A 119,051-nucleotide genomic window follows, 5' to 3' on the forward strand; every position below is an offset into this window, starting at 1 on the left:
TGTGGCTTAACAATGAGGTGAGTTGTGTCAATGGCCTCACTTCAGACAGCTTCTGCACTTCTTGCAGTTGGTCAAGGTCAATTAACTAGTAAGGGTGTTTGCCATTTTAAACAGGATTGTAAAAAAGATTTACTTTGGAATCTTCTATTTTGTTATGCCTTTGTTATTGTGACTTCTTATGTGTTGCTATGACAATTAATTAAGCTGTACTTCATAAATGTGTATGTATTGATTTATGAGAAGAAATGTAAAAGACTTGCCTTTATAAAAGCATTTGGAAATCATAGTTATTTTTTTTCTCCAAAAAATGTCTATATACATACACACACACACCGCCTTACCTCAAACACATACAATGGCACTAAACCTAGTACTAATTTCAATCAGCTAGAAAGTTCTAGTAGCACATTTTGGATAATTGTGTAATTAGTTAATTATCAGCAATCTTAGATTATATTTGTAGCCTATGTTCATGTCAGCTATCATAAGACTTTGCTAATTGTAGATTTTGTACTGATTTAAATGTTTACTGCTTGTTATGGTGCATTTCACTAATATTTTATTTGATTGAAACACTGTATTCGTGTGTTTTATTGCATAAATAAGCACTGCATCAGAAAACTCACTATTCTATGCTGAGTGTTTGTATGAAATAACAGTTGGCATACTCCTACCCTAATCCAGGGGACCCCATTTTGATATCTTAAAATTCTCACGACCCCAACCATGTGAAAAACAATTATGTAATTAACAGCCAACGTTAACTTTTTATTATGGGCTTTGGCAGTCAGTTGAAAAACATGAACAGTATTTCTGATTGTTTTCTCAACTCACCATCACATACTTCTAATGTGGGGCTATGACAGTCAACTATAAAGTAGTCTGACATAATGTATCTTATCTCACCACAACTAATGAGATAGGTGTGTGTGTCTTGCAGTGATGCCAATTTAGCAATTGTGTTGCTAGATTTAACAACTTTTCAGTCTACCCTGGCAACTTTTTTTTTCAAACAGCACCTAGCAACAAATTGAGATACTTAAAAAAAAATGTATTTGGAACTTTTAGCAACTTTTGAAAAGTGACTCAAACGCTAAAATGCACGCATTTTCCCTCTAAATGACCCCAAAACGATTTTGTCTGTCACACACTGTACAGCTGCAAAAGTGCATTGTGAGTGACGTGACCAGCAGGCGCTCAGCTCGTGCACAGCCAGCAGCAGGCATGCAAATTGCAAATCATTGTTGGCTGACTGCAGCAGCAGTAGTACGGGTTCGACGAGCCAAACCCAATGAATATAGCTGGTCACGAATGTCTTGAACAGAACTTACAACATAAATCAACATGTCTAAATCAAAATTGTACAGAAAAGAGTGAGTCTGCACCAGAAAAACGTCAAATCCCATTTTTTGCCGAGATGGCCAGTCTATTTGAGTAACGTTATTGCGTAATCAACGTACGTTATCGCTAAATGACATCACAACGTCATTTAGCGAACTTTTAACAACAAATCAACCTGCCTACAGCAATTTACCCTGAAATTTTGTTGGCAACACTGGGATGTATGTCTCAAAATCAGTGGGCGTGATCGACAGTGCGCACCTCATTTCTGCTGTCACGTCCAACCTGGATCGATATTTGTTTTTAATGCAGAGGAGAGCACTGAATCAGAGTACCATAAGTTGTAATGCTCGGAGGGAGACCGCACAGTATTCCGTTTTTGTCCGCTTCCAAAACTCCTCCATAGTGTGCCGTGAATACGTTGTCTGCAGCATTCGATGTCACTTACTTGCATGTCTACTGAGCAAGGATCACAGTCAAATGGGTTTCGCTGATTCGGTCACTAATCTGTATTTTTTTGTTTGTTTTTCCCTTACATCCTTGCGTTCAGTTTCCCAAATATGACATTTACATAGGCAAGGATACACATTATTTTCATTACACAGAAAGTAAACAAACTGTTGTTGTTTTTTTTTACATCCATTGCGAATGACAACTGTTCCTCTCTCAATTCGAAAACATATTCCCTCGATAACCACCGAGCCTCGGTGTGAAATAGAACATCATATGATCTCATATATCCACATAGTTTCGCGAACTGGCGCGCGCGATGTAATTTACAAATCTAACTGCTGAGTATCTCCGAGTTCTGCGCTCAGCTCTTTTGCCGCCAGTTGCTCTCGGTGTATTCATTATAGCTCAGCGGGTGTATCATATAAGGCGTCCGTATAGCATTGGGAATCACATTCATAACTAGAGTGCATAGTCCTGCCCACCGCCCCGTACTAGATGGAGCCCCATCTGTACAAAAGACCACCATTAGCTCATTTGGAATCTGTTTTTCGTCAATATAGCCACGCAGCACACTGAACATCACTGATACAGAACCATTTGTCCTCGTCCTAACATCCCCGGGCCGACATATAGTGAACAAAAGTCAATGCATGGGCATGTTGTCCCTTACAGCTAACTTCCATTTAGAGAGCATATGGTAGGGAGTTTTCAGTTTTTTTCCAGTTTCCTTTTGACTGCTAGCTATAGCATCAATTATTTGTTTCACAGTGTTATCTGACAAAGTTATTGTTGTGAGTTTCTGTGTCTCTGCCTGCGCACACATTGTTTTCACCATATCAAATGCGACCTGTAATATCAACATCCCTGCAATAGCGTTACAGGCTTAGCCATTCACCATCGGAATGATTACAGGGCAACTGTCAAGTGCAGCATTTTCCCACGAACTAAGGGTGCTCTTTGATTTAATTATTATAATTATTTTATTAAACCTTTATTTAAACTTTTAGATTTGAATTATTTTCATTTAGATTTTTAAAGTTACAATAATTATGAGAGACAAAGACAATATTATATTTTATTTTTCTCGATGGTGCAGCTGAAGAACCTTTTGAGAATCTGAAGACCAATGCCAAATATTTTCAGTCTCCTGAGGGGGAATAGGTTTTGTTGTACCCTCTTCACGACTGTCTTGGTGTGCTTGGACCATGTTATTTGGTTGGTGATGTGGACGCCAAGGAACTTGAATCTTTTAAAATGCTCCAAGACAGCCCGTCGATGGGGGCGTGTTCAGCCCCCCATTTCCTGTATTCCACAATCATGTCCTTTAAGGGAGAGGTTGTTGTCCTTGCACATCATGGTCTCTGACCTCCTCCCTATAGGTTCTCTTGTTGTTGTCGGTGATCAGGCCTACCACTGTTGTGTCATCTGTAAACTCAATGATGGCATTTGAGTCGTGTCTGGCCGTGCAGAACAAGTAGTAAGGGAGGGGTTCTGAGCATGTACCCTGGGGGGCCCCATGTTGAGGATCAGCGTGGCGGAAGTGTTGTTACCTACCATTACCATCTGGGGGTGACCCGTCAGGATGTCAAGGATCCAGTTGCAGAGGGAGGTGTTATGTCCCAGGGTCGTTAGCTTATTGATGAACTTTGAGGGCACTATGGTGTTGAACACTGAGCTGTAGTCAATGAATAGCATTCTCACATACAGTTGAAGTCAGAAGTTTACATACACTTAGGTTGGAGTCATTAAAAATCATTTTCCAACCATTCCAAAAATGTCTTGTTAACAAACTATAGTTTTGGCAAGTCGGTTAAGATATCTACTTTGTGCATGACACAAGTAATTTTTCCAACAATTGTTTACAGACAGATTATTTCATTTATAATTCACTGTATCACAATTCCAGTGGGTCAGAAGTTTACATACATTAAGTTGACTGTGCCTTTAAACAGGTTGGAAAATTCCAGAAAATGATGTCATGGCTTTAGAAGCTTCTGATAGGCTAATGGACATAATTTGAGTCAATTGGAGGTGTACCTGTGGATTGAAATACATCCACAGGCCTATCTTCAAACTCAGTGCCTCTTTGCTTGAAATCATGGGAAAATCAAAAGAAATCAGCCAAGACCTCAGAAAAAAAATTGTAGACAGCCACAAGTCTGGTTCATCCTTGTGAGCAATTTCCAAACGCCTGAAGATACCACATTCACCTGTACAAACAATAGCACCCAAGTATAAACACCATGGGACCACGCAGCCATCATATCACTCAGGAAGGAAACGCGTTCTGTCTCCTAGAGATGAACATACTTTGATGCAAAAAGTGCAAATCAATCCCAGAACAACAGCAAAGAACCTTGTGAAGATGCTAGAGATAACAGGTACAAAAGTATCTATAGCCACAGTAACACAAGTCCTATATCGTCATAGCCTGAAAGGCCGCTCAGCAAGGAAGAAGCAACTGCTCCAAACCCGCCATAAAAAGCCAGACTATGGTTTGCAACTGCACATGGGGACAAAGATCGTACTTTCCTCTGGTATAATGAAACAAAAATATAAATGTTTGGCCATAATGACCATTGTTATGTTTGGAGGAAAAAAGGTAGGCTTGCAAGCAGAAAAATACCATCCCATCCATGAAGCATGGGGGTGGCAGCATCATGTTGTGGGGCTGCTTTACTGCAGGAGGGACTGGTGCACTTCACAAAATAGATGGGATCATGAGGACAATTATGTGGATATATTGAAGCAACATCTCATGACATCAGTCAGGAACTTAAAGCTTGGTCACAAATGGGTCTTCCAAATGGACAATGACCCCAAGCATACTTCCAAAGTTGTGGCAAAATGGCTTAAGGACAACAAAGTCAAGATATTTGAGTGGCCATCACAAAGCCCTGACCTCAATCGAATGGACAATTTGTGGGCAGAACTGAAGAAGTGTGTGCGAGGCAAGGAGGCCTACAAACCTGACCCAGTTACACCAGCTCTGTCAGAAGGAATGGGCCAAAATTCACCCAACTTATTGTAGGAAGTTTGTGGAAGACTCCCTGAAACGTTTGACCCAAATTAAACAATTTAAAGGCAATGCTACCAAATACTAATTGAGTGTATGTAAACTTCAGACCCACTGGGAATGTGATGAAAGAAATAAAAGCTGAAAAAAATAATTCTCTCTACTATTTTTCTAGCATTTCACATTCTTAAAATAAAGTGGTGATCCTAACTGACCTAAGACAGGGAATCTTTACAAGGATTAAATGTCAGGAATTGTGAAAAACTGAGTTTAAATGTATTTGGCTAAGTTGAATGTAAACTTCCGACTTCAACTGTAGGTGTTCCCTTTGTCAAGGTGGGAAAGGCCAGTGTGGAGTGCAATAGAGATTGGATCATCTGTGGATCTGTTGGGGCGGTATGCAAATTTGAGTGGGTCTAGGGTTTCTGGGATAATGATGTTGATATGAGCCATGACCAGCCTTTCAAAGCAGTTCATGGTGCTGCGAGTCTGTAGTCATTTAGGCAGGTTACCTTAGTGTTCGTGGGCACAAAGACTATGGTGTTCTGCTTGAAACATGTTGGTATTACATTGGCTGCGGAGAGTGTGATCACACAGTCGTCTGGAAGAGCTAATGATCTCATGCATGTTTCAGTGTTACTTGCCTCGAAGCGAGCATAGAAGTAATTTTGCTTGTGTGGTAGGCTTGTGTCACTGGGCAGCTCTTGGCTGTGGTTCCCTTTGTAGTCTGTAATAGTTTGCAGGCCCTGCCACATCTGACGAGCATCAGAGCCGGTGTAGTACGATTCGATCTTAGTCCTGTATTGACGCTTTGCCTGTTTGATGGTTCGTCGGAGGGCATAGCAGGATTTCTTATAAGCTTCTGGGTTAGAGTCCCACTCCTTGAAAGCGGTAACTCTATCCTTTAGCTGTGGTCCTGTGTAGCTCAGTTGGTAGAGCATGGCGCTTGTAACGCCAGGGTAGTGGGTTCGATCCCCGGGACCACCCATACATAGAATGTATGCACACATGACTGTAAGTCGCTTTGGATAAAAGCGTCTGCTAAATGGCATATATTATTATTATTATTATTATAGCTCAGTGCGGATGTTGCCTATAATCCATGGCTCTGGTTGGGATATGTAAGTACAGTCACTGTGGGGACGACGTCATCGATGCACTTATTGATGAAGCCAGTGACTGATGTGGTGTACTCCTTAATGCCATCGTAAGAATCGCGGAACATATTCCAGTCTGTGCTAGAAAAACATTCCTGTAGCTTAGCATCTGCTTCATCTGACCACTTTTTAATTGACAGAGTAAATACTGCTTCCTGCTTTAATTTTAGCTTGTAAGCAGGAGTCAGGAGGATAGAATTATGGTTAGATTGACCAAATTGAGGTTGAGGGAGAGCTTTGCACCCGTCTCTGTGTGTGGAGTACTGGTGGTCTAGAGTTTTTCCTCTGGTTGCACATTTAACATGCTGGTAGAAATGAGGTAAAACACATTTCATTTGAGGTCCTGAGTGTTCTGGAGCAGGTTTTCATCAAGGATCTCTCTGTACTTTGCTCTGTTTATCTTTCCCTCAATCCTGACTAGTCTCCCAGTCCCTGCCGCTGAAAAACATCCCCACAGCGTGATGCTGCCACCACCATGCTTCACCGTAGGGATGGTGCCAGGTTTCCTCCAGACTTGACGATTGGCATTCAGGCCTGAATTGGTTTCATCAGACCAGATAATCTTGTTTTTCATGATTTGAGAGTCCTTTAGGAAAACTCCAAGCAGGCTGTTAGGTGCCTTTTACTGAGGAGTGACGTCCGTCTGGCCACTCTACCATACAGGCCTGATTGGTAGAGTGCTGCAGAGATTGTTGTCCTTCTGGAAGGTTCCTCCCATCTCCCCAGAGAAACTCTGGAGCTCTGTTTGTTACCATCGGGTTCTTGGTCACCTCCCTGACCAAGGACCCTTTCCCCCAATTGCTCAGTTTGGCCGGGCAGCCAGCTCTAGGAAGAGTCTTGGTGGTTCCAAACTTCTTCCATTTAAGAATGATGGAGTCCACTGTGTTCTTGGGGACCTTCAATGCTGCAGAACATTTTTGGTATCTGTGCATCAACACAATCCTGTCTCGGAGCTCTACGGATAATTCCATTCACCTCATGGCTTGGTTTTTGCTCTGACACGTACTGTCAAATGTGGGACCTTACAGTATATAGACAGGTGTGTGCCTATCCAAATAATGTCCAATCAATTAAATTTACCACAGGTGGACTCCAATCAAGTTGTAAAAACATCTCAAGGATGATCAATGGAAACAGGATTCACCTGAACTAAATTTCGAGTCACTTAGCAATCAATATAGGTAATAAGGTATTTTGTTTTTTTTGTTGTACATTTGCAAAAGTTTCTAAAAACATGTTTTCAGTTTGTCTTCATGGGGTATTGAGTGTAGATGGGTGAGGGGGAAAAAATATTCAATACATTTTAGAATAAGGCTGTGTAACGTAACAAAATGTGTTAATACTTTCCAAATGCACTGTATACTTGTACAATACCTTCATGTTTTCATGAGTGTTTCAGTTTAGGTCCATAACTGGCCTGTCTGCTTAGACTGCTTTTATGGTAAGGAAACCTTTCAACGTTTGTGTGCCAGGGACCGGCGAGATACAGCCTCCTTCCTCTGAGTACTGCTAGTCTAAAACCGTTTTTGTGCCAGGGACCGGCGAGATATAGCCTCCTTCCTCTGGGTACTGCTAGTCTAAAACCATTTTTTTATTCAAATGAAAAAAATATTCTCTAGATCTACTACCCTTAGTTTTAAAATAGTAATAACAGACAATCAAGCTATCAGAAACAAGTGTAGAAATGATTTGATTAAACATGGATTTGACCTTACTGCCATGACATCATTAAATGCCCTACATTTTTGTCTTTTTTATTTAACCTTTATTTAACCAGGAAAGCTAGTTTGAGAACAAGTTCTCATTTACAACTGTGACCTGGCCAAGATAAAGCAAAGCAGTGTGACACAAACAACACAGAGTTACACATGGAATAAACACGCGTACAGTCAATAACACAATATAAAAAAATAAAGTCTATATAGAGTGTGTGCAAATGGCGTGAGGCAATAAATAGGCCATAGTAGCGAAGGAATTACAATTTAGCAAATTTACACTGGCGTGATAGATGAGCAGATGATGATGTGCAAGTATTAATACTGGTGTGCAAAAGAGCAGAAGACTAAATAAAAACAATATGGGGATGAGGTAGGTAGATTGGGTGGGCTATTTACAGATGGGCTATGTACAGCTGCAGAGATCGGTTAGCTGCTCAGATAGCTGATGTTTAAAGTTAGTGAGGAAAATATAAGTCTTAAGCTTTAGCGATTTTTTTCAATTCGTTCCAGTCATTGGCACCAGAAAACTGAAAGGTAAGGCGGCCAAAGGAAGTGTTGGATTTGGGGATGACCAGTGAGATATACCTGCTGAAGCGCGTGCTACGGGTGGGTATTATTGTGACCAGTGAGCTGAGATAAGGCAGAGCTTTACCTAGCATAGACTTATGGATGACCTGGAGCCAGTGGGTCTGGAGACGAATATGTACCGTATAGGTGGATCAGGGAATCACCCGCAGAAAGAGCGACATAGTTGATATATAGAGAAAGGAGTTGGCCGAGAATTGAACCCTGCGGTACCCCCATAGAGACTGCCAGAGTTCCGGACAACAGGCCCTCCGATTTGACACACTGAAATCTGTCTGAGAATTAGTTGGTGAACCAGACGAGGCAGTCATTTGAGAAACCAAGGCGGTTGAGCCTGCTGATGAGAATATGGTGATTGACAGAGTCGAATGCCTTGGTCAGGTCAATGAAGACGGCTGCACAGTACAATTTTTTATCGATGGTGGTTATGATATCGTTTAGTACCTTGAGTGTGGCTGAGGTGCACCCATGACCAGCTCGGAAACCGGATTGCACAGCGGAGAAGGTATGGTAGGATTCGAAATGGTCAGTGATCTGTTTATTAACTTGGCTTTCGAAGACTTCAGAAAGGTAGGGCAGGATGGATATAGGTCTATAACAGTTTGGATCTACAGTGTCACCCCCTGGAAGAGGAGGATGACCGCAGCAGCGTCCCAATCTTTAGGGATCTCGGACGATACAAAAGACAGGTTGAACAGACTGGTAAATAGGGGTTGCAACAATGGCGGTGGATCATTAAAGAGAAGGTCCAAATTGTCTCGCCCAGCTGATTTGTACAGGTCCAGGTTTTGCAGCTCTTTCAGAACATCTGCCATCTGGATTTGGGTGAAGGAGAAGCTGGGGAGGCTTGGGCAAGTACCTGCGGGGGGTGCGGAGTTGTTGGCCAGGGTTGGGGTAGCCAGGAGGAAAGCATGGCCAGCCGTAGAGACAGCCGCTTGAAATTCTCAATTATGGTGGATTTAAATCAGTGGTGACAGCGTAACCTGGCCTCAGTGCAGTGTGCAGTGGGCAACTGGGAGGAGGTGCTCTTATTCTCCATGGACTTTAGTCTCCCAAAACTTTTTGTAGTTAAGAGCTACAGAATGTAAATTTGTTTGAAAAAGCTAGCCTTTGCTTTCCTGACTGACTGTGTGTATTGGTTCTTGACTTCTCTGAAAAGTTGCATATCGCGGGGACTATTTGATGCTAGTGCAGTCCGCCACAGGATGTTTTTGTGCTGGTCAAGGGCAGTCTGGTCTGGAGTGAACCAAGGGCTATAACTGTTCTTAGTTCTATATATTCTTTTTTTAAACGGGCATGCTTATTTAAGATGGTGAGGAAATTACTTTGAAAGAACAACCAGGCATCCTCGACTGACGGGATGAGTTCAATATCCTTCCAGGATACCCGGTCCAGGTCGATTAGAAAGGACTGCTCGCAGAAGTGTTTTAGGGAGCGTTTGACATTGATGAGGAGTGGTCATTTGACCGCGGACCCATAGCGGATGCAGGCAATGAGGCAGTGATTGCTGAGATCCTGATTGAAAACAGCAGAGGTGTATTAGGAGCACAAGTTGGTCAGGATAATATCTGAGGGTGCCCATGTTTAGGGATTTAAGATTTAAATAACAAAGATGTCAAATTGGGTAGCCCAAAATTCAGTCTGAAGGATTATGATCTGGTAATAAGTGTGTAGAATAGAAAATCTACATTGCTTTCAAATGTCACGCTCCTTTCTAACCTGTCCTGTGCGGTTTGTGAACGTCCTGAAAGCTCCACCACTCAAAAGTTAAAGACAAATAGGAAAACAAACTGCTCCATCACAACAGTTTATAGCAGAATAGCCATCTGGAATATTGGGTGGGACATGTTCCCCTCACATGCAAAATACACCTACGCATGTTATCAATGAGAAATTCACAAATGAAAACAATATGTATGATCTAGGACAGTTCTCAAACTGTCAGTGTTTTCTTTTAAGCTTATATGGTCAGAATAGATCGTCAATGTTGTAATCGTGTGAGTGCACAACATATGATTAACATTTAGCACTCTTATTCAGAGACTCAAAATGGAGCGCTCTTGTTGGGGTGTAGGTTTGACCATAAACTGAAGGGGCTGTAACCCTTGCTGCACAGTAGGCAACATCAGGGTCTGAAACTGGACGCATGCTTCTACTGGGAGCCAGTGGTGAATGCAAAGGAGCGGGGGACTTGGGAAGGTTGACAACAGGCACACTGTGGCATTCTGGTTGAGTTTCAGGGGTATGATGGCACGGGAGCTAGAAGCCCAACCAGCACAGAGTTGCCATAATCCAGACGTGAGACTAATCTTGGTTATTCCAGACGTATAGTGCCTGGACTAGGAACATAACATACTTTGATAAATCACACACAAAAAAAATAAAAAACAGAACTCAAAAGGCCAAATCAAAATAATTTATTTTTTTGGGTGACGTTTCATACAGAGTTCTAGAATTTAGTGTCTCAAACACTTAAAATCAATCCGTTGCTATATTTGCTTGTTGCCACCTCAAATTTACAGAAGAATTCTACTGAAAACATTATGGAGAAGAAAAAAAAGAGAGAAAAAAACTATTCCTGTAGATTCTCAAGCTTGTCAACATTAATATCATTACCATATGCTTCTAAAAGTCTTTCACATTACTTGAACAGTAAGATTCTTTTTAAAAACAAGTTAGTGCATCACCACACTACATCCCTAGCTGCTCACAACTCATTCATGAATACAGCCTCAGTGATTAACTCCATTAGAAACCGCATTATGAAACCCAAAGTCAATGCATCAAGTATTTCTCTCAGCTGAAATCTCAAACAATATACAATGTCATCATCTGCGTGCTTCTTTGCCAATTCGCTCTCACACACACACACACACACACACACACACACACACACCTTGGGGAAACCAGCCAACCAACAGCAGGATTAAAATAAATAAAAATTTAAGTAAAATATTGTTGTACAGTCCAAACTGAAAATCCTCATGTCAAATTTCTGTCTGTTTTTATCCAATTTTAGTAATAAACAATATGGTGGTAGATCCCCATCTTTGACTAAAGTCAGCCTCCCTTCCTCTGGATGTTCAGCATTACAACCAATACATACGTCCACACACGGCTCTAGCAAAGGGTTAATAATAATACCATACAGCATAGGATACGACACCTCTTCAGTTCAACCGGGACAAAGAGTTTACCCCCTGAAGGACTACATTACTAAGCAGACCTTTCAACTCGTGTTTGTCCCAAATGGCATCCCGGTCCCTATATAGTGCAATACTTTCGACGAGGGCCCTGGTCAAAAGTTAGGGCACTATATAGGGACTAGGATGCCATTTGGGACACAGAAAGCTTACCCTACCACGTCAACTAGAACTATAGGCAGCTGGCACATAGCACATGAAAATGGTCTGATTGTTTAACCCTTTACTTGGCTGCCAAATCTACTATATAGGATAACTAAATGCATCTCTGTTAACAGCACTCTTTAGCCCAGGGTTCCCAAACCCAGTCCCGGGAGCACATCTTGGTTTTTGCCCTAGCACTCCACAGCCAATTGAAATGACACTCATCATCAAGTTTGATTATTTGAAATCAGCCGTGTGGCATTTGGATAAAAACTAAAACGTGCACCCAGGGGAGGGGGGACTGAGTTTGGGGAAACACTGCACTACCCCTACCTCAATCTGATACTTCTAAACAATATTTTTTTACATTTATTTTTTACAATACACAAAAATGAGTTGCTAAACCTGAATATCCTGCATTGATGTGGGGAGAAACCAAACAGATCTTGCCAAAACCATTCAGGCACACTTGTCAACCTAAGCAGTCAGGGTTGACCGTGTCAACCTTTCAGCCTGGTCCCAGATCTATTTGTGCTCTTACCAACCCCATTGTTGTCAATGTCAAGCCAAACATGACAATTCCATAAGTAAAGGCAGAAACAGACTGGCACCCATCAACATATAATTTCCTAGGTTTCCAAATACAAATATATCAGGAAATTAATATAAGAGATGAAATAACGTGAAAATGAACAGGAAACTGCGTTCTAAACAGGCTGAGGAATGCTCTTACCCCAAGTGGACCTCAGTTTGCAACAACAAAGCAGAGTCACATACAGTTAGCTGACAGAATAAGGGAAACACTTAAGTAAATGAGATCAACACCGGTGTGGTTCCTGAATTAATTAAGCAATTAACATCCCATCACACTTAAGGTTGAATAAATAAGTACTGGCCAGGCCATTATTTTGGTTACCATGGCTATGCCAATATAGGATGACAATGCCCCCATCCACAGAGCACTGACAATGTAAACCATATGCCATGGCTGTCACCAAATCTCAAACAAATTAAACACTTATAGTAGATTCTGGAGTGGCGCCTGAGACAGCGTTTTCCACCACCATCAACAAAACACCAAATTAGGAATTACTTGTGGAATAATGGTGTCACATCCAATACAGTTCCAGACACTTGGAGAATCTATGATGCCAAGGTGCACTGAGGCTGTTCTGGCGGATCGTGGTGGCCCAATGTCCTATTAAGAGACTTTATGTTGGGGTTTCCTTTATTTTGGCAGTTACCTGTATATGCCACATAGACAGCTGGGGGGGGGGGGGGGCATACAACTTTAACTTCATTATTACCAATTATTTTGGTTGAATTCTTTACTGATAACATAGGTGAGCCAATCATTAACAACGCTCATTTCATTAACATTTTTCATGAATAAACATTATTAAGAGGATCATGTCTAACTGGCCAATTTTAGGTAGTTGATTCTTGAATCCCAATGAGCTGTTCATTTGTTCCATGAAAACCAATGAACTGAACTGTAGCACTCTGTTCCAATCTGTTTGCTTAGCAACAAAACGAAGCAAAAAACAGATCTCAATCAATCACATCTTATTTCAGTCATTCATCCTTGACGAACGTACAGCAAAAAAAAAAAAAAAAAGATAGTCGTTGTTAGTGATATCTTTGTTATGTACACAACATATGCATGTATGTTAAGTTCTTTAGTGCATATGTTCCTTGTAGACCAACATCTATTGTTTAAAATCTAAAAAATGTAGAGGGCCTTAATACGGGGCCCAGTGTACAACCTCTCCCCAGCAGAGGCAAAGGAAACTAACTCCAAATAAATCACAGATTTTAAATTCGGCTAATGATAGATTTGTTTGAGGCCTAAATTATATATTTTTTTCCTTTTTCAAATCACTCCGAAAGTTAGTTGATACTTGTTTAGATGTTGGTTCTTTCTCCTGGATGTCACCAGACTTCCATTTTAACTTCAATAACAAAGCTTTTCTTTCTTTCTCTGGGACAATGTTCCAGGAGGCGGGGGGGGGGTTAACCACTAAGGTTGTTACTTTTATATGCATTGATTTTCTTTATATATATATATATATCCATATATGTCACACTTTTGTTTGTTTGTTTTCATCAGTCATATCAGAAGTTTTACTTTGGCGATACCGGGGGGATGTTCTGCTCTTTGCCAGTGTGTCGGGGGCATCCTTGGGGGGAGCTGCGTCGGGCCAGTTGGGGACCCCGCCTCTGTTCATGGAACTTGAGGCCCCCAGAGCCCCCCTGTCTGGGGGGTCCATTGTTGCGGTAGTACCGTCCATCCCGGGAGTCACGGTCTCGATGGTCACGGTCACGTGGTCGGCTCTCCTTGCACTCCCAGCCCCCATCCCTCTCCTGGGCCTTGTCCTGCCGATCTCCCCTGGTGTGGTCGTCTGGGCTGGTGGTGGAGCTGGATCCTGGCTCCTCTGCTTTGTTGACACGCTGCTCACGCAGCGGCTGGGCTGGTGTGGATGAGGCCGAGGCTGGGGGGCCTGGAGGGGGGGCTCGCTGGCACACCTCGGCATAGCTGAGCTTGCGGGGCTCCTGAAGGAGAGAGATTTTAAAAAAGAGTTAGATGTAGATATTTGGGCTAAGGTCAGAGAAGGGAAATGAATTACATTTCATAAGACAAAGAAGCAATTGTTATGTAACACAGATCCAAATCATGTGTAAATGGCTAGAGTAGAGGTCCAGTATTATCCATGGTGTCTTACAAGTGGTGCATTGGTAGTAGTAGTGGTGGTGGTGGTGGTGGAGGAGGCCAGGGTGCTCGGTGTAACTGGTGTAGAGGACACTGTTTTGGGTTGGGGATTGGGGCCAGACACAGCTGGCTGTGTGGAGGGGGGTCCGGTTGGGTTGGCCCCAGAGATAGCACGTCTATGTGGGGTGACTTTGGGGGCTGAGGGCTCTGCCACTCTATCCCACTTCTTCTCCTGATGTGGTACGCTACAGGAGAAAATTAAAAACACCATTAGGACTGAGGCAGACCTGTACCTCCCTGTTTGACCTCCACATATCATGATTCTAGTCAATTCAACCTTTACATGAAAATGCTGAGGAGCAGAATGACCAGCTGATAGGCCTAAGAAGTAGAATACTTTCCACTCGTAGGTATTCATTTAGTCTTTAAACAAAGAGTACGTGAAATGACGGAACAACTGACCCCCCCAAAATGAGCAGACTTCAGCCTGTTTCCTTACCTGGGGGCTGGGACAGGGGCGGGGGGTGCTTGAGGGTGTACAGCAAGTTTGGCTGTAGGCTGAACAAGACTAGAGACAGACACTGCCTCCTCATGTCCTGGGGCTGAGGCTGGGCCAGCACTCACTTCCTTGTTGGCTAGTTCCGTTGTCTGCAGAGAGGAGGGCACACTGAAGTGAGCATATGACTTGATCTGCATGTGTAACTCCCATTTTCCATTGATGTGTCAAAGTGTGATTTATACAACAGTCTAAGTTAATTGTATCCATCTCAGTATTAAGGTATGAACAACCACAAGGATCCAGTGTTTACCTTGTCCCTGTTCAGTCCTCGCACCACGTCAGACATCCTGTTCTCCAGTAGGGGCTCTCCCTGGGTACTGGCCACACAGCCCGGCAGCGGGGGGAAACTAGTAGTAGCCAGGTCAAACTTAGGGGGCGCCACTTTTACCTCAGCCAGAGGGACGGGTCTCTGGAAGGACCAAGAGAGAACATTATGAACATGTTAATGCCCTCAATGAGGAAACTCATTTTGCACCATAAAACTCAATGTACATCCACACAATGTAACAGACATTAAACCATAAGCTTAAAAACAACAGACATGCACCAGGAAGTAGATAACCGGGTTGGTCCTAATTAAATACGTTATGCAAAAGCCAACTCTACATAGTTACTGTCGTTAATTTTGTAACGTTACCGTGATCCGCTCATCCTCTCTCCTCCTTCGCGTGCCTCTGTATGTCGTCCTTCTGTAATGGAGGACAGAAGAGATGCTTCTCTTTTAGAGATGGTGCTGAAATTTGTACACTTGGTTCTCTGTAAACTGATTGGTTTTACCTTCTCCATCTCAGACCTTCAGATCTCATAATCTTAGCCGTCATCGGGACAGGTGTAGAAGATAATAGCTTCGGGGAGAGGAGGAGCAGAGGTAGAGAGGAGGAGCAGAGGTAGAGAGGAGGAGCAGAGGTAGAGAGGGGGAGCAGAGGTAGAGAGGGGGAGCAGAGGTAGAGAGGGGGAGCAGAGGTAGAGAGGGGGAGCAGAGGTAGAGAGGGGGAGCAGAGGTAGAGGAGAAAGAATCCCAAAACCATTCTCACTCCACAGCCTGATTTCCCTCCTGTGCATCAAGTTGTCATCACTAGGTCTGAGATGACTCAGAGGAATTCACCACTTCAAAAACCCAACTTCATTGTTCCAATAGGGGGGAACACTATCTCACTGCGTGTTACATCAAAACATCAGGTCCAGAGAATTTTTACCAGTTAAAACACCAAGGTTAATAATAGTGTCAGGCTCACCTTCCGCGTACAGACATGATTCCATCATCATTGGGGTCCGAGGAGGTGGAGGAGAGGTGGGGGAAGGGTGAGGTTGGGTCCGGAGGGGTCTGGAGGGGCCCAGGGCCAGGGTTGGTGGTGGGGGGCTGAGGGCTCCTCAGGCCAGTCAAGCTCTCCAGGGGGACAGGGGCCACAGATGTAGGGGTCACTTCACCTAGTCTCCCCACCTGGGGTTTCACATGGTTCCTGGAGGACGAAGGAGATGTGAGAACAGATCCGACCAGGTTTAGATACATCTGGGTCGTATTCAATAGGCCCCAAACAGAAAACTGACAAACAGGGAGGGACTTCCAGTACTAAACCAAAAAGAAAAATGTAATTCTGTTGCAAAACATTTTGCTACGGTGTGCCCTAATGAATACGACCCAGAGTTAGGGGCTAATCTTGTCACAACTGGGACGGGAATATGTGGTGGGCAATAAAATAATAGCATGCAGTATGTTGGCCAACTCCTGATGACAAATACAGAGGCAAGCAAAGAAAACTACAAAAAGATGAACTTGGTAAAAGATTACAATACTTCCTCTTTTCCACTTCCTTCCATTGGTTTGTTTTTTTCCAATCCATACCTGAAGACCTTCAGATCTCAAACTTAGCGCGCATCAGGACAGATATAGATAAATAAATTCAATGAGAGGAGCGCACCAGACCTAATCTCTACAGCCTGCACTTCCTCTATGAACTTCAATGTTTTCGTCTTAAGGTCCAACCAGTGTTTGCATAAGAGTACAATAGAACGTGTCACTTTCATTGTGTGTTCCGGTCAGATTCTTACAAATGTAAACTCAGCAAAAAAAAAAGAAACGTCCCATTTTCGGGACCCTGTCTATCAAAGATAATTTGTAAAAAATCCAAGTAACTTCACAGATCTTCATTGTAAAGGGTTTAAAACACTTTCCCATGCTTGTTCAATGAACCATAAACAATTAATAAACATGCACCTATGGAACGGTCGTTAAGACACAAACAGCTTACAGACGGTAGGCAATTAAGGTCACAGTTATGAAAACTTAGGACACTAAAGAGGCCTTTCTACTGACTCCGAAAAACACAAAGATACCCAGGGTCCCTGCTTATCTGCGTGAACGTGTCTTAGGCATGCTGCAAGGGGGCATGAGGACTGCAGACGTGGCCAGGGCAATAAATTACAATGTCCGTCCTGTGAAAAGCCTAAGACAGCGCTACAGGGAGACAGGACGACCAGCTGATCGTCCTCGCAGTGGCAGACCACGTGTAGCAACATCTGCACAGGATCGGTACATCCGAACATTACACCTGCGGGAGAGGTACAGGATGGCAACAACAACTGCCCGAGTTACACCAGGAATGCACAATTACTCCATCAGTGCTCAGACTGTCCGCAATAGGCTGAGAGAGGCTGGACTGAGGCCTTGTAGGCCTGTTGTAAGGCAGGTCCTCACCAGACATCACCAGCAACAACGTCGCCTATGGGCACAAACCCACTGTCGCTGGACCAGACAGGACTGGCAAAATGTGCTCTTCACTGACAAGTCGCGGTTTTGTCTCACCACGGGTGATGGCCGGATTCGCGTTTATCATCGAATGAATGAGCGTTACACCAAGGCATGTACTCTGGAGAGGGATTGATTTGGAGGTGGAGGGTCGTCATGGTCTGGGGCGGTGTGTCACAGCATCATTGGACTGAGCTTGTTGTCATTGCAGGCAATCTCAACGCTGTGCATTACAGGGAAGACATCCTCCTCCCTCATGTGGTACCCTTCCTGTAGGCTCATCCTGATATGACCCTCCAGCGTGACAATGCCACCAGCCGTACTGCTAGTTCTGTGTGTGATTTCCTGCAAGACAGGAATGTCAGTGTTCTGCCATGGCCAGCAAAGAGCCCGGATCTCAATCCCATTGAGCACGTCTTGGACCTGTTGGATTGGAGGGTGAGGGCTAGGGCCATTCTCCACAGAAATGTCCAGGAACTTGCAGGTGCCTTGGTGGAAGACTGGGGTAACATCTCACAGCAAGAACTGGCAAATCTGGTGTAGTACATGAGGATAAGATGCACTGCAGTACTTAATGCAGCTGGTGGCCACACCAGATACTGACTGTTACTTTTGACCCCCCCCCCCCCCCCCCTTTGTTCAGGGACACATTATTCCATTTGTTAGTCACATGTCTGTGGAACTTGCTCAGTTTGTGTCTCAGTTGTTGAATCTTATGTTTATACAAATATTTACATGTGTTAAGTTTGCTGAAAATAAATGCAGTTCACAGTGAGCGGATGTTTCTTTTTTTTTGCTGAGTTTATTTGTTAAAAAGCAGTGGATGCATTTCTCAATGTAAACCACCATACAATATTAACAAGTGGTTTCCCGTACCAATTCTCCAGCTCAAATGAGATTACTTTTTAATTCAGGTTGAAATGGCAGTTGACAAATTAAAAATGTACCAGCCAAATATTTTGGACTGACCAAATCTCCATTGCCCTGGCTACAGCAGCAAGTGGTCTTATTTATACAGTCATCATATGAATCAGATGTCATAGGATCTCAGTTCTTAGTAAATAACATAGTTAGGCTAACATGACTACATTACCAAAGTACAGCTGTAATAATGAAACATCTAAATTAAACTTAAGAGATAAATGATGAAAAGAAACCAGATGGATGGATGGATGGATGGTCAGGATGATGAGAGAACAGTTGACTAAATGGAGGGCTTGCTAGGTCACTTAGCCTAACTATGATCTGGCCCATTTAGAATCGCTCATATAAACAGCGTCTAAACATAAGTTAGGTCAAATGAGTTAACAAATTCTAGCTTTTCATTATGCAAGAACATACTGTATCTTAACATTGATTATGGTAAAGTTAATGAGCTGTACTGTTATAAACTGCTATAAGATGTTATGAATGAACAAATCTTGCTCTTAGAGCCAAGGCTTGGGCCCAGTTCTAGATTTTGCCATTAAATTGTCGACTGGTATGGTAAGAGATGGGTTAAAACTGAACTGTTATGAACTGACAAAGCGATGAAGCTGATTCTAGACAGTATAATGGCTGTACCTGAAGGTATTTACTACTTTCTTTCTTGAATAGAGGGGGACACTGTGGGGACAGACCGTAAGAAACAGGGAGCGGTTCAGTCAGTAATACCCATAAACTACTCATATTGAAATGCATCCTCTTTGGTTTTATGGAAGCCTAAATGGCATATACACAGCATTCAGAAAGTATTCAGACCCCTTGACTTAGTCCACAGTAAGTTACAGGCTTATTCTAAAATGTATTAAATCACTCCCCATCAATATACACACACACAATACCCCATAATGGCAAAGCAAAAAGAGGTTTAGAAATGGTTATTTTAAATAAAATATATCACATTTACATAAGTATTCAGACCCTTTACTCAGTACTTTGTTTTAGCACCGTGGGCAGCGATTACAGCCACGATTCTTCTTGGGTATGACACTACAAGCATGGCACATTTGGGGAGTTTCTCCCATTCTTCTCTGCAGATCCTCTCAGGCTCTGTCAGGTTGGATGGGGAGCGTTGCTGCACAGCCATTTTCAGGTCTCTCCAGAGATATTCGATAGGGTTCAAGTCCAGGCTCTGGCTGGGCGACTCAAGGAAATTTCAGAGACTAGTCTCGAAGCCACTCACTTCTGCATTGTCTTGGCTGTGTGCTTTGGGTCGTTGTCCTGTTGGAAGGTGAACCTTCGCCCCAGTCTGAGTGTTCTGGACAGGTTTTCATCAAGGACAGCGCTGTTCATCTTTCCCTCAAATCGGAATAGTCTCCCAATACCTGCCGCTGAAAAACATCCTCACAGCTCGATTCTGCCACCAAGCTTCACTGCAGTGGTAGTGCCAGGTTTCCTCCGGATAGGACGCTTGGCATTCAGGCCAAAGAGTTCAATATTGGTTTCATCAAACCAGAGAATTATGTTTCTCATGATTTGAGAGTCTTTAAGAACTCTGTCAGAGTGACCATGTTCTTGGTCACTTCCCTGAACAAGGCCCCTCTCCCCCGATTGCTCAGTTTGGCCGGGCAGCCAGCTCTAGGAAGAGTCTCGGTGGTTCCAAACTTCTTCCATTTAAGAATGACTGAGGCCACGGTATTCTTGGGAAACTTAATGCCGCATAAATCTTTTGGTACCCTTCCCCAGATCTGTGCATCGACACAATCCTGTCTCTGAGCTCTACGGACCTTTCCTTCGACCTCATGCCTTTGTGTTTGCTTCGACAAGCACGGTCAACTGTGGGACCTTACAGTATATAGACAGGTGTGTGCCTTTCCAAATCATGTCCAATCAATTGAATTTACCACAGGTGGACTCCAATCAAGTTGTAAAAACATCTCAAGGATGATCAATGGAAACATGATGCAACTGAGCTCAATTTTGAGTCTTATCGCAAAGAGTGAATACTTATGCAAATATGTTATCCGTTTGACAGTTTTTGCTCTTTATCTCCCCAATGGTATCCAATTGGTAGTTACAGTCTTGTCCGTACGGGAGTTCGAGCGATGGGACTCGGGAGAGGCAAAGGTCGAGAGCCGTGCGTCCTCTGAAACACAACCACGGAAGCCAGTCGCGCCAACATGCCAGAATAAAACACCATACAGCTGGTCGCTAGAGCGCAATGGGACAATTGTGCACCGCCTCATGGGTCTCCAGGTCGCGCCCGGCTGCGACACCGGAATCAAACCAGGATCTGTAGGGACACAGCTACCACTGTGAGACAGTGCCTTAGACCGTTGCACCACTTGGGAGGCCCAGTTTTTTTTATGTTTAATAATTTTGCAAAAGGTTCTACAAACCTGTTTTCACTTTGTCATTATGGGGTATTGTATGTTTGTTTTTACTCCATGTGTAACTCTGTGTTGTTGTACGTATCGAACTGCTATGCTTTATCTTGGCCAGGTCAACTTGCCTACCTGGTTAAATAAAGGTGAAATAAAATCAAATTGTGTGTAGATTGATGTGGAATTTTGTTCATTTAATAAAGTTGAGAATAAGGTTGTAACGTAACAAAATTTGGAGAAAGTCAAGGGGTCTGAACACTTTCCGAAGGCACTGTATATCTTACGGCCACAGACTCTTATATATGCATTCATCAACTGTCAGCCAAAAGTTCAACCCAAGTCAACCCTTTTCGGATGAGCAGCATCAAGTTAACAGCAGACATACTGTGTGCTTTTGATAGATAATCTTGAATAAAAAAATAAAAAAAAAAAAACATCCTCAATCTACAATTTCTGTGTGGCTGAAGCCTTGCTCTACAGAGAATTACAAACAAAATAGTCACCAATGTTCCTATGGTTTAACCATTTACCCCACTCACAAACTGGAAATCATGGATACGAAGCAGATTCAACCACAGAAAGAAACTCATTGCACTTCAGAGAATACTAGACCAACTTTCAACGTACCGGTTTCTGTTGAAAGGGCGAGTTATGTGGAGGGAGTTGTTGCCAGTCTTGTAGTGTCCAGGAGAACTGAATCCATTCACAAAGCCACTGTTGGGAAATGGTGCCTGAAGAGATGGGGAAATAATAATTTCATTTATTTCTTAGACAACAGAATTTATCCCTTTTGTCTGATCAGCCTAACACACACAGATGGGTTGGAAGCACAGGGTCAGCCGCAGTGTACAGCAATCCCCTTTATACAGATTAATGTTGAATAAGCAATAACTTCAAATATTTTTTAATTGTAAATGTCATCTCATGTACAAGAGAAGTTACCAAGACTAATCTATATAAATGAATGAAATTACAGTTAACACAATTTACTAGGATTAGTTTATAGCGTTCTGCATATCACCAAATATTTTCAATATTATTTATAACACCATTTAAAAGGATAAAGTTCACGATGCTCACCAGCGGAGTCTCGAAGTAGGGTGTAGGAGAGGTTGTCCAGGTCTGTGGTACAATGCCGTAGAGAGGGTACTGCTGTTGAGGGCTGTACACGTGTTGCATGTACAGGTTAGGGTTGTACTGGGTCTGGGCCGGGGCAGACTGCTGGGCTGTGTACAGGCTGCTGTCCATGCTACGGTAGCCATTCTTAGCAAAGAATGTGTTGATGGCTTTTATCCTCGCCTGGAAGGAAGGAGTGTAACGTTTTTTAAATTTATTTTTAACTTGTGAAATGTGTCTTTGGCTTCACAACATAATTGGGAAGGGAGGAGAGATCAATAAAGGGACGTGCTAGTTGGGGGAAATTGCAGACTTAATTCACAAGTGATTGATAGTGTTATAATGCAACTCACCATGATAGGTTTTCCCTGAAATGTTTTCACCTCTTCTCTTAGATATCTGTGTGCCTGAAAAGGACAGAAAGACTCAGACAGGAAGTAATTCTGATAACAGCTTAATGCCCATTACACCAATCAGAAGCCTTAACACTGCTTTATAAACCAATCAGATCAAGCTTACCTGTTGAGCATCAGTGTCAGATTGGAATGTGATGTACCAGTTGTTATTGTGCGCAAACTCTACACTAATGACTTTCGGACAGTCATCACTTTTAAAGAGAGCCTCCACTTCCTTAGGGAACAAAGAAGAAAAATGTGATTAAATACAGCAAATGTGCCAGCGTTGTGACTGACGGAGGCGTACTCACACCAATTCACCCTTATCAATAAGACAATGCCTGTAACAGGGTTGTATATTGATTATAACACGACAGACATGGTTGTCTTACCTCTACAGGTGTCGTCTCAGGAACCTCCCTCAGTATGATGATGCAGCGTTTGTGATCAGGACGCACCTTCTCTCCTTGCTCATCCACCTGAACCATTGGAGAGGCTGAGAACCACAAGCATGTCAGGCTCAGGGACACAAATGACACCATTATCGATCCGCATACAGTAACTAGCATTGTAGTGTGGGGCGGGGCATAAACGCATTGCCCTAGGTGCGTTTAAAAAATCTGTACCATTTGATCACAAGCCCACGTGGTCACAGAACTGTTTGTACAGTCTTGCCAACTCCTATGGTCACGGTATTACCATAGGAGTTGGCAAGAAAAGACAAAAAACAGATTTGGGACCAAGTTACATGGTTCCAAACAAGTAGGAAAAAACACAAATAAAAGAAAGGTTTAGTCCCCTTACATCGGAGCACGTCCAGGATGAGCTCCATGTCAGTAGTGAGGGCCTTGATGCTCTCCATGCTGGCGATGGTCCATATGGGGACAAACTGGTCACTGTCCATCTGGGACATCAGGTATAGGTCCTTGGACAGGTTCTCCCTACACAACAAACGAGGGACAAAGGTCAAATCGTAAAAGATGCATGCTATCAACCATGCACACGTATTCGAAGGAATACACTCATTAAAATCACTTATCCAAAAACCACAAGACTCTGGGTCATTCAGCAGGGCATAATGTAGTAAAATGTTTTGCAAATAAAAAAAATACAAGCAGTTATTGGACAAGTTCAGGTAGTATCTCCCATCCATTTCAAACATAGGAACAATTACGCTCACCTAGAGGTAAAACACCTAACCTAAAACATGTGTCCTCACCGAGAGAAGTAGAACTCCAGCTCTTTCTTGAGGGACTCTGTCAGGTTCTCTGACGAGAGGGGCTGTTCCTCTGTCAGCTTGGTCTCCCCTTCAAACCAACATGTGTTCAGTGAGTATGCAATAATGTCAGATAATTACACGAGGCCCGAAAAGACATCTGTAAGAGGTCTGCCCGGATAATGCATTTGTAACAGTGTTGTAATTTGTCAGTGAGAAACATACATCCTTGTGGCTATGATATAATTAGACTAACAGCCTTAATCTTATGGTGGATTATGGGTACTGTACTTTAGTCCACCATGCTTTATAACTAACCCAAGGTCCCAATTGTAGTCTCAGCAGGGGTGAAGGCCAGGTCTGGAGGATCCATGCCGTTCACAGTGATCTCAGCGGTGGCTGCTGCTGCTGCGGAGGAGGAGCTGCTGTCCTCCAGGGTGGTGAAGCCTACCCTGTACGGTTTACAACCGGTGGAGGGCACAGACTCGGAATAACCTGGATGGGAGAGAGTGGGAGTGACAGGGGCACCATTATTATTAGATTTATTAGTTATGAGAATAATAGTGTAAGAATATTTAGTCGCCCATTTGAGATCCTAACTGCCTAGAGGCCTGCACTGGGACGGAAAGAGGGTGCAACAGGGTTCCCCATGAATGACTTCCTACATGTTTCCTGCTGCACCCTCCTTGGCCCTTTTCAATAAAGAGATGATGTTCTCAATAAAAACAGGCCTATAGATTTCAGTACATGTGGCATTGATATCATGTATGGTACAGTATATGTATTGGTAGGTGCTTCCTGCTGTCAGCAATAATAGCTAATTGTGGACTAATAAAGTTTATTGAATTGATTTGGTGGATAAGATGAAATTCCCTTACAATGTAAAAGCGATTTGAACATTTGGAAAAGTATTATATAAACCAAATATGATTATGATTCTTAGATAGGGTGCCAGCAATGACAGGGTTGTGGGTTCAATTCCTACCGGAGGAAATATATTGTTTTTATTTTATATGTACTTTACACGCAACAATAAGTTGCTTTGGCTAAAAGTCTGCTAAATGGTATATACAGTAATATATGTTATTAAACGGTATATAGTATTATATGTTACTTCTCACCTTCAGTGATGTCAGCCGGGGGCCACTGTGCTCCGTCGGGGCCATCAGCAGGGGCCTGCCACACCTTGGCATTGGGGTTCAGACCTGCGCCCTTGGAGGTGACCTTGGAACAGGGGCCCAGGAAATACAATGGAACATATGGATTGAAAAATGCATATATAAAGCCGTTCCAATCCAAGACAACATTAAATAGATTTACATGATGTATGTAACTGTACATTACACCATACACAGTGATACATACACACTGATAAAAGCAGGATGTTTTCTTTATGGGTGTATCCTCTGATTGGCCCCATCCCAACAAGGGAAATACACATGACCCCCATTTGCATTTACACATACTGAAAACAAAACAAACTCAAATCCGGTTGAATTTATGTTCTACATTTACATTTAAGTCATTTAGCAGACGCTCTTATCCAGAGCGACTTACAAATTAGTTCTCAGTTAACCGAGTTAATTAGAAAATAATTGAAATTGTGCATGCTGCAAATTGGTTTAACAATTGTACAATTGTACGATGCAATTATTTGGCAGGAGAATGTAGCAGGCAGGTAGCCTAGTGGTTAGAGCGTTGGACTTGTAACCAAAAGCTTGCCAGATCGAATCCCCGAGCTGACAAGGTACAACATCTGTCGTTCAGCCCCTGAACAAGGCAGTTATGTTCCTATGCGTCATTGAAAATAAGAATATGTTCTTAACTGACTTGCCAAGTTAAATAAAATAACCATCATGTAACTAATCACATTTATTCACGATTACAGTCTCAACATTTACTGAAATACAGTACATCAATAATACAAATGTCAACCGAATGTGGTATGTATCAAACGCCTAAAAGAAAGTGCTACATTTGTTTCCGTTATGTAAGCATTGGCACAACACAAACCCCGAAACCGAAAGACGCATAAACAACAACATGAGCCATTGGAAACCAATTTAATTCGTGGTCAATTCACATAAATGTTTTTCATTCCAACCACTGATTGATAAATATGATCACAAAAACATTCTCACTAGTCACTGGCGACTCGCGAGTATGTTGTCCGGCCTACATTTAAAACAAAAGATTCTTACCTCAAGAAATAAAATCATTTTATTAGACTTCCTTGATAAGTAATATGTAAGACGCATATAATATAATGCGAGCAACAGAGAAAAGCAGAACTTGAGATGCTTTACTTTTGTAGTTTAAAGTTCAACGTGCGGTTCTCGCTCTTCTCCACCTACATCCTTGGCAGTGGGACCCACATGTCTGCAGAGAGCGCGCTCTCTTCCGCACGCTTTACCGCCAACCCAAATCCAGAACGGCTGTTGGTAGACAGCCATGTCAATCTCAAACCCGACAAAAATAAAAAGGTGTTGCTCCTGCTACCCCTGCTGGTGAGCACTTCAACATCTCTAATGATATCTTGAGGCACGTGCCACTTCCCCCCTCCTCCCAGTGTTCCAGAATCGTTATCTTCCCGAGAGCATGTGCGGATCCCCAGGCGATACTTTTAATAAAGGATTGGGGTGATTTTTACAAAATCTCGGCACTAATCCCAACCAGGCGTAGAAATCTCTTGTTGAGCTGTCAATTATGTTGAGTAGGTGTGAGACAATAGGCCGTAGCCAGGGGTGTCAAATTTAATTTGCTCTTGTTTCACTGTAGGTAGGTAGTGGCACGTGTAAATAAATAATACTAAAGGCACCCTTCCACTGGGGGTCGTTCCTAGTGACCACCTGCTACACAATTGATCTACCCTTCTCGTAGTCTACTCCTAGCAAGAGCAGCTGTCACATCTCAATATATCCTGTTCATGATTGAGTGGTTTCAAAATTGTGATATGGAACAAACATTACATTGTACACATGAATTCAGTGAAAGCAGTCTCGGTCTAGCGAAACAATTCGGATTAATCTCGACATATGTGCAGTGTTCACTAGATAGCTAGTTTACTGCTGGTTGTATCTCGTTAGCCCCAGTTTTTAAAGTCGGCTGATATTTGCTGTGCTGCATAGGCCGGGTATTTGCAATGCATGTTAGTTAGCTAGTTAGAGTCTGGCGAGATTATGCTAGTTTTCATTCGGTAAATATGCTTACTGGTGAGGTTGCACAGCTAGTTGGGCGATATCCGTGCCTGCCATTTCCAATCGATAGCATAATAAATATTGACATTTGTCACTGCATAATGATTACTCAGCAAATTGCTACATTTCCTAACTTGGTTGTTAAAGCTAGCAAATTCAATCGCTGCCAAAGTAGCTAACGTTAGCTGACTAAACTGGCAGAAAAACGTTCGGCTATTTAGCTGAGCTGGCAAATTAAGTTATTGGGGGACTATAATAATAATCATTACTCTAATTTTAAATGACATAGTTAAGAACGCGTCAAACAATACATTAATGCTTTTAGCTAGTCAGTCGTTACATAGTGTATCCAGCGACAGCGAATCAATCATTCAGCAAAACATATGGTAACGTTAGCCATAAATCATCTCAGTCAATTTCTCGATGTGAATCAGATTGGTAGCTTGCAGAAAATATGGTAATACCATTAGGTAATATTCTTGGCCTCAGCCTATGACTGGAGCATGACCCTATTTAGAGAAGGGCAATGACGGCAGGCGACAAATCAAGTTGGTGGGACGAGATGGCAATGGCAGGGGGATGGTGTGTGTAGACTAGCTAACGTTAGCTTAGCAAGCTAGTAGGCGTAGAGGCCTCAACTCACCATGCCGCCTGATCCTCCCCCGATCCCAAGTAGTGTCTCCTGCTCCCCACAGGTCTTCGGCCCCGGATCAGCCTCCTCCTGCAGCAGCCGCGGCTCTCCGCCCTGGTCCGAACTCATCGGCCGCTCTTGGCTCACGTCTCCCCCGTCGTTTTCCTCCCAACCCCCCGGCCCGTGTTCCACCCCCTCGTCTCTCAAAGTACAGGTTGCTGGTCTACAATCAATCGGGTTATCTCCTGCTAGACTTGTTTAGCCAACACCAAAAGATAGCTAGCTAAACAGCCAGGGCTAGCAAGTAAGCTATCCTACTTAGCTAGCTAGTCAGCTAGATATTAATCAACGTTGGTGAATCAACTTCGCACGACAATATACTACAGACGAAAACTATGCCAGAGCATGCATCTACTTTTACCAACCACCTTTGTCACTAATGTTTCTTCCCCCCCAAAATTTAACAAGCGTCAAAGCCGAAAGGCGCATTCCTAGCCGGGCGACCGAAGCGGACACGCACCTTTCCTAAGAGCAGGCAGACATTGGTAAAGGGCGCCACCGTCCCGACTCACACTGCGAGCTGCAAATGACCTTAGGAACGTTCGTATTTTCTGTTTCCGGTTGACAAACGGATGAACAAATAAGTAGCGTCTTTTCTTTCTTGAAATACTGTACTTTTATTGTAGGCTACAATACATTTTGTACGTTTTATCAAAGAATGGCAACACATTTTGGGAGGAGTAGCTATAACGTTTCTAAACCATCGATTTCATATCAGAGGATCACTGGATATAGTGTGATGTGATGTTCTACATTTTGGCAGGATTATGAAAGCTACTATTCATACACAAAGTAGAACACCACTTTCCTTGGGTTCTTTCACATGTACATTTAATAAACAAAAAATCTTCAGCCACATAAAAATCCCACCAAGTATCATATATCCTACAACAATTCAGCTGAGCCATAATAGACCACATCACATTTGTTTTATTTTCCAAAGGTTGATGTAGCACAATCTGCATCTGGCTCCAACACATGCATGGGGTGGGTGAATGTTGTCTTGGCCTCTTGGAACAGTGGATTTTGAGTCTGTAATAAATAAATAAAAAATGTATGAAAAAACACAAACCTAGTAACCCATCAACATAGTTTTTGTCCTTCAAAGGGTCAGCAAATGCCTCAAACTTTGAATCACACTCGTGCTGCCTTTTATCTACTTTTGACTGTGCTTTTGGATGGTGCATATTATAATTGTCCCTTTCTCTCTTTTCTTATACTCACGTCTTCCCAGCAGATATTTTCCTTATCCTTCAGGAACCTTCTACGCTCCCGCTGGTAGGACACTTCTAACATCAGCCGGTAAATTATTATCATGATGACACCCAGTAAAACGATTCCTACCACTGCCTTCCCCATGTTTATAATCCATGGGTCAATCCCTCCTTTCAGGAATTTAGGAAGACACCACAAGACAAGAAACAAAAAAGACACAATTTATTACCAAGGGGTGTTGCTTAGGATTAGCTTCGGATAATATACGGAAGTTCTCTATGGGGAAAATAAAGTTATTCTATAATTTACAGTTTGACAATATAAAACTTACTTGGAGTATCTGTGTAGTAGACAAAGATGTCACCAGTATTTATGATGAGTTCCACATTAAAACGTACAGTATCATCCTGACAGGTGAATGATTGAGTCCCATTGATGCGGATAGGCTTGGCAGAGCCACAGGGATGGTGACACACATTTATGGCTGACTCATGTAACATGCAAGCAACACAGGCCCTAAAACACGCACCAAGGAAAATGTTTTATTTGGTCCTTCGTACTCAAATATACAGTATATAGCAACCAACTAAAAGTAATAGTGTGGAAACAAAACTGTAGCTAAAGCAATACGTTGCACATGTTGAAATGATCATGGACTAATATTTGGAAGATAAAATGTCCTATATAGCTCTATTGGTAAGAGTACCATGGTTGTGGGGTCAATTCCCTCTGGGATTACATACAATTTGCTTTGGATAAAAGCATCTGCTATGTGGCATATATAGTACATCAGGTTTATCTCACCGGTATGTGTCACATGGTGCCAGGGGCTTGGTGCAGTGGCTGCCAAAGAAACCAGGGTGACAATGGCATTCATTACATTCACACTGTCCTCGGTGAGAGCAGATTCCATCGTTACTGGTCTGGCACTGATCTGTGAGGATAGAGCATCCACATGCAGGGCCTGTGTAGTTGTGGAAACACTCACAGTTACCACAGTCACACCTCCCATTACCTGCAGAACATACATATACACGGACAGGACACATACAGGGGCGTTAATCATCTCAATACAGACTGTACTAAAATCCCTCTCCAGCTCTTTTGAGCCAGATAGGATAATATTTTTCAGCATATTAAACTAAAGTTGCTGTGAAGAAAAACCAGTGAAACCAGGTGATAAACACATTCTAAAGGACATTTTAAACACCCCCATTCTAAACCTAACTTTCCCTTACCGCCACAGATCATGTTGTTGTGACGGTTACAGCTAATGTCGTCACACTGGCAGTGTTGGCCCCTGTGTTGGCCCCAGCAGATACATTGGCCACACACACAGCTCCCATGGCCGCTGCACAGTGGTGTGCCTGTGCTGTTTGTCTGTGCAGGTGAACACAGGGTCTCTAAGGCCAGACTGGTGTCTTTGTCCGGCTGTGTTTCACACTCACAACGCTGGCCTGTGTGTCCTGAATCACAGCTGTAAAACAACCATGGTCAAGTCGAGAGGAGATTCAGCAACTCTTGGAGGACAATGGAATTAAATAAAAAAAGCAAATTTTCTGTTAAAAATAGAGCCAACGCGATTCAGCTTTTGGCCTTCACACAGTGATTCTATAAGTCAAATGTATTCTCAAAGCCATTTTAACATCAACAGTTGTCGCAAAGACCTTTGCAGCAACCCGGCCTAGACCCAAAAATCAAGGTTATTGGTTTCAACAAAGCACTGATGTCTGCACCACATCAATTTCAACCAACATACAGCAGCAAGATGATGAAATGTCCCTCTTCAATACACAACTTAATGCTGAAGATAGTGAAAATCAACACAGCTGTAAGTTGGGTGCCACTACCTACCTACAAATACCACAGTGGAATGTTCCATTGCCATGACACTGGGATGACTGTTCCTCAGAGTCCTGACAGTCACAGTCACACAGCGTCTCCACGGTAACCCTCAGTTCTTCATTGATACCCTGCACTTTGATGATGAAAGACTCTGTCTTGGACAGACAGCTCGAGCTGGTCACAGTAACTGTGAAATTGACCTATACAGTAGAATGATCAATAGAGTTCATAAAAGCAGTTTTTTATTTGTCTGGTCCCCTGGGTCTCCACATGCTGTACCACATTTTTGTTAACTGTAGTGGATGACTAAGTGCAAATCTAGAATTTAACCGTGGCTTTTCTGAGTCAGTGTATTGACGGTGCTTTTTGAGTATACAGTTCACTGGGCATTATTAGAGGGCGTTGCTACTGCCACAGTATTTAACCTGCCAGTTGCTTTACCTGTTGATTGGTTCTAACATCACTGCACTCCCCTCTGTCCTGCCCCTGAGCTAGCCTGTCATCACCACAGTGGGAGCTATAGGAGACCCCCAGGCCTGGTGGGACGTCATGGTGCTCCAGGAGGATGGATGACGATAGGTTCTGAGGAGGAGGAGGTCATCATGAACCTTTCAGTACAACTGAAATGCCATAGTTGGGTTTGTGCAGTAGGTATAAATAGACTCACGTTGCAGGCCTCAGAGATGAGCTGAACAACGTTGCTGGAGTCATCCTCCAGGAGGCCCACCACCGACTGGGGGATCATCTCACTGAGTGCCTGGGATGGGGGTTCAGAAAAGGAGTTTGAGGGTCATGTTCATTAGGGCACACAGTAACCAAAACTTTTAGACATTGGCTAAGGGAGCAAACTCAAGTCTTCAGTAACTGAATTCCTTACCTCATAGTTTTGAATTTGCTGGTCTGTCACTGCAAAGATCAGCCTGATGTTATTGGCTGATATGACCTGAGATAGGTGTCCAACTGAGGGATAGTCCTAAAATACATTTTTGTGGAGGTTGGTTTGTGAGAAGAGATAGCTTCATAGGGACGGACATAGGGTTCACTCACATAAACGGTGTCCTTATTATAGAGCCCATTGCTATTCAGGTGGCATTTCCCGTCGTTAGGTTGGTAGATCCCAGCAAGCTTCCCATCACCTGCCAGGTGGAAGGTATCGTCTGAGGTGTAGACCAGGATACGAGTTGCATTACCCCAGCCAATGTCATCCTACAGACAGGTTGGGTGGAGGGTTTTAAACTACATATACAGTACATACAATATTACAGTATATAGAAACAATGACTTAGACATTGTGCTGACTAGGATTGACGGGCCGCCCCCAGGAAGTAAGGGTAGGAAACACATCCGCCACACTGATCGTCAACAAGGGGGCCCCTCAGGTGTGTGTGCTCAGTCCCCTCCTGTACTCCCTGTTCATTCATGACTGCAAGGCCAGGCACAACTCCAACACCATCATTAAGTTTGCTGATGACACAACAGTGGTAGGCCTGATCACCGACAATGATGAGACAGCTTATAGGGAGGACCGTGTGGTAGGGACCGTGTGGTGCAAGGACAACAACAACCTCTCCCTCAACGTGATCAAGACTAAGGAGATGATCGTGGACTACAGGAAAAAGAGGACTGAGCACACCCCCATTCTCATCGAGGGGGTTGTAGTGGAGTAGGTTGAGAGCTTCAAGTTCCTTGGCATCCACATCACCAACAAACTAAAATGGTCCAAGCACACCAAGACAGTCGTGAAGAGGGCCCGACAAAACCTATTCCCCCTCAGGAGACTGAAAAGATTTGGCATGGGTCCTCAGATCCTCAAAAGGTTTTCTAGCTGCACCATCGAGAGCATCCTGACGGGTTGCATCACTGCCTGGTATGGCAACTGCTCGGCCTCCGACTGCAAGGCACTACAGAGGGTAGTGCGTACGGTCCAGTACATCACCGGGGCCAAGCTTCCTGCCATCCAGGACCTCTATACCAGGTGGTGTCAGAGGAAGGCCCTAAAAATTGTGAAAGACTCCAGCCACCCTAGTCAGATTGTTCTCTTTGCTACCTCACAGCGAGCTCTACCGGAGCGCCAAGACTTGGTCCAAGGGGCTTCTAAACAGGGTCTACCCCCAAGCCATAAGGCTCCTGAACAGCTTATCAAATGGCTACCCAGACTATTTGCACCCCCCCCCCCCCCATACGCCGCTGCTACTGTCTGTTATTATCTATACATAGCCAATTTAATAACCCTACCTGCATGTACATAATTACCACAATTACCTCGACTAACTGGTGCCCCCGCACATTGACTCTGTAACGGTACCCCTGTATATAGCCCCACTATTGTTATTTACTGCTGCTCTTTAATTACTTGTTTTTCTTCACTCTTACTTTAAAAAAAAGTTTTTACCTGTTGAGGTCTACACCTGTTGTATTCAGTGCATGTGACAAATAAATTTGGATTTTATTTTATTTGACTTTATGTACAGTATGCTGTTCTATGTGATTAGACATACTTAGGCCAGGCCAGTGCATAAAGTCTCAATGAAGCTTATTTGCTGTTCTTTTACACGGTTTTCTCTCTAACTCTATTTTCAAAATACAGTTCTGATTTCTATTGAAACACCAGTCAGCCATTCGTTCTTACCTGACAGACAGCCACCTGCATGATGGCGTCAAAGCCTGACTCTGGGTTGTCTAGGTTACTGGAGATGCTCTGCTTGCTCACCTAAAGGCGTGACACAGAAGAGGAAATTAATAAAGGACTGACAAGTCAATACCTTGAACCAATGGTGCAGGACAGAAGAAGAAGAAGGAAAATAAGACAAAAAGAAGAAGAAGAAGCCTGGAGTTGGAAGTGATGTTCGACAAGGAATTCAAAGTCGTAAGTCACTCTGCTGGCTCACCTTTCTCTCAAACTCTTCCACGTCCTCAGTGAGCTTCAGTACATGTTTGAAGCTGAAGGCAGGCTGGCAGGGGCTCTTGTACCCCTCGTTGCATGGGTTGGCCAGTTTGGCCTCCACTGTACTGACGTAGGGTTCCACCACCTTATCCACAAAGGAACCAAAGCCTGAGGGGGATAGAGAAACACTATGAGGGCTAGAGTTTTGACCCCAAGTGTGAACCTCATCCCCAGGCTCAACTGCTGCAGCCGGCTGATGGATGAGATTAGCCTGAACCTGACAGGGATTGTCAACAGGTTCTGATCGGATCAGGCATAAACTTTCAGTCCAAATCAAAATGGTAAAGTGGGCAAACTTTCCTCTGCATGAATTGGTTGAGTTGGGCTGATGGGTGAATTGTATGCTCTGTTCAAGGGTCATATAATCTTACCGGTTGACGTGAAGTGATGGAGCTGAGATGCACAGACACAAGAAGTTTGAGAGCAACACCTTCCAAAGCCCCATAATGGCTGGACAGTGACACTCACCTATCCTGACAACACTGGTGATGTTCTTCAAGGCAGTGGCCACCTCCCGTCCCAGGTTCCTAATGTTCTTCAGGTCATCTTTCATGGAGAAAGACAGGTCCATCAGGTAGTACAGGTCTATGGGATAAACCTCTGCACGCCTGAACCTCACCTCAAATGACTGGGGCATGCCTGGGATTTAAACAGAAGAGGGTGATAAGAGGAAAAGTGATCAACCATCAAATGTGCATGTTATTGATCAAAGGAGCATTGATCAAACATAACATATTTTATACTTACTTAGGCCTTGGGCTATCAACAATCAATATCATATTGTATGAGATAGTAATATTAGCCTAAGATAAGTTATACTTGCAAAGTAAAATGTCCTCTGATTTCCCTACAATAATCAATCAGTGAGGATCATGTGAAGTTTAAATCCTCACCAGAACTGGTTGTTCTCCTGTTCTAATGACCTAATTTCAACCTGTTTTGTCTGCTGTCTACAGTCTTCACTGACTCAGGCCTGCCTGCCTGCCTGCCTGCCTGCCTGCCTGCCTGCCTGCCTGCCTGCCTGCCTGCCTGCCTGCCTGCCTGCCTGCCTGCCTGCCTGCCTGCCTGCCTGCCTGCCTGCCTGCCTGCCTGCCTGCCTGCCTGCCTGCCTGCCTGCCTGCCTGCCTGCCTGCCTGCCTGCCTGCCTGCCTGCCTGCCTGCCTGCCTGCCTGCCTGCCTGCCTGCCTGCCTGCCTGCCTGCCTGCCTGCCTGCCTGCCTGCCTGCCTGCCTGCCTGCCTGCCTGCCTGCCTGCCTGCCTGCCTGCCTGCCTGCCTGCCTGCCTGCCTGCCTGCCTGCCTGCCTGCCTGCCTGCCTGCCTGCCTGCCTGCCTGCCTGCCTGCCTGCCTGCCTGCCTGCCTGCCTGCCTGCCTGCCTGCCTGCCTGCCTGCCTGCCTGCCTGCCTGCCTGCCTGCCTGCCTGCCTGCCTGCCTGCCTGCCTGCCTGCCTGCCTGCCTGCCTGCCTGCCTGCCTGCCTGCCTGCCTGCCTGCCTGCCTGCCTGCCTGCCTGCCTGCCTGCCTGCCTGCCTGCCTGCCTGCCTGCCTGCCTGCCTGCCTGCCTGCCTGCCTGCCTGCCTGCCTGCCTGCCTGCCTGCCTGCCTGCCTGCCTGCCTGCCTTTTTAACAGAAAATTTGCTTTTTTATTTAATTCCATTGTCCTCCAAGAGTTGCTGAATCTCCTCTCTACTTGACCATGGTTGTTTTACAGCTGTGATTCAGGACACACAGGCCAGCGTTGTGAGTGTGAAACACAGCTGGACAAAGACACCAGTCTGGCCTTAGAGACCCTGTGTTCACCTGCACAGACAAACAGCACAGGCACACCACTGTGCAGCGGCCATGGGAGCTGTGTGTGTGGCCAATGTATCTGCTGGGTCCAACACAGGGGCCAACACTGCCAATGTGACGACATTAGCTGTAACCGTCACAACAACATGATCTGTGGCGGTAAGGGAAAGTTAGGTTTAGAATGGGGGTGTTTAAAATGTCCTTTAGAATGTGTTTATCACCTGGTTTCACTGCTTTTTCTTCTCAGCAACTTTAGTTTAATATGCTGAAAAATATTATCTTATCTGGCTCAAAAGAGCTGGAGAGGGTTTTTAGTACAGTCTGCCTGCCTGCCTGCCTGCCTGCCTGCCTGCCTGCCTGCCTGCCTGCCTGCCTGCCTGCCTGTGTGTGTCCTCAGTCCCTACTCTCTTAGGAAAAATAAATTGCTATCTAGAACCAAAATGAGTTCTTCAGCTGTCCCCATAGCGGAACCCTTTGAAGATCCCCTTTTGGTTCCAGGTAGAACCTATTTGGGTTCCTTGTATAAACCTTTCCATGGAGGGTTCTACATGGAACCTAAAATAGTTCTACCTGTAACCAAAAAGGGTTCTCCTATGGAGAAAGCCGCAGAACCATTTTGGAATCCTTTTTTCTAAGAGTGTACCGACTCTAAGAGTGTTCCTTCCCGGCTTCCGTGCGTCCATACGTGTAAGTCCTAAGGCCTCACCGACTCTTAGCTTAAGGTGGAGGTTCTGTGGCTCTAGCTGGACCCCGCTCCCCATTGGCTCCTCTGCCCTGCTCCGTATTGCAGGCTGGGGGTTCAGGACCTGTCCGTCAGAGCAGTGTCTCTTCCTCAGTGCCTCCTCCCTGTCACAGCGACGCTCGTCTGGCTCCCCTTGCGCCAGGAAATCCTGCAGGTCAGAGGTCAACAGAACACAACTTTGACAGATGGCTTGAAAGTTTCTGCTTGAATAGAGAGGTGTGTAAAGGATCTGTGGACTAATATGAATATTGTTGATACATACTGTATGTACATACTATGTTATTGCTATGGAGGTTTGTTTTGAGTGTAACCCACACCAAAGTAATTCAAAGCCTGGTAGAATGTTCTTAACAAATGTAAAAAATAATAACATATTGAGAAACCTTCTGTTTACACCAGGCACAGCCAAGGCTTCTCAGACACTCAGTGCAGGTGGGCTTAGACAGGCATCTTCCATCCAGGCCTAGAGAGCATGGACACAGAGGCATGCAGTCTGTCTGTGAAAAACACACCCTTCCAGAGGATGGGTTCTCCATTTGTTATGTGCATCGCCACTTACCCATAGATCCTCTCAGCTCAGTGAAGTGTATCAGAAGAACCACCACAGCCAGCCACACCTTTCTCATTGTCTGCCCATACACAGAGAGAGAGAGAGAGAGAGAGAGAGAGAGAGAGAGAGAGAGAGAGAGAGAGAGAGAGAGAGAGAGAGAGAGAGAGAGAGAGAGAGAGAGAGAGAGAGAGAGATTTTATTGTTTTATTGACATTTTATTGTTTATTATCTATTTCACTTGCTTTGGCAATGTAAAAAATATTAAAGCCAGGACCACAAATATAAATCCCATCTAGACACTGTTGCCCTGGAGCACACAACAAACAGTACATACCTCGGCTAAACATCAACACCACATTTAACTTCCACAAAGCTGTGAACGATCTGACAGATAAGGCAAGAAGGGCATTCTACGCCATCAAAAGGTACATAACATTTGACATCCCAATTAGGATCTGGCAAAAAAAGACTTGAATCTGTTATAGAACCCATTGCAATTTATGGTTGTGAGGTCTGGGGTCCGCTCACCAACCAAGAATTCACAAAATGGGACAAGCACCAAATTGAGACTCTGCACGCAGAATTATGAACAAATATCCTCCGTGTTCAATGAAAAACACCAAATAATGCATGCAGAGCAGAATTAGTCTGATACCCGCTATTTATCAAAATCCAGAAAAGAGCCGCTAAATTCTACAACCACCTAATAGGAAGTGATTCCAAAACATTCCATGATAAAGCCATCATCTACAGAGAGACAAACCTGGAGAAGAGTTACCTAAGCAAGCTGGCCCTGGGGCTCTGTTCACAAACACAAACAGAGCCCCAGACCAACACAATTAGACCCAACCAAATCATGAGAAAACAAAAAGATAATTACTTGACACATTAACAAAAAAACTGAGCAAACTAGATTGCTACTTGGCTCTAAACAGAGAGTACACTGTAGCAGAATACCTGACCCTGTGATTGACCCTAAACAGAGAGTACACTGTAGCAGAATACCTGACCCTGTGATTGACCCTAAACAGAGAGTACACTGTAGCAGAATACCTGACCCTGTGATTGACCCTAAACAGAGAGTACACTGTAGCAGAATACCTGACCCTGTGATTGACCCTAAACAGAGAGTACACTGTAGCAGAATTGACCTGACCCTGTGATTGACCCAAAACACTGTAGCAGAATACCTGACCCTGTGATTGACCCTAAACAGAGAGTACACTGTAGCAGAATACCTGACCCTGTGATTGACCCAAAATGAAGGATTAAATTGTCCCCCCGTCATCAATCTACACACAATACCCCATAATGACAGAGCAAAAACAGGGTTAGACATTTTTGCAAATGTATATAATAAAAAAAACAACTCAAATATCACATTTACAGAAGTATTCAGACCCTTTACTCAGTACGTTGTTGAAGCGCCTTTGGCAGCGATTACAGCCTCAAGTCTTCTTGGGTATGAGGCTACAAGCTTGGCACGCCTCTATTTGGGGATTTTCTCCCACTCTTCTCTGCAGATCCTCTCATTCTCTGTCAGGTTGGATGGGGATCATCGCTGTTATGTTCAGGTCTCCTCAGAGATGTTCTATCGGGTTCCAGTCCGGGCTCTTTCACCTTACAGTGAAATTTTTACTTACAAGCCCTTAACCAACAATGTAGTTTTAAGAAAAATACCCCCCAAAAAATAAATAATAATAATAATGAAAGAGCAGCAGTAAAATAACAATAGCAAGGCTTTATACAGGGGGTACCGGTACAGAGTCAATGTGGAGGCTTTATACAGGGGGTACCGGTACAGAGTCAATGTGGAGGTTATATACAGGGGGTACCGGTACAGAGTCAATGTGGAGGCTTTATACAGGGGTACCGGTACAGAGTCAATGTGGAGGTTTATACAGGGGGTACCGGTACAGAGTCAATGTGGAGGCTTTATATACAGGGGGGCTACCGGTACAGAGTCAATGTGGAGGCTTTATACAGGGGGTACCGGTACAGAGTCAATGTGGAGGCTTTATACAGGGGGTACCGGTACAGAGTCAATGTGGAGGCTTTATACAGGGGGTACCGGTACAGAGTCAATGTGGAGGCTTTATACAGGGGGTACCGGTACAGAGTCAATGTGGAGGCTTTATACAGGGGGTACCGGTACAGAGTCAATGTGGAGGTTATATACAGGGGGTACCGGTACAGAGTCAATGTGGAGGCTATATACAGGGGGTACCGGTACAGAGTCAATGTGGAGGCTTTATACAGGGGGTACCGGTACAGAGTCAATGTGGAGGTTATATACAGGGGGTACCGGTACAGAGTCAATGTGGAGGCTTTATACAGGGGGTACCGGTACAGAGTCAATGTGGAGGCTTTATACAGGGGATACCGGTACTGAGTCAATGTGGAGTCTATATACAGGGGGTACCGGTACAGAGTCAATGTGGAGTCTATATACAGGGGGTACCGGTACAGAGTCAATGTGGAGTCTTTATACAGGGGGTACCGGTACAGAGTCAATGTGGAGTCTATATACAGGGGTCAATCAATGTGGAGTCTATATACAGGGGGTACCGGTACAGAGTCAATGTGGAGGCTATATACAGGGGGTACCGGTACAGAGTCAATGTGGAGGCTATTATACAGGGGGTACCGGTACAGAGTCAATGTGGAGGCTATATACAGGGGGTACCGGTACAGAGTCAATGTGGAGTACAGAGTCAATGTGGAGGCTATATACAGGGGTACCGGTACAGAGTCAATGTGGAGGCTTTATACAGGGGATACCGGTACAGAGTCAATGTGGAGGCTTTATACAGGGGTACCGGTACAGAGTCAATGTGGAGGCTTTATACAGGGGATACCGGTACAGAGTCAATGTGGAGGCTTTATACAGGGGGTACCGGTACAGAGTCAATGTGGAGGCTTTATACAGGGGATACCGGTACAGAGTCAATGTGGAGGCTTTATACAGGGGGTACCGGTACAGAGTCAATGTGGAGGCTTTATACAGGGGATACCGGTACAGAGTCAATGTGGAGGCTTTATACAGGGGGTACCGGTACAGAGTCAATGTGGAGGCTTTATACAGGGGGTACCGGTACAGAGTCAATGTGGAGGCTTTATACAGGGGGGTACAGAGTCAATGTGGAGGCTTTATACAGAGTCAGAGTCAATGTGAAGGCTTTATACAGGGGGTACCGGTACAGAGTCAATGTGGAGGCTTTATACAGGGGATACCGGTACAGAGTCAATGTGAAGGCTTTATACAGGGGGTACCGGTACAGAGTCAATGTGAAGGCTTTATACAGGGGATACCGGTACTGAGTCAATGTGGAGGCTTTATACAGGGGATACCGGTACAGAGTCAATGTGGAGGCTTTATACAGGGGATACCGGTACAGAGTCAATGTGGAGGCTTTATACAGGGGGTACCGGTACAGAGTCAATGTGGAGGCTTTATACAGGGGATACCGGTACAGAGTCAATGTGGAGGCTTTATACAGGGGGTACCGGTACAGAGTCAATGTGGAGGCTTTATACAGGGGTACCGGTACAGAGTCAATGTGGAGGCTTTATACAGGGGATACCGGTACAGAGTCAATGTGGAGTCTATATACAGGGGGTACCGGTACAGAGTCAATGTGGAGGCTTTATACAGGGGGTACCGGTACAGAGTCAATGTGGAGGCTTTATACAGGGGGTACCGGTACAGAGTCAATGTGGAGGCTTTATACAGGGGGTACCGGTACAGAGTCAATGTGAAGGCTTTATACAGGGGATACCGGTACTGAGTCAATGTGGAGGCTTTATACAGGGGGTACCGGTACAGAGTCAATGTGGAGGCTTTATACAGGGGGTACCGGTACAGAGTCAATGTGGAGGCTTTATACAGGGGGTACACGGTACAGAGTCAATGTGGAGGCTTTATACAGGGGGTACCGGTACAGAGTCAATGTGGAGGCTTTATACAGGGGGTACCGGTACAGAGTCAATGTGGAGGCTTTATACAGGGGGTACCGGTACAGAGTCAATGTGGAGGCTTTATACAGGGGGTACCGGTACAGAGTCAATGTGGAGGCTTTATACAGGGGGTACCGGTACAGAGTCAATGTGGAGGCTTTATACAGGGGGTACCGGTACAGAGTCAATGTGGAGGCTTTATACAGGGGGTACCGGTACAGAGTCAATGTGGAGGCTATATACTATACAGACAGGGGGCTATACAGGGGGTACCGGTACAGAGTCAATGTGGAGGCTTTATACAGGGGGTACCGGTACAGAGTCAATGTGGAGGCTTTATACAGGGGGTACCGGTACAGAGTCAATGTGGAGGCTTTATACAGGGGTACCGGTACAGAGTCAATGTGGAGGCTATACAGGGGTACCGGTACAGAGTCAATGTGGAGGCTTTATACAGGGGTACCGGTACAGAGTCAATGTGGAGGCTTTATACAGGGGGTACCGGTACAGAGTCAATGTGGAGGCTTTATACGGGGTACAGAGTCAATGTGGAGGCTTTATACAGGGGGTACCGGTACAGAGTCAATGTGGAGGCTTTATACAGGGGGTACCGGTACAGAGTCAATGTGGAGGCTATATACAGGGGGTACCGGTACAGAGTCAATGTGGAGGCTTTATACAGGGGGTACCGGTACAGAGTCAATGTGGAGGTTATATACAGGGGGTACCGGTACAGAGTCAATGTGGAGGCTATATACAGGGGGTACCGGTACAGAGTCAATGTGGAGGCTTTATACAGGGGGTACCGGTACAGAGTCAATGTGGAGGCTTTATACAGGGGATACCGGTACAGAGTCAATGTGGAGGCTATATACAGGGGTACCGGTACAGAGTCAATGTGGAGGCTTTATACAGGGGTACCGGTACAGAGTCAATGTGGAGGCTTTATACAGGGGATACCGGTACAGAGTCAATGTGGAGGCTTTATACAGGGGGTACCGGTACAGAGTCAATGTGGAGGCTATATACAGGGGTACCGGTACAGAGTCAATGTGAAGGCTTTATACAGGGGGTACCGGTACAGAGTCAATGTGGAGGCTTTATACAGGGGATACCGGTACAGAGTCAATGTGGAGGCTATATACAGGGGGTACCGGTACAGAGTCAATGTGGAGGCTATATACAGGGGGTACCGGTACAGAGTCAATGTGGAGGCTTTATACAGGGGGTACCGGTACAGAGTCAATGTGGAGGCTTTATACAGGGGATACCGGTACAGAGTCAATGTGGAGGCTTTATACAGGGGATACCGGTACAGAGTCAATGTGGAGGCTTTATACAGGGGATACCGGTACAGAGTCAATGTGGAGGCTTTATACAGGGGGTACCGGTACAGAGTCAATGTGGAGGCTTTATACAGGGGGTACCGGTACAGAGTCAATGTGGAGGCTATATACAGGGGGTACCGGTACAGAGTCAATGTGGAGGCTTTATACAGGGGGCACCGGTACAGAGTCAATGTGGAGGCTTTATACAGGGGGTACCGGTACAGAGTCAATGTGGAGGCTTTATACAGGGGGTACCGGTACTGAGTCAATGTGGAGGCTTTATACAGGGGGTACCGGTACAGAGTCAATGTGGAGGCTTTATACAGGGGGTACCGGTACAGAGTCAATGTGGAGGCTTTATACAGGGGGTACCGGTACAGAGTCAATGTGGAGTCTATATACAGGGGGTACTGGTACAGAGTCAATGTGGAGGCTTTATACAGGGGGTACCGGTACAGAGTCAATGTGGAGGCTTTATACAGGGGTACCGGTACAGAGTCAATGTGGAGGCTTTATACAGGGGTACCGGTACAGAGTCAATGTGGAGGCTTTATACAGGGGGTACCGGTACAGAGTCAATGTGGAGGTTATATACAGGGGTACCGGTACAGAGTCAATGTGGAGGCTTTATACAGGGGGTACCGGTACAGAGTCAATGTGGAGGCTTTATACAGGGGGTACCGGTACAGAGTCAATGTGGAGGCTTTATACAGGGGGTACCGGTACAGAGTCAATGTGGAGGCTTTATACAGGGGATACCGGTACAGAGTCAATGTGGAGGCTATATACAGGGGGTACCGGTACAGAGTCAATGTGGAGGCTTTATACAGGGGGTACCGGTACAGAGTCAATGTGGAGGTTATATACAGGGGGTACCGGTACAGAGTCAATGTGGAGGCTATATACAGGGGGTACCGGTACAGAGTCAATGTGGAGGCTTTATACAGGGGGTACCGGTACAGAGTCAATGTGGAGGCTTTATATAGGGGATACCGGTACAGAGTCAATGTGGAGGCTATATACAGGGGGTACCGGTACAGAGTCAATGTGGAGGCTTTATACAGGGGGTACCGGTACAGAGTCAATGTGGAGGCTTTATATAGGGGATACCGGTACAGAGTCAATGTGGAGGCTATATACAGGGGGTACCGGTACAGAGTCAATGTGGAGGCTTTATACAGGGGATACCGGTACAGAGTCAATGTGAAGGCTTTATACAGGGGGTACCGGTACAGAGTCAATGTGGAGGCTTTATATAGGGGATACCGGTACAGAGTCAATGTGGAGGCTATATACAGGGGTACCGGTACAGAGTCAATGTGGAGGCTTTATACAGGGGGTACCGGTACAGAGTCAATGTGGAGGCTTTATACAGGGGGTACCGGTACAGAGTCAATGTGGAGGTTATATACAGGGGTACCGGTACAGAGTCAATGTGAAGGCTTTATACAGGGGTACCGGTACAGAGTCAATGTGGAGGCTATATACAGGGGGTACCGGTACAGAGTCAATGTGGAGGCTTTATACAGGGGATACCGGTACAGAGTCAATGTGGAGGTTATATACAGGGGGTACCGGTACAGAGTCAATGTGAAGGCTTTATACAGGGGATACCGGTACAGAGTCAATGTGGAGGTTATATACAGGGGATACCGGTACAGAGTCAATGTGGAGGCTTTATACAGGGGGTACCGGTACAGAGTCAATGTGGAGGCTATATACAGGGGGTACCGGTACAGAGTCAATGTGGAGGCTTTATACAGGGGATACCGGTACAGAGTCAATGTGGAGGCTATATACAGGGGGTACCGGTACAGAGTCAATGTGGAGGCTTTATACAGGGGTACCGGTACAGAGTCAATGTGGAGGCTATATACAGGGGATACCGGTACAGAGTCAATGTGGAGGCTATATACAGGGGGTACCGGTACAGAGTCAATGTGGAGTCTATATACAGGGGGTACCGGTACAGAGTCAATGTGGAGGTTATATACAGGGGATACCGGTACAGAGTCAATGTGGAGGCTTTATACAGGGTGGTACCGGTTCAGAGTCAATGTGGAGGCTATATACAGGGGTTACCGGTTCAGTGCCAATGTGGAGGCTATATACAGGGGGCACTGATACAGAGTCAATGTGGAAGCTATATACAGGGGGTACTGGTTCAGAGTCAATGTGGAGTCTATATACAGGGGGTACTGGTTCAGAGTCAATGTGCGGGGGCACCGGTTAGTCGAGGTAATTGAGGTAATATGTACATGTAGGTAGAGTTATTAAAGTCACAATTCAGAGACTTGTCCCAAGGCCACTCCTGCGTTGTCTTGGCTGTGTGCTTAGGGTCGTTGTCCTGTTGGAAGGTGAACCGTCGCCCCAGTCTGAGGTCCTGAGTGCTCTGGAGGAGGTTTTCATTAAGGATCTCTCTGTACTTTTCTCCATTCCTCTTTCCCTCGGTCCTGACTTATCTCCCAGTCCCTGCAGCTGAAAAACATCCCTACAGCATGATGCTGCCACCAACATGTTTCACCATAGGGATGGTGCCTGGTTTCCTCCTGACATGACGCTTGACATTCAGGCCAAAGATTTCAATCTTTTTTTCATCAGACCAGAGAATCTCAAATCAAATTTGATTTGTCACATGTGTCGGAAACAACAGTGAAATGCTTACTTACAAGCCCTTAACATTTACATTACATTTACATTTAAGTCATTTAGCAGACGCTCTTATCCAGAGCGACTTACAAATTGGACCAACGATGCAGTTTTAAGAAAATACCTGAAATAAATAAAATAAATTAAAAATAAATGTATAATTAAAAATATATATATATAAAACAAAAACACATTTGATAAAAAAATATATATTTTAAAATTTCAATACATAAATAGATAAACAAAACAAATGGTCTGAGAGTCCTTTAGGTGCTGTTTGTCAAACTCGAAGCGGGCAGTCATGTTTTTTTTTACTGTGGAGTGGCTTCCATCTGGCCACTCTACCATAAAGGCCTGATTGGTGGAGTGCTGCAGAGATGGTTGTCCTTCTGGAAGGTTCTCCCATCTCCACAGAGGAACTCTGGAGCTCTGTCAGATTGACCATCGGGTTCTTGGTCACTTCCCTGACAAAGGACTTTCTCCCCTGATTGCTCAGGAAGAATCTTGGTAGTTCCAAACTTATTCCATTTAAGAATGATGGAGGCCCCTGTCTTCTTGGGGACCTTCAATGCTACAGAAATGTTTTGGTACCCTTCCTAAGATCTGTGCCTCGACACAATCCTGTCTCAGAGCTCTATGGACAATTCCTTCAACCTCATTGATTGGTTTTTGCTCTGACATGCACTGTCAACTGTGGGACCATATTCCAAATCATGTCCAATCAATTGAATTTACCACAGGTGGTCTCTGATCAAGTTGTAGAAACAGCTCAAGGATGATAATTGGAAACAGGATGCACCTGAGCTCAATTTTGAGTCTCCTACCAATTGGTCTGAATCCTTATGTAAATATGGTATATATATATATATATTTGTTTTTATACATTTGCAAAAATGTCTAAAAACATGTTTTCACTTCCTCATGACGGGGTGTTGTGTGTAGGTTTATGAGGGAAAAAATATATAATATATTTTTTTTAAATGTGGGAAAATGGAAAGGAGTCTGAATACTTTCCAATACTTTGCACTGTATTTCTCTCAGATTACACAGAGCCACAAAGAATTCGAAAACAAATCCAAATTTGATAAACTCCCATATCTACTGGGTGAAATACCACCGTGTGCCATCACAGCAGCAAGATTTGTTACCTGTTGCCACAAGAAAAGGGCAACCAGTGAAGAACAAACACCATTGTAAATACAACCCATATTTATGTTTATTTATTTTCCCCTTTGTACTTTAACTATTTGCACATCGTTACAACACTGTATATATCCATAATATGATATTTGAAATGTCTTTATTCTTTTGGATCTTGTGTGTGTAATGTTTACTGTTCATTTTGTATTTATGATATATTTCACTTCCTTTGGCAATGTAAACACGTTTCCCATGTCAATAAAGCCCCTTGAATTGAATTGAGAGAGAGAGACCGACAGAGAGAGACAGAGAGAGAGAGGTAGAGAGAGAGAGGTAGAGGTAGAGACAGACAGAGAGAGAGGTAGAGAGAGAGAGTCACACAGAGAGAGACCGACAGAGAGAGACAGAGACAGAGAGAGAGGTAGAGAGAGAGGTAGAGGTAGGGAGAGAGGTAGAGAGACAGACAGAGAGAGAGGTAGAGAGAGAGAGACACACAGAGAGAGACCGACAGAGAGAGACAGAGACAGAGAGAGAGGTAGAGAGACAGAGACAGAGAGAGAGGTAGAGAGAGAGAGCAACACAGAGAGAGAGAGAGAGGTAGAGAGAGAGAGCAACACACAGAGAGAGAGAGAGGTAGAGAGAGAGAGCAACACACAGAGAGAGAGAGAGGTAGAGAGAGAGAGCAACACACAGAGAGAGAGAGAGAGAGGTAGAGAGAGAGAGCAACACACAGAGAGAGAGAGGTAGAGAGAGAGAGCAACACACAGAGAGAGAGAGGTGCTGTCTTCAACAGTTTTACACTCGTTATTCTAGTTTCAGTTCCTCTTCTCAGAGAGAGAGAGGTAGAGAGAGACAGAGAGGTAGAGGTAGAGAGAGAGGTAGAGGTAGAGAGAGACAGAGAGGTAGAGGTAGAGAGAGAGGTAGAGAGAGACAGAGAGGTAGAGGTAGAGAGAGAGGTAGAGAGAGACAGAGGTAGAGGTAGAGAGAGAGAGGTAGAGAGAGACAGAGAGGTAGAGGTAGAGAGAGAGAGGTAGAGAGAGACAGAGAGGTAGAGGTAGAGAGAGAGGTAGAGAGAGACAGAGAGGTAGAGGTAGAGAGAGAGGTAGAGAGAGAGAGGTAGAGAGAGACAGAGAGAGGTAGAGAGAGACAGAGAGGTAGAGGTAGAGAGAGAGAGGTAGAGAGAGACAGAGAGAGGTAGAGAGGTAGAGGTAGAGAGAGAGAGGTAGAGGTAGAGAGAGAGGTAGAGGTAGAGAGAGAGGTAGAGGTAGAGAGAGACAGAGAGAGGTAGAGAGAGACAGAGAGGTAGAGGTAGAGAGAGAGAGGTAGAGGTAGAGAGAGAGAGGTAGAGGTAGAGAGAGAGGTAGAGACAGACAGAGAGGTAGAGAGAGAGACACACAGAGAGAGAGAGGTGCTGTCTTCAACAGTTTTACACTCTTGTTATTCTAGTTTCAGTTCCTCTTCACAGAGAGAGGGTTAGAGAGAGAGAGGTAGAGGTAGAGAGAGACAGAGAGAGAGAGGTAGAGGTAGAGAGAGAGAGGTAGAGGTAGAGAGAGAGGTAGAGACAGACAGAGAGAGGGTCACCACACTGTTTCAGATGCTACTCAGCATGAGATACATTCATGTTGTTTGTTTAATGTACTTTTTCATAAAATATATAATTTTCTAAAATATATGAAAACAGTCCCAAAGACACTCTTTAGTGTTAGCAATATATTTACAAAGCAGCCAATTATATTGTTTCCTACTCCTAACCAACACGATTTGACCAGTGAGCCCAAGTTTTCTTCAACTAAGAACAATTGAAAAGTTTGAAAGACATGTTACAATCTCATACCTGAGAGCTTCTGAACAGGCCCATTAGTATGACAGGTCTGTCACCTGCTCTTGAGGTTTCATGAGTTCGATGATAAAGAGTCGGGTTACAGTAGTGTCCAATGACTTTTAGTCGGCTGGATTCGGACTTGAGTTGCACTTTAAGTCGTAAAAATTACTGACAAACCTGGATGGCACCAACACATCCACTTTTCTGTCTCCCAGTTCTGGAATCTCCTTCTGCAAGACAGTCTGGGGACATCAGGGACTTCCCAGGTGAAGTGAACATTGAGGAAAGGTCCTGACAACAAAGTACATCCTAAAGGTAATGAATGTAAAGATACAGTACCAAGGTGACAGTAGAAGTAGGAGGGCATGGAGAAGGAATCCTGAGGTGAGGTTGTCTGTCTGATGGAGAGGTCCGTCTTTGACAAGTTTGGGTAAGATGTGAGAACACATGCAACTTTGGGTGCGTCCCTCCTTTGCATATCATCACGTTTAGCTTCTGAATGCTGAGTGAGTTCTCTATTTTGCAAGACGACCACAAGCCAATTCTCCCCTTAAAACATTGAACCTATTTTTTGAAGATTATGTTATGATTCTAATTTTATTATATTGCACTTTTGTTTTATTGGAGAGGAAAAGCATTAAAATACTGTAAGCCATGGAAAAATAAATCACAAGAGTCAAAATAGTAACAAGTGTTTAATTCTTGAAGAAAGGCAAAACTGGCTCCCAGAGCAGGGAAGCCCACTGAATTAACTGATTAAGACGCGAAGAAAGAGTACGTGAGGAAAAATTGTTGAGAAGACCAAGGAGATCAGAAAGGAAACAACGGGCACAAAATAATGCAACTCTGGTTCAGATGATTCATTAATCCAGAAACATACATGTAAAACACACATACATGTAAAACACACATAAATTTAATAAAAATAATTGACTCTTCTTCCTCTTCCTCTTCCTCCTCCCCCTCTTCTTGCTCCCCCTCTTCCCCCTATTCTTCTTCCTCCTCTACCTCTTCCTTGTGCTTCTTCATCAGTGGTGCGGGCATCGACACCCTCTCCTTGATCACATGTTCCATGTGGGCATGCTCAGATGTGTCCAGGCTGATATTGTATTTAGCCAAGATCTTCATGATGGGCCTCAGCTTCAGCCACCACGATGTCTTGGGGATGCGGTGCCTGGACAGGACAGCAGAGGGGGGTAGAGGGGTGTTAAAGGGACACTTCACCACTTTTTTTTAACCTTTAATTCATTACATACCATTATGTCTACATACATAATGTGAAAACAGCGATGTAGTCAGAAAGAGAAGAGGGAATGTTCCTTTTCCAAACAGATATTAGTTGAGGGATATGCACTCACAATATCCACTTGAACTGTGGATCAGTATGAACAGGGTGTTAAAGTATGACTCAATTAATGTTTAGGAGAGTGAGCAACAGTCAGCAACTGCCACTCTCATGTTTTAGCATCATAGTGCCTTAGAAGAAATCTCTGAGAATGAAAGGATCTTACTCGAAGTCTGTCTGTTCATTAAGCTCAGCCAACGGCTGGAAGGTCAGTGCTCTCTTCCTCATGCCCAGCACACAGGCAGAGTCTGGGGTGTTAGCGAAGATACGACCTGGAGGAGAGAGAAGGCAGGGTGACAGATGGGGTCACATGGCGTTATACTCAATGAGACAAACTAACAACTGGTATCAGCAGGTAAAAACTAGACTCTTAGAAGAAAAGGTTCTATCTAGAACCTAAAACAGTTATTTGTCAGTCCCCATAATAGAACCCTTTGAAGAACCCTTTTTGGTTCCAGGTAGAACTCTTTTTAGTTCCAGGTAGAACTATTTTAGGTTCCATGTAGAACCTTCTGTGAAAAGGGTTTTTACATGGAACCGAAAAGGGTTCTATCTAGAACCTGAAACAGTTATTCGGCAGTCCCCATTGTAGAGCCCTTTGAATAACCCTTTTAGGTTCCAGGTAGAACCCTTTTCACAGAGGGTTCTATATGGAACCCCAAATATTTCAACCTGGAACCAAAAAGGGTTCTACTATGAGGACAGCCGAAGAACCCTTTTGGAACCATTTTTTTAAAGAGTGAATTCAAAACGATGTGTATTTGGGTGCAGCAATATGCCTCTCATTCCTTTATCTCAGTATGTTTTAATGGTGACACCCCACAGCCTGTCTTACCATGTCTGTACATCTCCTTGAGTTTCTCTGTGAGCCACAGAACAGCCTTGGAGCCCATCTTTGTACCAAAGTTCCTGTCGAAAGGTGTCGGGGTTCCACCCTGGGGAGAGGGAATAGGACAAAGGTGGGGGGGGGGAAGAAATAAGGGGAGGGGAGAGTCAGAGAGGGAGAGGGGAGATTTAGAGGGAGAGAGGGGAGAGTGGAGGGCAAGGGGGAGAGTTAGAGGGGAGAGTGGAGTACAGGGGAGTGGAGAGTTAGAGAGGGAGAGAGGGAGAGGGGAGAGTAGAGGACAGGGGAGGGGAGAGTTAGAGGGGGAGAGAGGGAGAGGGGAGAGTAGAGGACAGGGGAGTGGAGAGTTAGAGGGGGAGAGGGGAGAGGGGAGAGTAGAGGACAGAGGAGGGAGAGTTAGAGGGGGAGAGAGGGAGAGGGGAGAGTGGAGGGCAGAGGGGGGAGAGAGGGAGAGGGGAGAGTAGAGGACAGGGGAGTGGAGAGTTAGAGGGGAGAGGGAGAGAGGACAGAGGAGGGGAGAGTTAGAGGGGGAGAGAGGAGAGGGGAGAGAGAGGACAGGGGAGTGGAGAGTTAGAGGGGAGAGGGAGAGTAGAGGAGGGGGGGAGAGTTAGAGGGGGACAGGGGAGTGGAGAGTTAGACAGAGGGAGAGTTAGAGAGGGAGAGGGAGAGTAGAGGACAGGGGAGTGGAGAGTTAGAGGGGGAGAGAGGGAGAGGGGAGAGTAGAGGACAGGGGAGGGAGAGTTAGAGGGGGAGAGAGGGAGAGGGGAGAGTAGAGGACAGAGGAGGGGAGAGTTAGAGGGGAGAGAGGGAGAGGGGAGAGTAGAGGACAGGGGAGTGGAGAGTTAGAGGGGGAGAGGGAGAGGGAGAGTAGAGGACAGGGAGGGGAGAGTTAGAGGGGAGAGAGGGAGAGGGGAGAGTAGAGGACAGAGGAGGGGAGAGTTAGAGGGGGAGAGAGAGGAGAGGGAGAGTAGAGGACAGGGAGGGGAGAGTTAGAGAGGGAGAGGGGAGAGTAGAGGACAGAGGAGGGAGAGTTAGAGGGGGAGAGAGGGAGAGGGGAGAGTAGAGGACAGGGAGGAGGGAGAGTTAGAGGGGAGAGGGAGAGGGAGAGTAGAGGACAGAGGAGGGAGAGTTAGAGGGGGAGAGGGGAGAGTAGAGGACAGGGAGTGGAGAGTTAGAGAGGGAGAGGGGAGAGTAGAGGACAGGGGAGGGAGAGTTAGAGGGGAGAGAGTAGAGGAGAGGGGAGAGTTAGAGGGGAGAGGACAGGGAGAGGGGAGAGTTAGAGGGGGAGAGAGGGAGGGAGAGGGAGAGTAGAGGACAGAGGAGGGAGAGTTAGAGGGGAGAGAGGGAGAGGGGAGAGTAGAGGACAGGGAGTGGAGAGTTAGAGGGGAGAGAGGGAGAGGGGAGAGTAGAGGACAGGGGAGGGAGAGTTAGAGGGGAGAGGGGAGAGTAGAGGACAGGGAGGGGGAGAGTTTAGAGGGGGAGAGGGAGAGGGGAGAGTAGAGGACAGGGAGGGGAGAGTTAGAGGGGGAGAGAGGGAGAGGGGAGAGTAGAGGACAGGGGAGAGAGTTAGAGGGGGAGAGGGGGAGGAGGGAGAGGGGAGAGTAGAGGACAGGGGAGGGAGAGTTAGAGAGGGAGAGGGAGAGGGAGGGGAGAGAGTAGAGGACAGGGGAGTGGAGAGTTAGAGGGGGGAGGGTTAGAGGACAGGGGAGGGGAGAGTTAGAGAGGGAGAGGGGAGAGTAGGGAGGACAGGGGAGGGAGAGTAGAGGACAGGGGAGGAGAGGGGAGAGTTAGAGGGGAGGGAGAGAGGGAGAGGGAGAGTAGAGGACAGAGGAGAGGAGAGTTAGAGAGGGAGAGAGGGAGGAGGGGAGAGTAGAGGACAGGGAGTGGAGAGTTAGAGAGGGAGAGAGGGAGAGTAGAGGACAGGGGAGGGGAGAGTTAGAGGGGGAGAGAGGGAGAGTAGGGACAGGGGAGAGTAGAGGACAGGGGAGGGGGAGAGTTAGAGGGGAGGGAGAGGGGAGAGTAGAGGACAGGGGAGGGAGAGTAGAGGACAGGGGAGTGGAGAGTTAGAGGACAGGGAGGGAGAGAGAGGGGGAGAGGGGAGAGTAGAGGACAGGGGAGTGGAGAGTTAGAGGGGAGAGGGGAGAGAGAGGAGGGAGGGGAGAGTAGAGGACAGGGGAGGGGAGAGTTAGAGGGGGAGAGGGGAGAGTAGAGTTAGGAGAGGGGAGGGGAGAGTTAGAGGACAGGGGAGAGGGAGAGTTAGGAGGGGAGGGGAGAGTTAGGGGGGAGAGGGGAGAGTAGAGGACAGGGGAGGGGAGAGTTAGGGGAGGGGAGGGGGAGAGGAGGACAGGGAGGGAGAGTTAGGAGAGGGGAGGGAGGACAGGGGAGGGGAGAGTAGAGGACAGGGAGTAGAGGGGGGGAGAGGGGAGAGGGGAGAGTAGAGGACAGGGGAGGGGAGAGTTAGAGGGGAGAGGGGAGAGTAGAGGACAGGGGAGGGGAGAGTGGAGTACAGGGGAGGGGAGAGGGAGAGTAGAGGACAGGGGAGGGGAGAGTTAGAGGGGGAGGGGAGAGTAGAGGACAGGAGAGAGGGAGTAGGGGAGGGGAGAGGGGAGAGTAGAGGACAGGGGAGGGGAGAGTTAGAGGGGGAGAGGGGAGAGTAGAGGACAGGGGAGGGGAGAGTGGAGGACAGGGGTGGAGAGGGGAGAGTAGAGGACAGGGGAGGGAGAGTAGAGGACAGGAGAGGGGAGAGTAGAGGACAGGGGAGGGGAGAGTTAGAGGGGAGAGGGAGAGTAGAGGACAGGGAGGGAGAGGGGAGGGGAGGGAGAGGGGAGAGTAGAGGACAGGGGAGGGGAGAGTTAGAGAGGGAGAGGGGAGGGGAGGGGAGAGGGGGGGAGAGTAGAGGACAGGGGAGGGAGAGTTAGAGAGGGAGAGGGGAGAGTAGAGGACAGGGGAGGGAGAGTTAGAGAGGGAGAGGGGAGAGTAGAGGACAGGGGAGGGGGGAGAGTAGAGGACAGGGGAGGGGAGAGTAGAGGACAGGGGAGGGGAGAGTTAGAGGGGGAGAGAGGGAGAGGGGAGAGTAGAGGACAGGGGAGGGAGAGTTAGAGGGGGAGAGAGGGAGAGGGGAGAGTAGAGGACAGGGGGGAGGGAGAGTTAGAGAGGGAGAGGGGAGAGTAGAGGACAGGGGAGGGGAGAGTAGAGGACAGGGGAGGGAGAGTTAGAGGGGAGAGGGGAGGGGGAGAGTTAGAGGACAGGGAGGGGAGAGTTAGAGGGGAGAGTAGAGGACAGGGGAGGGGAGAGTTAGAGGGAGAGAGGGGAGAGTAGAGGACAGGGGAGGGGAGAGTTAGAGGGGGAGAGAGGGAGAGGGAGAGTAGAGGACAGGGGAGGGGAGAGTTAGAGGGGGAGGGGAGAGTTAGAGAGGGGGAGAGGAGAGGTGAAGTTGGATTACTCAACTAAAGTTGATGTACTTCATGTTCTGGTTAAGTTTTATAAGTAATAAAAGGGAAAATTGGAATTTCAGATTACTTTCTCAATTGAATTACTTGAAATGGAATGAACCCCAATTAGGAGCACTCTTGTAATTCATTGAAACTGTGGTTACATCCTAAATGGCACTTACTCCCTACATAGAGCACTTCTTTGAACACAGACCTGGTCAAAGGTAGTGCACTATAAAGGGAATAGGGCGCCATTTGTGAGCAGACTGTTAACTGACCTGTTGCATGTGTCCCAGGATGTTCTTGCGGCAGTCGAAGACACCTTTGCCCTCCTCAGAATAGAGGGCGAAGATGAAGTCTGTAGTGTAGTTGGCATTGCATTTCTCATTCCTGAGACAGAGGAAAACATGAATATACAGTATATTTACAGTTGAATTGGCATGGCATTGCTGTTCTCATTCCTGAGACAGAGGAAAACATGAATGTACAGTATATTTACAGTTGAATTGGCATGGCATTGCAGTTCTCATCCCTGAGACAGTCGAAAGGAGTACAGATGAGATCAAAACATGAATATTTTGTATATTTACAGTTGAATTGGCATGGCATTGTAGTTCTCATTCCTGACCACAAACAGGATACAGAGCACGAGCACTGACTTTGCTGATAGCTGCTTTATGGAGGAATTGTTTGCTTACTATAACCGGGTTTCCATCTACGCATTAAAGGGGTTTAAAACTATCCTGCTAAGGATACACACGACAATCCTCAATGAAAGATGGCTATGGAGGCGGGGCTGACGCTCAAGGGTTTTCTCCTTTGAGCAAAGAGATGGTGGGATTGTTTTGAGAAGGTCAAATGTATTATGTGTAAAATAGGGGTGGAAACGCCTTTATGAGCAAATATTCATATAATAACCATGATACTGATGTAAACTTGGGGTCACTGATATACAGTTAAAGTCGTAAGTTTACATACACTTAGGTTGGAGTCATTAAAACTCGTTTTTCAACCACTCCACAAATTTCTTGTTAACAAACTATAGTTTTGGCAAGTCAGATAGGACATCTACTTTGTGCATGACAAAAGGAATTTTTCCAACAATTGTTTACAGAAAGAGTAATTCACTTATAAGTCACTGTATCACAATTCCATTGGGTCAGAAGTTTACATGCACTAAGTTGACTGTGCCTTTAAACAGCTTGGAAAATTCCAGAAAATTATGTCATGGCTTTAGAAGCTTCTGATAGGCTAAATGACATAATTTGAATCAATTGGAGGTGTAATTCTGAATGTATTTCAAGGTCTACCTTCAAACTCAGTACATCTGCTTGACATCATGGAAAATCAAAAGAAATCAGCCAAGACCTCCGAAAAAAATGTGTAGACCTCCACAAGTCTGGTTCATCCTTTGGAGCAATTTCCAAACGCCTAAAGGTACCACATTCATCTGTACAAACAATAGTACGCAAGTATAAACACCATGAGACCACACAGCCATCATACCACTCAGGAAGATGATGCGTTCTGTCTTCTAGAAATGAATGTACTTTGGTGCGACAAGTGTAAATCAATCCCAGAACAACAGCAAAGGACCATGGGAAGATGCTGGAGGAAACAGGTACAAAAGTATCAATATCCACAGTAAAACGAGTCCTATATCGACATAACCTGAAATGCTGCCTAGCAAGGAAGAAGCCACTGCTCCAAAACTGCCATAAAAAAGCCGGACTACAGTTTGCATCTGCACATGGGGACAAAGTTCGTACTTTTTGGAGAAATGTCCTCTGGTCTGATGAAACAAAAATATAACTGTTTACCAATAATGACCATCGTTATGTTTGGAGGAAAAAGGGGAGGCTTGCAAGCCGAAGAACACCATCCCAACCGTGAAGCACGGGCGTGGCAGCATCATGTTGTGGGGGTGCTTTAGTGCAGGAGGGACTGGTGCACTTCACAAGATAGATGGCATCATGAGGGAGGACAATTATGTGGATATATTGAAGCAACATCTCATGACATCAGTCAGGAACTTAAAGCTTGGTCGCAAATGGGTCTTCCAAATGGACAATGACCCCAAGCATACTTCCAAAGTTGTGGCAAAATGGCTTAAGGACAACAAAGTCAAGGTATTGGAGTGGCCATCACAAAGTCCTGACCTCATTCCCATGGAAAATTTGTGGGCAGAACTGAAAAAGTGTGTGCGAGCAAGGAGGCCTACAAACCTGACTCAGTTACACCAGCTCTGTCAGGAGGAATGGGCCAAAATTCACCCAACGTATTGTGGGAAGCTTGTGGAAAGCTACCCGAAACGTTTGACCCAAGTTAAACAATTTAAAGGCAACGCTACCAAATGCTAAATTAGTGTATGTAAACTTCTGACCCACTGGGAATGTGATAAAAGAAATAAAACCTGAAATAAATAATTCTCTCTACTATTATTCTGACATTTCACATAAAAAAGGGGTGATCCTAACTGACCTAAGACAGGGAATTTTTATTAGGATTAAATGTCAGGAATTGTGAAAAACTTAGTTTAAATGTATTTGGCTAAGGTGTATGTAAACCTCTGACTTCAACTATATTGTGTGGTCCTCCCACTATGATTGGGGAAAGCATACAGTTTATTAGGCTACAGATTAAATAAATTGTGGTGAACTTCACAGGGTGGTGAAAGTGCACGTGATGAACTTCACAGGGTGGTGAAAGTGCACGTGATGAACTTCACAGGGTGGTGAAAGTGCACGTGATGAACTTCACAGGGTGGTGAAAGTGCACGTGATGAACTTCACAGGGTGGTGAAAGTGCACGTGATGAACTTCACAGGGTGGTGAAAGTGCACGTGATGAACTTCACAGGGTGGTGAAAGTGCACGTGATGAGCTTGATGGTCCTTTCCAATAAATACATCATATTCTGGTGACATGATGATCGATGCTTGGCTGCCATTTGACAAACAAAATGAGTCTTGCTCTTATCCCTAATAATCTCATCATGTACAGTAGGCTAGCCTGTATTTGCGGGCTGTTGGCTGGAGCGCATTTGCAACCAGAGTGGGCACATTTGCTATATAACACAACCGTTTTTGTGACAGCAATTTGTAGAGTTGAAAATGCAATGGAATCCCATTTAACTTTTTATGGGCCCTACTAAGGAAATCACTCTGGATAAGAGCATCTGTTAAATGCCAAAAATGTAACATGAGGGTGGGAGGGAGAGAGTTTTGGAAAATAACAAGTATGGCAGATGGAGATCTAGATGAATGAATGAATAAATAAATACATTACTGAATAAATAAATTAATGAAAGCTTGAATGAAACCCACCTGAGAATCAAACCTCTCTTCACGTCTGTCTTCATCTTCTGCACGAGATGCTCTACGTTCATCTGTAAACCGGAGCCAGACACATTCATATCATGTATACTTTTATATAGAGGAATCCTATAAACATTTATATAATGTATACTTAGTCCCCTCCTGTACTCCCTGCTCGCCCACGACTGTGTGGCCAAGAACGACTCCAACACCATCATTAAGTTTGCTGACAACACTGCGGTGGTACTGTAGGCCTGATCACTGACAACGATAAGAGAGCCTATTGGGAGGAGGTCAGGACCTGGCAGTGTGGTGGGAGGACAACAACCTCTCCCTCAACGTGAGCAAGACTAAGGAGATGATCGTGGACAACAGGAAAAGGAGGGTCGAACGCCCCCATTCACATATTCAGGGTTGTAGTGGAGCAGGTCGAGAGTTTCAAGTTCCTTGTTGTCCACATCACCAACAAACGATCATGGTCCAAGACAGTTGTGAAGAGCGAATGACAACACCTTTTGCCTTTGGGAGACTGAAAAGATTTGGCATGGGTCCTCAGATACTCAAAAAGTTATACACCTGCACCATTGAGAGCATCCTAACCGGTTGCATCACTGCCTGGTATGGCAACTGCTCGGCATCCAACCATAAGGCGCTACAGAGGGTAGTGCGTACGGCCCAGTACATCACTTGGGCCAAACTTCCTGTCATCCAGGAACTATATACTAGACGGTGTCAGAGGAAGGCCTCAAAAAATTGTCAAAGATTCCAGTCACCCAAGTCATAGACCGTTATCTTTGCTACCGCACGGCAAGCGGTACCGGAGCGTCTAGGTCTCTTAAGTCTAGGTCTCAAAGGCTCCTTAACAGCTTCTACCCCCAAGCCATTAGACTGCTGAACAATTCATCAAATGGCTACTCAGACTATTTGTATTGACCCCCCCCCCCCCCTTTGTTTTTACACTGCTGCTGCTGCTACTCTCTGTTTATTATCTATGCATAGTCACTTTATTCCTACCTACATGTACAAATAACCTTGACTAACCTGTACCCCCACACATCGACTCAGTGCCGGTACCCCTTATATATAGCCTCATTATAGTTATTTTATTGTGTTACTTTTCATTTAATGTTTAAAAAAAATACTTTCGTTTATTTAGTAAATCTTTTCTTAACTCTATTTTCTTAAAACTGCAATGTTGGTTAAGGGCTTGTAAGTAAGCATTTCACGGTTGTGTTCGGCGCATGTAACAAATATTATTTTATTTTATTTTGATTGAGAGGAAACCTATAAACATTTATATCATGTTTACTCTTATATAGAGGAGACCTCATGTTTACTCTTATATAGAGGAGACCTCATGTTTACTCTTATATAGAGGAGACCTCATGTTTACTCTTATATAGAGGAGACCTCATGTTTACTCTTATATAGAGGAGACCTCATGTTTACTCTTATATAGAGGAGACCTCATGTTTACTCTTATATAGAGGAGACCTCATGTTTACTCTTATATAGAGGAGACCTCAGACCTCATGTTTACTCTTATATAGAGGAGACCTCATGTTTACTCTTATATAGAGGAGACCTCATGTTTACTCTTATATAGAGGAGACCTCATGTTTACTCTTATATAGAGGAGACCTCATGTTTACTCTTATATAGAGGAGACCTCATGTTTACTCTTATATAGAGGAGACCTCATGTTTACTCTTATATAGAGGAGACCTCATGTTTACTCTTATATAGAGGAGACCTCATGTTTACTCTTATATAGAGGAGACCTCATGTTTACTCTTATATAGAGGAGACCTCATGTTTACTCTTATATAGAGGAGACCTCATGTTTACTCTTATATAGAGGAGACCTCATGTATACTCTTATATAGAGGAGACCTCATGTTTACTTTTATATAGAGGAGACCTCATGTTTACTCTTATATAGAGGAGACCTCATGTATACTCTTATATAGAGGAGACCTCATGTTTACTTTTATATAGAGGAGACCTCATGTTTACTCTTATATAGAGGAGACCTCATGTTTACTCTTATATAGAGGAGACCTCATGTTTACTCTTATATAGAGGAGACCTCATGTATACTCTTATATAGAGGAGACCTCATGTTTACTCTTATATAGAGGAGACCTCATGTTTACTCTTATATAGAGGAGACCTCATGTTTACTCTTATATAGAGGAGACCTCATGTTTACTCTTATATAGAGGAGACCTCATGTTTACTTTTATATAGATGTATCGTCAATAATTATAAGTCGCTCTGGATAAGAGCGTCTGCTAAATGACTTAAATGTAAATGTAAATATATAGGAAAAGTGTTGGTTTAACAGACACAGATTAAGCCTTGTCCTGGACTAGAAATCATGTTCAATGAAGATTTAACCTTTATAACCTTTATTTAACTTGGCAAGTCAGTTAAGAACAAATTCTTATTTTCAATGATGGCCTAGGAACAGTGGGTTAACTGCCTTGTTCAGGGGCAGAACGACAGATTTTTACCTTGTCAGCTCAAGAATTCGATCTTGCAACCTTTCGGTTACTAGTCCAACAATCTAACCACTAGGCTACCTGCTGCCCCCCAAAATACTACATTTTACTATAGTAAAAGTATACTATTGTATACTATAGTACTTACTATGTAATTATATAGTAAACTGTAGTATACTGTAGAGTACTATACTACACACCAGTGGAGGCTGCTGAGGGGAGGACAGTTCATAATAATGTCAGGAACGGCACAAGTGGAATGACATCAACCACATGGAAACCATGGAAACCATGTGTTTGATGTATTCGATACCGTTCCACTGATTCCGCTCCAGACATTACCACGAGCCCGTCCTCCCCAATTAAGGTGCTGCCTACATAACATGGGTACAGCAGATCCCATTAGTGTATGGGACACAATAATAATAATAATAGAAATGCTACCAAAAAATAATTTACTGAAACTTGTTACAGTCACCCATGATTCGCCAAACAATATTTTGAAAGAGGAAGTAAAGTACTATATGCATCTGTTTTTGTTTCAATATCCTCCATCTCCACTATTAATAATTATTAACTATTAATTAATTAACTATTAATAATGTAAAATTAAAAGCTGTACGGAAAGACTCATGTGAAGGAAAAATGACAGAAGAGGAACTTCGAGATGCAATTAGGGAAAAGGAAGTTGGGATACCAAGTCAGAAGTTGGGATACTAAATGCCTTCAATTGAAATGCTGGGCGGCAAGGTAGCCTAGTGGTTAGAGCGTTGGACTAGTAACCGGAAGGTTGGAAGTTCAAACCCCCGAACTAACAAGGTACAAATCTGTCGTTCTGCCCCTGAACAAGCAGTTAACCCACTAGGCCGTCATTGAAAATAAGAATTTGTTCTTAACTGACTTGCCTGGTTAAATAAAGGTTAAAAAAATGTGTCTTCTGCATTTAAAGACCAAAATTGTGATAAATAAAAAAATATACCAGTTTCATTTAAGTACCAAAAGGTTCAAAACTTTTGTGAAGTAACACAGCACAGTTGAAAGATATATATCAAAAACAGGTGTGCAAAGCTGTCATCAAGGCAAAGGGTGGCTACATGATTCCATATGTGTTATTTCATATTTTTGATGTCTTCACTATTATTCTACAATGTAAAAATAGTACAAATATAGAAAATCCCTTGAATGAGTAGATGTGTCTAAACTTTTGACTGGTACTGTATATTTACAAACAAATACATATGGGGGATTGGAAATGACGCAGACAATTACTTTGATGAAAGACACAATCTATCTGCAATATTAAAGCTACCTCCTAAAAAATTTAAACATTAAAAAAAATATTGATACACTGTAGTGTACACACTGTAGTATCCCTCAATCATTTGTAGTACTTACTATAAAATGTTGTATTATACTGTATAATATTATAGTAAATACGAAAGTATTATATGCAAAAAACACTGTAGTAAATACTACAGTAACGTCCGCAAAAACACAACACTTTTTAAAACTATAGTAAATACTACAGTATTTAATTTGTATATACCCTGCATATCCCCCTCCCCATATCGCAATCTGTGTGAGAAACCTACATGCAAGTATAGACCATATATTGTGTTCCTAAAGGTTATAGAAAAGAGATGAATCTCTGAACTATCTGTTCAGACCCCAGTCCTAACTACCAACAACAGGTAATGGAAAGATGCTCTTCCAGTAGGTTTCCTGAAGGAGAAATTCTCCACTTCTATGTCAAAAATAATAAAACAAAAACACTACAGTAACTACTAGTATAGTCTGCAAAAATACTACCGTTTTATTTTACTACAGTAATTATACTATATTTAACTGTACATACTACAGTATACTACAGTATACTGCACTGAATACTACAGTCAAGTCCACAGAAACACTACAGTGAATAGTACACTATAGTCGTTTTTTAAAATATATATATGGGATAATACAGGACTAAACTTAATCTGTGTTTGGGAAACTGGCCCAAAGATTTTCACAAGCTAGCATACTGTAGTGTTCTTTATGTACACGGTGTCTAAAGCTCTCAATGTCATCGGAGAGCGAAAGAGAGAGAAAGAGAGAAAGAGAGAAGAGAGAGAGAGAGAGAGAGAGAGAGAGAGAGAGAGAGAGAGAGAGAGAGAGAGAGAGAGAGAGAGAGAGAGAGAGAGAGAGAGAGAGAGAGAGAGAGAGAGAGAGAGAGAGAGAGAGAGTGTATCCATCATCTCACCTCGAGGTCCCTGATTCCAAACTTGTCCTCATAGATGTAAGCAGCATCCGCCCCTGCAGCCAGACCTGCCATGGTAGCCAGGTAACCACAGTACCCTCCCATGGTCTCAATGATGAACACACGACGCTTGGTGCCTGCTGCTGACTGCTTGATCCTGTCACAGGTCTGTTATAGGGGAATCAGGAATCAGGAGAGGGGGAGAGAGGGAAGAAGCAAAAGTGAGCGTAGCGAGGATAGGGGCATAGTGATGATTCATTTGATGACAGTTAAAGCACAAATTAAACTGCTTCAGTTGAAGACAGACATTACATACATTTTAAGCAGGTCTCACAGGTGTTACAGAATGTGGTAGTTATGGTTTGGACTGTGGCATTGGGTTGGTTGATGTGATGTGTGACTCACATCATAGGAAAATGTTTTGCAATGGAGAATTGAACATTTGTTTTCTTACGGGACAAGCTCAGGTACATCAGCACCTCACAGTTTCAAAACATTTTCTCCCTACTGAACACAAACCAGATGTTGGTGATGTAATGGGGATGGTGTTGGTGTATTACAGTACTGACCTAGGTGATGGTGTTGGTGTATTACAGTACTGACCTAGGTGATGGTGTATTACAGTACTGACCTAGATGTTGGTGTTGATGTATTACAGTACTGACCTAGGTGATGGTGTAGGTGTATTACAGTACTGACCTAGGTGATGGTGTAGGTGTATTACAGTACTGACCTAGGTGTTGGTGTATTACAGTACTGACCTAGGTGATTGTGTATTACAGTACTGACCTAGGTGTTGGTGTTGGTGTATTACAGTACTGACCTAGGTGATGGTGTTGGTGTATTACAGTACTGACCTAGGTGATGGTGTTGGTGTATTACAGTACTGACCTAGGTGATGGTGTAGGTGTATTACAGTACTGACCTAGGTGATGGTGTAGGTGTATTACAGTACTGACCTAGGTGATGGTGTTGGTGTATTACAGTACTGACCTAGGTGTTGGTGTTGATGTATTACAGTACTGACCTAGGTGATGGTGTATTACAGTACTGACCTAGGTGATGGTGTATTACAGTACTGACCTAGGTGTTGGTGTATTACAGTACTGACCTAGGTGATGGTGTATTACAATACTGACATAGGTGATGGTGTATTACAGTACTGATCTAGGTGTTGGTGTATTACAGTACTGACCTAGGTGATGGTGTATTACGGTACTGACCTAGGTGATGGTGTATTATGGTACTGACCTAGGTGATGGTGTATTACAGTACTGACCTAGGTGATGGTGTATTACAGTACTGACCTAGGTGATGGTGTATTACAGTACTGACCTAGGTGATGGTGTATTACAGTACTGACCTAGGTGATGGTGTATTACAGTAATGACCTAGGTGATGGTGTATTACAGTAATGACCTAGGTGATGGTGTATTACAGTAATGACCTAGGTGATGGTGTATTACGGTAATGACCTAGGTGATGGTGTATTACAGTACTGACCTAGGTGATGGTGTTGATGTATTACAGTACTGACCTAGGTGATGGTGTATTACAGTACTGACCTAGGTGATGGTGTATTACAGTAATGACCTAGGTGATGGTGTATTACAGTACTGACCTAGGTGATGGTGTATTACAGTACTGACCTAGGTGATGGTGTATTACAGTACTGACCTAGGTGATGGTGTATTACAGTACTGACCTAGGTGATGGTGTATTACAGTACTGACCTAGGTGATGGTGTTGATGTATTACAGTACTGACCTAGGTGATGGTGTTGATGTATTACAGTACTGACCTAGGTGATGGTGTATTACAGTAATGACCTAGGTGATGGTGTATTACGGTACTGACCTAGGTGATGGTGTTGATGTTTTATGGTACTCACCGAGGTGATGGTGTTGAGGGCGGTGTCAGCTCCGATGCTGAAGTCGGAGCCGGGTACGTTGTTGGAGACAGTGGCGGGGATGACCACCATGGGAATGCACAGCTCCTCATACTTCTCCCTGGCTGTCACCAGCTCCAGACCACCCATAAACGCCTGGGGAGGGGACAGGAGGAGAGGGGAGAGTCTAGACCTGATGTTTACGAAGCATGTGACAAATACAATTTGATTTGATTTGATTTTGAGAGAGAGGTGAAAGGAGGGGAAGTGCAGCAGTGGGAGACACTACTGAGGTACTTGTCTTTTGTGGTTTTGTGGTTATACATTACATTGACACCTTAGTCATTTATCAAATTCAATTTAATGTTCTGAAGTAGGTAAGACAACCACATATCAAAGAAGACATGCATGTGATGGGGTAGTCTTAGGACTCTTACCTCAAACCCTCCAATTATTACCAGAGAGTGGATATTGAACTTAGCAATAGTCAAGCTGATTTCCTCAATGTACTTAGAAGGCAGGACTCTTCAAATGAAGAAGCAGACAGCAGTTATTGTGTGAAACATCAGTGATATACAGTACTCACAAGCAGGGGAAGGGTTTATATTTTTAATCTCTATTTTTCAATTTTTTACATAAACTCTAGATTGCTGATAATATGTATTGGCCAATGAGAGGCTTTGAAGCCAACAGTCGGCCATATTGACACTCCCCAGTAGGAGCAGTCCTCCATAGGAATGAATGGGATTCTACAGTATAGAGAGAAATAGTAATGGCGTCTTTTTGTAGGCACCAACTCCGACCCGATTCGTTGGACAAAGCCTATGAGAAAATTGAATGCCGTTTTTGGATAAACGGCGAAAAATAAGGTCTGTGGAAAACACAGGCTTAGGAGATCTCAAATATTTTGTTCAATGAGATAATTTTTATCAGCTAACGTCACTTTTTGGGAATTTTGGGGAATTTACACTACCAGTAAAAAGTTTTAGAACACCTACTCATTCAATGGTTTTATTTATTTTTACTATTTTCTACATTGTAGAATAATAGTGAAGACATCAAAACTATGAAATAACACAATGGAATCATGTAGTAGCCAAAAAAAGTGTTAAACAAATCAAAATATATTTTATATTTGAGATTCTTCAAATAGCCACCCTTTGCCTTGATGACAGCTTTGCACAGCATTTTCTCAACCAGCTTCATGAGGTAGTCACCTGGAATGCATTTTAATTAACAGTTGTGCCTTCTTAAAAGTTAATTTGTGGATTTTTTTTCAGTCTTAATGTGTTTGAGTACATCAGTTGTGTTGTGACAAGGTAGTGGTGGTATACAGAATATAGCCCTATTTAGCCCTATTTGGTAAAAGACCAAGTCCATAATAAGCAAAGAGAAACGACAGTCCATCATTACTTTAAGACATGAAGGTCAGTCAATCCGGAAAATTTCAAAAACTTTGAATGTTTCTTCAAGTGCAGTAGCAAAAAACATCAAGTGCTATGATGAAACTGGCTCTCATGAGGACCGTCACAGGATAGGAAGACCCAGAGTTACATCTGCTGCAGAGGAAGTTCATTGGAGTTACCAGCCTCAGAAATTGAAGCCCAAATAAATGCTTCAGAGTTCAAGTAACGGACACATCTCAACATCAACTGTTCAGAGGAGACTGCGTGAATCAGGCCTTCACGGTCGAATTGCGGCAAAGAAACCACTACTAAAGAACACCAATAACAAGAAGAGACTTGCTTGGGCCAAGAAACAAGGACATTAGACCGGTGGAAATTTGTCCTCTGGTCTGGAGTCCAAATTGGAGATTTTTGGTCTTTGTGAGATGCAGTGTGGATGAACAAATGATCTCCACATGTGTATTTCCCACTGTAAAGCAAGGAGGAGGTGGTGTTATGGTGGTGTGTGGGGGGGGGGGATTCAAGGCACACTTAACCAGCATGGCTACCACAGCATTCTGCAGCGAAACGTCATCACATCTGCTTTGGGTTAGTTGGACTATCATTTGTTTCTCAACAGGACAATGACCCAACACACCTCCAGGCTGTGTAAGGGCTATTTTACCAAGAAGGAGAGGGAGAGTGCTGCATCAGATGACCTGGCCTCCACAATCCCCCGACCTCAACCAAATCAAGATGGTTTGCGATTAATTGGACAGCAGAGTGAAGGAAAAGCAGCCAATAAGTGCTCAGCATATGTGGGAACTCCTTCAAGACTGTTGGAAAAGCATTTCAGGTGAAGCTGGTTGAGAAAATGCCAAGAGTGTGCAAAGCTGTCATCAAGGCAAAAAGTGGCTACTTTGAAGAAGTAAATATATTTAGATTTGTTTAACACTTTTTTGGTTCCTACATGATTACTGTCATATGTGTTATTTCATAGTTTTGATGTCTTCACTATTATTCTACAATGTAGAAAACAATACAAATAAAGAAACCCCTTGACTGAGTAGATGTTCTAAAACTTTTTACTGGTAGTGTACATAGTAATGAACATACATACATACATACACATACATCACATAAAGGCATCATAAAGGTCATGTTAACTGACTGCTATTATCTCATAGAGCAAAACGTATAAGATCTCCTAAGCCTGTGTTAACCTCAGACCTTATTTTCAAAAACACAATTTTTTCCACATTCAATTTTGCCATTAGGATGTCTGAACAAAACAGAGGTAACTTATTGATGTGTTTTAGGACTACAAGCTGGCTAGCTCTATTTCAATTAAATGTTTCAAGGATAAAATGTTTGTTTTTTTGCAGTGGGGACAGTAACACTAGTACTTTCAAAATATTATACTATAAGGAAACATTTTTTATATATTTTTTCATTTTTATTTTTATGTTTAGCTCACATAAAATAATTTAAAAGTATGCATTAAGGTGTCTGTAATAGAATAAACATGGTAAAAACAAGTAGAGATATAATTTTTTACTATGGTAGGGAATGCCAAGATGGAGGCACAGTGGCTTCAAAACAAGACACCTGTCAGTCATCTAGTGTATATACAAATCATTGGTTCCACCCCAGTTGACAATACAAACGGAGTTGAAAAAGAGATATGATGTAATACCTCTTGGTGCCCAACTCAGAGCCTCCCTTCCCAGTCCAGCCTGACACTCCTGTCCAGGTGATGGGCACGATCTGGTCAAGGGGTAAAGATCAGTGGTCAGAGGTTTCAAGCTTCACTGGACAAGAGTTATTGTACCAGGCCTGGTTCTATCTTTAGATTATAGATGACCTGGTTCTGTAAACAACAAAACATCCTAGCCTTATATACCATTATGTATAGGATTAAATGGACAAAAGGGACCTGATCCTAGATCAGCACTCCTACTCTGAGATGATTTATGAGTACAGGCCCTGATCAAAAGAGGAGTTTAGGCTGAGACGAATGGGCTCTGCGTAGAGTGCAGTGCATAGTTAGTAATGTGTACGTACATTTCCGTGAGCGAGACCCTCAAACCCGTCATGAACGGCCAGCATATTGTGTCCCTGAATGATTCCAATCCTCACTGCAGAACGCACGGCAGCATTCATACCAGCACAGGGGGCACCGACGTTAACTATGGCCACATTAATGTTGCTCTGGAAGGGAGAGGTGGAGAGAAGAGGTGAGGTGGAGAGAAGAGGAGAGGTGGAGAGAAGAGGAGAGGAGGAGAGAAGAGGTGAGGTGGAGAGAAGAGGAGAGGAAAGTTGGAGAGAAGAGGAGAGGAGAGGTGGAGAGAAGAGGAGAGGTGGAGAGAAGAGGAGAGGTGGAGAGAAGAGGAGAGGTGGAGAGAAGAGGAGAGGTGGAGAGAAGAGGTGAGGTGGAGAGAAGAGGTGAGGTGGAGAGAAGAGGTGAGGTGGAGAGAAGAGGTGAGGTGGAGAGAAGAGGAGAGGTGGAGAGAAGAGGAGAGGTGGAGAGAAGAGGTGAGGTGGAGAGAAGAGGAGAGGAAAGTTGGAGAGAAGAGGAGAGGTGGAGAGAAGAGGAGAGGCGGAGAGAAGAGGAGAGGTGGAGAGAAGAGGAGAGGTGGAGAGAAGAGGTGAGGTGGAGAGAAGAGGTGAGGTGGAGAGAAGAGGAGAGGTGGAGAGAAGAGGAGAGGTGGAGAGAAGAGGAGAGGTGGAGAGAAGAGGTGAGGTGGGTGAGGTGGAGAGAAGAGGTGAGGTGGAGAGAAGAGGTGAGGTGGAGAGAAGAGGTGAGGTGGAGAGAAGAGGAGAGGTGGAGAGAAGAGGAGAGGTGGAGAGAAGAGGAGAGGTGGAGAGAAGAGGAGAGGTGGAGAGAAGAGGTGAGGTGGAGAGAAGAGGTGAGGTGGAGAGAAGAGGAGAGGAAAGTTGGAGAGAAGAGGAAAGAAGTTGTGGATAAGAGGAGGAGAGAAGGGGAGAGGAGAGGATATGTGGAGAGAGGGGGAGAGGTGAGAAGAGGCGAGAAGAGGTGGAGAGAATGGGAGAGGAGAGAAGGTGAGAGGAGAGGTTGAGGTTGAGGTGGAGAGGAGAGGTTGAGGAGGGGAGAGGAGAGGAGAGGAGGGGAGAGGAGAGGAGAGGAGAGGAGAGGAGAGGAGAGGAGAGGAGAGGAGAGGAGAGGAGAGGAGAGGAGAGGAGAGGAGAGGAGAGGAGAGGATGGTGACATATAGATCTGTTAGTGCTCTAGTTTTGTAACTAATTTAATGCAACTCCTGTGTTAATTGTGTAGGTGTTTACGTTACCTTGGTATCCGGAGGGTTGATGTGGGCTAGCATCTTGTATGTGTTCCAGTTGTTTTCAAAGCTCCTGGACAGGGCCAATAAAAACAGGGATGTAACATCCCACTCGGATGTAGTAGTTTCAGTAACAGGGAAGACATTGTTAGATTGGTAAAAGTAAGCTAGTATTCTTACTTTCCTCTGAGCTTGATAGCATCCTCCCATCTATTCTCAGCCATGGCAGTAGTCACATCCTTAGTCTGAGGAGACAGAGAGAGATATAGGTGAACACATTAGAATGGCACACATACAGCAGTTGATGGGGCTTAGTGACTGATACTGACCACTTGGACACACTCCATGAGGGGCAGTCTGACGGCCTGGTTACCGGACAGACTGACCACACAGGCCGGGGTCTCTGGAGTGGCCTCCAACAGGGCCATCACAGCCTCCACACCCATCCTGCTGCCCTGGGGGAGAACACACCAGGATTAGAGAGACACCACAGTCAGACACAATCACAACACACCGTCATTAGAGAGGCACACACACACACACACCAACAGAGCCTCCACACAAATCCTGTTGCAATGGGGATTGGGAAGAACACACACACACAAACACATCACATTATACAGTCAGACATGCTTTTGCTCATACGCATAGAGAGAGAGAGAGAGAGAGAGAGAGAGAGAGAGAGAGAGAGAGAGAGAGAGAGAGAGAGAGAGAGAGAGAGAGAGAGAGAGAGAGAGAGAGAGAGAGAGAGAGAGAGAGAGAGAGAGAGAGAGAGAGAGAGAGAGAGAGAGAGAGAGAGAGAGAGAGAGAGAGAGAGAGAGAGAGAGAGAGAGAGAGAGAGAGGGTGAAAGAGAGAAGAGAGAGAGACCTACCAGGATTCTGTCGAAGGCGGAGGGGGTACCGCCTCTTTGCACATGTCCCAGGACAGTGGTACGGGTGTCAAAGCCCAAATTCTTCTCCACCAACTTCAATATGTAAACACACAGAGAGCTGCTAGCAACTGACTTTTTAACCCTATTCAACCCTTGGTAGACAACGCAGTAGAATATTAATGCTTTAACTCTGAGGTAATATTTGGGAAATGGGCTAAAAGTAACCTCGTCCACATAGAGTGAAATCGTTGGTGGACGAGACTACTCTAAAAGAGGTCTTAACAAACAAGCAAACAAAACCATTTGAACTGCTAGGAACAGTAATATGAAGGAGAGCTTGCTGACCTTCTTGATGTCTTCAGAGCCAATGGGTTTTCCATCTCTGCCCATAGCTCCCTCTGCCACAATGATCACATTCAGACGACATCCTCTGGCCCTTTGCTGTCAGAGACACAATACGTCAGTTTGGTGATTAGGTACCAAGGGTGAAAACAGATAACTGGAATGAAAGATTGTGGTGTAATGTGTTGTATTTAAAAAGTACTTCAATATGGAGAAGTAAATAGAAAATAAGAGATGAAGAGGAGAAGAGTAGAGGAGAAGAAGAAAAGAGAATAAGAGGAGAAGAAGAAAAGAGAATAAGAGGAGAAGAGGAAGAGGAGGAGAAGAAGAGGAGGAGAAGAAGAAGAGTAGAGAAGAGAAGAAGCGTAGAGAAGAGGAGAAGAAGAAGAGGAGGAGAAGAAGAGAAGAAGAAGAAGCGAAGAAGAGGAGAAGAGGAGAAGAAGAAGAGGAGGAGAAGAAGATGATGAGAAGAAAAGAAGAAGAAGAAGCGAAGAGTAGAGAAGAGGAGAGAAGAGAAGAAGAGGAGAAGAAGAGTAGAGAAGAAGAGTAGAGAAGAGGAGAATAGGAGAAGAGAAGAAGAGAATCCTGTCCAGAAGGCTAGTGTCAGTCTGTCTGTGATTGTAAACATACATCAGCCAGTCTTCTGCACAGATGCCCCTCCCATCCCTCATCTGGGGGCATCTCTGGGATGAACACCCAGTCAGCACCGCAGGCCAGAGCAGTCACCAGGGCCAGGTAGCCACAGTGTCTACCCATTACCTCCAGGATGAAGGTCCTCTGGTGACTGAGGAGAACAACAGAGGAAACCTCTTTGTTATAAACCAGGTGCCAACGAGACAACAGAAACCGTGTGTGACAGCGATGACCTCTCCTCTCCTCACCTCTGTGCGGTCGTGGTGATGGCATCCACCACCTCTATGATGCGGTGGAGGGCGGAGTCTGTCCCGATGGTCATGTCTGTGCCACAGAAGTCATTGTCGATAGAACCCACCATGCCTACTATGTTGAGGTGGGACGACGTCTTGGCCTCGTCATCACTGATCTTACCTGGAGACAGAGAAGTCCCACACTTCTGTCAGTTATATTCAACAGCAATTCCACGAATGTAAGGATCTGGGATCGCTCAAAATGTTTTATTGTGAAAAGAAATGACAAAGAATGCTGAAACTGCATCAGTGGTTAAGTAAATAAACCCTGTATTGGGTCTTAATAATAAATAAGCATTTTGTACTTTCAATAAACTATCCCATTTCAATGAACTATAACATTTCAATAAACTATCCCATTTCAATAAACTATCCCATTTCAATGAACTATCCCATTTCAATAAACTATCCCATTTCAATGAACTATCCCATTTCAATGAACTATCCCATTTCAATGAACTATCCAATTTCAATTAATTATCCAATTTAAATGAAGTGTTTCCATGTGGACATAGATTTTTTTGTGACCCTTCCCAGTTCTTAGGGGTTTCCCATAGTCCCCGTGGGGTTTGTCAGCCTTACCGGCTTTGACCAGGTCGACCAGCAGAGTGGACCACTCCGTCCTGAACTGGTTAGCTCCGGTTAGACTACCGTCACCCCCGATCACACACAGGTTGGTGATACCTAGCTTGACCAAGTTCAGGGCAGCCTTCATGCGGCCCTCCCTGGCTCTGAAGTCCATGCAGCGGGCACTGCCGATGACCGTGCCACCCTGGTAGTGAGAGACTCATTGAATCAGAAGAAAGACAAAGTCCCTCAGACCGGTGCAATACTGTAGAATACTATAGTAAATCCTAAAGTATTATATGTAAAAACAGTACACTTTTTAAACTATAGTAAATACTACAGTATTTAATTTGTTTATACCCTGCAAATCTCCCCCATATAGCAATCTGTGTCACGCATAACTGAGAAACCTAAATGGCAAGTATAGACCATATATGGTGTTCCTACAGGTTATAGAAAAGAGCTGAATCCCTGAACTATCTGTTCAGAACCCAGTCCTTCCTGCCTGCCCGCCTGCCCGCCCGCCCCGCCCCCCCCCCCCCCGCCCGCCTGCTAAATAAAATGTTTTCTCCAGTAAGTTTTCCAGAAGGAGAAAGCCTCTACTTCTATGTCAAATATAACAAAACCAAAACACCACAGTAAATACTACAGTAATGTCTGCAAAAACACTATGTAAAATACTACAGTATAGTTCAGTCTGCAAAACACTACATTAATTAATATAGTACTACAAGTTTTCTTTTACTACAGTAATTATACTATAGTTAATTGTACATACTACAGTGAAGACCCAGATGGCCGAAACATCAAGGATTTTTCTGATTATGTCATTATACGCCATTCAGTGAAGCATGTGCATCTTGCATCTCGTCTGCACCTCAACATTAGGTCGGTTTGAACACTGTGTTCTGTTACTGACAATATGTCAGGCTATTAGGAAAGAGAAGCAGCTCTGTAATTCCTCCCTGCTTTGATCTTCCCATGGCGCCTGGCCAGGTCCCGACTCAATCCAAATACTCTGTGGGCGCAGAGGTCAGTTTGTGTTACTGGAGCCGACCGCTGTTCTCTCTTAGTTACAGTAGGCATCATCGTCATCATCATCATCACCATCTATGAACACTCTTGGTTGTGAGTCTGTATCTGTCTCTAATATTCAAATAAAGCAGAACTCTTGGTTTCTTGTCATTCATTTACTGTAATACCCTCTCTAGACAGTGAGTTTATGACAGTTGTGTCCTGACTCCTGTATTGGCATCAGTGGGTGTGAGTCTGATAACAGGACTCACCAGTTGCAGCATCATGGACACACTCTCCCAGGTGGCCAGTTTGATGTTGTCTCCTCCGTCCACCAGACCCTGGTAACCCTGGAGACACACATCATCAACACAAATACAAACTATTATCTTCAACGGGGTTTCACCCACACACGAGGAACACTGCCTTCTGAAATGGGAGACAACAGCATGCTACTACAGCGACACCACTTTGCTCTCTGTTGGTTTGTGATAGAATCTATTTCTTGGCAGTGAATTTCTTAAACCTTCAGTCAGATCAGGAATGAATTAATAGTAGAAGACACTATAGTATGGGTGATCAGCAATGATAGACAACACATTATCAAGTGTATGAACTTGAATCACAGAACTGTGATTGTGATTGTATTATATTCTACTGTATGTCTTTACCTCATGAACAAAGTAGACTTTGGCTCCAGTGTAGAGACCAACTCTGACTGTGGCCCTCACAGCCGCGTTCATACCTGAGAGACACAGACAGACAAACATGGGGTTTTCAGGACTGACTGAAGGCTCATATAAGTATATAACAAGTTATAAAGCCTTACACATTTCAGTAAAGTATTGCCCTGAGGGTCAATGCTCTGCACAAAAAAAATAATAGCTTGTCAAAGTTTACAGTGACACACACACACGCACGCGCACGCACGCACGCACGCACGCACGCACGCACGCACATGCGATTCAGGGTTGTCATCTGTTGTGACGTGACTGTCATTAATCTGATAACTATTATTTATTTTATAAATGAATTACGTTTAATTGTTACTTGATTAAATTAATCACGTAAAAATTAACTCATTAAGAATGTCACGTCCTGACCTTAGTTATCTTTGTTTTCTTTATTATTTTGGTTAGGTCAGGGTGTGACGAGGGTGGTATGTGTGTTTTTGTCTTGTCTAGGGTTTTTTGTATATTTATGGGGTTTTGGTATTGTCTAGGTAAATGTAGGTCTATGGGAGCTTGAATTGGTTCCCAATCAGAGACAGCTGTTTATCGTTGTCTCTGATTGGGGATCCTATTTAGGTTGCCATTTTCAATTTTGGTGTTGTGGGTTATTGTCTATGTGTAGTTGCCTGTCAGCACTCGTGTTATATTGCGTCACGGTCGTTTGGTTTCTTTGTTAGTTTGTTTAGTGTTTTTCCTTCATTAAAAGGAAGAATGTATGCTTATCACGCTGCGCCTTGGTCTCATCAATATGACAAAGAATTTGGGGCACCACGGGAAACTCTAAAGATATACAGATATCTCTTACATAAATAACAGTCAATTATGAATGATTACCTCATCAGTCTCATTCTGAACGTCACATAATGTTTGGATCCGCAAGAACCCTAGCCCTTCTGAATATTCAGTACTGCACAAATTGATTTAATAATGTATTCATTAACTAACTAAATAATGACACAGAATAGACATACACACTTACATGAGATAAATGTCCCTAGTGGACTGACAAGGTATGACGGGGCCTCCCGGGTGGTGCAGTGGTCTAAGGCACTGCATTGTAGTGCTCGCTGTGCCACCAGAGACCCTGGATTCGAGCCCAGGCTCTGTCACAGCCGGCCGCGACCGGGGGGCCCATGGGGCGGCTCACAATTGGCCCAGCGTCGTCCGGGTTAAGGAGGGTTTGGCTGACCAGGTCGCCAGTTGTACGGTGTTTCCTCCAAAACATTGGTGCGTCTGGCTTCCGGGTTGGATGTGCATTGTGTCAAGAAGCAATGCGGCTTGGTTGGGTTGTGTTTCGGAGGACGCATGGCTCTCGATCTTCGCCGCTCCTGAGTCCGTACAGGAGTTGCAGTGATGGGGCAAGACTGTAACTACTACCAATTGGATACCACGAAATTGGGGTGAAAAAAGACAAGGTATGATGGCTTATAACACATATGGAGAGTGAGGGGTAAGTCAAGAGTGGGAGAGAGAGACAAAGAGAGACAACACTTAGATTAGCACCCTAACCACCGCTCATTTTTATTAGAAATGCTATATATATTTATGCGTAGCTGTCCTTGATCATTGTTACATCTCTGTTGAACTCGACAACTCCTATGGTGAAGTTGTCGATGTCTGTAAGGCTCTGGTTTGTCCACCAGAGGTCACAATGTCCTTTGTAGAGCTTCTCTGGTAGTGGTGTGTTTGGTTATCTTCTAGTGTTGAGGTTGAGAGCTTCAGAGCTTCTCACCATTTCAACATGTTGACAAACGTCTCATGTCTTTTGATATCAATGGTTGATTATTCAGGCTTCAGCTGCCAATCACTTTACACACCAGTAGTATCCTGGCAATATACAGGTCTCACCATTTTAGCCACTGTGTAGCCACTGTGTAGCCACTGTGTAGCCACTGTGTAGCCACTGCTAGTAGTTTTGACCATTTGAAACATTCAGCTCGCGCTTTACTTCGGCTGTCTGTAGAGTTTAAACCATTTCGTAACATTCAGCTCACGCTGCCTGTCAGGCTGGTCTGTAGAGTTTGAACCATTTCGTAATGTTCAGCTCACACTGTCCATCAGGCTGGTCTGATATGTTAATTCTGTCATTTTAAGCACTCTGGTCGGAAAGGCGGTTCCATGACTCTGACACACTCTTCTGACTTCATTAGGATAGAAGGTTACTGACTGGGCACAAGTTTATATGAAAAACAATTATCTCATTTAGAAGGCCAAAATTACATTGCTATCTTCACAAAAGTATTTTCATATGTAATCATATATTTTATACAACATTTAGATGTAAACTTGAAGGATAGAATGTGTTTCCTTCCTAACTTACAGTTACAGTGTTATACCATCATTAATGACATCACAAAATAATAAACAATGTGACAGAATTATTCTTTAGACCACCCCGGCCCATTCTTAACATTCCTATCTTATGAATATTGTTCACTCTCTTGGAAAAAAGGTTTTGGTGGTAAAAGTCTCTCTGTAACAAAGAGTGTTTCAGTCTCCCAATACTGCAGGGAAAGGAAGAGAAAGTTCTCTCTAAATTTACGACCCAGTGATAAGGTGTCAAGACTGGCATAGCCCCCCCCCCATCCCTCTTTTGTGGGAGAGAGAGGTTCTGGCTATCTTCAAACATTTGCCTAGCTGATGGGTCCTTGATCCACTGTCAGGAGAGTCATGACACATGGTTAAACACATTAAAGTGACTTTTATAGCTCCAGAGGGACTTGTTACCCATATGTCAATGCTTTATACACATAAATTTAAGGTGTTATCAAGCATGGAGATATGGGTATCAAGTCCCTTGACATTTGTGTTTTGGGTTCAGAGTGTTTTGGCTACAACATTCAAAATGGCTCCTGCACATATTTTCAGAGTGAGAATAGAGAGGGTGTCATGTCTGTAAACAGATCTGTCTGACTCTACTCTATATTCCCTCCATGCTCAGAACACTGTAAAGGCCACGGTGTGTGTGTGTGTGTGTGTGTGCACCCTTGCGTCTATGTGTGTTGTGGTTGCTCCATACACAAGCATGGACAGGATGGTCTCTAGTTTCAACAGAGCAGCTGTGGAAGAAAGCCTCCATAACATGACATTCCACAAAAAGGTCAGAAGGTCTAAAATTAGACGCACATTTTTTGGGGGGACATAGGATCACAAGGGGGAGACGGAGGGGAAGACAGAGGAGGAACAGGCGGGAGACAACAGTAACTCAAAGGAAAAGGTTAGGGGTCACATTTGGAATCCTGGAATTGGAATCATCTAGCAATGATTACAAGTCAGCAATATTAACATCAGTCATCATACTATAGACAAACTGTAATGTACACCACTTCATGGCTGTTCAGGGACCAAGTGAAAGAAGAGAGTGACGTAGGATATTACCAGGATATCTATTCACTGTTGTGTAAAGAGTAATTAGACATATTATTCTGCAACTCTGCTAGGGGAAGATGCAGTCTACTCTATAATAATCTATTGTGGACATAGAGCATCTGAACAAATCACAGTTAACCGAGATCAAGTGTATAAAAATCTTTGTTTACATGCTAGCTGATGACTGGGCATGAAATCATGGCCAAGAAGTGCAGTTATTTGTATGGGATGTCAGCCTACACGTCCCAAAGTCCCATGGCTCTAAGAGTACAGGATAGCTATCATACTATACTTATCACGTTCTCCTCCCTGCCCACCACAGTGAAGGTAAAAGCCAAAGACATCCATCTGCAACTGACACCTGGCTCCTGGGACTGAGCGACCAAGAACACAAGCCCCTTCAGCATCTGACTGGCATAGCTGATCTCAGTTGCCCTTTCAGTTTTTTGTCTGCCTTACGCATGCTTTTTGAAGCCCTTCAGACAGAATAACTCCAGCCCTAACTCTTAGTTCAACTCAGGGTGTTGAGTTTGATATAAACTCCTTTGACCCTGTGTCAGTTCAACCGAGAGAGCTGGAGGTCAGTCAACATCAGAGAATAATGCTAGTGTAGGGTCAACATCAGAGAATAATGCTAGTGTAGGCTCGGACCTAAATAATGTGCTCTGTCACCTCCAGCCTCATGGGAAATGGCGCAAGACAATGCCTTTAGGACCAGTCAGCCCTTACCCCGTCAAGAGGCCCAAATGTAGGCCTATGTCTCTCTCTCTACAGTATCCAGAGGATGACTGTTGGAATATGTATGAGTAACCACATTTCCATCCACAGTTTTTATGCGTGTACAGTCATAACTAATACAACAGCATAAAAAATAACAACATCCGTGATGGAAACAGGACATTTCGGTAGAATTGTATAAATGCCGACAGATCATTTGTTTGTTGGACACGATGGGATCTTTTTGTGTCTGTAAAATTCATTATTTGAGAAATGGAGGTGAAAAAGCCTTTAACACTCAAATATTGATATAATTACCATCATATTGAAGTAAACTTGGAGTCACGAGATTATATGTTGTGTGGTCCTCCCACTACGACTCAGGGAACACATGCAGTTTATTAGTCTACAGATGAAATGAATTGTGATGAACTTCACAGGGTGGTGAAAGTGCACGTGATGAACTTCACAGGGTGGTGAAAGTGCACGTGATGAACTTCACAGGGTGGTGAAAGTGCATGTGATGAACTTCACAGGGTGGTGAAAGTGCACGTGATTAACTTCACAGGGTGGTGAAAGTGCACGTGATGAACTTCACAGGGTGGTGAAAGTCCCCATGATGAGCTTGATGGTCCTTTCCAATAAATACATCATATTCTGGTGTCATGATGATAGATGCTTGGCTGCCGTTTGACAAATACAAATAATATCCCCTACCCCTAATAATGTCATAACGTAGGTAGCTTACCCGCACTGTCTCTGCCAGCTGTTGGCTAGAGTGCACGTGCCAAGACCACAGTGATCACATTAGCTTGATAACGCAATCGTTTTTGTGACAAAATCATTAGCACAGTTGAAAATGCAAAAGAAAACTCATTTAACTTGTATTATTTATTCGGTACATGGGAATTTAACCCCAAAAGTTATTTGATTAACAGCAAAATGTTTTGTACACTGAGTGTACAAAACATTATGAACACCTGCTCTTTCCATGACATAGAATGACCAGGTGAATCCAAGTGAAATGTATGATCCCTTATTGATGGCATTAGTTAAATCCACTTCAATCATTGTAAATGAAGGGGAGGAGACAGGTTAAATAAGGATTTTAAAGCCTTGAGACAATTGAGAGGTGCTGGGTTAGTAAAGTTGACATACTAACAGGTGCTGGGTTAGTAAAGTTGACATAATAACAGGTGATGGGTTAGTAAAGTTGACATAATAACAGCTGCTGGGTTTGTAAAGTTGACATAATAACAGGTGATGGGTTAGTAAAGTTGACATAATAACAGCTGCTGGGTTTGTAAAGTTGACATAATAACAGGTGATGGGTTAGTAAAGTTGACATAATAACAGCTGCTGGGTTTGTAATAACAGGTGATGGGTTAGTAAAGTTGACATAATAACAGCTGCTGGGTTAGTAAAGTTGACATAATAACAGCTGCTGGGTTAGTAAAGTTGACATAATAACAGGTGATGGGTTAGTAAAGTTGACATAATAACAGCTGCTGGGTTAGTAAAGTTGGCATAATAACAGGTGATGGGTTAGTAAAGTTGACATAATAACAGGTGATGGGTTAGTAAAGTTGACATAATAAAGAACAGACTGTATATGCTCCCAATCACCATCTAATACTTCTAATACTGAAGCACACGTACACACACACACAAATATGTGTACAGACGCACGCAGTCACACACACACAAACAAACGCACACTGTCTCTCTGATGACACACACACATACACTTCTTACCTTGGGCATCACCTCCTGAGGTCAGCACGGCGACAGACCGGCCGATACCCATCTTGGTTGGATCCATGCTTGTATGTGACATGGTGTCTACAGGGCTCAACTCCAACCAGGTGGTGGCACTAAGGAAGGAAAGGAGACGGCTATGGCTGATACTCTGCTATGGCTGATACTCTGCTATGGCTGATACCCTGCAACTCAGAGAGAGAATGGTAACGGCACCAGCTTTATAAGACACTACCCCCCCCATAACACACACACACACACACACACACACACACACACACACACACACACACACACACACACACACACACACACACACACACACACACACACACACACACACACACACACACACACACACACACACACACACACACACACTCTGGGCTAAATATACAGTACCAGTCAAAAGTTTGGACACACCCACTCATTCCAGGGGTTTTCTTTATTTTTCTTACTATGCTCTACAATGTAGAATAATAATGAAGACATCAAAACTATGAAATAACACATATGGAATCATGTAGTAACCAAAAAAGTGTTAAACAAATAAATGACAGCTTTGCACACTCTTGGCATTCTTTCAACCAGATTCATGAGGTAGTCACCTGGAATGCATTTAAATTAACTGGTGTGCCTTGTTAAAAGTTGATTTTGGGAATTTCTTTCCTTCTTAAAGCATTTGAGCATTTGAAACTACTACTAAAGGACACCAATAAGAAGACTTTCTTGGGCCAAGAAACACAAGCAATTAATATTTGACCAGTGGAAATCTGTCCTTTGTCTGATGAGTTCAAATTTGACATCTTTGGTTCCAACCGCTGTGTCTTTGTGAGACGCAGGTGAACGGATGATCTCTGCATGTGTGGTTCCCACCATGAAGCATGGAGGTGGTGTGATGGTGTGGTGGTGCTTTGCTGGTGACACTGTCAGTGATTTATTTAGAATTCAAGGCACACTTAACCAGCATGGCTACCACAGCATTCTGCAACAATACGCCATCCCATCTGGTTTGCACTTTGTGGGACTATCATTTGTTTTTCAACAGGACAATGACCGAACACACCTCCAGGCTGTGTAAGGGCTATTTTACCAAGAAGGAGAGTGATGGAGTGCTGCATCAGATGACCTGGCCTCCACAATCACTCGACCTCAACCCAATTGAGATGGTTTGGTGTGAGTTGGACCGCAAAGTGAAGGAAAAGCAGCCAACAAGTGCTCAGCATATGTGGGAACTCCTTCAAGACTGTTGGAAAAGCATTCCTCATGAAGCTGGTTGAGAGAATGACAAGAGTGTGCAAAGCTGTCATCAAGGCCAGGGGTGGCTACTTTGAAGAATCTCAAATCTCAAATCTATATTTGATTTGTTCATAGTTTTGATGTATTCAATATTATTCTACAATGTAGAAAAAAAGTAAAAAGAAGGAAAAACCCTTGAATGAGTAGGTGTGTCCAAACGATTGACTGGTACTGTACATCACAGTGACTGTCCCCTCATTACGTTTACACAGTAACAGATCATATGACACAAACAATGTCTAGTTGGACGTGGGAGGATGGAATGCTGGAACGGAGTCAATGGAATGGCATCAAACACATGGAAACCATGGAAACCATGTGTTTGATGTATTTGATACCGTTCCACCTATTCCGCTCCAGACATTACCACGAGCCCGTCCTCCCCAACTAAGGTGCCACCGACCACCTGTGGACACAATGTATACAGTAGCTGGATGTGGGAGGGATTAGCACATCAATTACATGATTAGATCACACATTTTAAAGGCATGCAAGTTTGCCCATCTTAATGACTTGTCTCGACCAATAATAAAGGATGGTTTTATCAGCGCACATTTTGATTATTCATGGTTATTTATTAATGCACTCTAAAAATTAGGGGTTCAACCTAGGTTCTTCTAAGATCCTCAACGTTCTTTAAAGAAACTGAGGGTTCTTGGCACTGAAAATTCCTCCCAAAAGGTTCTTCCATGAACCCCATAGGAAGTTGGGTTCATCGAGGAACATCCTTATTTGGTGGGGGTTCTTGCAGCAACCTAACTGCCCAACTGAAACGTTTGGATTTGAAAGGACAGCAGGTGCAGGCAAGATCTCCTCAATTAAGATCTCCTCAATTTAAGTTAAATTGTATGACCCCTTTGTATGACCTAAATATATATATATATATATTGTTTTATGATTATACCAGGTATCTTTTCATATTTGTGCAAATCTTTCTAAAACAGAAAATGGACACAATTCAATGGAAATCAATCAACGAAGAGGTAAGAATATGTATGCTATAAGAATATGTTGAAAGCTATAGATGACTGAACTTCTTACTTTTGTGTCTGTAGGTACACAGACAAAGAGGCATATAAAGATCCCATTTACCATCATCCTCCCTGACCTCTTCAATGAACATCCCATAGGACTCTACATTTTAGACAAAATATATGTATGGAAACCACACACGGGAAAATGTTGAGCGTGAAAAAAACAACAGCGTTGCAGATCTTGGCACAAATTGGTGCCCCTGGCACATACTACCATACCATCTTCTAAGGCACTTAAATATTGTTCTTGTTCATTCACCCTCTGAACTGCACACATACACAATCATTGTCTCAAATGTCTCCAGGCTTTAAAATTATTCTCTAACCGGTCTCCTCTGCTTCATCTACACTGATTGAAGTAAGTGGATTTAACAAGTTAAATCAAGAAGGGACCATAGCTTTCACCTGGATTCACCTGGTCAGTCTGTCATGCAAAGAGCAGGTGTTCTTAATGTTTTGTATACTCAGTGTATATCCTTCTACCCACAACATCAGGATATACACTACATGGACAAAACTATGTGGACACCTGCTTGTCAAACATCTCATTCCAAAACCATGGGCATTACTATGCAGTTGGCCCCCCTTTGCTGCTATAACAGCCTCCACTCTTCTGGGAAGGCTTTCCACTAGATGTTGGAACATTGCTGTGGGGACATGCTTCCATTCAGCCAAAAGAGCATTAGTGAGGTTGGGCACTGATTGATGTTGGGCAATTAGGCCCGGCTTGCAATCGGTGTTCCAATTCATCCCAAAGGTGTTTGATGGAGCTGAGGTCAGGGCTCTGTGCAGGCCAGTCAATATTTCTGTAACATTAAAGGTCCCCAAGAACACTGTGGCCTCCATCATTCTTAAATGGAAGAAGTTTGGAACCACCAAGACTCTTCCTGAGAAATCGGGGGAGAAGGGCATTGGTCAGGGAGGTGACTAAGAACCCAATGGTCACTCTGACAGAGCTCCAGACTTCCTCTGTGGAGATCGGAGAACCTTCCAGAAGGACAACCATCTTTGCAGCACTCCAGCAATCAGGCCTTTATGGTAGAATGGCCAGACGGAAGCCACTCCTCAATAAAAGGCACATGACAGCCCACCTCGAGTTTGTCAAAAGGTACCTGAAGACTCCCAGATCATGTGAAACAAGATTCTCTGGTCTAATGAAACCAAGATTGAACTCTTTAGCCTGAATGCCAAGCATCACATCTGGAGGAAACCTGGCACCATCCCGACGGTGAAGCATGGTGGTGGAAGCATCATGCGGTGGTGATGTTTGTCAGTCGGCAGGGACTGGGAGACGAGTCAAGATCGAGGGAACGATGAACGGAGCAAAGTAGAGAGAGCTCCTTGATGAAAACCTGCTCCAGAGCTCTCAGGACCTCAGACTGGGGCAAAGGTTCACCTTCCAACAGGACAACGACCCTAAGCACACAGCCAAGACAACACAGGGGTGGTTTCGGGACAAGTCTCGGAATGTCCTTGAGTGGCACAGCCAGAGCAGGGACTTGAACCCATTCGAACATCTCTGTAGAGACCTGAAAATAGCAGTGCAGCGACGCTCCCCATCCAACCTGACAGAGCTTGAGAGGATCTGCAGAGTAAAATGTGAGAAACTCCCCAAATACAGGGGTGCCAAGTTTGTAGCGTCAAACCCAAGAAGACTCGAGGTTGTAATCACTGCCAAAGGTGTTTCAACAAAGTACTGAGTAAAGGGTCTGAATACTTATGTAAATGTAATATTTCAGTTTTTTTATTTGTAATAAATTAGCAAAAATGTCTAAATCTGTTTTTGCTTTGTCATTATTGGGTATTGTGTGTAGATTGAGGGGGATTTTTTTTCTCATAAATTTTAGAAAGGCTTTAACGTAACAAAATGAAGAAAAAGTCTGAATACTTTCCAAATGCACTGTATCTGTTTCACATGACAATGACTGTTCAGAGTTGCCAAGAGAGTACAAACAGGTTTAAAACCTCTTTTTTATATATTTTTTTGCCTAAAATGACATACCCAAATCTAACTGCCTGTAGCTCAGGCCCTGAAGCAAGGATATGCATATTCTTGGTACCATTTGAAAGGAAACACTTTGAAGTCTATTGAAATGTGAAAGGAATGTTGTGGAATATAACACAATAGATCTGGTAAAAGATAACACACACACACACTTTTTGTACCATGTTTTAAATGCAAGAGAAGTGCCATAATGTATTATTCCAGCCCAGGTGCAATTTAGACTTTATCAGTGACTGTGCAAAGTTTTAGACTGATCCAATGAACCATTGCATTTCTGTTCCAACTTTTGTATCTAGACTGCCTAAATGTGCCTATTTATTTGTTAATATATTCCTCTCAGAATAGGAGTGCTCATCTAGGATCAGTTTTCCCTTTTAGATAATAATGAATAAGATTATATAATGGTGTCTTCTAAGAAAGTTGCTGATTCAGCGAGAGACAGAGTAGTGTAATACTGTAGAGCAGGGATCATCAACTCGATTCATCTGCAAGACAATTTTCTTGTTGAGCAGATGGGTCAGGCCGGAACATAATTACAAATCATTTATAGACTGCAAATTGACTGCAAGATGCCGAAACAGATTTACTTGACTAAAACAATTTTCAAACCTTGCTTACATTTGTATACGATCACGTATCTTTCTATGCATGATAATACTTGAACAGATTTCCAAAATAAAAATCCCTTGGAGCCGCTCAGAAAATTGGTGGACCAAATATATATTATATGAGGGATAGTGTGCCACATGTGCTAGCATGATCATTTTGGTATGTTATTAGGATCCCCATTAGCTGTTGTGAATGCAGCAGCTACTCTTCCTGGGGTCCACACAAAACATGAAATAATACAGAACATTAATAGATAAGAACAACTCAAGGACAGAACTACATCAATTAAAAAATGTCACAAACAGCCTACATATCAATACATACACATATTCTATCTAGGTCAATTAGGGGAGGGGCGTTGTGCCGTGAGGTGTTGCTTTAGCTGTTTTTGAAATCAGGTTTGCTTTTCATTTGAGCAATATGAGATGGGAGTTCCATTCAATAATGGCTCTATAAAATACTGTATACTTTCTTGAATTTGTTACGGATTTGGGGACTGTGAAAAGACCCCTGGTGGCATGTCTGGTGGGGTAAGTGTGTGTGTCAGAGCTGTGTGTAAGTTGACTATGCAAACAATTTGGAATTCTCAACTCAATGTTTCTCATAAAAAGAAGTGACGCAGCCATTCTCTCCTCAACTCTTAGCCAACAGAGACTTGCATAGTATATACACTGCTCAAAAAAATAAACACTTAAACAACACAATGTAACTCCAAGTTATATAAGTCAATCACACTTCTGTGAAATCAAACTGTCCACTTAGGAAGCAACACTGATTGACAATAAATGTCACATGCTGTTGTGCAAATGGAATAGACAACAGGTGGAAATTATAGGCAATTAGCAAGACACCCCCAATAAAGGAGGTGATAACCACAGATCACTTCTCAGCTCCTATGCTTCCTGGCTGATATTTTGAGCCACTTTTGAATGCTGGCTGTGCTTTCACTCTATTGGTAGCATGAGACGGAGTCTACAACCCACACAAGTGGCTCAGGTAGTGCAGCTCATCCAGGATGGGACATCAATGCCAGCTGTGGCAATAAGGTTTGCTGTGTCTGTCAGCGTAGTGTCCAGAGCATGGAGGCGCTACCAGGAGACAGGCCAGTACATCAGGAGATGTGGAAGAGGCCGTAGGAGGGCAACAACCCAGCAGCAGGACCACTACCTCTGCCTTTGTGCAAGGAGGAGCAGGAGGAGCACTGCCAGAGCCTTGCAAAATGACCTCCAGCAGGCCACAAATGTACATGTGTCTGCTCAAACGGTCAGAAACAGACTCCATGAGGGTGGTATGAGGGCCCGATGTCCACAGGTGGGGGTTGTGCTTACAGCCCAATACCGTGCAGGACGTTTGACTTTTGCCAGAGAACACCAAGATTGGCAAATTCACCACTGGCGCCCTGTGCTCTTCACAGATGAAAGCAGGTTCACACTGAGCATGTGACAGACGTGACAGTCTGGAGACGCCGTGGAGAACGTTCTGCTGCCTGCAACATCCTCCAGCATGACCGGTTTGGCGGTGGGTCAGTCATGGTGTGGGGTGGCATTTCTTTAGGGAGCCGCACAGCCCTCCATGTGCTCGCCAGAGGTAGCCTGACTGCCATTAGGTACAGAGATGAGATCCTCAGACCCCTTGTGAGACCATATGCTGGTGCGGTTGGCCCTGGGTTCCTCCTAATGCAAGACAATGCTAGACCTCATGTGGCTGGAGTGTGTCAGCAGTACCTGCAAGAGGAAGGCTTTGATGCTATGGGCTGACCCGCCCGTTCCCCAGACCTGAATCCAATTGAGCACATCTGGGACATCATGTCTCGCTCCATCCACCAACGCCACGTTGCACCACAGACTGTCCAGGAGTTGGCGGATGCTTTAGTACAGGTCTGGGAGGAGATCCCTCAGGAGACCATCCGCCACCTCATCAGGAGCATGCCCAGGCGTTGTAGGGAGGTCATACAGGCACGTGGAGGCCACACACACTACTGAGCCTCATTTTGACTTGTTTTAAGGACAGTGCATCAAAGTTGGATCCGCCTGTAGTGTGGTTTTCCACTTTAATTTTGAGTGTGACTCCAAATCCAGACCTCCATGGGTTGATAAATTTGATTTCCATTAATAATTCGAGGGATTTTGTTGTCAGCACATTCAACTATGTAAAGAAAAAAGTATTTAATAAAAATATTTCATTCATTCAGATCCAGGATGTGTTATTTTAGTGTTCCCTTAATTTTTTTGAGCAGTGTATATATATATTAGCTCTCTGATTACAATGAAGAGCAAGACGTGCCGCTGAGTTTTTGGCCAGCTGCAGTTTAACTAGGTCTTTCTTTGCAAGACTGGAAAATAATCAAGGTCAGACAAAACTAGAGCCTGCAGGCCTTGCTTTAGGAATGTGGTGTCTTTATTATGAACAGACCTCTCCCCCATCTTTACAACCGTTGAATCTACAAGTCATTTAGTCTCAACTTGTTTAACAACCACAGCATTCATTACCAGATTTTGCATTGGTCTAGAACTTAGGGAATGATTTATACCAAATACGATATTCAGGACCAGTTTATTACTGGCCACCCATTCCAAAATGGACTGCAACTCCTTGTTAAGGGTTTCGGTGACTTCATTAGCTGTGGTTATTGACACTTATATGGGTGAATCAGCACATGGACACACAGGCTTTGTTTAATGTCAGTGGCAGGTCATTGGTAAAAATAGAAGAGGGCCTAGAGAGCTGCCCTGCGGTTCACCATACACTACATGTTTTACATTAGAGAGGCTTCCATTAAAGAAAACCCTCTGAGTTGTATTAGATTGCCATATAGTGGATTCAGAGCTGAGGTTGAAAAGCCATAAAACCTATGTTTTCTCAACAGGTTATGGTCAATAATATCAAAGGCTGCACTGAAATCTAACAATACAGCTCCAACAAAATATATATATATATATATATATATGCCATTTAGCAGACGCTTTTATCCAAAGCGACTTACAGTCATGTGTGCATACATTCTACGTATGGGTGGTCCCGGGGATCGAACCCACTACCCTGGCGTTACAAGCGCCATGCTCTACCAACTGAGCTACAGAAGGACCAATGTTATCAATTTCTTTCAACCAATCGTCAGTCATTGGTGTCAGTGCAGTACATGAGCATGCTGGAAGTCTGTCAGATTGTTTACAGAGAAATAGCACTGTATTTGGTCAAACACCATTTTTTCCAATGGTTTGCTAAGAGCTGGCAGCAAGCTGATAGGTCTGCTGTTAGAACCAGTAATGGCTGCTTTACCACTCTTGGGTCACAGAATGACTTTGGCTTCCCTCCAGGCCTGAGGACAAACTCGACCAGGTTTGTCATTATTGATCAATAACACATTTTCCACCTCTCCTACACTAACTTTAGATTTAAAAAAAAAAGTAAATACTTTTTTCATTATTTTTTAATGCATGAATACGATGACTCAATGTTAATTTTTGACATTTCCTGACTAAGTTTGCCCACTTTGTCAATGAAGTAATCATTAAAATAATTGGCATTTCCTGACTAAGTTTGCCCACTTTGTCAATGAAGTAATCATTAAAATAATTGGCAACATGAATTGGTTTTGTGAGTTGAATTTATCTTTCTGCCCATAATTTCTTATTCCAAAGTTTTTTTCTATCGCTCTTTATATTATTGATCTTGGCTTCATAATACAGTGTTTTCCTTACATGTCACATATATACACTTTACTGTAATTTAAATTGTAATTTACAGTATTTTCTAATTCATTTAAGGAGCATGTACAACTGGAAATTCAAAGAACGGAAGACAGTATTCAAATTCATGTCTCTTCCAGTATTATGTTGTGAGGCAAAAGAGTCCAGAGGACACATGAAGGAAAACATGAGACCTTCCAAGAGGTACAGTAGCCCATATAATAGTATCTCTATGCAGTACGGTAGGCAATGGTGGAAGTTAGAGCAGAAATACTATTCTGATGACATAACATTGCAGTCGGACTATGCAGAGTCAATTACCTACAAATCATCTCGCATCCCAAATACTATTCATTATGGGAACAAGATTGGCAAGTCGGCACCAAGCCCCGCTCAAACTGACCCACTAAAACGTGCCGCTGCACTTCAGAAGGACAGGGCGTTCATCTCTGCTACGGTCATAGGAATGTTGACTTGCCTGGTTAAATTAAAAATAAAGAGACACTTGCTGTCTCAGTGAGATTGGGTTCTGTTGTACAGTCTCAAATAGAGAGTAAACAGACAGTGCCCATCAGAACCTAAACAACTCTACTACAGTACATGGCTAAGTGGCCGTTTCCAATGGGCTTCACTATAATAAAACATGAATCACATAACAGAAATAATACACGTCGGTAAAGAAAGTTCATATGCATTTATTATAAACAAATCTAGACAATCTGATTTGGGCCTCAGTTAGTGTTGAACTATGTCACTATACACACACACACACACACACACACAAAATGCAAACATAATACACATGTTTTTCTAAAAAGTACCAATGAAAATTTTACTTTCGTATTTTTGAAAGCTGGAAAAAATACATTTTATTGCAACATTGATCAAGTTAATAATTCCCAATGGGTTCAGTAGCCTACTCCAAAATCATAGATATCAATCATTGGTACCCACCAACATTTGATTTCTGGACATCAATTCAATTCACTTAGTTTCTGATTCCAATCAAAATGTTAAAATGTGTCATTCTTGGATATTTTGCATACTGTAATACTGTCAGAAATAAATTATTATTAGCATTTAATAGCCAGTGCATGCCAATGTGGTAAAAATGATTATAACTTGATACATTATTGAACATGGGTATGTTAAGTTTTGGAAAAGTAGCTACTTGGAGCAGTAATAGATATTTTGTAAGTGTGACAGCAAATCTGGCTATAACAGGTTTTGGAAAACATACACACTCCTTAAATATGTAGCTTAACAATCCATTATGGGTCTCTTCTTATCAGTAAACTAGACCAGACTAAAAAAATAAAACAGTGATGAGTCATCTCTCCCAGAGAGGAGAGGAGTAGGAAGTAGATGAGGGGTCCAAGATAATTGGCCAAAAACACTGAAGGGGAGGAATGAACGGGAAGAACAGGAAAAGAGTATTAAATACTTTCAACTATCACAACATGGTCAATGATGCTTCTCTGATTAATCCACAATGAACATGAATCCTAGTCTATAGGTTGGATAGTCTCACGATGTTATCCTACCAAGTCCTGTTTATCAAATCGGCTGCTGGAGGAATCATGGAACCCGAGGCTATAGATAAATGCCTATAGGACTAATACAGTTACAGGCCAAATGTATTAGCACCATTGCACTTTTCTTAAATCATTTAAATACTACAATTAAACATGGGGGGGTGGGTGGGGTGGTTGCTTTGCTGCCTCTGGTACTGGGGGCCTTCAACGTGTGCAAGCTAGCTAGCTACAAGCTATTTAGCTACCAGCTAGCTAGCTACAATCTACTTAGTCATTGTTAGTTTTCTTAACCTGGATAACACTCGCCAGCCCAGCCCCCCTGCCCCATCCATCGCTGCCCCTGGACTCTGATCACTTGGCTACATAGCTGATGCACGCTGGACTGTCCATTAATCACGGTACTCCATTCTGCTTGTTTGTTTTATCTGTCGGCCCCGTTGCCTAGTCAATGCCATTTTACCTGCTGTTGTTATGCTAGCTGATTAGCTGTTGTCTCACCCACTGTTTTAGCTAGCTTTCCCAATTCAACACCTGTGATTACTGTATGCCTCGCTGTATGTCTCTCTCAAATGTCAATATGCCTTGTAATACTGTTGTTCAGGTTAGTTATCATTGTTTTAGTTCACTATGGAGCCCCTAGTCCCACTCCTCATACCCCTGATACCTCCTTTGTCCCACCTCCAACATATGCGGTGACCTCACCCATTACAACCAGCATGTCCAGAGATAAAACCTCTCTCATCATCACCCAGTGCCTGGGCTTACCTCCGCCATACCCGCACCCCACCATACCTGTCTGCGCATTATGCCCTGAATATATTCTACCATGCCCAGAAACCTGCTCCTCTAATTCTCTGTCCCCAACGCTCTAGGCGACCAGTTTTGATAGCCCTTAGCCGCACCCTCATACTACTCCTTCTCTGTTCCGCGGGTGATGTGGAGGTAAACCCAGGCCCTGCATGTCCCCAGGCACCCTCATTTGTTGACTTCTGTGATCGAAAAAGCCTTGGTTACATGCATGTCAACATCAGAAGCCTCCTCCCGAAGTTTGTTTTACTCACTGCTTTAGCACACTCTGCAAACCCTGATGTCCTTGCCGTGTCTGAATCCTGGCTCAGGAAGGCCACCAAAAATTCAGAGATTTCCATACCCAACTATAACATCTTCCGTCAAGATAGAACTGCCAAAGGGGGAGGAGTTGCAGTCTACTGCAGAGATAGCCTGCAAAGTAATGTCATACTTTCCAGGTCCATACCCAAACAGTTCGAACTACTAATTCTGAAAATTACTCTCTCCAGAAATAAGTCTCTCACTGTTGCCGCCTGCTACCGACCCCCCTCAGCTCCCAGCTGTGCCCTGGACACCATTTGTGAATTGATTGCCCCCCATCTAGCTTCAGAGTTTGTTCTGCTAGGTGACCTAAACTGGGATATGCCACAGGGTTCAATTCTCGGGCCGACTCTTTTCTCTGTATATATCAATGATGTTGCTCTTGCTGCGGGCGATTCCCTGATCCACCTCTACGCAGACGACACCATTCTATATACTTTTGGCCCGTCATTGGACACTGTGCTATCTAACCTCCAAACGAGCTTCAATGCCATACAACACTCCTTCCGTGGCCTCCAACTGCTCTTAAACGCGAGTAAAACCAAATGCATGCTTTTCAACCGATCGCTGCCTGCACCCGCATGCCTGACTAGCATCACCACCCTGGATGGTTCCGACCTTGAATATGTGGACATCTATAAGTACCTAGGTGTCTGGCTAGACTGCAAACTCTCCTTCCAGACTCACATCAAACATCTCCAATCGAAAATCAAATCAAGAGTCGGCTTTCTATTCCGCAACAAAGCCTCCTTCACTCACGCCGCCAAGCTTACCCTAGTAAAACTGACTATCCTACCGTACCTCGACTTCGGCGACGTCATCTACAAAATTGCTTCCACACTCTACTCAGCAAACTGGATGCAGTTTATCACAGTGCCATCCGTTTTGTCACTAAAGCACCTTATACTACCCACCACTGCGACTTGTATGCTCTAGTCGGCTGGCCCTCGCTACATATTCGTCGCCAGACCCACTGGCTTCAGGTCATCTACAAGGCCATGCTAGGCAAAGCTCCGCCTTATCCCAGCTCACTGGTCACGATGGCAACACCCATCCGTAGCACGCGCTCCAGCAGGTGTATCTCATTGATCATCCCTAAAGCAAACACCTCATTCGGCCGCCTTTCGTTCCAGTACTCTGCTGCCTGTGACTAGAACGAATTGCAAAAATCGCTGAAGTTGGAGACTTTTATCTCCCTCACCAACTTCAAACATCAGCTAGCTGAGCAGCTAACCGATCGCTGCAGCTGTACATAATCTATTGGTAAATAGCACACCCATTTTCACCTACCTCATCCCCACAGTTTTTATTTACTTTTCTGCTCTTTTGCACACCAATATCTCTACCTGTACATGATCATCTGATCATTTATCACTCCAGTGTTAATCTGCAATATTGTAATTATTCGCCTACCTCCTCATGCCTTTTGCACACATTGTATATAGACTCCCCTTTTTTTCTCTGTGTTATTGACTTGTTAATTGTTTACTCCATGTGTAATTCTGTGTTGTCTGTTCACACTGCTATGCTTTAGCTTGGCCAGGTCGCAGTTGCAAATGAGAACCTGTTCTCAACTAGCCTACCTGGTTAAATAAAGGTGAAATAAAAATAAATATAAAAAAATCATGAAATCAGCAGATTGATGTTCGACCCAGTGTCCATTGAAGGTGATGGTTCTTTTGTTTTTTTGTTGTCGTTGTCTTGCTACATCAAAAAGCACCCTCTAATGGTTCAAGACGAGATGCTGGACTGTTCTGGAGTGGCCAGCGAAGAGTACAGAACCCAATCACATCTATAACCTACAGTGAGAGCTGAAAACAGCAGTTGGTGGAGGGTACCCCTCACACACTGAATAATTAGAGTGGTTTGCTGCTGATGAGGGGCCAAATTGCCAGTAGAAAGGTGCAGTAAGCACATTGATGGCTACAAGAAGAGTTTATATGCAGATAATTCTGTCTATGCCATGTCCTAATTTTCTAAATAAAAATGGTAAACTTTAGTTTACAAAAATAAAATTGTTCTGCAATGTTGAAAATACAATAACTAAGTGTGGGGACAAAACATTTTTATAATTTTAATTTATTTTAGAAGAAATATGGAATGACTTCAGAAAAGTGCAAGGGTGACAATATATTTGGCCGCAATTGTATGTCAAATAAAGGATGATACCCAACTCACAGTGTAGTCCTGGAGATGCAGGGCTGCTGCTACAGGGTTTCCACAGCGGGTCTGCAGGGGCCAGGATGACGAGGGAGGTAGGGCTGGGGAGGTGGTGTATGTGGCCACCTCCTCATCCAGACGTAGCTCCTTCAGAGGGGGGAGGCGCTGGCGGAGCAAGGCTGTAGCAGATGTCAGAGCACCGCTCTTTGGGAACATAATACTACCTGCAACTATATACACGGTTATCGATCAATTCAACAGATTCATTTATAAAGCCCTTTCTGCAACATCAGTTGTCGAAAACTGCTTTACAGTAACCCACACTAGACTCCAAAGAGCAAGTAGAAGCACAATCAGCTAGTACATACACTGACTTTGAGTCCTACCTCTGGGCTGGCACAGGGGGACAAAAGCTGAGAGGTTGGTCAACCTGGTCAGATCTGTGGCTGCAGCTGTGACTTCCGGGGTCTCTGGTGCAGAGGCTCTGTCTAACTCTGGATGCAGAGGGAGGAGGTGCATCGACTCCTGTTCCATGGGCCCACCTCGCTCCAGAAATCCAGCCACAGGGCTCTCCTGTTCATGTGCTGGAGCTGCGCTGTGCAGCTTCTTGCCAGTTGAGAAGAAAATGACTGATTCTCTGTGTGGGGCTTGGAAGAACGTCTGGAGTCGTCCTCCTGTGTTAATTTGCTTCTCCTCCTTCGCCAGCTGTTGGTCTGCTCGCATCTCAGCAGGGTCTTGATCCAACACCACACAGTCTGTCTGTTCTTCCTCCTCAGTCTCCTTAAACAATGTCTGGACAACCTCCTGCCACACAGTCATTTATCAGACACCTAATCAGAGCGACTTACAACCAATGCATTCAACTAAAGTAGGTAAATCCATGGCAAGTAAATGCCACCTGTTAGCCCCCCCTCCTCACCTCCTTGCATGTCTCCAGATCTCCACTGTGGCCCTGGAGGCCCCAGAGTCTGGGAGAGCCTGCGTAGGGGGTCCAATGGGCAGACAGGAGCCTCCTCTGAAAGAAGATGGCTCAGTGAGTTAGAGCATCCATGGTGCTGGCAATAAAAGGGATGTGAATTTAAGTATGCTCCCTCTAATTCTCTCCCTCCCTCCCCTCCCGGAGGACCTGAGCCTCAGGACTACCTGGCCTGATGACTCCTGACTGTCCCCAGTCCACCTGTTTGTGCTGCTGCTCCAGTTTCAACTGTTCTGCCTGTGGCTATGGAACCTCGACCTGTTCACCAGATGTGCTACCTTGGTCTAAAACAGCAGTTCGGGGACCTCTCTTGATCTCTCTACAGCACCTGCTGTCTTGACATCTGAATGCTCCGCTATGAAAAACCAACTGACATTTACTCCTGAGGTGCTGACTGGTTGCAACCTTTACAACCATCTTGTAAAGGGTGCAACCAGTCTTGAAGAACAATCTAGCCTCCACCCGGCCACCCCTCATAGCCTAGTTCCTCTCTGTGTTCCAGCCTTTCTATGGTGTTTTTCCAAGCCACCGCGCTTCTACATCTGCAATGCCTGCTATTTGGAGTTTTAGGCTAGGTTTCTGAATAAGCACTTTGTGACATCTGTTGATGTCAAACGGGCTTTATAAAATACATTTGATTGATTGGGCAACAAATACTGAATGTTATCACTTTAGTGTTCACAGTTTAACCATGGACATAAGAGTCAGGGGTGTACTGTAACATACTGACCATGGACATGGGCTGATGCCTTGTGTCAGGGACCCGCTGGGGTGTCCACTTAGGCTAGTGTCAGGCTGACTGATGTCACTGAGGAGAGGGACAGATATTCATAAGGCAGACCAAAGAGGAGAGGGACAGATATTCATAAGGCAGACCAAAGAGGAGAGGGACAGATATTCATAAGGCAGACCAAAGAGGAGAGGGACAGACATTCATAAGGCAGACCAAAGAGGAGAGGGACAGATATTCATAAGGCAGACCAAAGAGGAGAGGGACAGATATTCATAAGGCAGACCAAAGAGGAGAGGGACAGACATTCATAAGGCAGACCAAAGAGGAGAGGGACAGACATTCATAAGGCAGACCAAAGAGGAGAGGGACAAACAGGAGAATATCTGGTTGAGATGTGGCAATAGAAAAGGTAGCATATGACCAACGTACCCATAGGATCTCCAGGAGCTTCAGTGTGCCACTTTGTGATGGGTACTCGCTGTGCCTGGAAAGGTAAAGTACCACAGTGAATCTTGTGTTACTCACCCGTCGAGGGTGGCTGCTTGTTTCATACAGCACTAAGGTGACATAACAAGTAGGCACATGAGAAAGTAGGATGGTAATCATTTTTACAAGGTGTAATATGAAAAAAAATGCTCTGGTATATTTCCTGGTTGCTAAAATTCTAATAGTTTGCCTAAATTTCAGTTTGTGGCAAAACAAGTTGTTCTTTTGTAAAAAAATAAAATAAACATTGTACCATCTAAACCGCTGTGAAATATATTTTCCATAAGCATTTTCAGCTGTCAGGGTTCATGCACTCACTCATAGATGGAATTTCATGACTTCTCAATTACTTCTAACCAAATGTCCATGACCAACAATGAAATCTTTATGTACAGTACATTAAAAAAAATTATAATAATGTGGTACCAACACTGGGAGGCTTCTCTCATGAACCAGCTCCCGTCTTTGAGCAAGGCACTTAAACTCCCACAAAGTAGAATACCTGTTAGGCAACTGTATAAAACACGTGGTCAACCCTCAGGTCTGGAAAGCTATTGGGTGTGCAGGCTTTTGATCAAGCCCTGCTCAAACAGGTCAGAGACAGTTTATCAAGATCAGTTGAGCAGCTCATTTCTAAAATATGGTTTGTTAGAGAGGTACCGGAGGATGGTTGACCACCCTCGATGTAAAACATTGCAACATTATAACCAAATACGCTTCGCCTTTAAATAATTCACTAATTTAATATATTAAAATATCAAATGACTATCGGAGGCTGCAAATATTCTAATTCAATTGAAGCAATCCCTCACATTTTCTTCAGTCATATTTAGCTAAACTATCTTAGAAGTGTTTACTTTGCAGGCTGACTGGAATATATGGAGTTACAATGCCCCATATATTGGATGCCCAAACCACCTGGAAGTCTAGAAAAAAATACGTTTTGAATCCACATAATCCAAAAGACAGGCTACATCTATAATCTCGTTTGACGATTCACAAATTATTATTTAGATTCACATGATTCGATTCAACGCGATTGAAGGGTTAGGGTTAGCACTAACCCTAACATACATTTAATTTCCATGACTTCATGGGTTTTATAATTTTTCAAAACTTTTCCAGTCCTTGAAAACACCATTATAAAAATTCCATTACTTTTCCAGGACCATTCAAAACCCCGTTGTTTGAAGCTGGTGTACAAAACCAAAAGTAAACGACGCAAAAACTAAACTTAAGAATGTGAAGCATAGAAAAGGTGCATATATAACAGATCTACCACTTAGACTTGCTTTCAATGAGAATGACATTATCTATAACTAATATTTCTATGTAGATTTGGTCAAATTGTACAAAAAGTCACATATTGCAGCTTTAAAATCTTAATTGAAATGTATAATGTTGTTTTCGCCCTGGTGGGAGCAGCTTTATATGCGTTTTTGTTATTAATAAATCAAATTGATCAAACGGTGACTGACAGTGTAGATGGAGGTGCCCCTGCCAGATGGACAGACAGAGGTGCGCTGGGGTGTGGCTTCCAGGGGTCTCCCAGCCGTCACTTCTTCATTCTGCAGGATGCTGCCGAGGGCTGCAGCATCTGGGAAGAACTGAACACGCCGTACTGAACCTGGAACACATACAAAGTTACAGACTTAATAGTTTGACAGTGTTTTTTCTTCTTTGCTGTTTGAAGCTATAAAAGCTTCTTTAAATTATTATTATTTATTTTCATTATGACGCCAGGACAGTGGCGCCAGGACAGCGGAGTCAATCACGACGCCAGGACAGCGGAGTCAATCACCACCTTCCGGAGACACCTGAAACCCCACCTCTTTAAGGAATACCTAGGATAGGATAAGTAATCCTTCTTACCCCCCCCCCCCCCTTTAAGATTTAGATGCACTATTGTAAAGTGACTGTTCTACTGGACGTCATAAGGTGAATGCACCAATTTGTAAGTCGCTCTGGATAAGAGCGTCTGCTAACTGACTTAAATGTAATGTAAATGTAATGAAGCAGTACTAATCTATTGCTGGGATTTCTAAGCTTTGTTTCTTAAAATGTATTTTTTATTTTATTTAAACTTGCCCAAAGATAGGATGTGTCCACTAGTACTACCACTGACCTGCAGTGGCTGCTGACTTCTTGTGACTCTTCATGACAGACACTCTTTGGGGCTGGAGAGAGTAGCTGACCCCTTCATCCTGCAGGATGCTGTTGAGGGATGAAGGCTCAGGGGAGAACCGAACAGACCTTACGGGACCTATAAACAATACATGCACATACAAGGTTACAGACTTGCTAGCCTAACCCAGTTTCCCTAGATTGAGCCAGTGTAGGGGTTTGAATAGGCTGGCTAATCAAACAAACTCTTTTAAAAATGTTTTAAAAGGTTCTACATATAACATTTCCACCCTCTAATAGCCCTAAACATTTACACTATATCAGTAGCACATAGACCATTTATTTGCAGCATTAGGAAAGTTACATAAAATCCATCTGGGATGTGTTCAGTAGTACTACCACGGACCTGCAGAAGCTGCTGTCGTCTGGTGACTCTTCATGACAGATACCCTCTCCAACTCCAGAGGGGAGCTGACCCCTTCAGTTTGCAGGATGTTGCCTAGGGCCGGAGACAACTTTACATTCCTGACAGGACCTAATTCAACACAAGAACATAAAGTATACTAAACAGCTAATTGTTTTTTTTTTATAAGATGCTACAGTACATTAAACATGTCCACCTGTAAAAATGTACATAACATGAAGGAATGGAAATTCACACTGACCAGCAGAGGGCACTGTCCTCAGACCATTCTTCATGATGGACACTCTCTGGGGCTGCAAAGAAAATAATACCTCTAGTTAGTTAATAGGCAAACTGATGGACACAAACTCAGACAGTTCATCAGTACCAATTGTACAGGCAACCTCAAACATTGCTATGGCATTAATACAGAGGGTAGTGTGAACGGCCTAGTACATCACTTCCTGTCATCCATGACCTCTATACCAAGTGGTGTCAGAGGAAAGCCCTGAAAATTGTCAAAGACTTCAGCCACCCTAGTCATAGACTCTTCGCTCTGCTACCACACGGCAAGCAGTACCAGAGCGCCAAGTCTAGGTCCAAGAGGCTTCTAAACAGCTTCTACCCCCAAGCCACAAGACTCCTGAACATCTAGTCAAATGGCTACCCAGACTACTCACATTGCCCTCCCCCTCCACACCACTCTCTGTCATCTATGCAGTCACTTTAACTCTACCTACATGTACATACTGGCTAAATAACCAGCACCCCCCTGTATACATCCTTATTTTTTACTTATATCTCATATTCTTATCTGTATTTTTGAAACTGCACAGTCAGTTAGGGGCTCGTAAGTAAGCATTTCACTGTAAGGTCAAGACAACCTGTTGTATTCGATGCATGTGATTAATGCAATTTGATTTGAAAACAAACAAATACCAACGCACTACAACCGACCCAAAATCCCTGTACCTCATTCCACAAGACAACTCACCATGTTGTTATAGGCTTGTGTAGAGGGACGGCTGGACATAAAAACCCTGGCTGCACAGATTCCCTCATTCTGGAGGATACTACATAGGGCAGAAGGGTCAGAGTGGAAGGCGGCCTCCACACTCCCTGGAACACACACAGTACAATGGAACACATCTTCAATTTCAAAAAGAAAATGTGTGAAATGAAGAGCCTAAGCAGAGAGAGAGAGAGTGATTGGGGAGAGAGACTATAGTAGGCTACTATGCCTAATATTACTAGAGAAAGAAGCGGAGGATGTTTGAGTCCTTTACTGTTACCACACCATCGGTAATAAAAATCCCTTCTCACCAGTGCTACTACTTGGTAACTGCCCAGGCATGGAAGGATCTTTCAGGCTGAGCATGTCAAAATGGCCACCACAGGCTTCCGTACTGAGGGCAGTGGGCTGGGCTGAGGCAGTGGAGGCACTACTAAATGAGAAAGCACTGGACGAAAGACCTGAGCCGAGAGCAAATGAACTGGGAGGTCTGGAAAGTTGTCCCAATCCAGGTACGTGCAATAGATTATCTGAAGAAGACTGTTTTGGATGTTGAGACAAAGACATGGAGGTGGCAGCACTGGGAGCCTGGGTCTGATGAGGCTTCCCCGACTCTCTATTTTGCTGTGACAAGATGCCCCCAGGCCCTGAGCCTGCTTTTCTAGCTGCCAAGTGTAGTGCAATTGTTGGGAGTTGAGCAGCAAGCTCTATTGTTGACTTTGATTGGGCCTTGTTATGAGTTGCTGGGATGCTACTGGGCAGTTGGGCAGTGGTTGTTGGGAGTCTTGTTTTTAGATGGGCAGCAGTGCTAAAAGTACTTTTAGGTTGGGTTGGTTGAGCACCAGCCCTTGCAGTAGCAGTCAGCGGTCCCCTCTGGTTCTGTGCCCCCATTCGGTTGGCTTTGAGATTAGAGAAGTTGAAAGGCACAGGCTTGGTGCTTGGTTTCATCCGCTTGGCTTTACCCTAAAGGAAAACAGAGATGCACATAAACTCATTATTTAGCACTGACAAGTAGTGCTTTGGAGACGCATATTCAGGGCAGGTTTCCCAGACCGAGATTAATCCTAATCCTGGACTTAGAAGCACTGTTTAATAGCCAGTGAGTCTGCTTTTTCGTACAGGAATGGTCTTAATATGGGTCCTGGAAAACAGCCCTTAGTGATGCAGTTGATTGAGGAAAAGATGCTCCTTACCGCTAAAGCGTTGTCCTCCCATCTCTTGTGTGACCGTGTGAAGTCAGAGGGAGTCTTAAGGGGCAGGGACTTGGCCAGCACTGGGAGTCTGCTGATGCCCAGCGATCTTATCATGAGTTTAGGACCGTTGTCTGAGGCTGCTGCTGGGTCCTTGTTCTCAGGCCCCGGTTTGGAAGGATGGCCATGGGGTACAGAGGGGTGTTTGGAGCCTGGCTTTGGGTCTGCTGTTATTCTGTTGAGACTGGAGAGGGACAGTCAGTGTAGAGAGTGTAGACATATGTTTCAGGCAGTGTATCCACAGTGTTGTTTTTAAATTCAGGTTCAGCTATAGACAGCGGCCATGAGTCATTAGCGAGATGCAACCACCAAAATAAAGCACAATAGACTAGTTGTGTTCATACTCTGCAGGCCTACCTTGAATGGTCGTTCAGGAGTGTATTCTGACATTGCTGACGCAGTACTGGAGAGGAATCCATGTTGGATCAGTCAGGGGTTCAACAATGTTCTGTAAATAACAAACCTGAACTAAATGTTTGTAAACATAATTCAGCATGCTGGCTAACACAGTTGGCAAGAGCGCATAGATAGCTACGCCTTTTAGGGACAAAAACAGCAACAACATTGACGCAGTTCTCAATTGCTTTGCTGTAGTTGGTTAACTTCATTCAAAGAACACATTGCAATCTTCTAGCTAATTCCTTAAAAAAACACCACAAAACGTTGAACAATTTAAACGGTACTACTAGCTTGCTAACGTTACTTGATTCATGATATGACAATATATCAAATCTTACTTTACTCACATGCAAACTTCAAAACAGTTAAATGTTTGCTTGCTTCCAAAAATGTATTCTGTAAATTTCGAAGAAAATATTAAGAATATCCCAGACTTTGCTGTTTTCACCCCCAAACAAACCTCAAAACTTCCTGGACATGCGTCAGTTTGTACAAAGCACCTATTTTCATTGGTTAAACAACAAACACCAAAATCCAATCGTTGTAAATGTTTATTCTGCGGCCATATTTCCTTTGACCAATCAACAAAAAGCGTGTAAAAACAACTCCATGGAAACGACGCATGAATCTTCACCACGTGATCTATTGCAGAAACGTTCCATAGGCACAAAAAGCTTATTTTTCTCAATTTTTGTGTTTACATCCCTGTTAATGAGCATTTCTCCTTAGCCAAGATAATATATCAAGCTGACAGGTGTGGTATATCAATAAGCTGATTAAACAGCATGGTCATTACACAGGTGCACCTTGTGCTGGGGACAATAAAAGGCTACTCTAAAATCACATCCTGCGGGATCATCGGACAGGGAAGGGGGTTCTGTAATAAAGCCTTTTTGTGGGGGAAAACTCAGTCTGATTGGCTAGGCCTTGTTCCACAGGGGGTGGGCCTTGCTCCACAGTGGGTGGGCCTTGCTCCACAGTGGCTAGGCCTTGCTCCACAGTGGGTGGGCCTTGCTCCACAGTGGCTGGGCCTTGCTCCACAGTGGGTGGGCCTTGCTCCACAGGGGGTGGGCCTTGCTCCACAGGGGGTGGGCCTTGCTCCACAGTGGTTAGGCCTTGCTCCAAAGTGGGTGAGCCTTGCTCCACAGTGGGTGGGCCTTGCTCCACAGTGGGTGGGCCTGGCTCCACAGTGGGTGGGCCTGGTTCCACAGTGGGTGGGCCTTGCTCCACAGTGGGTGGGCCTTGCTCCACAGGGGGTGGGCCTTGCTCCACAGTGAGTGGGCCTGGCTCCACAGTGGGTGGGCCTGGCTCCACAGTGGGTGGGCCTGGCTCCACAGTGGGTGGGCCTTGTTCCACAGTGGGTGGGCCTTGCTCCACAGTGGGTGGGCCTGGCTCCCAAGTGGATGGGCCTATGCCTTCCCAGGTCCACCCATGGCAACACCCCTGCCCAGTCATGTGAAATCCATAGATTAGTGCCTAATTGATTTATTTCAATAGATTTATTTCCTTATATGAACTGTAACACAAGTAAAATCTTTGAAATTATTGCATGTAGCGTTTATATTTCTGTTCTGGAAATAAAGTAGTCAAAAGTTTAGTATTTCGTCCCATATTCCTATAATGCAATGACTCTACAAACTTGTTGGATGCACTTGCAGTTTGTTTAGGTTGTGTTTATTTTTTTGTGCCAAATAGAAATGTATGTTAAATAATATATTGTGTCATGTTGAGGTACATTTGATTCTAAATAAGAATATATGTTTTTAAACACTTCGGCATTAATGTGGATGCTACCATGATTACGAATAATCCTGAATTGATCGGGAATAATGATGAGTGAGAAAGTTACAGAGGGCCAAAGATCATACCCTCAAGACACGCTAACCGTTCACCATTACCATTAGCATGTCTTAGCATGTCTTTAACACCTACCTCTGAGATTTAAAAATAAATTGTGAAACAGCATTTCTTTCTCTGAGCAATTGTATAAAGTATAAAAACATTTCCAAAGGAAATTGAGCATATAATATAGCTCAGTATTTGAATAATTGCTTTTATACAGTCATTATTGCTCATCTTTATCAAGGGTGTCAATCATGTCATTCCCACCACATCATTGGCTCTTGGTATTTCCAATAAATCTCTCCTGTAATTGTCCTTTTTGGTCAGAAGGTGTCTCTCTTAACCCTTTTTTGATGCATATTGTCACGTCCAATATGTATCCACATCCCAAAAATAAAGCAGGATAATACCTTGAATTAGTTCTTCGTTTCGTCACACAAACACTGAGAAGATATACGGATTGGGAAAATGCAACGTCTACATAGTTTACACACACAGGGTACGCACCTGGCCCCCGAGCTTACATTTCTACATGTGTGTAAAGTTTAAACTGACTCCGGAAACAGGAAATAAAGAGACCACAGAGATGTTTGCATTCATTTCCACTCTTCTCTGTTTTCATATTGTACCCGTTTGGTACAGAGTACTCTCCTTATTTTATTAATCTGTCTGTCTGTCTGTCTGTCTGTCTGTCTGTCTGTCTGTCTGTCTGTCTGTCTGTCTGTCTGTCTGTCTGTCTGTCTGTCTGTCTGTCTGTCTGTCTGTCTGTCTGTCTGTCTGTCTGTCTGTCTGTCTGTCTGTCTGTCTGTCTGTCTGTCTGTCTGTCTGTCTGTCTGTCTGTCTGTCATTACAAAGAGGGAGAGAAGAGACAAAACTAGACTCATTTAGTAAATATATTTACAGAATTCATTTTGTGAGATGAAAGAAATCTTCATCTTGTGATCTTTCAGACGAAATTCTCAACAACAAAACAAACACTTGTGGTTATTCTGTTCTTCATTAAAACATGGAGACTTGTTATCAACTCACCGTGAGATGCTGTGATGGAATACTTTTTACATAATACATTTACTACCAATGATTCATCTAATTGTTTACTACCAACTTGGTGGGAGAAGAATATTTAAAATATTAACATCATGTATCTTGACAATTCCTTTATCCCATCCATGCTTTTCCATCAACTAGACAGAACGTTCACATTGACACCACCTAAAAGATGAATTCATACTCGCTCAGTCTTTCCACCTTTTCCATTACAAAAACCACAAACGAAACACAGTTGGTAACACAGTTTTCCCTTCTAGAGGAGAAGAACCATATCCTCTCAGGGGATGTCCATGCCTCCGTTAGAGGTCTGTGAGAGACGTCTCTCTCCTTCACAGACTAACCCTGCACCACTGCTGTCCACGTTCTCCTTGCTCTCGTCATCCTGCTCCTCTGACCGCTGTCTCAGACGCAGGCCGGGATCTCTCTGAGAAGGGATCTGGAAACGGGAGAACGAGCCTCCAGAAGATCTCTTCTCTGAATGGAACCATTCCAGCAAGAACAGGATACAGAAACAAACATTTAGCCTGTTTTCTGGTGGACAAGACCACATTGTAACTAAGTATATCTCGGTAAATTATTCAGAAGTGATGATTGGTGAATCTGACATAGTCATCTTGTTATGAACGAGAACAGTGGTTAATAATATATGCCATTTAGCAGACGCTTTTATCCAAAGCGACTTACAGTAATGTGTGCATACATTCTACGTATGGGTGGTCCCAGGGATCGAACCCACTACCCTGGCGTTACAAGCGCAATGCTCTACCAACTGAGCCACAGAAGGACCACAGGTAAGTGGCAGGTAAGTCATCAGTGTACCTTTAGGTTTGAAGTTACTGTGTCAAAGACAAGAGGGATGCTAGAGCCACGGGTTTACAGTAGAAAATATGATGAATAACACAGAAATGCACGAGTACGTCTTATCAACGCTATGCTTAAAGAAAGAAGTACACTAAAATGAGGTTGTCAAAACCTAGTTACAACCTCAGAGAAAGAGGGACATTTCTCACGACATACACCTACTACTGTACAGTAGTTCTGCACATCGCATGTCTTACTCGCTCCCTGCTCTTTGTGCGTAGTTAAATGTCAACTCGCAAGGAAATGTGTGCTCACTCAAGTGACCTCATTACATCACACGATGCTGAACACTTGACAAAATGGCAACATTTCAATGTGTGTGACATACCTCCTGGTCCCACTGGACTCATCAGCCGGTTCATCTGAACATTCCAGTGCTTGACGTTGGTGCTGGCTTGACGAAGCTTCCTTTGGGCAGCCTATCAGGACACAAGGGAGATTGAAACATATGGAACAAATTCACACTAAAGACATGAATAAGGCTCTAATGTTGTTGATAACGGTAGTAGTCAGTGTGTTGATAACGGTAGTAGTCAGTGTGTTGATAACGGTAGTAGTCAGTGTGTTGATAACGGTAGTAGTCAGTGTGTTGATAACGGTAGTAGTCAGTGTGTTGATAACGGTAGTAGTCAGTGTGTTGTGTAGTAGTCAGTGTGTTGATGGTAGTAGTCAGTGTGTTGATAACGGTAGTAGTCAGTGTGTTGTGTTGATAACGGTAGTAGTCAGTGTGTTGATAACGGTAGTAGTCAGTGTGTTGATAACGGTAGTAGTCAGTGTGTTGATAACGGTAGTAGTCAGTGTGTTGATAACGGTAGTAGTCAGTGTGTTGATAACGGTAGTAGTCAGTGTGTTGATAACGGTAGTAGTCAGTGTGTTGATAACGGTAGTAGTCAGTGTGTTGATAACGGTAGTAGTCAGTGTGTTGTGTTGATAACGGTAGTAGTCAGTGTGTTGATAACGGTAGTAGTCAGTGTGTTGATAACGGTAGTAGTCAGTGTGTTGTGTTGATAACGGTAGTAGTCAGTGTGTTGATAACGGTAGTAGTCAGTGTGTTGATAACGGTAGTAGTCAGTGTGTTGATAACGGTAGTAGTCAGTGTGTTGATAACGGTGGTAGTCAGTCAGTAGTCAGTGTGTTGATAACGGTAGTAGTCAGTGTGTTGATAACGGTAGTAGTCAGTGTGTTGATGTTGATAACGGTAGTAGTCAGTAGTCAGTGTGTTGATAACGGTAGTAGTCAGTGTGTTGATAACGGTAGTAGTCAGTGTGTTGATAACGGTAGTAGTCAGTGTGTTGATAACGGTAGTAGTCAGTGTGTTGATAACGGTAGTAGTCAGTGTGTTGATAACGGTAGTAGTCAGTGTGTTGATAACGTGTAGTAGTCAGTGTGTTGATAACGGTAGTAGTCTGTGTGTTGATAACGTGTAGTAGTAGTCAGTGTGTTGATAACGGTAGTAGTCAGTGTGTTGATAACGGTAGTAGTCAGTGTGTTGATAACGGTAGTAGTCAGTGTGTTGATAACGGTAGTAGTCAGTGTGTTGTGTTGATAACGGTAGTAGTCAGTGTGTTGATAACGGTAGTAGTCAGTGTGTTGATAACGGTAGTAGTCAGTGTGTTGTGTTGATAACGGTAGTAGTCAGTGTGTTGATAACGGTGTTGATAACGTAGTCAGTGTGTTGTGTTGATATAACGGTAGTAGTCAGTGTGTTGATAACGGTAGTAGTCAGTGTGTTGATAACGGTAGTAGTGTGTTGATAACGGTCAGTGTGTTGATAACGGTAGTAGTCAGTGTGTTGATAACGGTAGTAGTCAGTGTGTTGATAACGGTAGTAGTCAGTGTGTTGATAACGGTAGTAGTCAGTGTGTTGATAACGGTAGTAGTCAGTGTGTTGATAACGGTAGTAGTCAGTGTGTTGATAACGGTAGTAGTCAGTGTGTTGATAACGGTAGTAGTCAGTGTGTTGATAACGGTAGTAGTCAGTGTGTTGATAACGTGTGTTGATAACGTAGTCAGTGTGTTGATAACGGTAGTAGTCAGTGTGTTGATAACGGTAGTCAGTGTGTTGATAACGGTAGTAGTCCGTGTGTTGATAAGTCAGGTATAACGTAGTAGTCAGTGTGTTGATAACGGTAGTAGTCAGTGTGTTGATAACGGTAGTAGTCAGTGTGTTGATAACGGTAGTAGTCAGTGTGTTGATAACGGTAGTAGTCAGTGTGTTGATAACGGTAGTAGTCAGTGTGTTGATAACCAGTGTGTTGATAACGCGTAGTAGTAGTCAGTGTGTTGATAGCGGTAGTAGTCAGTGTGTTGATAACGGTAGTAGTCAGTGTGTTGATAACGGTAGTAGTCAGTGTGTTGATAACGGTAGTAGTCAGTGTAGTCAGTGATAACGGTAGTAGTCAGTGTGTTGATAACGGTAGTAGTCAGTGTGTTGATAACGGTAGTAGTCAGTGTGTTGATAACGGTAGTAGTCAGTGTGTTGATAACGGTAGTAGTCAGTGTGTTGATAAGTAGTCGGTGTTGAGTAGTCAGTGTGTTGATAACGTAGTAGTCAGTGTGTTGATAACGGTAGTAGTCAGTGTGTTGATAACGGTAGTAGTCAGTGTGTTGATAACGGTAGTAGTCAGTGTGTTGATAACGGTAGTAGTCAGTGTGTTGATAACGGTAGTAGTCAGTGTGTTGATAACGGTAGTAGTCAGTGTGTTGATAACGGTAGTAGTCAGTGTGTTGATAACGGTAGTAGTCAGTGTGTTGATAACGGTAGTAGTCAGTGTGTTGATAACGGTAGTAGTCAGTGTGTTGATAACGGTAGTAGTCAGTGTGTTGATAACGGTAGTAGTCAGTGTGTTGATAACGGTAGTAGTCAGTGTGTTGATAACGGTAGTAGTCAGTGTGTTGATAACGGTAGTAGTCAGTGTGTTGATAACGGTAGTAGTCAGTGTGTTGATAACGGTAGTAGTCAGTGTGTTGATAACGGTAGTAGTCAGTGTGTTGATAACGGTAGGCTACTCACCACAACGTCCTGGTCGACCCGGTGTCGGTTGGCCCTGACCTCCTCCAGCTGCCGCTGAGCCTCCTCCAGGGCCCGGGTCTTGTTCTCCATCTCTTGCCTCAGCTCCTGCTTCTCTCTCTGGGTCTTCCGGATGTACTCCTCCTGCTCGTCCTGGAGGGCCATCAGGGCCTTCATCTTCTCTTCCTCCTCAGACAGCAAACTGGGCAATACAGATTCAAGGTTTTTTAGAAACATGTCAAGTTAAAACACACAGGGCATACAGTAGTCAGTAAATATAGCATGATTTGCTGGAGATTTAGAAAGAATTCGGTAACACTGTATTTAAAGCCAAGTTATTACAAGCATGGACAAGCCTATATTCTTTATGATATCTTTGCCATGTCTGAGATTCTTTGTGAGCTTTGACAAGCAGGGAACTTAACGCTTGGTATTATATGCACGTCAGATCATTTATTTTTTTGCATGTAAGATTGAGACAGATTCCATGCAAACCCTGTCATCATATCCAACAGATCGTAGCTAGACAACTTCCTCTGCTAAAAACTCTACTTCCTCAGGAACCTCACTAACGCAACAGCCCACCCTTCAACACTGATCAGCTTCTCACCACCATCCGTCTCCCTGTGGTGTGCTGTGTTCAATAAAAAGACATGCAGCTTATACGTGCTAAGTGGATGCGTTTTCACATGCCGACTGCTAGCCCTACCTGAGCCTGTCTATGGAAGTGAATATGTTTGAAGAAGAATACTGTGTGTGTGCGCATGCAGCACCCTACCCAGTCTGTGCGTATCTAAAGACCTCTTCGTCCTGTCTGGCCTTGATCTCCTGGTGCAAGGCCTCCTCCAGACTCGTCTGCAACCCCTCCAGCTCCTTGATCCTCTTCCTCTGCCGCTCCGCCTCCTCCTCCTTCAGAATCATCTCTGCTTGCATACTGGCCCGCGACTGGAGAGACACACACAGCATAGAAGATCTAGACACCTAGCCCAGAGCATTGTGATCGGCATAAACAGTGTTACTATACACCCTGTCACCCACTCTAAATCTGCACCAACCATCCTCCACAGTACACAACACAACCGCCACCCTCCTCCTTGACACACTCAAAACAGAAGGTTCTACAGACTGCCAAAAAAGACAGTTGGATCTTGGATCATACCCATAGCGGAACCCTTTTTGGTGCTATATAGAACTTGTTGTAAGGTTATATAAAAGAACCATGCTCATAAGGTACTCATTGGAACCTCCTCACCACCTCTCCCCCTGTCCTCACCGCCTCTCTCCTCTCCCTCCCTGTCCTCACCGCCTCCCTCCTCTCCCTCCCTGTCCTCACCGCCTCCCTCCCTGTCCTCACCGCCTCCCTCCTCTCCCTCCCTGTCCTCACCGCCTCCCTCCTCTCCCTCCCTGTCCTCACCGCCTCCCTCTCTGTCCTCACCGCCTCCCTCCTTTCCCTCCCTCCATTGTCACCGCCTCCCTCCTCTCCCTCCCTGTCCTCACCGCCTCCCTCTCTGTCCTCACCGCCTCCCTCTCTGTCCTCACCGCCTCCCTCTCTGTCCTCACCGCCTCCCTCTCTGTCCTCACCGCCTCCCTCCTCTCCCTCCCTGTCCTCACCGCCTCTCCCCCTGTCCTCACCGCCTCCCTCCTCTCCCTCCCTGTCCTCACCGCCTCCCTCCTCTCCCTCCCTGTCCTCACCGCCTCCCTCCTCTCCCTCCCTCCCTGTCCTCACCGCCTCCCTCCTCTCCCTCCCTGTCCTCACCGCCTCCCTCCTCTCCCTCCCTGTCCTCACCGCCTCCCTCCTCTCCCTCCCTGTCCTCACCGCCTCCCTCTCTGTCCTCACCGCCTCCCTCCTTTCCCTCCCTCCATTGTCACCGCCTCCCTCCTCTCCCTCCCTGTCCTCACCGCCTCCCTCCCCTCCCTCCCTCTCTGTCCTCACCGCCACCCTCCCCTTCCTCCCTCTCTGTCCCAACCGCCTCCCTCTCCTCCTCCCTTCCTCCCTGTCCTCACCGCCTCTCTCCTCTCTCCCCCTGTCCTCATCGCCTCCCTTCTCTCCGTCCTCACCGCCTCTCCCCCTGTCCTCACCGCCTCTGTCCTCTCCCTCCCTGTCCTCACCGCCTCCCTCCTCTCCCTCCCTGTCCTCACCGCCTCCCTCCTCTCCCTCCCTGTCCTCACCGCCTCCCTCTCCCTCCCTGTCCTCACCGCCTCCCTCCTCTCCCTCCCTGTCCTCACCGCATCTCTCCTCTCCCTCCCTGTTCTCACCGCCTCCCTCCTCTCCCTCTCCGTCCTCACCGCCTCCCTCTCTGTCCTCACCGCCTCCCTCCTCTCCCTCTCCGTCCTCACCGCCTCCCTCTCTGTCCTCACTGCCTCCCTCCTCTCCCTCTCCGTCCTCACCGCCTCCCTCTCAGTCCTCACCGCCTCCCTCCTTTCCCTCCCTCCATTGTCACCGCCTCCCTCCTCTCCCTCCCTCTCTGTCCTCATCGCCTCCCTCCCCTTCCTCCCTCTCTGTCCTCACCGCCTCCCTCCTTTCCCTCCCTCCATTGTCACCGCCTCCCTCCTCTCCCTCCCTCTCTGTCCTCAGCGCCTCCCTCCCCTCCCTCCCTCTCTGTCCTCACCGCCTCCCTCTCCTCCCTCACTCTCTGTCCTACCCGACTCCCTCCCCTCCCTCCCTCTCTGTCCTCACCGCCTCCCTCCCCTCCCTCACTCTCGGTCCTCACCGCCTCCCTCCCCCTCTGTCCTCACCGCCTCCTTCCTCTCCCTCCCTTTCTGTCCCCACTGCCTCCCCTTCCTCCCTCTCTGTCCTCACCGCCTCCCTCCTTTCCCTCCCTCCATTGTCACCGCCTCCCTCCCTCTCTGTCCTCACCGCCTCCCTCCCCTCCCTCACTCTCGGTCCTCACCGCCTCCCTCCCCCTCTGTCCTCACCGCCTCCTTCCTCTCCCTCCCTTTCTGTCCTCACTGCCTCCCCTTCCTCCCTCTCTGTCCTCACCGCCTCCCTCCTTTCCCTCCCTCCATTGTCACCGCCTCCCTCCCTCCCCTCCCTCCCTCTCTGTCCTCACCACCTCCCTCCCCTTCCTCCCTCTCTGTCCTCATCACCTCCCTCCATTGTCACCGCCTCCCTCCCCTCCCTCTCTGTCCTCACCACCTCCCTCCCTTTTGTTATCGCTTCTTTTCCACCGTCTCCCTCTCCCCTCCCAGTCTTCACCTCCTCTGCCTCATGGAGCTGCACCTCCAGGGCCCGCTGCATCTCATCATGCTGCTGACGCCTCCTCATCTCGTCCTGTTCCAGGAGAGCCTGGGCCTGCCTCTGTGCCTCCTTCAGGAGCTCCAGCTCGGCCAGCTTACGCTCCTTCTCCTCCTGGAGGGCCCGAAAACGTTGCAGCTCCTCCTCTTTGACCAGCCGCCTCCTCTCCCGCTGCTCCCTCTGCTCCCTCCTCTTCAGCTTCAGGTCCTTGTGGAGAGAGGTCTTCCCTTCAGTGTGTAGACGGATGGCTGTCTGAATGGCTGTGGGGAGGGAGGGGGATAGGCTGTAACAAGTTGTACAATAGTACTTCCACACAGGGCTCACATTATATATTCACTCTTAGAGGAGCCTGAAGTCTATTGGGAGTGAATGCATTATTAGTAGGAGGGATCACTGAGTAGAAGAACATGCCCCACAGACCTGCTGTCCATTCCTGTCTCTGCTTGGTGTCTGAGGCACTCATCTCATAGGTCTTGGAGAGAGTTTTCAGACAAAACATACACCTCTTCCCATCTCTGTCTGGCAGAACCTCCACACAGCAGTCCCTGTCCAGAGGGATGTTTCCCTGGCGATCCTTGCGGTCCTCGCTGGTGTAGTAGGCCAGGGTACCGGGCCTCAGGGTGAACCAGCGCTCCTTCCAATTCCTCCTCAGCTGACCCTTCTTCCAAAGATACCCCTGGAGGCCACAAAGTCAACACACACATTATTGACATAGAACAACTTATCACTGACACATCCCCTTTTGCCCTTATCAATGTTTGCACATCTTTAAGGTGGTGGCAGCAATATGGTGGAAGATACATCACTACACAGTTTATACACTCAGTGGCCAGTTTATTTGGTACACCCATCTAGTACCAGGTTGGACCCCCCCCTTTCCCCCCAGAACAATCTGAATTCAAATGTTGCTCAATTGGTATCAAGGGACCTAACGTGTGCCAGGAAAACATTCCCCACACCATTATACTATCGCCACCAGTCTGTACTGTTGACACCAGGCAGGATGGGGCCATGAACTCATGCTGATTACACCAAATCCTGACACTGCCATCATCATGACGCAACAGGAACTGAGATTTGTCGGACCAGGCAAAGTTTTTCCACTCCTCAGTTGTCCAGTGTTGGTGATGGCATGTCCACTGGAGCCACTTCTTCTTGTTTTCAGTGGATAGGAGTGGAACCTATCAGCTGCAGTGGCCCATCTGTGACAAGGACCGACGAGTTGTGCGTTCTGAGATGCCACCCTGCACACCACTGTTGTACGGTTATTTGCCTGTTAGCTTGCCCGATTTTTGCCATTCTCCTTCAACCTCTCATCAACGAGATGTTTTAGCCCACAGAACTGCCACTGATTGGATGTTTGTTTGTTACACCATTCTCTGTAAACCCTAGACACTGACGTGTGTGAAAATAGACACTGACGTGTGTGAAAATAGACACTGACGTGTGTGAAAATAGACACTGACGTGTTTGAAAATAGACACTGACGTGTGTGAAAATAGACACTGACGTGTTTGAAAATAGACACTGACGTGTGTGAAAATAGACACTGACGTGTGTGAAAATAGACACTGACGTGTGTGAAAATAGACACTGACGTGTGTGAAAAGTCCAGGAGGCCGGCCATTTCTGAGATACTGGAACTGGTGCATCTGGCACCAACGATCATACCACGCTCAAAGTTGCTTAGGTCACTCATTTTGCCCATTCTAACATTCAATCGAACAGTAACCGAATGCCTCTATGCCTGTCTGCTTTACATAGCAAGCCACGGCCACTTGACTCACTGTCTGTAGGAGCGAACTATTTTCATGAACGGCGTGGTGTACCTAATAAACTGGCCACTGAGTGTACATATCCCTTCACACATGCTAACATCAAGATTTTCTGGCCAAGCGGGAGGGGTAGGGAGCGATGTGGGACCGGCTGAGAGACAGACAGACCATACTGCTCTATTGTTTTCAGGTAGCCTACCTCTTTGAGGACATCACCGACTATCTCCCTGTACACCTCCTCTATGGCCATGCTGGTGATTTCCTGGTCCATGCCTCTAGTTACCTTCCCAGAGTTCATCATGTCCAGGAAGGACCAGACAGTGAAACCATTCTGCTGCACTGTATCCTTGGAGATGAAGTCCTCCAGCTCCACACAGTTGAGCTCAACACTCATGGCCATACACATCTTCTTGAGCAGGTATTCCACCTGAACAAATAAAAGTGTGGAGCACAAATATTTGGCATAGAAAAAGACATTGACATTGTATATTGTGGTGAGAATGGTTGCCTTTCACTTGTTTTGCCACCAGTGAAATGTATTGTTTTTGATTGATAAGGGAACCTCCTCCATTTTGTTTTTAGTGAAACAACCTTGACTGCTGGTTCTCACGCAGAGCCACTGTGCTCTGCTCTAAAAGCTGCCTGTAGCTTTATCATAACAACACTGCCAACAGCAGTGGTGAAAAACAGACTACAGGAAACCAGAAGCTATGTGACATGCAAGCCCACATTTACTGCGCATAAAGGACCACAAGTCTGCAATTTCTTTCAGAGGTTTGGCAGGTTATTACTAGGACAGGATGGTGAAGTTGAACTCACCTCATCTGGGACCATAATCAGAGGGTATTTGTCCTCTGACAGAAAGTTAAACAGGCACCAGAGACTAAAGGCATCCTTCCCTGGCAACACGTTCTTATTGTCCTTCCCCGGCTTGTAGTTCTTCTTAGCAGTGAGAGTCCAGCAAAGCTCATCTACTTGTTCCTTGACAAAACAGCCCTCTTCTACCTGTGTGCAGGAAACATAATAATACACACAATGTTGAGTGAGACTAACAAAAACATAAACTCAGCTATTGCCATGATGCGGGCATTTCATTACCTTGTCCAGTATGTATTTGTTGAGGTAAGGCATGTACCCCTGGCTGGAGACCGGTCCATCATCATCATCCCTGAAGTGCTCTTCCAGAGCCACTGGGTCGTGGGGGATGGACAGAACCGTACACAGGTTATGGGACAGAACCTAAAACACATGGACAACAGGTAGATCTGGATGAGGTTTTTATTTCACCTTTATTTAACCAGGTAGGCTAGTTGAGAACACCTTTATTTAACCAGGTAGGCTAGTTGAGAACACCTTTATTTAACCAGGTAGGCTAGTTGAGAACAAGTTCTCATTTACAACTGCGACCTGGCCAAGACAAAGCGTAGCAGTTCGACACATACAACAACACAGAGTTACACATGGAGTAAAACAAACACACAGTCAATAATACAGTAGAACAAAAGAAAACAAAAAGTCTATATACAGTGAGTGCAAATGAGCTAAGTTAAGGAAATAAATAGGCCATGGTGGCAAAGTAATTACAATTGAGCAATTAAACACTGGAATGGTAGATGTGCAGAAGATGAACAAATACTAAACGTAACAGACATCAATAGTAGTATCTGGCCAAGACCTGTTTATAAACCTTGTACAGACTTGTCTCTGTCAGACAGAAAAGAGCATGAAATACTTTGACAGTGTAAGAAGGACCTGAAACACAATAGCTGAATCATTGCAGTATTTTAGTCTTAGAGGAAACGTGCATCATGTACCCATCACGTCAAAATACAGGAGAAGGAAATAGTGGAACTGCTGACCAGGCATGTGTAATTTACTCAGTCAAATATCTATTGGGTTACTTCACGAGAGCGTCTTGTGTTCACACAACAATGTTCCAACTGCCATTTAGACCTGATAGGATTAAAGATGCTCTCATGAAAAACAAGAATAAATGACTGGACCTTACTGAAATAGAAGTTGAGAGATATCTATCTTATATTGAGAGAGACTCAGTAAACCCGTGTAGAACCCAGCCTTCATTTTCTGACACAACATCACCACATCCTGTCCTCCTCTCCTCCCTCACTCACTCACTCACTCACTCAACCCTCTTCTCACAACTGAACCGAGGATTTTATTGGGATCCCCATTATCTGTTGCTGAAGCAGCAGCTACTCTGCCTGGGGTTCAACACAAAACATGAAATATGACATAATACAAAACATTTAACTAAACACATTTTAAATAAGCACAATGGAAACATAAAAGTTCATCTGGACAGTTACACGTATACATACTGTACACTGGTACATATACATGTGAGTTATAGCGGAGAGGTGTGTTGTGAGGTGTTTTATTTTTTAAAGCAAATGTAGCTGTTTGCTTGAATAATTTGAGATGGGAAGGAGTTCCATGTGATCATGGCTCTACATAATACGTTGGGTTCCCTTGAATTCATTCTGAAATGTCTGGTGGGTTATGTCTGTCATACCTATATGTAAGTTGATTATACAGGGAAGTTTACATTTCACAATATTTCTCACAAAAACAAAAATGAATGCAGCCAATCTCTCCTCTACTATGAGCCAAGAGAGACTGACATGTATACTGTTGACATTAGCCCACTTTCTACATTGAAGGGCAAGACGTGTTGCTCTGTTCCGCGCCAGCTGCAGCTTTTCTAGGTCCTTAGTTGCAGCACATGATCATATCATCAGGCAATAGAGATGATTTGATAAAACTAGAGCTTGCAGGACTTGTTTGGTCGACTGTGGCGTAAAAAGCAGAGCATCTCTTTATCACAGACAGACCTCTCCCCATCTTCACAACAATTATTATTTGACCATGGCAAATCTCAGATCTCAAATCTCAAAAGAACGGTCTCAGCTGACACCAAGAAGTTCTCCCCCATCAACTGGCTCAACAGCCACATCATTCATTACCAGATTCAGCTGAGGTCTAGAACTTAGGGACTGATTTGTACCAAATACAAAGTTCTTAGTTTTAGAGATGTTCAGGACCCAGTTTATTATTAACCAACCACCCATTACAAAACTGACCACAGCTCTTTGTTATAGGGTTACAATGATTTCACTAGCTGCGGTCGCTGACGTGTATGATGTTAAATCATCAGCGTACATAGACACACAGGCTTTGTTTAACAGTAAAAGGACCTAGAGTGCTACAACACACCTAACATGTTTTACATTAGAGAAGCTTCCATTAAAGAAAACCCTCGGTTCTATTGGATAGATAACTCCCAACCCATGATATGGCAGCAGATGTGAAGCCATAACACTTAAGTTCTCTCAACAACAGGTTATGGTCAATAATATCAAAGGCTGCGCTGAAGTCTAACAGTACAGCTCCCACAATCTTCTTATTATCAATTTATTTTAGCCAATCATCAGTCATTTGTGTCAGTGCAGTACATGTTTTGTGCCTTTCTCTGTAAGCATGCTGAAAGTCTTAATTATTTTTCAAAAAGTTGCTAAGAGCCGGCAGCAAGTTGATTGATCGGCTGAACGAGTAAAGGGCGCTTTATCATTCTTGGGGAGCGGAATGACTTTAGCTTCCCTCCAGGTCTGGGGAGAAACTTTTCTCCAGACTCAGATAATAAATATGACAAGCAGGAGTGGCAATACAGCCTGCTATCATCTTCAGCAGCTTTCCAGCTAAGTTGTCAATACGAGATGGTTTCTCACACTAACTTCACAGAATTACAATGCTTTCTTTCATTATTAGATATTTTACACATTAATATGTTGGCTCACAGTTTGTTGTTGGCATTTCATGTTTGCGTTTGTCCACTTTGCCAATGAAATAGTCATTAAAATAATTGCCAATATCAAAAGGTCATGTGATGAATGAGCCCCGAGATTCAACAAAACATGGAGATGAATTAGTCTTTCTGCCCACAATTTCATTTAATGTACTCCAAAGATTTTTATAGAATGTATATTAATTTCATAATACAGTTTCTCCTTATTTCTGTTCAGTTTAGTAATATACATTTCTCAATTTTAAAGAACACCAAGACCTGCGTGGCCTGGGGACCTTCAGCCTCTATGAACCTGACTCCCTGGTCTCTAGACTGGCCCATACTCCAGACCAGTCTGCCAGTACCAGCATGACAGGGATAAGCCTAGTCACGAGGTTCTGATAGTGAACGCCAGGCCAGGAGCACATGGCTGAATCATGGAGCTTGATGAAGGAGAGTGGGACTGGTCCCACACCATGTAACAATATAGCCTGGTCTGATGATTGTTTGTGCTCTGGCCAACTCCATTGTTCATTGTCAAGCCAAACAGCGTGACAGGGAGTTGGCACAAACACACTGGCACTCAGGTTCATATCGATAAGCACTGAAGATGTACGTGGACTGTAGTACAAGTGGCGATGTGGTGACAAGTTATATTCACCAGCTCTCTGGTCGTGCTCAGTGCCACAGTACCAATTGCACTGCATGTGGTGACATCATGGACCAGCCTGGTCACAACTTGGTGATGAGGCCTTCCATTCATAGAAACGCAGAGCAAACCGTAACTCTCCAGCTCACACATTGCCGCTACTGTGCACTATTTCACTGTCATCAGTGTTGTTCTCCCACCCATGGGAAAAATATAGTTACCACTGCGAGCCCTATTACAACACTAAAACAATCAGCTAATAACGTGACACACACAGAGCATGTGCCATGAAGGTTTGCTCAACCAGGAAATGCACTTAATCGGATGAAGATCAGCAGAAAATCTACCACTTATCATCTAGCAAACATATACAGCATATCAAGTTATTCAGGACCAGTTCTGCTCATCTTCACTAATGTCAAAAGTATATTTTTATTGACACAGATAACTATATATTATTGGATGACTCCAGCTACCCCAATAAAGATCCTCATGAGGTCTGAAATGTGAGAGCTGGGTGCCTTGGTTAGAAGACGATGCCCCTAAAACATGGGGCCAAAACCCTTAGTAAAATCCCATCAATTTTGGCTGAAATGAATCCAGGTGCTCACCTTGAGTTGAGACTTGGACACTTTCCCACTCTTCTCAAGATCCAGAGCAGTGAAACCATACCAAATAGACTTGAGGAGCTCTGAGCGTAGGTCCATGTCTACAGCAGCATAACTTTTTCTCTCTCTCCCTCCCTCCTCTCGATACATGCCCCTACGCTGTGATAGCCTCTTGAGCCACCCACACCCAGTAGTGCTTTGACTGTGGGGCCTTGCTGTGCTGACTGCACTACTAAACCATTCAGTCTCAGTTGCGCCACCTGCTGGCGGGGCATTGTAGTGTAAGGGTCCAATAACAGACTAACATACTCCTTTAATATAGTGAACAAAAATATAAACGCAACATGTAAAGTGTTGGTCCGATGTTTCATGAGCTGAAATAAAAGATCCAAGACATTTTCCATACACACAAAAATGTATTTCTCTCCAATTGTATCCACACATTTGTTTACATCCCTATTAGTGAGCATTTCTCCTTAATGACTTAAATGTAAATGTAAATGTTATCCGTGGGGCGAGCTGGTAGCGTTTCAATCGGTGACGTCACTCGCTCTGAGACCTTGAAGTTGTGGTTCCCCTTGCTCTGTAAGAGCCGCGACTTTTGTGGAGCGATGGGTAACGATGCTTCGAGGGTGACTGTTGACGTGTGCGCCCAGGTCGGGGCGAGAGGACGGACGTAAAGTCTATACTGTTACACCAAGATACTAGCCTATATAACACTGACCCAATAGCAATTCCGATGACCGTGATGCGTGTCTTTGCGGAGACCTGATGATCGGCAGGTAATGGTGCTTTCGAGCGGATAGATTTTCTTCACCATTCGGCGATTTGCCACCAATGCTCCCTTATAGGAGCATAGATGTCCACATCAGCCGTCTCTGTATATGTAACGGATGTGAAACGGCGAACTAGCTAGCCGTTTTACATATACCAATCATAAGAGAAATTCATTAAATATATATTTTAAATATACACATTTAATATATATATATTGCATTAAACTAATTCTAATCAGTTCCCAACAGGCTCAGAAGACTGAGGAGGGGACATTTCCTAAGGACAACAGTCCTCCCCAAAACTTATCGGCTGCAGATATGATACCCGACTAATTAAACACACGTTACATTTACATTTAAGTCATTTAGCAGACGCTCTTATCCAGAGCGACTTACAAATTGGTGCATTCACCCTATGACACGTGCTGTACAATTAATTGCTGTGGCTATAAATGCCACAAAATCCACCTTCAATTAGTGTATCCAGATCACTCCATTGATTTAACACTAGCAACTGGTTGCAATGAATCCACTGTCATATTTTCAACATTGTTGTCTCTTGTCTCTTTTGACTCTCTTCACATAGGAGATCTGCTGCGCAGCCCTGATCCTTGACACCTTGACCTCCTTCTCCCTAACAGGGTGCTCAGGGAAGTCTGAAGTATGATCCCCACCACAGTTACATTTTCCATTCACAGATTATTCTGTTCTTCATCAACAAAATTAACCAAAACCAGGCTGCTTCTAATCACCTTGATTGAATCCACCTTTCCCACTGCTTTCTTCACAGTCCTGAATATTACAAATGGATTGCCCAAATTAAACTCCTTGTCTAGAAAACGCAACCCCAAAATGAATACATTATTGGACCAGTCCTTGTCTTCTACAACCTATGCTTGTTTTGTTCCATTCTTTGATTTCACTTTTCTATTCATTATCACACACTTCATTTGCTGCACTTTCAGATTCAAGCACAGTCAGTTTCCTTCGATATCATGGGGGTCCGCAAGCAATCATTTTAAGTGCATGCCGCCACCTACTATGCTGGAATGTACAATTAATCATGATCTGCCCAATTCTGTACTACCATGAAAATAAAAACATAACAAATAAATCCCTAATAACTTCTAACAAATGCTGCACTATGTTGTGTGTGTGTGTGTGTGTGTGTGTGTGTGTGTGTGTGTGTGTGTGTGTGTGTGTGTGTGTGTGTGTGTGTGTGTGTGTGTGTGTGTGTGTGTGTGTGTGTGTGTGTGTGTGTGTGTGTGTGTGTGTGTGTGTCCCCACTCAATTACAACACTTAACCTTCACATTGCTCCCACAATAGCATCGAATAGCCCCCGTGATATGCAACTGTTCAGGGAAGTCAGGAACCAATACACGCAGTCAGTCAGGAAAGCTAAGGCCAGCTTCTTCAGGCAGAAGTTTGCATCCTGTAGCTCCAACTCCAAAAAGTTCTGGGACACTGTGAAGTCTATGGAGAACAAGAGCACCTCCTCCCAGCTGCCCACTGCACTGAGGCTAGGTAACACGGACTCCACCGATAAATCCATGATTATCGAAAACTTCAATAAGCACTTCTCAACGGCTGGCCATGCCTTCCGCCTGGCTACTCCAACCTCGGCCAACAGCTCTGCCCCCCCCGCAGCTCCTCGCCCAAGCCTCTCCAGGTTCTCCTTTACCCAAATCCAGATAGTAGATGTTCTGAAAGAGCTACAAAACCTGGACCCGTACAAATCAGCTGGGCTTGACAATCTGGACCCTCTATTTCTGAAACTATCTGCCGCCATTGTCGCAACCCCTATTACCAGCCTGTTCAACCTCTCTTTCATATCGTCTGAGATCCCCAAGGATTGGAAAGCTGCCGCAGTCATCCCCCTCTTCAAAGGGGGAGACACCCTGGACCCAAACTGTTATAGACCTATATCCATCCTGCCCTGCCTATCTAAGGTCTTCGAAAGCCAAGTCAACAAACAGGTCACTGACCATCTCGAATCCCACCGTACCTTCTCCGCTGTGCAATCTGGTTTCCGAGCCGGTCACGGGTGCACCTCAGCTACACTCAAGGTTCTAAACGATATCATAACCGCCATCGATAAAAGACAGTACTGTGCAGCCGTCTTCATCGACCTCGCCAAGGCTTTCGACTATGTCAATCACCATATTCTTATCGGCAGACTCAATAGCCTCGGTTTTTTGGATGACTGCCTTGCCTGGTTCACCAATTACTTTGCAGACAGAGTTCAGTGTGTCAAATCGGAGGGCATGCTGTCCGGTCCTCTGGCAGTCTCTATGTGCCACAGGGTTCAATTCTCGGGCCGACTCTTTTCTCTGTATATATCAATGATGTTGCTCTTGCTGCGGGCGTTTCCCTGATCCACCTCTACGCAGACGACACCATTCTATATACTTTTGGCCCGTCATTGGACACTGTGCTATCTAACCTCCAAACGAGCTTCAATGCCATACAGCACTCCTTCCGTGGCCTCCAACTGCTCTTAAACGCGAGTAAAACCAAATACATGCTTTTCAACCGATCGCTGC

General features: G+C 44.4%; 6 protein-coding genes across 13 annotated transcripts in view; 1 reads left to right on the top strand and 5 right to left on the bottom strand.

Annotated features, from left to right (window-relative positions):
• Positions 1-286, top strand: part of LOC124032320 (eosinophil peroxidase-like) — a 14,277-nt gene extending 13,991 nt beyond the window's left edge. Inside the window, exon 13 of the mRNA XM_046344629.1 lies at positions 1-286. This exon is cut by the window's left edge and continues 237 nt beyond it. The gene's annotated coding sequence lies outside the window, so the exon portion shown is untranslated.
• A 10,385-nt stretch (positions 287-10,671) lies between these two features.
• On the bottom strand, positions 10,672-28,046 carry LOC124032321 (la-related protein 4-like). Of its 2 annotated transcripts, none has more exons than XM_046344630.1 (16): positions 27,505-28,046; positions 24,786-24,888; positions 23,983-24,159; positions 23,668-23,755; positions 23,253-23,389; positions 22,841-22,944; positions 22,573-22,683; positions 22,407-22,460; positions 22,018-22,236; positions 21,565-21,668; positions 16,122-16,346; positions 15,524-15,575; positions 15,137-15,295; positions 14,827-14,975; positions 14,341-14,572; positions 10,672-14,170 (listed from the first exon to the last, which is right to left on the bottom strand). In XM_046344630.1, the coding sequence occupies exons 1-16, from the start codon at positions 27,619-27,621 to the stop codon at positions 13,742-13,744; spliced, it is 2,460 nt and encodes an 819-aa protein (XP_046200586.1). In that variant the 5' UTR covers positions 27,622-28,046; the 3' UTR covers positions 10,672-13,741. The 2 variants fall into 2 exon arrangements, with proteins under 2 accessions (XP_046200586.1, XP_046200587.1); XM_046344631.1 differs by lacking the exon at positions 27,505-28,046 and adding an exon at positions 25,866-26,053.
• Positions 28,047-28,144: 98 nt separating this feature from the next.
• LOC124032322 (integrin beta-7-like) lies at positions 28,145-47,952 on the bottom strand. Of its 5 annotated transcripts, none has more exons than XM_046344633.1 (17): positions 47,707-47,952; positions 36,643-36,712; positions 36,467-36,546; positions 36,048-36,231; positions 34,025-34,195; positions 33,501-33,664; positions 33,242-33,322; positions 31,660-31,818; positions 31,490-31,585; positions 31,280-31,369; positions 31,054-31,194; positions 30,622-30,812; positions 30,006-30,244; positions 29,572-29,782; positions 29,099-29,283; positions 28,777-28,934; positions 28,145-28,584 (listed from the first exon to the last, which is right to left on the bottom strand). In XM_046344633.1, the coding sequence occupies exons 1-17, from the start codon at positions 47,806-47,808 to the stop codon at positions 28,483-28,485; spliced, it is 2,424 nt and encodes an 807-aa protein (XP_046200589.1). In that variant the 5' UTR covers positions 47,809-47,952; the 3' UTR covers positions 28,145-28,482. The 5 variants fall into 5 exon arrangements, with proteins under 5 accessions (XP_046200589.1, XP_046200588.1, XP_046200590.1 ...); XM_046344632.1 differs by having other exon boundaries at positions 28,777-28,937; XM_046344634.1 differs by having other exon boundaries at positions 28,777-28,937; positions 47,542-47,952.
• Positions 47,953-48,211: 259 nt separating this feature from the next.
• On the bottom strand, positions 48,212-78,283 carry LOC124032324 (ATP-dependent 6-phosphofructokinase, muscle type-like). Its single transcript, XM_046344637.1, has 21 exons — positions 78,073-78,283; positions 72,172-72,245; positions 71,773-71,850; positions 70,502-70,691; positions 69,875-70,040; positions 69,624-69,777; positions 68,997-69,092; positions 68,652-68,744; positions 68,109-68,234; positions 67,960-68,024; positions 67,789-67,852; positions 66,545-66,691; positions 66,177-66,247; positions 63,533-63,620; positions 63,099-63,251; positions 61,211-61,375; positions 56,474-56,535; positions 53,428-53,539; positions 49,710-49,809; positions 49,041-49,146; positions 48,212-48,703 (listed from the first exon to the last, which is right to left on the bottom strand). Exons 1-21 carry the CDS (start codon positions 78,152-78,154, stop codon positions 48,517-48,519), a joined length of 2,379 nt encoding a protein of 792 aa, XP_046200593.1. The 5' UTR covers positions 78,155-78,283; the 3' UTR covers positions 48,212-48,516.
• Positions 78,284-92,435: 14,152 nt separating this feature from the next.
• LOC124032326 lies at positions 92,436-99,470 on the bottom strand. Of its 3 annotated transcripts, none has more exons than XM_046344641.1 (12): positions 99,360-99,470; positions 98,858-98,948; positions 98,444-98,684; positions 97,562-98,213; positions 97,233-97,357; positions 96,501-96,552; positions 96,242-96,370; positions 95,837-95,974; positions 95,190-95,338; positions 93,655-93,709; positions 93,223-93,300; positions 92,436-92,531 (listed from the first exon to the last, which is right to left on the bottom strand). In XM_046344641.1, exons 2-11 carry the CDS (start codon positions 98,917-98,919, stop codon positions 93,272-93,274), a joined length of 1,632 nt encoding a protein of 543 aa, XP_046200597.1. In that variant the 5' UTR covers positions 98,920-98,948; positions 99,360-99,470; the 3' UTR covers positions 92,436-92,531; positions 93,223-93,271. The 3 variants fall into 3 exon arrangements, with proteins under 3 accessions (XP_046200597.1, XP_046200598.1, XP_046200596.1); XM_046344642.1 differs by having other exon boundaries at positions 96,242-96,334; positions 99,247-99,385; XM_046344640.1 differs by having other exon boundaries at positions 99,247-99,385.
• Positions 99,471-101,616: 2,146 nt separating this feature from the next.
• On the bottom strand, positions 101,617-115,889 carry LOC124032325 (differentially expressed in FDCP 6 homolog). The gene is made up of 10 exons (XM_046344638.1): positions 115,735-115,889; positions 111,771-111,911; positions 111,492-111,677; positions 110,872-111,099; positions 109,318-109,573; positions 108,859-109,157; positions 106,441-106,607; positions 105,666-105,864; positions 102,981-103,071; positions 101,617-102,265 (listed from the first exon to the last, which is right to left on the bottom strand). The coding sequence occupies exons 1-10, from the start codon at positions 115,879-115,881 to the stop codon at positions 102,069-102,071; spliced, it is 1,911 nt and encodes a 636-aa protein (XP_046200594.1). The 5' UTR covers positions 115,882-115,889; the 3' UTR covers positions 101,617-102,068.
• Between the last annotated feature and the right edge of the window lie 3,162 nt (positions 115,890-119,051).

Source organism: Oncorhynchus gorbuscha, linkage group LG03 (assembly GCF_021184085.1).
Source record: "Oncorhynchus gorbuscha isolate QuinsamMale2020 ecotype Even-year linkage group LG03, OgorEven_v1.0, whole genome shotgun sequence".
In the NCBI taxonomy this organism is placed as follows: domain Eukaryota; kingdom Metazoa; phylum Chordata; class Actinopteri; order Salmoniformes; family Salmonidae; genus Oncorhynchus; species Oncorhynchus gorbuscha.

Excerpts from the sequence above, each read along its gene's own strand:
- LOC124032321 (XM_046344630.1), bottom strand. The coding sequence starts at position 27,621 with ATGAGTTCGGACCAGGGCGGAGAGCCGCGGCTGCTGCAGGAGGAGGCT. Across the intron at positions 24,889-27,504 it reads GGGGAGGATCAGGCGGCATG|GTCACCTCCAAGGGCGCAGG; the intron begins GTGAGTTGAGGC and ends CCCTGTTCCAAG. Across the intron at positions 23,390-23,667 it reads CTGGAGTTCTACTTCTCTCG|GGAGAACCTGTCCAAGGACC; the intron begins GTGAGGACACAT and ends TTTGTTGTGTAG.
- LOC124032322 (XM_046344632.1), bottom strand. The coding sequence starts at position 47,808 with ATGTTCACTTCACCTGGGAAGTCCCTGATGTCCCCAGACTGTCTTGCA. Across the intron at positions 30,813-31,053 it reads ATGTTAGAACCAATCAACAG|GTCAATTTCACAGTTACTGT; the intron begins GTAAAGCAACTG and ends TCTACTGTATAG. Across the intron at positions 29,783-30,005 it reads CAACAACATGATCTGTGGCG|GTAATGGGAGGTGTGACTGT; the intron begins GTAAGGGAAAGT and ends TATGTTCTGCAG.
- LOC124032324 (XM_046344637.1), bottom strand. The coding sequence starts at position 78,154 with ATGTCACATACAAGCATGGATCCAACCAAGATGGGTATCGGCCGGTCT. Across the intron at positions 63,252-63,532 it reads TAATAATTGGAGGGTTTGAG|GCGTTTATGGGTGGTCTGGA; the intron begins GTAAGAGTCCTA and ends TCCCCTCCCCAG. Across the intron at positions 49,810-53,427 it reads TCCTGGGACACATGCAACAG|GGTGGAACCCCGACACCTTT; the intron begins GTCAGTTAACAG and ends CCCTCTCCCCAG.
- LOC124032326 (XM_046344641.1), bottom strand. The coding sequence starts at position 98,919 with ATGGATTCCTCTCCAGTACTGCGTCAGCAATGTCAGAATACACTCCTG. Across the intron at positions 98,685-98,857 it reads CTCCTGAACGACCATTCAAG|TCTCAACAGAATAACAGCAG; the intron begins GTAGGCCTGCAG and ends GTCCCTCTCCAG. Across the intron at positions 98,214-98,443 it reads GGGAGGACAACGCTTTAGCG|GGTAAAGCCAAGCGGATGAA; the intron begins GTAAGGAGCATC and ends GTTTTCCTTTAG.
- LOC124032325 (XM_046344638.1), bottom strand. The coding sequence starts at position 115,881 with ATGTATCGAGAGGAGGGAGGGAGAGAGAGAAAAAGTTATGCTGCTGTA. Across the intron at positions 109,158-109,317 it reads GAGACAGGAATGGACAGCAG|CCATTCAGACAGCCATCCGT; the intron begins GTCTGTGGGGCA and ends CCCTCCCCACAG. Across the intron at positions 102,266-102,980 it reads GAGTCCAGTGGGACCAGGAG|AGAAGAGATCTTCTGGAGGC; the intron begins GTATGTCACACA and ends GGTTCCATTCAG.